This window comes from Pyxicephalus adspersus, chromosome 8 (genome assembly GCF_032062135.1).
Source record: "Pyxicephalus adspersus chromosome 8, UCB_Pads_2.0, whole genome shotgun sequence".
Classification (NCBI taxonomy): Eukaryota; Metazoa; Chordata; class Amphibia; order Anura; family Pyxicephalidae; genus Pyxicephalus; species Pyxicephalus adspersus.
In genome coordinates this window covers 12,303,223-12,436,097 of record NC_092865.1, presented here as the reverse complement: position 1 = coordinate 12,436,097, position 132,875 = coordinate 12,303,223, and the positions used below count along the sequence as shown (strand labels likewise).

The window sequence follows — 132,875 nt, the reverse complement described above, 5'->3', positions numbered from 1 at the left end:
GCCCTGCCTGCCCTCCCTCTCTCTCTCTCGGGAAAGGGCCCTGCCTGCCCTCCCTCTCTCTCTCTCGGGAAAGGGCCCTGCCTGCCCTCCCTCTCAGGGTGTAATGCTCTAGACAGGGGGACTGGGTTAGTTGACCCGCCTAGCCAAAACTGGGCAGGTCTCGTTCCTTGTGTGCTGAAACCAGCCCACCAAGTACTAAGTTGTGCTCTCCCAAAGGAAGACTTGCACTAATGGAGAACAACCAGCCATAAGGCCAGGGTGCTCCCCTGAATGTCAGGGCTAAGCCATAAGGCAACCAGCTTAGTCTGTTCAATCAAACTGACATAAATACACACAACGGGCAGTGACTACTGACAAGAAATTATTAAAGTGCCCAGTAAATAAATGATAGGTAAAGTTTTAAAAATCATGTACTATTAATTATCAAATGTTTCCAATCCTGGACCAAATCAATTCCAGATTTGCTTAATCCACCAAGTTCTCCCATGATAGTCTCCCTTATCCAATCTTGGAGAATTTAGATAAATCAGGCCCAATTTCTTCAATGTAAACAATGTGCAAAAATACCTGAGAATATGGTAAAATACATAGAAAGAAGTTGTTTTTAGACAAAAACGCCATGCTTGGTAAATCCAAAGACAATGGAAGCTGATTACATCTCCAAGTATTTGCATTTCCCGAGCTTGTCCCATCCTTTTCTTAACTGGTCAATAGAATGGTTTAGAGTGGAAACGGGAAGGGTCAAGCTCAACTTTTTGGTTATTATGATTATTAATAAGCACTGCGTAATATGTTGGTGCTTTATAAATACATTATAAAGCACCAACATATTACGCAGTGCTGTACAACAAATAGGGATATAACTTTAGGTGCCTACAACTTCATATGCTTCAACATGACCTTCTTTGAAGATCATCTGGGTTTAATGCACAGTAGTCTAACGTTATATGATACTCTTGGTCTTGGTCTACAAATTAATTTGACTGCCTTAATTGAGGTGTTTTGTATTTGTTGTACAGATGAAGGCTCAGCATTTACTCTAGAACTCAAACAGAATATATCTGCCATGATCTGGTGAGGCCTATAGTCAATAAAATCCTAGATCTGGTAAGAATTTTAGAGGCATTTTTATGGACATACTATATACATTATATATATTTATTTATATATATATATATATATATATATATATATATATATATATATAAAAAAATACTTACCATATTCTAGCATCCTGTACTTTCCATCCCCACAAGGATCTCATTAGCATGGCCCCTCCATCACCATTTAGATTAAATGAAAATTATTAGATGGAGAGTGACCAGGATCATCTGCAGACACAATGAGACTGTTTGAACGAGACTCTTTTCCCTAAGTAACTCAAGCCAGATGAGGAGATTACGTTGGACGGTTATTTGAATGTTTTACAGTGGTTGTTAATGTAATTCTTTGCACCATGCTGTGATAAAAACCCAGCATTAACATTTGTAAATGAAAGTAAAATATAATTTCCATAATAGAATACAAATCCATTAGAAATGAAATGACCTACATGTAATATTCCTTAAAGCTAGTCTGGTTTTGAGTAAAATATATATATATATATATATATATATATATATATATGTATATATCCACGACATTTTTCGTAATTAGGTAAAAAATAGAGGCTTTGGAGAAAGGATAAGGTCAGCATAGGACTTGTGAAATAATGTGTCAGAATGTCAGGTACCCTTGATTCAGCTCCATTTCCCATTACTATAAGAGGGGAAACAACTCTATTAAGACTAAAAATATGGACACCCTATAGATTCACTTTATTTGAGCACTCCTTACACATTTTACCTGTTAAAAATTATTCTTAGATCTCTAGGAATCCCTGATAAAACTATTTTTTATATATAGTTTCCTGTACATTATAATAATCAGTCAGTTGTACATAAAACAATAATTAAAATAAGAAAAGAAGAAGGGATGTATAAAGTGAATTTTATTTTTACAACATCCAGCTCTACACATGAAAAATACTAATAAGTTATATACACAGAAACAAATAATAGAAATGTCCAGAAAAAAATAGCAAGATTGCCCTTTCCCCACACTCTTTTTGTTAAGGACAGTGGCCCCTTTGATTGGTTGGCCCCCTTACATTGGTTTTCATTTAAAGAAGGTTGTCCCTTATGGTAGTGTTAAATTGGGTAGTGCCCCCTTAGGGCAAATTCAGACCTGTCTTGGAATTGAGAGGACAACAAAAAATTGTCCCTTACATTGGTTATCATTTGGAGAGATCCTCACCTAAGTTAGTGGTCAGTAGTGTAATGCCCCCTTAGAGCAAGCTTGGACCTGCCTCGAAATTGGGAGATCCCACGTGACTCCCTGCCACTTCTTAAAGAACCAGCATCTTCACATTTGACAGCTGTCGGCAGTCAGCAGCACTTGTTCTGCTCATTGCCCCCCCTATTTGTTCTCTGTTGGGCTGCCTTGGGGGGAAGCACATGTAGCATCTCCCCCAAGGCAGCAGTTCACTGGGATGAGGAAGTGGTAACTTCCTCAACCTCAACCTTAAGGACAGCAACCTCATGGCCAGTGTGAACATAGCCTTACATTGGTGATCAGTTGTAAAGGTGACCCTATACATTGGAGGTCAGTTGTATAGCACACCCTACACTATTAGTCAGTGGTATAGTACTTTTTTACATTAAGGATCACTGGAAATAATAACCCTAATACATTGGTGGTCAATGGGGAGAGAGAGCGGTCCATTACCTTGGTGGTCACTGGGAGGTAAACTCCAATAAAATGGTGCCCTATACAAAAAAATGCCCTGATTTGCTGTGGGACCATATGATACATTGGCAGTCATTGTTAATTAGATTGTTCCAATGCAAAGCTGAAAAAGAGAGGAATGAGTTCCCGGCAAAACTGTTGAAAGTGCATAAATACCAAACACATGCCAAGCTTTATTAAGACTTTCTTAATTTCAGAGGAGTATTTTTCTGTACTTCTCCCAATACTAGGATAATATGGGAAATATAGGAAAAACCAGACAGATATATATATATATATATATATTCATACTTGTTTATATATATATTTTTTTTTACTCTGACATAAAAGTAAAAATTTTGAAAGGGACCACAATGTATAATCAAATAAGATAGAAAGCATTGAGTTAAACATAATAAATTTACTAGAAGAAAAAAGATTCCAGCATGGTTTGTATTAGAATTTGATGCACATGAACTGAATATGTTAAACTTACTTTTTTTCCACCAAACTATGGATATAATATTGAATAATTTAATACCAATATATATTTTTTTCTTATATCAACACTTGTAAGGAAATTGAGACAAAATATTATTACACCCTTGCATCCATTTGCATCTATTTTGTAACATTGTTCCATTAATGTAGCTCGTCCAATCACTTCCATTACTGCAGAGCCTGCACGCCAGTCCGCCGAGTATTTTATTTAGCTGGGAGAATATACAGTGCCGCTGCAATTTGCAGTCTGTGGGAATGTGCAAAATGCTTGACTCAGAAAACCGAAATGTTTCATAAACCTCTTTAATAAGAAAATATGCGCTTCGTACATTTTTGATGACTTGTTTAGTTTTCTTTTTTTTTTTTTTTTAAGAAAACTTTTTTTTTTCTTCTTCATAGATTAGCCGGCAAAGATTTTAATTGTAACCCATTATTCTTCCTAAAACACAAGTTCACAAAAGATCACAGCAGGATGTTAGCTAATGAAGATAGTTTTATTTTCTATTCCTTCTTTTTGGAGAAATATGAATTATATATTTATCACAGTGGTAGGAGGAAAAAAAATATAATGAAAAAAAAATCAACTTCTGATATTTTGTTTCTGGTTTAAATAGTTTATAGGAAGTTCCTGAGAAGCCGCAGTACTTTACAGAAGCCCTTAATAGCCTTGTTTGAGGTCAGCTAAATATTATATAGGCAGTTAGTAGAGCACTACAGACGCGGCTCCCCAGAATGAACGCGTGGAGGGAGGAAAAGGGCCCTGCTGTTTCAGCAAACATGAAATCAAAATTAGAAAAAAGCCATTTCCGCTTTATCAATTCTTCAATTTTCCTCTGAAAGGCAATTTGCTAGGCTGCCTATTAATTCTTTCAATTAAGAGCTGGTTATCATGAGACTAGCAGGAGAAGTGAAGACTTTGTTTGTTTTTTGCACAAAGGATGTCCGATGTTCGCCAGCAGTACTGACTAATTAATCATGTTTAATTCTGCTTTTTCCTATAGTCCCTGGTAAACTTCTTTAAGTTCCACACAGTAAGATGTGAATATGCTTTTTTTTTGTATTGCTTTTTTATAATCATTAATTGGAATGATCAAGACTGGTGGGGAATTGTGTTTTTATTGCAAAAAGTAGAACATTTAAAGGGATTGTCCACCTCAATCAGAAAATATAGTAAACCTGTACATGTTCACGGGGCTGTAACTATGCATTATCGGCCCTATAAATATCATTAGGAGAGCTCTGGCTCTTTAATTTCCAATCCAAATGCAGTTCTTTTCGTGATACAGAATGCTAATTGCGTTCAAAGCAATGGTAAAGAGATTTCAACTTTTTATATGCATCCTTTTTTATCTAAATGCTATTGTCACCTGAATAATTGCTGTATAGCCAGACAGTTCTGGGTCCCTTCTCAACCGCATGGCCTGCTATGCCTATAGCCAAACCAAGGCATTTTTATCATAATGTTGATGACCTTGTTGGATTCCCAAGGGCATCTACATCATACTCAAACGAAAGGGGCAACTCTGGGTGGTTCTAGCTGCCATTGTATTGTGTTATGACTCAATGAAGTGCCAGCAAACCAACCAGGAAACTTGTATGATTGTTTAAGTAATATCAATGGTAGTCTCTTTTCTTTTAATAAATGAATATACACATTCCTGCCTGGTTCTCATTTCTCTACAATGAGGACCAATAATCCTGCATTCTAAATTGAAAAAGCTAAGGAGCACCAACAACCTGATGGCAGCGCCATCCAAACAAAGGTAGCCTAACTGTTATGATTTTATTTTTAATTCTGAAGTTTAGCATAAATCTGCATCTTTCATCAAAATATTACCTGGTGATCATTAAAACAGGAACTATACTCAACAATAAAAAAAATAAAAACACACTTACCTTCAACCCCGCAGGGCAGTCCAATCGCTCTGGGGGTGTATGGCATCAGGTCCTGCGTCGTCTCGGCGTCCGTCCCAGGGCCAGTGCCCTGGGCGCCAGCATCCTCGTCTTCTCTTCTGGGTCCTTTATCCTAGGTCACCCGACTCAGGCGCAAGATCGGGTGACCTAGGATGAAGAAACAATTTGCCGATCTCACTGCGCACAAATATTTCTCTTTGAGCAAAAAGGCTCCTTCTGCACATGCCCATTCTCTACCCTTTTTATATAAAGTAAAAATTCTGAGTTTAGGTACTCTTTAAGGTCTTTGTATATACATTTTATGTCATATGGCAACAAAACTCTGTCTGTCTTCCTCAGCTGCATTGTCAATTCCCCACATAGGCTTCCGATAAAGACAAGTGGCTGATTCAAAACACATTACTCAAACATAGCCCATTGGTGTCACCATCAGGTACCCTGTCCTTAGACATCCCATGCAACCATTAAGTACATATACACATGAAGAGGCCTTAAAGAAGTAGCAGCAGCACTGAAACGTAACAAAGATTAAAAGATGTCATTCAGTCCAGGTTTACATCTACTCCCCGCATCAACATATAAGTTGGATGGCATTATGTACGTGATGAAGAACATCAAGTTCCTGAAACTAAGCTGTGGCATATTTTCATTAAATCAAAGCAATTTCTTATTACACAAGCTGTAAGCACTAAGTGCTGCTGAGATGTACTGAAGTGAACACAACACATGTAAATGGTGGTGACGTACCATGGTTATTCCAAAAGAGGCAGAAAACACTTCCATATAGGGCTACCAATATATATGGTGTGTACGGTCCAATGCCCTTTTCACATAACGCAATGATTAGATGTAATTGAAACGACTTGGAAGAAATATTTCATGCAGCACCACAGAACACTGTCGGAAGCACATAATGACTTGCTATATAAGAACTCATCAATGATGGTTGTGCACAAGGCCACTGCGTACTTATCAGTCTGTGCCCACACAGAAGCCTCTTTGTCCGAACACTTTTTTACATTGTCCATGTAAATCACCCTCTATCTTTTGTCAGTGGTTTGTTTGCTAAGAGTAGATTGTACAGATACCTCGTTCATGTACAGGCGAAGTTATGCATGGCATTGGAAGCATGCATGTAGTTCTTTACACTCCACAGAGTCCTTGAAATCAACCACAGTGTACTAATATTCTATAGAATAAATTACCTTGTTGTAATCAGTCTTCTGTCCATTAAAACAATAACACTTAATAAAGGAGCTATTGTTATTTTTTATACTGGTATTAAAGCTCAATTACATTCAAGATGCAAGAAAAAGCATAAAATAATCAAAGTTTGTTTCTTTTAAAAGCAGGCACAAAGGGAATAGAAGGGTCTGTTCACAGCTAGCTGCTAAGGAGGACACTGGGTGGAAGTGATGGTCTCCTAGCAAAGGCAAAACCTATTTCTCTTAAATTAGAAAAGTTCATCCTCATTAAAGAGCTTACAGGGGGTACATAGAGCAGTGTTTTCAACCAGGGTTCCTCCAGAGTCTCAACCAGGGTTCCTCCAAAGGTTCTAGCAGTTTGTAACTCTCAGGTCAATTATCACTGACACCAATTATCTGTAAGGGGGGCAGCCTTCCAACTGGCCAGCTATGTAAGAGCCATTCTTCTCAATGACCACCACATTAAACAGTGAGCTGTGAATATACTAATAGCAGGGGTTCCCTGAAAACCTGAAAGTTATTTTGAGAGGTTCTCCATGTTAAAGAGGTTTAAAAACATTGGCGTAGAGGCTACTGCTTTAGGAGAAATAGGAGACCTTTACAACCTAATAAATGTTATGCAGCCTTTCAAGTGTACTTTGCTCTCAGCACTATGGTCCTGAATACTGAGCATTAATGGACAGTTGTGTTCCTCTGACTGGGTGTTCCTCTCGTTTCTGTGGGTGACCTAGGATCACCAGAGTGTTGCCAGGGTGGTCAGATTTTAGGCAGCCCAATGCATTTATTTAATGTCTGAGGAGCGGTGTTCTTGCATTGCTATCTTAGTGTTTTTCTTCAATTTCAGGTTTTCTTCCCAATAAAAACCATTCCTGCATTCCTATTACTGTATAAAATCATTTTTGTGACTGCAGATCCTGTGTCCTGTTTGCCATTCCAGTTTTTTCTTGCTGACAACACATTTGGTATCTTGGTTGCTAGTCCAAGCTGATACTAGTAAGATGTTCTTCTGACATTTGGTGGCTGGTTCAAGTTACTGTTAATGCCATACTGCTTTCACTAGTTCCTAATTCTTTTTAGCCTATGGTCTTAAAGATGTAGCCAGTGGAGCAAACCCAGCACCACAATCTGGGAGTCAGATTCAGGAGTTTCTAATAGCCAGTGAGGTTGTCAGCCACATTTATAGACAGAAATAGGATGATGTAAATGCCTTTTAGGCATTATAATTAGTTAAAAGCCAAATGGAAGCCTTTTGGAGGCATTTTGGAGGAACAAGGAAAATAAAAAGACAAGATGCTCCTTATACCTGTCCGTTACATGTGCCAAGCAGCCACAACACTGGACAATTACTACTTTGTCAGTTTAGGGTATTTCATCAATACCTGTACATACCTTACAGCCATTTGCAGCTGTCATTGGATGCTCAACCAATAATATTAAGTGTCCAGTAAATGGTTAACTGGTAAGTTGACCATCCATCTGAACATGTCCTCTAAAAAGTGACCATCAATCCATTGCTATTTTGGACCATTTTTTTTGCTTACTTTATATTTTACCTGTGTACCTTACTTAGCACCTGCTTGACCAAACCCAAGATTATTTAAATAAAAAGAAGATGGCTTTAATTTTTTTACAGTGGTTTTACAACTCAGTTTATGTTTCAGATAGGAAAAAACCTGAAAGTACATGTAGGCGCTCACACGGCATTTTGCTGTTCCAAATTGCTACAATTTTGTTGCTTCCATTTTTTTAGGAGAAATAAAGTAGAGTGACCTTTGTGCTAAGTACATATTAGATTTTAGATATCTTGTTTATTGGTCAGATAGTGGAGGTCCTTTAAGACTCCATTTTAATGTTTCATTGTATTCCTCTCACTTATATAACTCTGATCAGCGGATGACATTTAATATGTGTGAATTGCCAGGTCACACAGTGTTTTAGCAGCAAGTGGATGCACCAGTAATATGTCTATGACAAAGAAAGGAATTAATGGTAAGTCTAGCAGGACACTGAGTAAGTGTGATTTGCCAGCTCTGTGTCTATGACAGTTTGGGGAATGTGTGTCTATACTTATAACATATAATTTAACATCCATTTTCAAGCACAAAATAGAATGATGTGGCACTAGCGAGCCATTATTTTCTGGGCTGAGTACCCACTGACATGTCCAAACAGCCATTTTTTCCTTTTAAAAAAAAAATAAGTTATTATTTCAATGGCCTTTAACCGAAAAAAAAAAAAGTATTGTTTTAGCGATGTTCAGGTTTTAGAAAAAATTCTTTTCCAGCAAAGGTGTCCTTTTTGTTACGGTGCACTCCGGTCCAGCAGCTAAATATGCAGCTGAAATACAAATATGTGAACTTGTGTGATTGCATTTCTGATCCAAAGGGTTTTTTGTAGACAGTATGGCCAAGTTTGTGAACTTACTTTTCTAACTAGTGCAACAATACCGCTTGACACCTACCTGCAGTTATTTAATACCATTTTATAATTGGATCTTCCAGTAACCTAACCCAATGACAGTATACTAATACCTGTAAACCTATCACAATTCCACTTACGTGGGGCCATTTTAGACCAACGGTGAGCTGCAGAATTCTGCCATGGGCTCAACCAATGTTCCACCATGTCTTTTTTTCATGTGGCAGATCACGAATAAGCAACATGTCACTAATAAATGTATGGTTGTTGCTAGAAGTATTGTGCCAGAGCTGCCGTCATGTGCCAATCTGATTACCCAGCGCAGCAGCATTTTGCTAAGTGCCCAGGAGCTGCCAACCCTGCAGTTTTACACTGTAGTAGTGAAATAGCCCTTACCATTCCTGCAACCCTATCAGTAACTTCAAATTGATCGTCCCTTTAATGTAACCACAGGAATGAGCAGTTTATTGTAACATGTGCCATGTGTTATTAATGTTATTATTATTATTTTTTGCATCCATCCAGTGCATCCAGCATACTTGTTTCTGTTAGTTCCATCAGCTAGTTGAATATTCCCAGGTGGCATTTGCAAAAGCTGAGGATCAAATCAAGACAGTCACTTCAGCCAATAATTACTTTGCCATGCTTCACCCTATATAGGACACCCTGTAAGTACACTGTGCAGCATCATTTTCATTATTATTTTTTATGATTGTTGACTAGCAATAATTTTTCTGCATTCATACTGCAGATATGAACTAAATGTAATATTTTATACCAGCCAGTCTTTAGATTTAGCTTTAAGTTTATATTTCCTCTAAATGGAAACTTTTAAGGTGACTTCAAGGCTAACTAACTTTTCTGCAGATATGGAAGTCACAAACTTTCTTCTAGTGATTTTGTATTTGTTTTCTGTTTTGTTTTGTTTTTTTTTAAACGCCTCTGGCACCATTTCTGTTGCAATGTGTAAATAAATACCGGTGATATTCTGATATTGTGATATTTAAAAATGCAACGCCGGGAGTCCAGCGGATGGGTGTAGAATGTCTGGAAACAATTATACGCACAGTTTTTAAAATATTTTAGAGGTATACAAAGAAAGAAAGAAAGAAAGAAAGAAAGAAAGAAAGAAAGAAAGAAAGAAAGAAAGAAAGAAAGAAAGAAAGAAAGAAAGAAAGAAAGAAGGTGTTTCCAACGACTATCCTCGTTGGTCAGCGTCGTTGGTTACTTTTTTTACGAACAATTTTTGGCCAATCGGTCGTTCGTCGTTCGTTCGTCGTTCATTTCCAACGATAAAAATTGGAAGTGTGTACGCAGCTTAAGTCTCCTCTCCCTCAGTGATTAGACTGTAACATTTTTGTAGCAGATGAGAAGCTGTATAAGGGGCTCATATGTGTTTTACATCCAAGAATGCTACTGGCATCAAATTTACATGAGAAATATCTGAGCTAGCATTTCAGTCCAAAAAGCAGATGCTGGCCCTGGATAAAGACAAAAAATAGCAGATATACAAATTGTCACTGAGAGTTATATGATTAGTGTTCAAGGTAATTAATATCTGATATACATTGCAAAGCATCAAGGCACCTAAAAGCCCAGCTTCATGTTTATTTCTTTAAAAATTGGAGAAAGTTGAGGATGGGGATCACATAGGATGTCCACATCCCATGCTCTGTTTTAGAACTCCCCACCAACACTTTAAATGTCCCATCCAAATGATTGGGCCAATAAGCATTTGATTTATGTATAAAGATGGTCACATGCTGCATCATGTACTCATAAGGCCAAGTATTGCACTGGCTTTATATATACTAGGTGAATGCATATTGGCTCATTGTTTTGATGGCTGGGAGTCCACACATGGGTGAAACATGGGTTCCCAAGTACACTAGTAAAAGCAGACCTTCATTTAAAACAGAATTAGAATTCACCTAATCCACCCCTGCCTAGGCAAGGATTAGAGCCAAAGCCTTCTGAAAAGATTTGAATGCAAAGCAGCCAAAAGACACCCTTTGAAATGGGATGAGGCATCTTCTAACAAGATTTTGCTTGCTCTGCGTTCCAGAATACTGTACCCAAACAGGAAGGTGGCGTCACACCCAGCTATTCGGTAGATTGGAGTAAGATAAGGTCCAGTGTTAGAGTAGGGCACAGGGCCCTCACCTTCTCTAGAGAACCAATTTACAGAATGGCAGGGGCGCAAGGAGATTAAATGCTGTGCATTTGAGCCTCCACTTTATTTTTAACCAGAGACCCATTTTGTTCCAGAGTAAGGTAAGTATTATTATTACCTTGTTTTCTAGTACACTTTTGATCATGGAAATGGAGGGTGGGGACAATTATTATTATCCAGTATTTATATAGCAACAACATATTGCACAGAGCTTCTTAATGTCAATAGTTGTCCCTCAAAGGGGTTCACAATCTAATATCCCACCAAAGTTTTATGTAATTTCCACATTCTAAGTTAAATATGAGGGGGGCAATACCCTAACTGAATGTTTTTGAAATGTGGAAGGAAACCCACAAACACAGGGAAAAGCAAACTCCATGTAGATAGTGCCCTGGTCCTGTGCCATCCCAGCAATGTAAGTGGATATTATATTCACCATACATAAAACATACATAGATTCACTTAAGGGACCTTTTGGAGCAGTTCACTCCCCTCCATAGTGTTTCCGGTTTTGGACATAATGATCTGCTCATCATTAGACCCCGAAGAATTTAAAGAATGGCAAAGTGCTGTCACACTCTTCTATAGCACTGCGTTATTATTAGGGATGAGCGAGTTTTTAAAACTCGATCTCGCGATGAATTGGGCTGTTCTCCCTTACCAAAACTGTAAGCGAGAATGGCTGGTATAAATTCACCAATCGAGCTCGAATTAAAAAAAAAAAAGGTTTCAGGCTGCTCTGATCAATGAATGCAACGCTGGCTGCATTCATTGATCAGCTCAGTGTGCGATCCCCGGCACTAGAGGTTAAGTGGGTTACAAGTGTCCTCATCCATTGGCTTTCCTCAGCCAATCAGGGAGCACTATAGGTTTTGAATTGGGGATACTTGTCCCCATTTACCCTCTAGTGCCGAGAATCGCAAACAGGATTTCCAGAGCTGCAAGAATGATTGCAGCTCTGGGATTTCACTGCAATCCCGGGGAACTAGAGGTTAATAAAACCTCTAGTGCCTGGGGGTCTTCTCAATGTGTGTGATCCCTGGCACTAGAGGTTAAATAACCTTTAGTGCCCCGGGGATCGCAAACAGGAGGATTCCCAGGGAATCCTGGGAATCCCCTGTGAATCCTCCTGTTATAATTTCCTCAATCTTCCGATGGTTTCGCAAAATCGGTTGGCCAAAATTTTGCAGGACCATCAGTTTGAGGAAATTTAGCGAGAATGCCAGAGACAGACATAGTTATGTGGGGCACGCAGCACCAATGGGAATAATAATGGGGTGCCTGCATTACTTTACAAATCTTTTGGCAGGTAAAAATGTTCCTGTATGCGGCTTTCACCTACAGCTTGACTGGATCGGCCTTGTTATGTCTTTGGAAAACCCAGGAGAAGAGACATACCTAATGCCTGGCATCCTGGCAATTATCCACCACCCAGCGACCAGACGACCACTGTGCCTAGCATGTAAGGAAAGATGTTGGCTTGTTACCACAATGCTATTAAAATTGTTGGCAATGATCATGACAGTTATCATCGAGGAGCAGATGAGATATTGATACCCTGTCTAATAATTGTAATATGCTTTCACCTTTCATTTCATTTCCATTTTTTTTTTCATTTTTTATTTCATCTCAGAGTTGTATTGTGGTACCAGATTATTTCTCACCTCAATTTACTTTCAGTTAAAATCTACACAATAAAGTGACATTGATTGAAAACATCTAAATTCACATCTAAAATAGGTAAGTACTGTCAGGATCTGACCACACTTTTCTCAAGAGCAAGTTAAGCAAAACAAATTGATCATGAACCTTTCTAGCTTGTGATTGGATAGTGAATGCTAACACACTTGTAGGGCCAATCTTATATTATGGAGAAGGGGAGAAGTTCTGTTGTCTGGTATGACAGGTCCTATGCTAGGGTGAAAAGGGTCCTACAAAACACATTTTCACACCAGGGCACACGGTATGTTCTAGAATTTAGATACTAATGATAGAATCCCACCCTAATGCCCAACTTTGGCTCCAGGCTCCCCACATTGTCTGTATAAAATTGGAATTATACCTACCCTTTCCAAGCTCACCATGCATGTCACATGCACCCATTATTGCTCTTCCCCTCTTCTCTGGACTGGGTGGTTATTACTAGTACACAAACTAGCATTGACATGATGATATCTGCACTACACCCAAACCAGTACATTGTGAGCAAAGATCACCATAGTGTCATGATGTCCTTGCATTCACAATAAAGTCCTCATTTATGTGACACACAGCATCATTCAACTTGGAAGATGGAAGACCACTTGTGACCAAGATGTTGTACTGTGAAGAACAGCTCTGGATTAAAGTTAAGGATAGCATGCAGGGCTGTTTTTAAATATTTATTTTTTTGCCTGCGAACTGTAAAATATTTTTGTATGACCCAGGTTCCTCGTATGGTGCTCCCTTTTTGACCCTTAAAACCCTCAATCAATAATGGCTGCAAGCAAACTTTTATTACAGATTTTAACAATAACTTTTAATGTACATTTAATTTACATTTAATTTAAATTAATTAATTAATTTAATTTACATTTAATTTACATTTGTAACATAAATATCACATTCTCATAACTTTGTAACATAACCATCTGGCTGCTGGTTCTCAAAGGCATCCCCACACAATTCCAACACCTGGGCTGCCTCACCAATTAATGTTCCACCACACCACCAACTCTGAAACAAAAACTTAGCCGCAAGCCGCCATCCCACCAGTCACTTACATCACACCTTTTCCCAAATGCCTGTTGGGACACCACACTAAGGTGGGTCCCACCACCTACTATTACCTGCCCATAAAGGCTTTGACTCCAAGAATCTCAGCTGCTACACTACTCTTCATCTCGGAACCCCTACAACCATTATGGCGGACGAGATGGTAACTCTCCACTGCTTGTCCCCCCTTTTCCTCTACTTCGCACCTTTTAACCCTTCCTACTGGCCACCTGACTCCCCTTTACCCAATCACCTCGCCTAGCCCACTTTCCTGATCTACCACTCCTCATTAACCCTCTGTCACCCACCCCCCCAACACCTGGCCATGACCTCCTTTTGCCTACTCCTATCCTTATCCGGTTCTGGTCATTACTGAGATGGAGTATACCCTTATCAAATTGTACATCAAAACTATACCTAGGTATATAATCATTGGCTGGTTGTCTTTTCTTTTATTCTTCTACCTAGAAACATTTCTGTTCGGCCACATGTATTAAAATGCAGCCAGAAAAGCCAAATTGGCAGCCCCTCATTATCATAAAGATTGGTCCGCATGTCAAGTTGTAAATCAGCTGGCTACTTCTGACATGGTTCCCAAAAGGCTTTGCACTAAATATATAAACAAAAGACATAATACATCGCACTTTCTCCTCCTTAGAAGCAGCTTTCACATTATGATTGATGGCACGAGCGTCCTGCTAAGGGGGGGTTGGCTAAGGTTACTGATGGGGCAAGATCTCAAGCTCATATTGCAGCTTATTTGTATCATTCATGAATCGTGTGTGAATACAGCAATTGACTCTGTAGGAGTCTCATTCCCTTGTGTCTCTCTCATAATACGGATGCCGAAGACGGTATTTACAATTACTAATTACTTCCAAATGTTGGCTAACAGTTTAGCAAGATATGAAGATACATTTTTTTCCCTTTTAATAAAATATCTGGTTAATTAATCATAAACACTGCAACCATAAATGATACTGAAGGTCCTGGTGGAAATCATTTTCCTGTGCCTTCCATTATCATTTTTTTACAATCCATGAGATTTCATCCTCATCTATGAGGCCTGAAGTTATTAAAAGTTAACTTATAATAGTGAATATATATATACTAAGCAGATATATACTAACCATGATCTAACCATGGCCCTGGCAGACCATGACCCACCTTGTTACTCAACAGTCAAATGCCATTGCTTCTGTTGTCTACTCAATTACAGGCATGATGTAATTGAGTTAAAGAAGTAGGACTGGGTACATATGGCTTAATTTTGACTAGGGCAGACGCCAAGGTCACATGAGAAGCCTGTACCGAGAATCTAAGTCACTTCCCAGGGACACAGTTATCAATATAAGGGCTAAAGTTAGGCCTGTAACGCGTGAGGAAGGAGCATAGGGGAAGGCCGACATGATTGGGCAGACAAGGAGCAGACAGCAAGGGGTTAAAAACCAACCACCCTCTTGAGTGGTTGATAAGGTTAACATGTGGCATTATAGGGTTGTTTTGGTTAGACCTGGGGTGTGGGTGATTGAGGTCCTTGAGGGGAGTGTGCTGGATGGTTAACAATGGTTATGGTATTAGGGACTCATCTATGGTATGGAGTTCCTGTTTTTGATTAATACTGTTTGGTGGAAATTGTTGGGGGGTCTACACAGAAATGGAAGGTATATATCATTCCCGAGTTGTGGAGAATGGGTGGCTAGGAGCAATTGGTGTTAAGGTGCAGATCCAAAAAAGGTATAATGTGGTGGCCTTCGAGGACCAGTAAAGCTGAAGTTGGGGAGTCAGTGTTGTTTATGTGTAATTGTTTAATTGTTATTTAATGGTTATTCATTTTTATTTACAGGTAATTTATTGTTATTATGTGTCTAATATTTGTTGACACTTGATTATATTGATGTTTATATTTACATTGGTTATTTATATTTGTATTTATATTAATAAAGTTAATAGTTAATATTTTGGTATATTTAAGGGCCTACAGAGAGAGAGAAAATATAATATAATATAAAACATATATAATATACATACTGTATATATATATATATATATATATATATATATATATATATATAAATATATATATATATATATATATTTTTTGATTGGCCACCCGCATGTTGGACCCTGTAAACAAAACTGCCATATAGGACAAAAAATAAAGATTTTTTTTTCACTACCCTTTAATTAAGTGCCCATCAGGAGTGCACAAGGTGATCCTGGGAATAAAGCACCTCTTCACACAGAATATTGTTATCGTGTCAGTGTGTTTCAAGGTCTTCATGTCCTACTGTCAGGATGGATCGGACCCAAAACACATCATCCCGGCTCTCTCTCTTCTTCCAAACATCAACGTGTCAAAATGAATTGACTTAAGCTCTTGAACTGCTTTTAAATCAGCAAAACTATAATCACATTTACCACCTTAAAAAAAATCTGCACTACCCATACATGATCTCTGAGTTTTCATTAAAATCCGTCCTTTTATCCTGAGACCTAAAGGGGGAAGAGGAGGGGTGGAAGACTGGCAAAGGTAAAACATGTTTTGTAATCACACAGAGGGCATGAAATCTAACCAATTCTCTAATCTTACCTTGAACTTGTTTTTAACGAAAGAGGACCTGTCATGCTTATGCAAATGTCTGCAAATTTAGGATTATCATTGTGCATGTTCACCTGTTAGAGATGGACGGGCTATGGTATTTCTGTATATTCAGTTTACCATTTTACTGTCAGATACAGTATGCAAATTTTATTGTATTTTAATAGGTGCTCCCCTTATTCCTTAGCATGCCAAAACTGAGAATAGCATTACCAATATAAGGAAAGAACAATACACCACTATGATGCTAAGAGAACCTGCCTTGCCCTAATCCTGCCTAGGCTGTGATGTTGGCCAGCCTAATACTATGCAGGGAATGTACATTTGTCAGAACAGATATGTGATAGCCCTCTTCCATTATAAGGAGGCTGTTTTACTAACGTAGTGCTGGCTGTTCACCTAGCAAAGTGAATGATCTCTTGCAAAGGTTATTTCACTTAGCTTAGCAAGGCTAGGTTCAGACCTGTCTTTCGAATCAAGTGATCCTGCGTGACTCCCGGTGGCTGGCACCTCACCAGCTGCTTGATCACTCGAATACAATGCTGGTTCTTACAGAACCAGTATCTGCAAATTTTGACAACAGGAAACAATGCCTGGTACTATACTGCTTGCGGCCACCCCCATTCATTCTCTACTGGGCTGCGTCTGGTAAAAGCTACATATAGCATCTCCCCCAAGGCAGCGGTTCACTAGCATGAGGAATCAGTAATTCCACCCCAACCTAATGGCCAGTCTTGGTCTATTGAGATGAAGCTTTGAGAACTTAGCTATCCAATCAGGTGCAAAGTAAAATTAATTTTTTTTCTTTATTTCCTTGTACATGATTGGGTATTTTTCCAAAGTGAAATTACCACACTCACTAAGCTAAGTGAATTATTCCTTGCAAGGTGATCATTCAGGGTTAGAGAACAGACTAAATTCTTTTAATTCAGAGAAAGAAAATACATGTAGAAAAGCAAAAGTGGCAATTGGGATGTTTAATACAAACGTCCCCTCTAAAACTCCATTGCTCTCCATTTTGGCCAATGGTGTTTACTACCAGTAGTGAGTAGGGATTGCAATATGGTGATTTGTACACTGATGATCCTGCTTTATATATATAGAAGTAGTATTAGAACCAGCAGTAATCAATAGCAATCACCACCTGAATCATGCTACCTGAATGCAAATCATGCCACTTTTTATGAATGGGGTAATTTCAATAATTCTCTTATTTCTGCTGCAATGACACTTGGTGATCAGACTCATCCTCCAATTTAAAAATTTTCCCCATCTTCTCATACAGAAATATTGTGGAAATCCTTTGGGGCTTTAGCTATATTCTCTCCAGCTTAGGAAGCATGCTCTGACATATTTTCCCTTATCTGCCATCATTCTTATTACATGTTTTACTGACTGTCATCTTCCTGTAAGTCACACTTCTTTTTAAATTTCATAAGAAAGCCATACAAGATCTATGCAAATTTATGTATGATAATTGCAAAATATAAATGTTTCTTAGCTCAGCTCCAGCTACAGGATATAGTAAGTGGGTAAAATAACTCAAGGACACGCGATAATGAGAGTGGTCATACATTCTTAGTATCTCCCTTTTTCATGTATTATGAAGAGGGTCTGGGGCTGGTTAGTGTTATCTTCCGCTACCACTTCCATAGATCCCTAGAGATTAAAGCATCTTTAAGGAAGTGTTGTTCATATCAAACCTGACTAATTGACTCAAAGTAGTTTCAAAGAAGCAGCAATCAATAAAAGAAAAAAATGAAATACTCATGTATAGGAAAGTTAAATACATTACTTCTCACTATGGCATGTTTGCTTTTACCGTTTCTTTGTAGTCTCCTTTAAAACTTAATCAAAGCCTTTCCACTTTTTTGTCTTTTTTAGTTTTGTACTCCCAGTGTCTTGATTTTGGGGGCTACTGGTCCTTCGTCAGTTTTTTTGCACATACATATTGTGTGCACAGAAGTCCTGGGGGCAACCATGTCCTGGAATGTCGCAACTAACTTACTGAGGCTTAGCGGGGGCTTGCTATAGGTGAAGAATACAGAGTTAAATTGGGGGATTGGTGTCTGGTGAGCATTGACGCTGAACCTGGGCCTTACACTACACTTGCGACTTCCTATTTCAACATTGTAGTACCCTGTGTTAAGTAATGGCCATACCACGCAGCACAAGTAAACCTCTATAGGGAGGGGGCAGGTATGACTAATTTACATTAATGAGTACAATGGGTCTAGAAGAAACGTTACAGACAAAAAGAGACAAGCTAACCAGGTTAAAACCAACCTACTTTACTGGATACACCTGAAATCCACTTCAACTTGGACATGACTCCAAATTTTGCTTTTGAATGGGGAGACTTCTCCCCATTTAACCTTTAGTGCCGGGCATCTTCTCAATGATTGCCGCCGTGGCTGCAATTATTGAGAAGAGTGTGGGATCCCCGGGGCACTAGAGGTGCCCGGGGATCACAAACAGGAGGATTCCCAGGGCTGAGTGCAGCTCTGAGAATCTTCCTGTTTTAATATCCTCGATCTTCCGATGGTTTCACAAAATCGGTTCACTGAATTTTCGCGGAACCATTGGAAGTTAGGGAAATTTTTGCGAGACTGCCAGAAGCATTCTTGCTTATCCCTAGGCTGGCAACAGTTCCTGGAAGAAAGCAGGTAAACACACCCCAACCTCACTACCAGTATGAATTCATCCTAAAGATCTGTAAATTGCAATGTATTACATTTTTGTTCTTGAGTTTAAATATGCTTTATATATACTTAAACCCCTGCAGACCTGGTCACCACTTCACCTATAAAGAGGCCCTGCCATCTTATTATATTTCCAATTCACCAAGATGGGATTCAGATGAGGCATCACTTCACGCAGCACTTTGTGATCTCAATATGTTTTTGGCAGGGGGTTACAACAAATCACAAAAATACTCTTGTCTGACAAGTGTAATTGTTGCAGAAAAAGTTTGGAATTCATCAAGCTGATTTTTTAAACTTTTACACTTTTGAATGTTCGGTTGTGTGTCTGTTAAGTTGTGAAGGACATCTCAGTATTTACCCAGCATCATTTAATGGGTTCCTTAATTATACATTTGATGTAATAGGCTGTCAGAGTAGGCACTTCATTCCGCCATATCTACAAGTCCCTGCAGTGCACTGAATAAACCAATTACTTTCCTGTCCATTCATTTTTCCATCCTTACTACCCTGCATTTACGCCCAACCAGCCCATTCCTGTCCAATGGGAGGCATCACACGCACTCTCTGTAATGCAATCTGTGGAAACCGAGCAATGAATTTTTCCGGTGTCGATGAATATGTTCTGATGTGTAGACGTTAGACATAAGTAGTCTTTAGTAATTATACTTCCCACGGAAAATGTAAACTATTTTCTCCTTATGGGAATTTATTATTTAACCCATTGTCTTACCTAATCCTCCCTTATAGCTTTTAATAATTGAAATGGAAAGAAGAGAACAATATCAGCAAATGTTTTAGTAGACTCCTATGTGATTCAGTTTCAGAGATACTACCAGTTCCTTACCAAAATGTTCAAATATAGAGGGTCAAAGGTAAGGTTCCGATAGGAGGATCAGGTGATCAGTTCAATGGATTCTTATCTGCAAACAGAACTGCAAGCGCTATTATCTTTTGGTGTTCTTGGCTTGTCAGGAGCAACCTGGATGACAATTCAACTTGTTATAAACTATACTTGCATTTTATTAAAATCTTATTAACCTTTACGTATATATATAACAAATAATCAGAATGTGCTGCAAAGTTTGTCAATCAGTGTACAGAACATCCATAACCTTGTTTGTCTCACCGACTTGTGATCAGCAGATGAAGCAGGAGGTGTCTGCTTATAGGCTGCTTTAACTCTGCATGCAAGTGGTTACTTCGCATTGACGTATTGTGATCCATTTCATCCAAGATACTATTTTTGTTTTAGAATTCAGGTTTCCTTTAGTTCTATCCATTCATTATAGCCTAACACTTGCTGTGACATATTTGTATAATTTGTTAAAAATATAGAAATTTCTAAATAAGCCACTGGAGGCATAATTGAGCAGCACTGCAAACAGAAAGAAGAACCGACATATTTAAAAACCGATAAGGCTTTATCCTGAGTATATATGTCAGTGTTTCTCACCTGTTCTAACATAGTTGAACCCCTTGAAATACCTTTCAGGTCTTCAGGGAACCCCTTCTATACTGATTATATCCACAACTCAACTGTAAAAGGGGGAGGATGAGTGGGAAATTTTCCTTCCCCCAAAAACTGTGCCTTACTTCCGATGGACCCTTAACATAACCCCTCTATTCTCCTCCAACTGCACTTCCACTAATAACCAATAACCAAAGTTTATTACTATGGTGGTCATTGGGAAGAATGTCTCTTAAATTGCTAGCCATTGGGAAGAATGTCACAAATTGCTCACTGCTTAAGGAACCCATAGCAAACTCTGGAGGAACCCTAGGGATCCACGGAATCCTGGTTGGGAAACACTCGTATATGTAGTACTTTCCCCCATAGGAGCAACTGAATTGCTGTTCGTTCTCTCTACTGGTGCGGCAATGAACCTCATGAACCTTGTGGACAATGAACTTCAATGGTGCCCCTCACTGGAGTGTGTACCCCATCCTTTGACAGTTGAAATTCCAAAGCACTTGTGGGCTCCTGTCCAATATTAGGCCTCTCATTGGCTTCCCTTTCTTAAAAGACTTCTTGCTGGACCTGAAATGTAACTCTATATATAATACTCTATTTTTATCCTAGGCTGCCTAAAATCTGGGGCTCTTGGTTGTTCAGCCCTACTAGTTCCTGGCTAATACTCAGTGACAGCCTTCCCCCTGCCTCCAGATTTTCCAGATTCTTATCTATTAAGGACCAATCCCACTGGGCGCCAATCCCAGTGACTGGGCACAAGAATGTCATCATTCACCTAAGACTGATGCCTTTCTCTTCTATGAGCAGGACCTTTACCTGGCCACAGAACAGAGCAACCAATCACTCAGCTAGGAGAATTCAAGACTACAGACCCATCAATTCTGCATGCACACAGTAGTTTTTTTGGAGGATTCTAGAACTGGAGCACTATAAAAGGACTTCAAACATAAATATAATGTTGAACTGCATTAAAAAAAAATGAATAAATAAAACTAAAACAGTCTCAAATTTGTTTGTTGAAATACTGAAATTACCACATATTGCCTTAAACAAAATATTCATGACAATGTGATAGTATTTATAAGTTAGGAATATTTTCTCTGCACACAGATATCTCTCCCTTTCCTTTAATTTTATAAAGTTTTTACTTGTAATCCTCTTGTAACAAAACTTGCCAGCTACCATAAAACAGGAGGTTGCATACCAAGCTTCTATAAATGCCATGCATCACATTTTTCTACAATTTGTTCATATTTGTGATTTGCCTTAATTGCTCTTTTAAATAAAGTGTTACTTTCATAAACTGTGCTGTTCTGTTATAGTACCAAAGAACCTTAAACTATTCTACTTTTATTTAAAGTTACTGGAAAATGTGCATAAATCAGTAGATTAGAGGTGTTTAAAGTACAAAAACAGGTCTTGCAAGTCTTTATGTGCTTCATCAAGGAAGTGTAATAAATGTATTTACACTCAAGCTGTTAATCTTTGCAAGTATGCAAATCTATCCAAAGCTACCAAACATGCAACATTTTCAAGTCTTTAGTTTGGTTTTGGATTATATTCAAATGCATTTACTTCTATAGGAAATTAATAATATTGATATTCAATCATAATTCTGCTGGTTAATTGTCAATGACAATTGCATGTAAGTATTTACTTCCAACTGACATATGATTGTAATTTATTCCATCTAATGTATAATTTCTGATTTAGAATTCAGGTTTCATTTGGTACTATTCATTCAATATAGCTCAAATATTTAAAGGAAATGTATATTGTATTATTAGTGAACACTTGCTGTGACATATTTGTATGATATTTGTACAAAATATAGAGATATCTAAATTAGCCACTAGAGGCATAACTGAGCAGCACTGCAAAGCACAAAGAAAAGCCAGCAAATTTAACAACAGATATGGCTTTCCCCTATGAATATATGTCAGTGTTTCCTAACCTTTTTAACATGGGTGAACCCTATGAAATTGCTTTCTTCAGGTCTTCGGGGAAACCCCTTCTATAATTACCATATCCACAGCTCACAGTACATTAGTGTGGTGGTGAATAGGAAGAGTGTTTCTTACATTGCTGGCCAGTTGGAAGATATCACCCTTAAGCTACGTACACACTTCCAATTATTATCGTCGGAAAACGAACGACGAACGTTCCTGCACGATATACACGTACGATCGTATAGCACCGATCCTGCACATAGAGGTAACGACACGATCGTTCGTAGATATTGTACACACAATAGATACGATCGTTTAAGCAATAGAGGAACTATGTGCACGACAGGAAAGTGAACGGACGTTCGTTCATCACGCATGCTCTGAACATGGACGATCAACGAACGACCGTACACACGAACGATGTTCAACGATCGTCGTCCAATCCGATCCGCCGGTCCGGTCGTTCGTTTCCAGCGACTTTCCTCGTTCGTCGGCGTCGTTGGTTACTTTTTTACGAACGATTTTTTGCCCAATCGATCGTTCGTCGTTCGATTGGAACGATAAAAATTGGAAGTGTGTACGCACCTTTACAGATAGCCAAGAAGATCTTTGGTATCTGTAAAACTGACCTAAGAGTCACACACTGCTCATTGCTCAAGGAACCTCTAGCAAACTAGGGTAGGGTTAAATAGATATTAATTAAAATTCAATCCCAATTCTGCTAGTTAAAAGTCAATGTTAATTTCTACGATTGTGGGCACTGGGGATCTGATTGCTTTGCATGATATTTAGAACACACTGTCTGTGTAAGGCTGGGGCCATATGGCTAGTACATAGAGCTTTGTTGTAAATCAGCCACCGTTATTGCTTTCTGGTTTTACTGGGGTTCAATAAATTACTTGCAAGTTGAAAAAATTAAAAATAAATGAATATATAGACATAGCTAAGGCCCCTTTTACACTGTAGCTTGAAAGCCACATGGTAAACTACTCCCAGATGTTTAGCAAATGCTGCTTTGCACCCAGGATCATCAAACTCTACACCAGGTTAACACATTAGCTCACATTGCCCTCGTGTTAGCGCTTAGTGGTTATTAGTGGAAGTGCAGTGGGAGGAGAATAGAGGGGTTAAGTAAAGGGTCCGTCGGAAGTAAGGCACAGTTTTTGGGGGAAGGAAAATTTCCCACCCTCCCCCTTTTTTAGTTGAGCTGTAGGCAGTGTGGCTTTTTGGGTTTAGGAGTGCTGTTGGTTAATTTTGGAAGGGCAACCCAGTGGTAGGGTGCCCATTTTATGGTGTTATGGTGTGACCCCTGAGGCAGTGCTGGGCAGCTTGGGCTAGTATCTTATAAAATTGTTCATTTCATTCGGTGGAGCAGACTTTACTTTTCCAAGACCTGCAGCCTTGTGGTTAAAATTTGAGATGGTTCTGGATACAGTGGCCTAAAATGGGGGTTTTGGTTTATTGGTTTATAGGTTAATTTTATAGGTGGTTGGAAAAAGTTTTATATTTTGAAGTTATTTGATATTAACGGTATTTATGTTATGTTGATTTATATGTTGTATTTAGTTAATGTATATTATTTAAAAAATGGGTTTTGTTATTTATTGTGTTCATTTAAGAAATGTTATTATTGTTAAATAAACAGCTGCTTGCCAGCCATTTTAATTCCAAGCAGATGTCGGAGTGTTTTTTGTGGAGGGGGGTGGCTGGTAAGTAGGTGGGGGGTGAAGAGTAGGGGTTGGTTTGATGTTGGGAAATGTTTAAATGGGAAATAATTAAGATGGGAAGTGTCTTCGTGTTAAGTGGGAAATGTTTTGTCATGGAAAATGGTTGGGAAAAAGTGGTTTAGTATCTGAACTACCCTAGTCATGGTTGATCACAACGATGTACTATCTTCTAATCTAACCTAACTCGAGATTTGGGATCAAATTATGGAATGTGTGCTCACAAAGTCCTTTATATTAAAAATTTTGTAAAACTATAATACCATTCTAACACTAGTGTTCCCCAAAAATGGTTCACTTGCTTACAGCAAATTATTCTTATCTTGGCTTTGTTCCCACACTGGTTCATTTATTGCCGGAAGCCAACATGAAGACAAGGTATTTTCCTGTATGAAGGTGAACATGACTTGCTCTGTATGATGCTAGGATAATCACACTTTCATATGAAAAATTCATAGCCCCATGTAAATTATGATCTTGGCAACCAAAAGCTTCTACAGGGCTTTCTGTTCATTCTCAGCAGCAGACCATCAAAGCAAAAGAAAGCTACATGCTGCTGTGGAGGGCAGTTTAAACAGGTAAAGCGCAGGATTAATTTAATTGTGTCCAGATTACAATGACAGCCCAGTCTTGCAAAACAGGAAAGTTCCTTTCCCAATTGAACAAATGTTTTGCTGTCATTATGAAATCCGGTCTGCTGTGCTTTGTGTTATAGCTCCTGATACAAAACAGGACCATGGGCCCTAAAGAGGGCTGATGTACAGCGTCTTATGTAAATGGATAAAGTAGAAAAGTCACTCAGTGTTCACCAGCACACCATGCAAGGAATAGTAGAGTTTTCTGTGGGTCACCTCCAAGGTTGCAGCCCTTGAATGCACCCAAACTGGAAACAGCTGACAGAAGTAAAATAAGAAAATAGCTGACAGTAAAAAAAAATGAGGTACAGACACATGATCATGGTCTAAGACAAACAAGAGGTCAGAACTGGCTCCAAAAAAGTAGAAATAGAAGAAGGAAGCAAACCAAAAAAAAGACATGGGGAAAGGGGAGTTGCCAACAGGAACAAAAACTAGGTTGGAAAATTAAGCAGTGGCATCACTACGGGAGTTGTTAACAACCTTTGGAGGGCTTTTGCTTGGATTGGATTTTAAGACTTTATTTTTTCTCAGTGAAAGTGGACTGTAGCTGCCATGTCATATACTAAAGATTGGCTGCATCACACCTGCTTAGTAAAGGGAGTGGCAGGACACTACTACTACTACTACTACTACTACTTGTGTCCAGCCAAAAGTTCTTTGCCTAGTTCTAGCACAATCAAATGAAAGATGTTGGATTACATGGAAGTTCTGCTGAAGGTGATGCAGAATTTCCAGGTGCAAGGTCTCTTAGGCTTCCTCTGTCTTCTACTCCGGTTAGACTGGGAGACACTCTTCTCCATACAATCTTGCCACCGGTAAATGAGTGTGATGACCTTTTCTTTCACTTTTCCACCCTGCTTTCACCTTTGCTGGGAGATGATCTGGCTGGGTATGTGCCACTCTGGGTATATGGGTAACCCATTGTGACACCACTGAACTCAAGAGTGAGGTCACTGAACCTGAATTCTTGAAAAAAAATTAGTTCAAGCATCTTTCTGAAGCTAGCCACAGGAACATTTTCACTAGCATTAGAACCTTACACTGAGAAAACCACTCTATCTATACAATCTTGCAGAAATATGCTGTCAATTTGACAGCCAGCAAGTCAGAAGTCACTACAAATCTACTCCCTCCCCAACTCCTGCAGGCCAGCACCTGATTTCATGGTGTTAGCAGATATTGTTTGGGGTAGGTTGCATTCCACCATTCAGTCATCTTTGCCCTAAAAATGGTTGATAGTTGCTGAAAATGCCATGTGCACAGTATAAAAAAAAGCTTCCAAGAAAACCTACAGTACTTATGCTTTTATCAATGTTGCATCTCATCATACAATGCATCTCAATCTGTGCTGTAATGACTATCGTGCCTAATGATCTACAGCTACACCATAATAGTTAGCTTGATTCTTTATACCTTCATATCATCGTTTACATTTCTAGAAGTTATTTATTTTACTATTTTTTTAATACCTTTTCTATATTTGTTTCATTTTTTCAGCCCAGCTCTTCTTTCAACCAAAGCTTCTGAAATGTTAGAGAAATGTGCAGAACACATCTTATCTTGTTACCTTCCCAGACACTCTTTCTAATAATATAATCACATTTCAATTTTTCTTTTCATTATGAGGCTCATATAGCGGAATCAGGAACCATCAAAATAACTAGTCAAAGAGCGGGATATAATTATGAGTTGCTTATTCCAGTTCTTTATCTCTTGAACTCAGCAAGATTTGTAATACAGTGCAGAAGTCTCTTGGGAAATATCGAAGGCTGCAGGATGGATGTGAAGCCAAAAAAGTGAGAAATTCATCGAGAGAATTTGCATGTCTCCTGCTTTAAGTTTTCTCTCGGAGCTGCTTATTAACTGGGTGACATGAGAGGATAACAGGGCTGCTACAGGTGAACAGTGCCAGAAAGCGATGGTATACATCTTTTTTTTTTTAAAAGGTTTATTTGTGTATGTTCAGGTACACCGTGTACTAGGTGATCCAGTTTCTCTAGTGGTGCCACATGTAACTCAGAGGTGCGTCATATAGGTTTTTTGGGGTCTACTTCTGGGTAAACTATAAAATCACATATATGAGGTCTGTCTATGAAATAAAAAGACTGTATTGCTATCTTTATAACAAAGCAGTGAGATGATTATGAGCACTTGTCATGAATGTATAAACTCATCCAACATACACAACAAACACCAGCACTTCTGTTTAGTTTATGTTAGTTACCGTTTAATGCCGTTGTGTTTAACCTCATGTGCTGAAATCATGAGAAGTATAAAAGTTAAACACCAAATCAATTTGAAGTTTTTAATAAATGTTACCACCAGAGCAAAATGAGTGTGGCTAAGAAATTTGTGCTGGTGTGCCCAAACCTTTTTTAAAAGCCATCACTTGTGAGGAAACCCGGATCATCCAGTATGATCTTGAAACAAAATCACAGTTTCCCGCAGATCAGCGGGAAATTCAAAACATTTTGTATTGGATTCGATACAAAATAGCTGTATTCCAATACAAAGAAATATTCATATAATATATATATATATATATATATATATATTTATATATATATATATTTATATATAATTATATATGCTACTGTACAATTACATTACATGTTTAAATATTTTTTTAACAGATTTTTGTGTTTTTTTAGTTAAAGTTTATTAATGAATTTATTAAATATTGGACATATTTATGCCTAAGAATTACAGCCTAAAATGTAAAATAAATTTCTATGCAAAAAAAATGTAACATTTTTTTCATGGAAATTTGCAAGGAATTAGAATGCTAGGGGGGTTAGACTGAAACTCAAACCACTATCCAAAATTTGCCTCAATTCAAAGTGCAGGCCCAGTCTCTGCTGCAATTTCATCATTCTCCCCATGCCAGGATCTGCAAATAAATCCTTAGGAGAGTGTCCCTAGTCGCTCTGTATCAGAAAGCTATCTTTTATCAGAGGCTCCTTGCAATGGTCTGCCCTTCTTATACCTCAGCCAAATGACTAGCATTTTGGCTTGGCCCAGGTACACCAGGATTTTCCATCTTGCAGGAAGGGCACAAGATAACAAATAAGGAAGATGGTGCCAAGATGAATTCAAGATTTAACAAGATGAAAACTTGTATGACTTGAGAATAGTAGGGCAATAAATCATAAAGAAATGAGCATTTACTATTGATTTGGGATACATATGATGTGATATTTTAAGTTTCCCACACCGTGGAGTTTTTTTCTAAACACAAACAATATAACAGTACTTCCCTTAGGTCAGTTATGGTTGGGTCATGCCTTACCATAGGCCAATAAAACATCAACATATGCACTCAACATAGGCCACTCAACATATGGTGACCATTGCCCTATGTGGTTTGAGTTGGCTTCCTCTAGACCAAAGCAGAAGGTACTAAAAATTAAATGAAAGGACATTTGTCAGTTTCCAAACTGATTATCTACATGATTATCCAAGTCCACCCAGAACCCTCCCCCCCCCCCTTCCCCCAAATCCTAACTTAGTACCCACCCATCTTCGAAATTCAAGAGAAAAATTATTGAAGAATAAAAAAAAGATCACAAAGGGATGCATAGATTTTTTTTTTAAAGTTGTATTTTAACCTTATTTTACTTTGTAAATATGCTTTAATACAAAGCACAAGCTTTCAGTCCTGGTCTGTGGACATCTATATAAATCCCATTACCTGCTTAACAGGCTGAGAAATTGTACTCCAGTTAAACTAGAACTATTACATTTTTTAATCAAAGCTTTTTCTTTTTTTTTCAGTATGGGATTTTGGAAACATTTTCTTCACTGTAATATCCAAAGTCTCTGTACCATAGCATGTTCCACAGCCTGCAAATTACCAGCACAATGTCCTCAGCAAGGTTTAGCCTCATGTCAGCAAGTCTGTTTCTAAAGTAAGAGGATACAATTGAGGATACCAAGCTGTATAGACACTGTGAGCAAATGTTTTATATTAAATTCAATTAGTAATCATAAACCACAATGTAATATTTGGAGAAATTCTAAATGAATTGACAATGTGAAGCTACTTATAAAACGTATTGTATTTGTGAAGAAGAACTGAATAAATTAGTGATTGCACCCCCATGGAAACTGCTGTATTATATATAGGAACCAGCCTTAGAGGAAGATTTTCAAGGGCATTCTGTGGTTAACATTCTTACTGTGCAATGCAAGGAGCCAAAGTTCTTTTCAAGGTGCTATCAAAGGTGCTATCTAGGTTAAACTTTTATGTATATGTATGTATGGAATTTCTTTCACATTTAAAAAACATGTTTGAAGTCTAAAATGGTTTCAACCAAAAATGAACTCTATTTTGGAAGGAATATTAGATTCTGGACTTTTTTGCAAAGAGAAGCAGGAATGGTTTAGTTTTCTTTGTAAAAGACTTCAAAAAGCCTAACTAAGAATGATACCATAGAATACTAATACAAAAAAACATATAAAAACTTACACAAAACAAAAACATAATCTTCCATGCTTGGAATTCGGCTAAAGTCCTCTTTGGTCCCATTACACCATCCCAGGTCCTGACATTCTTCAGATTTTCCGCAGCACCCAGGTAATCAGGAGGTACACATTGGGAAGGGTTTCTGTCCCTGACAACCATCAGTCAGTAAGAATACTCACCCATTTTTTATTTATTACTATTGATTCACTTTGGTAATTAATGCATCATGAACTCTTTCTGTAGGTTGTTAGGAGTAAGAAAGCTCCCTGCTGTGCTACTCCTTGAATTGGACCTAAACTCAAAATTTTTACTTTACATAAAAGGGTAGACAACCCTTTTACTCAAAGTAAAAAAATGTATTCATTTATTTATTTTTAAGTGCAACATTCTTTTTTTTTATTGGCGATCAAGACAGATTGGTAGCGCAAAACCTCCAGGTTACCTACCTCCTGGGTCTTGGCTGCCCCTTCGGTGCAGGCCCAAAATCAAGAAGGAGCCTCATTAATGGAATAAAATCCCCATCTACATCACCCAATCTTGTGCCTGCGCAGTGTGAGATTGCGTGACGTAGGAAGAAGAACTCAAAAGAAGAGAGAAGATGATGGTGCCTGGCACTTTCTCTGCGCTGGGACGCAGACAGATACCGGGACGACGCGGAACCCAAACAAAGAAACCTCCCGACGGATAGATGGATTAGTTCCGCTTTAAAGAATGGTAACAAGTCAGTCCTTGCACATAATTTCAGAGCAACTATCCTTCCACAATGGTACCACCACTTAACTGGACGAGGGAACGGAGAAATGATTCCACACAATTTTTTTAAAGGAAAGTATTTTTTTTAAAATTCCTTTTTCATCTAGAAATTGCATCCATCCCTGCATACTCGTATCCAATCACAACTATTTTTAGAATTGAAAATATAAAGAATATATAGGAGAAGACACTTTCTTTCTCTTTGGCAACAGGGCATAAATTAAGGGGAGTGCATATAACCAAGATTAGTGATAGTTCTTCCTAGTGTTGCTGATCAGATTGAGGGTAACTGCAAGAGCTACACTTGACACTTGGTTATGTTCCTTTTGGAATGGAATAAACCAATTTTGTTGAGCGGACTTTGTTCATTTGTTCTTAACAACTGATGGTTGCCAATGTAAAAGCTAATGAGAATGCTGCTTACTGTATACCTCAGTGTTTCTTGACCTTTTTAACATGGAGGAGCCCTTGAAATAACTTTCAAGTCTTTAGGGAACCCCTGCTATAATTACTATAGCCACAGTTCACGGTACATTAGTGTGATGGCCATTGGGAAGAATGCCTCTCACAATGGTGGCCATTGGGAAGAATGTCACTCTTAATGATAGCCAGAAGATCATTGGTGTCAGTGCTAATTCTAGTCCAAATTGCTCATGGTTAAAGAAACCCCTAGCAACCTCTGGAGAGACCCTAGGATACCATGGAGCCTTATCTTAACACTTGGCTTGCATGTTCATATTTACATTGGAACTTACAGTGGTACTTATTTTGCCAATCAAGTAGGTTTATCAACCAAGTGGTTTGGTTTGAATGCAATATTCTGAATCTGAATTTTTGCTAATGTTTGGCTGAACAGGCTAGAAAGTACTAAACATAAGCAAATAAAGCAACAATAGATTTTGTCTACTTCTTTAATTTTAGCTGCTATAACAAGAGTAAATGCAGCAATACAGTTTCATCATGGTTGGTCTCATTTTTATGTCTACTTTGCTTTTATGATGTCAGCATCAAGATCCAACATCGTCACCCCTTTAAGGATGCCACCCCATTCATGAGCAAATGAACAGCAGATGTAAAAACCACTGGAACTCTCAAAAGGCAAAAAGTTACTTAAGTAAACACTAAATTTGCTTTATGAACAATAGGAATCACTAGAGACATGGAAACGTCTGCAAAGACCATTTCTTTGGGGAGTACGTCGACACATGTAAATTCAAATAGGAGAACAAAACCAAACTCCCCTTTTGAGGTCTTTATTTAATTATTAACACATATATGGTGCCTGTTCATCGGCAGATATGAGTCAGAAAGAATCACACAGAAAGATAAACACTAGCTAGTGTGATTTTCATTCTCCTGCCTTTTGAGTCGTCCATGAATAATTCACAAAGACGATGCCAGAAGTGGCATATTCATTTTTGAGAAAATAAGTATGTCGGATCTAGAGGGCTGATATTGAAATGTATTTGAAAATGACAAGCCTGTATTTTGTTGTATCTCTGTACGAAGAGTGGGGGGGGGGGTGTCAAAACTATTTCAAACACAATGCCATATAATTGAGACCATTTGTCCCTTCATGTAGTTTTAAAAAAGGAGGGGGGTCAAGTTTAAGGAAAGGAAAAAAATATATATAAATAATCATTGACTTTGGTTGCCAGGCTTTTGAAATATCTGTAATCATTTTTGCTGGTTAAGGATGTTTTAGCAAGAGATCTAAAGCAGATGGTTGTTTTAAACCTAAAAACATATTCTATTTTTAGTGGGCTTGTAATTATATATATATATATATATATTTATTGTAAATAATTTGTTATACTATGGGTCATGTTTTTTACATTTTTTCTGTTCTTATGTATTTATCATTATAACTTTTTTTATTATTATAAAAATGGTCCCCTTGCAGAGGCTACTATAATCACCATGAATTTGAAGCTGTTCCCTGCAGTATCTCTTCCCACCAAGTCTGAGCAAAGACTATAAATCCAGGGCATTATGACCTTGCCCCATGAAGGGCAATAACCCTGTATCCACTGTGTAATAGTGCAGGGAAATGTAGCTGTTTTTTGCATCACTGAAGACTATCCTGAAGAAGACATTTAGAGGACCCCACAGCATCATATGACCTGCTTAAAGAGTTATCTCTCTCAGACTCTCTTTGGCTCTTTTAAATGGGAGGGTATTGAGTTTGGAACATATATATATATATATATATATATATATATATATATATATGTATGTATATATATTTATATGGGCAATCCTTTCAGCACTTTTCAGGGTGGTCCCATTCATAAAGGTAACGATCTGCTGACGGTATTGCCACCAGCGACCATCATCAGTCAACAATTAAACTGAAATTTTTTAAGAAAGTTACAAAATTAGTCTTGAAGTAGGACTCCTCCTGCATGCTCTTGTTCTTGGTATGGGTACCAGTAAAAAGCACTTCCATTATCCTTTATTCCCCTGGAAGCCGGTGCTCTTCCTTTTAACCTCCAATGTAATTGGGTTGAGGGCAGGCCCTCGGCATCCTTATATACATTGCAGGGCCGCTGGTCTAATATTACTGTGATAACATCAGAGCCCATGACAGATGCACAAAAAGCCTTAAGGAAGAAGCTTTGGGGGATCCATGCAACCTATACCAAAAGAGTAGGAAACCTACTGATGATGATGATGAAATGAGATACGTAAAGGTGCTTTTCACTGGTACCCAGGCAAACCCTTGCATTGTGGAGGAAGTCCCAATTGAATGGGTCATTTTTCATTTTCCCCGGAGTCCGCCTTTAAATATAACTGTAAGATGTATTTTAAAAAAAGATTCCAATTCTTAGCAAGAATGCATTTATACATCATATCCATTATGTTTCTTTAGTCAGTGATTGCTGGAAAGAATTATATCCTCTATTCAATAACTGCTAACTTTGTCTTGGGAAAAAAAAAGTTTGTCAAAACTTCCCTTACCTAGCAAGTTCAACTCCTGACAGCCACAATCTATATTCTAAAAATGAAAAGCACCAGATAGAAGTTTATCAGTATGAATATTTTATTGGGGTGTAATAGATCCTTCTTGCATCAAACATAACCGATTTGAAGTAGACATAGTACCTACCTGCAGACTCCAGAATGTTCAGTTGCACTGAATACTTAATTAAAAATGATAACGTAGCTATGATATTAAAGCACAGGATTACTGGCGGCAATGCACTTAAGCAGTCAATATTAAGTAGAGCAAGAAAAAATGTACTATATTTATGATCAATATCTGTGAGCCTCTATGTTTGGTTTACTAAAAGGCTCTAACATATATAAGAAATAGTAACTGCAGATTAAAGAGTGGAGCTAGATAAGGAAAAGTGCCATATAGGTAATCTAAAGAATTAGCTTGTACAGCATCCATAGTGGGTCAACATAGAGTCATTACACATGAAATAATGCTTGATGAGTGTTAAAAGATATTTTACCTTTCACTCTGGGTTTTATCTCCTCTCCTAAATTTTTACTTTGGAAGATTGTTATCACTTCAAACTTCATACATTGCATTCCCAGGTATCTACATGGTCAACCAAGACTGTAGGTGCTATCGATACATCCTTGAATACAATAAAAAGTTCCAGACTTCTACATAATTTGTGCATTTTCACACCATGGCTGTCCAACTCCAGTGCCAAGGGCCAAAATCTGTATACATGTTTTGTATATTTCTTAAGATGCTGTGTATTGAATTAATTTGAAAATTCTGACCTGTATTTGGCTCCTAGGAACTTGAGTTGGACACCTCTAGTGTAGAAAGCTCTGACTTTACTCACCTGGAACAGAACTGCTAGTTAGAGTTGAAGGACCTCACTTTGTGCATACTGCCCAATATTTAGCCTAGTTACCAGTGATCAGGAGGCAGTAGAAGCCTTCAGGTCAGTGTTTCTCAACCAGGGTTCCTCCAGAGGTTGCAAGGAGTTCTTTGAGCAATGAGCAAAGTGACATCAATGATCTTTTTGACTATCTGTAAGGATGACATTCTTCCTACCAGCCAGCTATGTAAGAAGTATTCTTCCCACTGTCCACCACACTAATACACTGTGAGCTGTGGATAGAGTAACTATAGGAGGGGTTCTCCAAGACCTAAAAAGTTATTTCAAAAGTTCCTCAATGTTAAAATGGATGAGAAGCGCTGCTCTAGGTAGTAAAAACCACCGGTATTGACTTTGCACAGGTAAAAGATCAAAAGTTGAGTTTGGTTGGCACAGTAGACTTTATTTTGGATTTTCCTATTCTGAATTTCAATTGAATGGATTTGGACCAAATCTTCCGGCAAACTCAAGCAACACCAGTCAGAACTAGGCCATAAAGCAACAGAAAAAAAGTTACCTGGTCTGATGAATCATGTTTTCCTTTAGATCTTGGGGATGGTCTAGTGCAGGGGCGGTAAACTCCGGCCTTTTAGGCCAGATACGGCCTGGACGGTAGTTCGTCCCAGCCTAAAGCCCCCTGGCCGATCCCACCTAATGCTGGCCAGCAACCCACGGCTCCAGAGCTACGGGTTGCCGGCGGATCGGCCAGGGGGCGTTAGGAACTACCGGAGCTGGAGCGGAGACTTTGCAGTTGCTCTCCTATTTACCGCAGCTGGCGTTGATACTTCTGCCACCGCGGTAAATAGGTGGGGCTCCCTGAAGGGAAATCCCTCTCCTGCACAATGCATATGGTGGAGAGGGATTTCACTTCATTCGCTGGTGGCGGGCAGAGCCATTAGGGCGGAACCCGGCCTAGTGTGCTCCCGCCCACCCGATAAATGGCCTAGTGGCCAGAAAACTGTGCCGAGCCCTGGCCTAGTGTGTGTCTTGTTTCATTTTTTTGATACAACATAGAAAGAAGGTAACTGGTGGAAGCTTAAGGGATGGTAACTTGTGACTTAAAGGATCGCCTGCTAACGTCAGGATGCCAGATACCGCAGGACAACTTCTATGGTTTTATAGAGTCTGTGCCTTCACGGCACAAAGCTATTTTGCCAACACAAGGGGGACTTGCATAATATTAGACAGGTGGTCCTATTGTTTTGGCTTGGCTGCTCAGTGTATATATATATATATATACATACACAAACACACGCACTTGCAGCGTCTCAAAGCAGGGCGCTGAGCCATGTTGCCATTAAGAACTGCCTTGCCTTGCCAAGAGAATTAGGGACACGTTCTTAATGAAGCAGTTCATTAGCGTGGAAAACATAATGCATTCTCTGCTGGCCATTGACTCTAAATATAATGTACTTACTCATACATCAACTGTCTCCAAACATAAAACTTCACATCACGTCCATCAGGGCTTTTATGTCTAATAATAGAACGCCTGCGTTGATTAGCCGAATGCAAGGAATGCACAAGGTGTGCTGGCATTATATTTGCAGGACAATTTCAGAGCCACGGGTCACTTTTACCTTTCAGACCCAACACAACACTCTCCTGCAGAGTAGTATGCAGCTGCATGCCATAGATCCAACAGCTAATACTTTACATTGACACAATAATCTGGTTATTGGACACCTGAGGAATATGTTAATGACTAGATTTTTGATGTGGTAGCACTAATTTTCTATTCAAAAGCTGCATCTGCTATTCAAAAGCAAATGTGTTTCAACTTAAATGTGTTTGACAAGAAACGGCTGTATTTGACTTGCTTTTCCTGCAGTTCCAAGCTTAATAAAGCATGCTGTGTCCAAAGAAACACAACACAACCCAGGCAGGGCAAAGGGAGCCTGTAAATTACTGTATGTACTACTCAGTATGTAATATTCAGTAAAAGTCAATGGTATTTTGCTGACCTGCATTTGACATGTTACACAGCAAAACAACACTAACTGACCTGTGCCCTGACTTTTTCAAAAGGGAACTTAGATCCCGAAAAAAATGTTGTCAATGGTGCAGATATGGAGGTACATTTTAAATCAGTATCATTTCAAATCAACCACTACATGTTGGAGTTACCGTGTGGAAATGCACTGCACAAGTATGTGAATAAAGATACCACTGCCTTGCATACACATCACCAAAACCATAATTACTATATAGAAAATGATTGATCAATCTTACAGTTTTTTTCTCCATTACTTTATTTGGCTCCCCTTAACGATAAACACAAAAATTTAAATGTTAAATGATAGCAGAATCCAACCAACTTCCTTTTGATCCCAGGCTGGTATGGACATAACCCCTAAGAGAGTAATTTCTCATGTAGGAATGAGCGAGAATGTTTCTGGTATTTTCGCGAAAATTTTCTTTGAATTTCTGATGCGACCGTGAAATTGCGGTGAACCGATTTCACAAAACCATCGGGAAACCAAGGAAATCATTAGGATACCTGGCACTAGATGTTGATTAACCTCTAGTGACCCGGGATTGCAGTGGATTCTCAGGGCTGCAATCATTTTTGCAGCCCTGGGAATCCTCTTGTTTGCGATCCCCGGCACTAGAAGGTAATTAACCTCTAGTGCCAAGGATCGCAGTGGAACTGCAGATGAACTCTCAATTGAGTTTCTCCATTGAGAGTTTATCTGCAGTTCAGTTCCCACGGATAAGTATGGCCTGGTGACTGTGGGAACTGAACTGCAGATGAAATTTCAATGGAGAAACTCAATTGAGAGTTTGCCTGCAGTCACACCTGTTTGTAGGCACTCATGTGCCTCCTCCAATCAGCTGAGAGGGAAAAGTTCCCAGGCTGTATTTATAATCCCGGTGACTGGAAACTGAACTGCAGATGAACTCTCAAATGGAGAAACTCCATTGAGAGTTCACCTGCAGTTCCACTGCGATCCCCAGGCACTAGGGGTTAATTAACTTCTAGTGCCCTGGGATCGCAGTGGATTCTCAGGGCTGCTTTCAGTCATGCAGCCCTGGGAATCCTCCTGTGTGCAATCCCTGGGCACTTCCCCTGCCAATCAGTGGATCCTCAGCCAATCAGTGGATTCTCAGGGCTGCATTCGTTCATGCAGCCCTGGGAATACTCCTGTTTGTGATCCCCGGGCTTTCCTCAGCCAATCAGAGAGCACTAGAGATTTTGAATGGGGAGACCAATGTAACCTCTAATGCCGGGAATCGCACACTGAGCTGATCAATGGATGCAGCCGACACTGCATTCATTGATCAGCACAGCCCGCTGATATTTTTTTTTAATTAAATAAATGTTTGGCGAATTTACACCGGCTGTTCTTGCTTACAATTTCGGTAAGCGAGAACGGCCAAATTTGGTCGCTCATCCCAAATCTCCTGGTGTACACTCAAGACACTGATGCAGCGAATGGCCCCCACAAACCACAATCTGAGCTAAGTTTCCTGCCCACCATCAATGGCAGAGGAGAAATGAATGCACCAAAAGACACCTAAACTGTTTTACATGTTTATTACAGGTTAGGCTTTTGGGAAAGGGCCGGTATTGCAGGAGTAATAACCCTAAATTAGGCTAAATGATTGTATAAAATGTATGTAGACATATAGATTGTATAAAGTAAAAAATGTCTAAATCCCACAAAATGGTAATATATTACAAGCTTACCAGTTTTTAGATTTGGTGACTGCATTCAAATCTTTTTGTAAAGATAAAACAACCCCTCCCTCTCTAATTCTTTATAACATAGATGCATAGGACAGATAGCACAGGAAGTTAGCTAGAGTTTTGGAAAGTTCAATGTTTTTAACAAACCAATATACCAAAATGCCAATATAACCAAATGTATCAAATAAAACAACAAATATATTTTGTCTGAATGCTCTTCAATGCATCTGTAGTAATATGCTACATCATTCTTTTCATCGGATTCCACCTCCACTATTGCAAAAAAAAAGACTTTTTTTTTTGTTATATGTGCTGTTAAAATTGTGAAATTACAGTCCCTATATCTACTGTAAGTATATTGCAAGAACTGAAGTCTTTCTATAGACACAAAAACTGACATTCAATCTTTTTTCTTTTTAGATTCACCATTGTCTGTAATATCTCTATACAAGTCAGTGCATTTTTCTTCACAATTTTCAGTCTTTGGAAAAAAGTATGTTTCATTTTTTTGAAGCTCATTGGATGTCACAAAGAGTACAAAGGTCTGCAGAGAGTCTGAGTTCATCATATAGATTATTCTTTCCTGTGAATGTAGGAATAAGCAGTGGCGGGTGACATTGTGTGGTCTTCTACAAGCAGCTTGGTTAGGTGAAGGTTCTGAACTGGGCCTTCAGCTTTGTGAGCGAGAATGCTTGAACTCACGTTGAAGAGAAACTGAAAACATCTGCTATTGAACCCGTACCTCAAGGCTGAATTATCTGTAATGAGGTTTCACGGTATAAAGATTCTTTTACGAGAATTGTGCTCAACCGCAAGGGAATAAAAACACTGGAAGCAAATTTTAGAAAATAATAGTTGGCATAGTGACTCGTTGGTTAGCATTGCTGCTTGGGATGTTGGGTTTAATTTATACCAGTAGTGCACCATCCAACTTAAGATAGAAAACAGAGCACTTTTTAGAAAAGAATATTTGCGTAAAGTTTGGCCATGCCAATAGAATGCTTAAAACGCAACTCCAGCTAGGCCAAAGATTTAAAACTGAAAGTTCTTGATGGCTTTTGTTGACCTCCAGTACTGTCCGATCCAAAAATAAAGCAACACTCATCCCTAGGTTAAACCTAAAACATCAAGGTTCTCCCTCCAGACTCACTGGAAAATGTTGCAGAGATGGCAATGCTCTGTGCAGTATCCAGGACATGACCGCTGACCACCGGGGGAAGAAGAAGACCCATGATGTCGTGAAACCCGTCTAAAGACAATGAAGAGGTTGGAAGTCTGTATACTTTATTTTTTCATTGTTGCCTTTGGTGGGAAAACATGGTGGAGGTCATAGAGCAGAGTTTAATTAAATGATCACTTCAACCCTCTTGCAAATACCCAATAATTTTAAGTATCGATGGAAGTTTTAGTGCAACATTTTGGCAGCCAAACCAAGCCAGAATTGGAACTTTTAGGGAGCTTTTACCATGTGTGACCCCAGCACACATATATACACAGACCTTTGATGTCCTCTGGTTAAATAAATCACACCTTTTGAGAATTTAACCAAAATAAAAATGCCATGGTAATTCAACAGAAGCTTTTGGGCCTGAACCTAGGCAGCCAATTAAAACTTGAATGAATTTGGTCCAAGATTAAACATTTTTGCCAACATTAGCATTTTATTTTTTTTTTAAACCCCTTCCAGATTTGTTGGATCTCCCAGGTTCTCCTTCTCTGAGAGCTTTAATAGATCTGGCCCTCTGTCTCTTCATGTTTCTTCTATAAAATATATTTGTATAGCCATTTAGATACAGTGCAATCCCAAAAGGAACCTGTGTGCAGTAACCCATGATCACCCATCAGAAACCAAATTTCACGGCAGCTGTGTGATATTGCACAACATTGTTTGTATTACAGTTCTTCTTCTATTTAATGGAAAACTGTGTTGCTCCAAGCAACCAATCAGATTTATAACGTCATTCCGATCAGATGTGCATGCATTTACTTTTTTTCTAATATAGGCCTCAGCTGCACCCACAAGCCTGTTATAGCCTTAAACATTTGGTGGGGTGGGGGGACCGGAAAAATAATGAAGGTTTGATTATATGTTGGATATTGTATAGGGCAGCAGTGCCCCCTGCCTGCAACTCATCTACTGTGTCGAGGAAATGAATGCAATGCAATGAAAACTTGAGCAATTTAGACACTATAATTAAATGTATGTTGGGAAAAAAAAAAGAATCAGTGTTTTTCAACACAGCCAATTTTTGCTGTCTCTGTAATTTTGATGGCAGTCTAGCTGAAATGGGTCCATTACAATATGTTCCAGTCATTACCCAGCCGTCTTGCATCGTGTCTCCAATATGGAGGAGATATGTGTGCGCAAAGTGAGCTCTAACATTATGAAAAAGAAGGAGTGAGTTGCTGAGCTACAGATATTAGTGCTTTTATTCTAGAATCTTTTGAAAGGAGAAATTCATTTCCCTAGTAAAGGGGTGGTCATTCGTAATTTTAGAAGTTTAAAAGTAATTTCTTTCTTAGAATTAGGCAAAAACAAAAAAAAATGCACTAATGCAGTGCTGGGTGTGCAGGAGGCTGTGAATAGCATTCACACCAATTTACAGGCATATATCATTATATAGAAATAAAAGGCACTGATCTGCAACTGGCTATAAATATGGCCGGGGAGCTGGCTGCCCATTTAGGTCGACTTAGTGCTTTAATTCATGTGCAGTATGTTGCACGTTAACCTCTGCTGTAATAGGCAGCCCTATGAAAATGAATATGAAAATGAATAGGCTACCAGCCCACCCTTGTATGCTAAAAAGTCATTGCAATCCAGCATGGCATCTAGAACAATGCTATGTAAGTTATTTTTTTTATATATTTCTTTCTTGTTTATAATGTATGTATATTATACTTGTAATTTTTCTATTACATACCTCTATTAGATCATCAATATATACCAAGATCATTTGTGCTCTGCATGAGATTGATTGGCAATTGTAATGTATCATATTGTCAAACAAATGTTAGTGTTTCTCTACTATCTGCCTAGCTCAAGAATATTTTCCTGTTATGTTTGTAAGTTTGAATAGTCTTGTTGTACAATTGCTCCATATTGTGTTGATGGCCTATTAATTAGAACCAGAAAATGTTTTATTCATGTAACTTTTAATATACAACTTCACACATTCGTTTTATGTCAATGGACACCCTAAAATATGTCCATTAAACTAACCATCAGAAGGTTAACTAAGTATCCTAACTTTTATTACCCTTTTCACACACCCACCTAACACACAAAAGAACCCCCCTCTCCCCCCTTCTCCGAATGGCCAGCACATTTCTTGACACATGAGTATACTCCCGTTACAAGCCAATATTTCAAGCCATTATGGTTGCACTCTGGCCTTAGCAGACTGGGTCCCAGGTTCGATTCTAGGTAAGGACACTATCTGCATGGAGTTTGCATATTCTTGTGTTTGTGTGGGCTTCCTCCAGGTACTCCAGTTTTCTCCCACATCCCAATAACATGCAGTTAGGTAAATTGTCTCCCCCCAAATTGGCATTAAACTGTGTTATTGACATATGTCTATGGTAGGGACATTAGATTGTCAGCTCCTTTGAAGAACAGCTAGTGATATGACCATGAACCTTGTAAAGCACTGCATATTATGTTCGTGCTTTAATAATAACAATAATAATATTGTTTGTTCACTTAGCAAAATGAATATTACTCTGCAAGGGATACTTCACTTAGGTTATTGAATGCTGGGGAAATTTATTTGGCAAAGATTACCCAATCACCTGCAAGGAAATCTAAGAAAAAAAAAAGCTTGGCTTGAACATAATGGGATGGTTGAGGTCCTTGAAGCTGCATCTCATTCACTAAGCTAAGTGAAATAACTCTTGCATGATGATAATTCACTCTGTGAAAAGCCTACATTTTTTTAGCATATCAACTCCATTGTTTTGTTTTCAGATAATGAATGCATGAAATATCAAACAGTTATTAACGTTGCTTGATCAAGTTTTTCCCCAAGTACTCCTTTAAAGCAAATGCAAGGAAAGAAGATCAGGAGGAACCCGCTGAGGTAGGCCAAGACCTTGTTGACATAGGAATAAAAAAGCTGAGGGAAGCAGTACAGCTTGCATAACAGGGAATCTGAAATAAACAAGGGATATAAATTATCTCTACCGTGACACATGATCCGTCCAAAAGTGAATTATTATAATTGTGCGTGAAAACCACTTTGCATTTCACCAGCAGTTATTAATCACAGCGCTCCTGACATTGATGAAGAATAAAATCCTAGTACAGGCAATTTCTCCCAAACAAAAGCCACACTGGGCTATGCATTAACGATATGATTTATGGGACAACAGACTCCACTAAAGTTGTCAATCACAATATTAAAAAAGAAGGGGGATGGTATAAAAATACAAAAGCTTTAGGAATAATTTCTCCAAGCTCCTCGAGTTCAACAAAAACTCCAGCTGATAAACGGATGAGTTAAGGAAGAGCTCCGGACTGTGGATAATTATGGGCAGGAGGGGGCGGCTAAAACGATCGTATTGAACCATCTTCTCTCTGTGGGACGCACCCTATCTGCCAAATGGCTGTTTTAGGGGATATCTAAAAGCCAAATTAGGCCTGTTTTGGGGATAGGCAATGAATTGAGAGGGTCGTAAAGTGCATTGCAGCATGCTAAGAAGGACAGATGAGCAAGGTAAATGCTCCAAAAGGACTTTTTTGGGGATGCAACTTTCCAATTTTATCTTCCTTTGTTGATCTTGGCATTCAGTCACATGGCATCACAATTTAAGGGCAACCACTCCATCATCTCTTATTCTTACTGGTCTTATGGACAAATGCCTCTCTGCCTCCAAGCCTGGTCCTCACTTGTAGATGAAGGTCAGCAGATTGTCCCAGTAAACTTAATTTGTCCAATATCTAGCTCCTCCTTATGTGTTTTTTTTATTTAATATTTTTATTTTTATCATTTTTTAAAAAATGACCTTTGATGAAGCTGTTTTTTTCAGGAGGTCTTTAGTTTGGTTGTATGACATCACAGGTTCTCTTCTTCCTTTAGATAATGTTTCAGAAAGGTATTTATATAAGTTATAAAGTTTTTATTGGTGGGCATCATTCAGAAGACCACCAATAAGCCCCATAGAGATTAACTTGCAGAATCCAGGGCTAAAAAGGTGCGTGAATACAGTTTTTCTTTTTTTTTTATACTGTATATGAAAAGCACTGGGAAATAGATTAAAAAAAAAAAAGAATAGAGCTGAAATTGTCTTTTATATACTACCAGGTCACAAAAAGAATTATTTACAGCTAATGTGTATTTGCTTGGCTTAGTATAGAATGAGTGGGGGTTATGGATTTTATCAGGTCCCCAATGTGAACACAACCAAACTAAACCAAACAACCAATATAAACTTTGATCGGAATTTTCTATCTGACAGCCTTATAATCACTACTACATCCTGCATAGATGGACCGGTAGGTGCAGGTGGGGAAGAGATATCTAGGGTTCTATTTGTAAAACAGGGAATCAGGCATTCCCTCACAGGGATTTTCCAGATTCATTTGTTACAATGGAAGTAGTTATTTCCCACGAACAAATGTTTGGGGGAATGCCAGATTCGTTGTTTTATAAATACATTACTAAGACCACTGATGGGGTGGTAGAGTAAATCAGGAAATCTCAGGAAATTTTAGCCTGAATTAATACCTTCCTTTTTTAATTTTTTTTTTTTGCATGCTTGGTATTTCTTTTTATATGGTTTGCCTTTTTTTTGCTACGTTCTGTAACCCAATAAAATTTAGAAAATGCTAGGGAGAGACTGATGGTTTTTTTTTTTTGGCAATTTAAAACTCACATGTACTAGCACCAATGAGAAAGCAGCGCACATGCGTTGATGAATGTTCATTTGCAAAAGTATCTATGGGTATTAAAATATGTGGGTACTGACTCCCCCACCCCCAACCTTTTGAGGTCCCACAGACCTAATTTCCGATCTGTTCCCTAGTTTTACCAGTCTAGCTACCTTGACAAAATGAAGAACAAAACATTTCAAGTAATAAACATTTATTGCATTGCCAGAGAACCAGAATTATCTTTCAATGGTGGAATAAATCCTTGCTATTATTTGTTAGTACTTTTATGTCCTGTCTCTGCTTTCTAACAGTTTTGCTTTACCGGGAAAGACAAACGTTAGTAAAGATGTAGAAATCAAAGTCTGGCCACTGTTACAAGGGGAAAAAAATTGGCACTGGGAGAAGGGAAGTTAATTATTGTTATACTATTGCTTATGTTGGCAGTTACCATACCTGCTATTCCACTATTTACAACTTATGGGACTCACAAATCCCTTATCTTATTTGTCCAGTGACCTAATGTCAGCGTGTCCTAAATGAGTATTATACAGCCTGGGCCATTATACTTCAATCTGGGGGATGCAATCTGTTTTATCGGCCATTTTGCTGAGGGTTCACAATAAAGTCTTTCTATTCTTGTTTCTCCAAATTGTTATAGGCACTGGATTAGTGGAGGACACTCATGCTTTCTAGAATGAAATGAGTCGTGGTCATTTAAAGAATGCCTAACATATTTTGGCTAATGTCAGTTATTCCAGTGTGCTTTTAGAATAGACAAAATCTGTACAGAAAGAAGGGATTTCAGAAAAAAAGTTTTACACGGGTTCCTAATGAATGCTATACCCACTTCTGCACTGAAATAGAATATGTGCACAATATCATTATTATTAAATAGTATTTATTTAGAGCTAACATATTACACAGCGCTGTACAATAAATAGGGGTTGCAAGTGACAGATACAGACAGTGACACAGGAGGAGGAGAGGACCCTGCCCCAAAGAGCTTACAATCAATGAGGTGGCGGAAGTAGCACACAATGGGAGGGAATATGAAATGATGGGAAAGTAGTGAGGGTTTTAAGGGGCAGAAAAAGACGGGTAGGTGAGTTTAAAAATATTGGTTTTGAGTGTTCTTTTAAATCTGCAGAAAGAAGGTTCAAGCCAAATAGGATAAGGAAGACCATTCCAGAAAGTCGGGCCAGCTCAAGAAAAGTCTTGAAATCATGCATGTGATGAGGTTATAAGTAAAGAAGTCAGTATTAGGTCATTGAAGGAGCGGAGAGAGTGGCTGGGGGAGTACTTTTTTACCAGGTCAGAAATGTAAGTGGGACAATAACTGTGGAGGGATTTGCACAGGAGCTTGAATTTGATTCTAAGGTGAAATGGAAGCCAATGAAGAGAACTGCAAAGAGGCAGCAGAAGAGGAGCGGAGGGAAGGATGGATGAGTCTAGCTGCAGCATTAATGATAGATTGTAGAGGAGAGAGCCTGGTAAGTGGAATACCAGAGAGGTTTTCCAGATGTAAGATGATAAGAGGATGTACAGGGTGTAGTGTTTGGTGGTCTCTGGGGCTGATTTTGGAGATTGCAGAGATTGCGGAGATGCACCTGTTTGATGAAGCAGTGTTTAGCATTTTACACTTCCAGGAGCAGTGATGGGTGAATGCATCCAGGTTTTCTTCACTACAGGATCGGTGAACATTCTTTGAAGTTCACTATACCCATTTTGAGGCACACCCACATAGAGAATCTTAGAATGTCTTTAAATGGTAGCCCATTGCAAAGTGGGAAGTGACCCATTTGCCTGGTAATTGTTAGGGGCAAAACCACCCCTAACAATAACCATCCAATGGTAATGCTGCTTTATATGTACATTAGGAACTGGCTCCCAGTAACTACTATTCAGAAAGCAGTTAGCAAGGTCAACAAGTGGCTGGAAGCCTGTTATTACAAGGGCAATCATTTTTTAAATGTGCACAGGTTTTTGCAAAAATGTTTGGACATCTAGGGTTTGCTGTAAACTCAAGATTGGGCGAACTTGAGCCACCTCACAATCCTGGTGCTTCAAATGCTTGTGTCCTTCTCTTCCATCTATCTCACTGCAGGGCATAGTGGTAATGTTAAATCAGTGTTTAAAGATAAACAGATTTTTAGGCAAAATCCAGGATTACAAGTCAATATTCAGGAAAATCCAACATGTCAGCAACAGGTTGTCCTGCATCAAAGACTTCGAACAAAGGGCATGCAAAAAAAACTTGTGAAAACAGTATTTTAAAAAAACGTCATAAAAATCCATATGCATTGCACAGTTTCAAGCAAAACACTACTCAGTTCATACAAGGAGCATATACTTTAAACTTAATCTCCAGCTATATGTAATTGTATTCCAAATTAATGTTAAAATTTCATCAGCCTCTCCACCTGTGGCTTCCTACTTTGTACCTATAGAGTCAGTTAAGATAAAACTTAGGAAAAAGCCCTTTTTGTACCTTCATTACAAATTCATTCCGTAAACATCTTGACCTCTAATGAAATTAATTTTAAATAACATTAAATCTCCACGGCATTGCCCCAAATGCTATAAAAATGGGATTGATCAGATAAATGTCTGCACTATTCATTGATCGTAGGCCCAGATCCACCGCTGTTATTAATCACCTGGCAGTGCTTGTATAAAAGATCTTGTTGGCTTTTGTGGGATCTGTTTTAGATGAGTTTTGGTATGTGTGCCTTACCGTGCATCTGGACTCAATAAGCTGCATTAAGTGAAAATAAATGAACTTCTAGCCTTCTATAATGAACATGTCGCTGTCAATCACCCAGCCACTGGCAGCCTTCTAAACAGAAAAGGTATAGAACACTGAATGCAGTGATAGCTCCTGAAATCTTGTTATTCCTTCGAGGAATTTTACAACTTCTTTTTTCCAGGCCGCCAGAGATGGAGCAGTCTTTATTGACAATCACCATTCAATGAGTTGGTAACCTTTATTTTCCTTTACAGGCACTACAAGGATCCATACAAATGTTGTGGAGGAGACAGGGCAAAGGAACGTTCTCAAACCAGTCATTTTTAATCAGCAGTCTGGTCTGCAACAATTTGCTTTTTATACTGACCCTCTCCCTTGCATGCACACATATTCTGTGCAGCTTTCTTCCATTATTTTACTAATAATCAGAGGTTTTCTTTCCTAAAAAAAATAGAGAAGAAGAGGGACTTTCTTAGGCCTTTTTCCTTGCTCTATGTTGGCCTATGTGAGAGGTCAGGTGGATCAGGTACATCACTGCAAAACATCTTTACCTAAATGCAAAACTGCCATCAAAATTCTTTTCCCTCCATACTAGGTAAACTTTCTGGATCTCCAACCCTTATGTCAAAAAGTTTTGACTTTGCAAAAGTCAAGCTTTGTGTTCAGGGCCCAGTACAGAAGTACCCCTTGTCCACCCCTCAATGGTGGCCCTGCCTAAATATGACCATAGAAGACAGTAAATAAATTGTAGTCCGGATCATACTACACAAAATTTGGTCAAATCCCAGGTGAATGAAAAACTGCTAGCTGTCCAGAATTTGCTATTTCCAAGCTCATTTCAAAATGAACAAGCAATGGCATGGTTTTGATGGGTGGGCAGCAGGCAGTCATTGACTATATCCATTTATCCTTCTTCGGCAGCCAGTGCAAGATGAAGCTTTAAGTACCCACCTGACAGTCGTGGTAACCTGTCACTGGGCTGATAAGTACAGCCAGGTGACCGTGGTAACTAAACTGCAGATGAACTCTCAATGGAGAAACTCCATTGGGAGTTCATCTGAAGTTCCAGTTAATTAACCTCTAGTGGCCCGGGATCGCAGTGGATTCCCAGGGCTGCATTCGTTCAGCTCTGGGAATCATGTGAAAGCTTTCCCCAGCCAATCAGGGAGCACTAGAGGTTTTGAATGGGGAGACTTGTCCCCATTTAACCTCTAGTACCGAGGATCGCACACTGAGCTGATCAATGAATGCAGCTCGATCCGTGAATTTACACCGGCCGTTCTCGCCTACAATTTTGGTAAGCAAGAAAGGCCGAAATCGCCGCTAGATCGAGTTTTAAAAACTCGCTCGCTGATCCCTAGTGATTAGCAACTCCCAGTGATTGGTCCCAATTGCTGCTCCCACTCCACACTATGGTTCAGTAACATGGGAATCAGTGGATGGAACCGTAGCTGCATCATTAACAACACTTCTGATTTTTGTGCCCATAATTCTACCACAGTATACAATATTATCCTAAGACAGGGGTGTCCAAACTTTTTGCAAAGAGGGCCAGATTTGGTGAGGTGAAAATGTGTGGGGGCCGACCACTAACCAGGGTAAGTGTGGGCGTGGTCTGCGTGGGTCCCACACAGCACACGCCCACCAGGGTGACGTGGGCGATTCCCTGTGCACGGAGTCTGGTGTCAGTCCGGTGACATGCCTGGTGTAGAGGAACTTTGGAAGACAAGAGACAGGGATTCAACCTTATCCACATTGCTCTGGACTTAACACCCCTGTACCTTGAACCTCAAACCCACCTAACCCTTCTTTTGCACCTAATTACCTCAAACTTATATTATTCCCTCTGCTTTGTAAGGGCTTGATTGTAACCATGTTTGCTGTCCCCATGGCACTGCACACAGAGGGCCCGATTTATATGATATAAAGAATAAACTCTTGTAATAGAAATGGCATATAAATAGACATAAATTGTAAAAGACTGTAAAAGAACCTGTTAACACGGCTAAGAGAGATCTGAGCCTGCAACACCCATTCATTAGTGTCAGGTGCTACACCCATTCATTAGTGTCATTAGTTATTGTGATGTGCAGAAAACTTCTGGGAAGTTGAGAAAATAGCAGCTTCCCGGTTATTTTAAAATAGAGGAGATGATCCAGTGTGCGGGTCCCACACAGCACACGCCCAGCAGGGTGAAGAGGGGGATTCCCTGTGCATGGAGTCGTGTCAGTGCTGGCTCCGTGTAGAGCACGTTCTTAGAATCAGAGAGGGCATGGTCCGTGTGGGTCCAGCACAGCACACGCCCACTATAATGACGTAGGGGATTCCTTGTGATGACAGAGGTTGTAGGCCAGTGGAAATCTGAACAAGGGCTGGACTTCGGACATGTATGTCCTAAGACCTCCAAAAAACACATCTAAATACAAAAATTTAGACATTGACATACAGTGGGTCATATGATCAGTGCTCAAAAGCTCTAGACTGTTCATAGAACTATTGATAGGACAGAAAGGATAAATAGGACGTTAGGATATCCTTAGGATCCATCTCAACATTTGCAGACTTGCATTGTAGTTAAAAATAAAGCACAATGTCTTAAAGCTCAACTAAACACAAAATTAAACAATTCAAAGTCTGAAAACATTTATGTTGATTAGTGGTATTTATAAGTAATAACTTTGGTACTGAACTTTAGAAAATTAGAAACTCTTTGTGTAACTGTGCTTGGCTGTAACTGTGCATCTATCCAGCCAAGACCTTTCATGAGTTTCCTATTACAAACTAAGATCTAGAAATTGCTCACTACCTACATTCTGTGACTCATTAGGTAGACAACTGCTCTCTCCTGTAATGGATGGGTTCTGGGAAATGTAGTTTGGTATCCATTGTTCTTCCAGTTTTAGGTGTCACATGATCACATCTGATTAACACTCTAAATGGTTGAATTTAGAGCTAAGAGAAAATAGCTATAATACAGTGTGCAAGCACATTTGCCCCATAAAATGCATGTCTTGTCCACCACATCTTTAAATTATTTTTATTCGCTTATAAACCTCATAGCTATTGAGTTGCCTTGTCTTGCTTTGGGTTTTGTTGGGCTTTCCATAAGCCAGGATCACTTTTAGGATAACACCCTCAGCACCTGTACCTCGAGCTTAGCATGTTGTCAATTCAAGAGCACATCAGCTATTTTGCTTTTGGAAACAGCTTGTACTGAGCAAATCTGTGCCACTTGACTAAAACAAAGACAAATCAGCAGCATATACAGTACACTTGTAATAATAATAAAAAAAAAGGGAACATCTAATGATACCAAATACGCCTAACATAAGGCTGTTGAACCAAACGTGATTCTTTTCTTCTCCGCTAACTGCTTGGCACATATCATGCCTTTGAACTAGACAGAACGCTGTGTATCAAAGCATACAGATTTTACTAGATAAAAAGTCACATCAGCAAAATTAAATAACTCGAGAGCAGAAAGTAAACTCTGGCAGCAATATAGCATTTCAAATCATCGTTGCAGACTTGTGCTTGAACTATAAAATCAAGCGAGGAGACGCAGTTGTCCTAATCATGTTAATCAGGCTGTTTCTATGCTCCATTTATGCTAAAAGCAGCCAATGCGCAATCAAAACATTCTACTCACTGCAGTCAAGCTTAATCTAGATCGCCCTCATTCTTTCAATTGTGTTACAGTGACTGCTGCTTTTCCCTCTCTTTGAGATATCTTTGAAATAATACGTTATTATCTTATTTTGAAAGGCTCTTTATATGACTTTGCAGTTTACCGTACATAGTAAATGCTATTTATTAGATGCTTTGACTCCCTTGTGACCGGTTACCTGTTTACTAAACATAGGCAAGTAACTGGATCAAAATAATTGCAGAGGGTTAGTAATAAAGGCCACCTCCAGGCAAAATGTAAAGGAGAATTGAACCCTAAGTGAATGACATTAGTTTGCCGAATGCCGTACATTATATACAACTGTCTTTTTTTTATTCTACGGATTTCACCTTTTTTCATCTTTTGTTGAATTTCAGTGCTGCTAAACTCATGTAGCTTCTTGCAGTAACGTCTTGTCTACAGGCAGTGATAGCTATATGGCAATTCTCAACATGGGTTAATGGCGACCACAATGGACCATGCCTGTGTAACTGGAAGTAGACAGTTGGTAGAGCAACAACCCTGACCCACAATCAGTAGACATAAACAGAGCATTGATTGGCTATGTTCAGTCCAGTGCAGTCTACCCAGCTGGCAGTTTCTGTACCATTTGTACAGTAAAAACAGACTCCATGCAAGCCAAATGTTATGGTATACCAGTGTTTCTCAACCTGGGTTCCTCCAGAAGTTGCTAGGAGTTTCATGAGCAATGAGAAGTTTGGGTCTCTAAGGTCAGTTACCACTGGCACTAATTTTGGCTATCTGTAGGGGTGCAATTTTCCCCAATGGCCAGCAATGTAGGAGGTATTCTTCTCAATCACCACTATGCACACCACAAAGGATCTGAAGGTAATTTCAAGGATTTCCCCATCCTCAAAAGATTATTGAGTAGATAACGTGTCATATACCACTAACAGGCAACAAGTGGTTGCCAATACGTTCCCGGGAGTGGGTGGCAATTGGCAGTAAACACTAGACTTGCTTGTGCAGGTGTTTGCTTATGGTTGGAAACAACTTTTGAAATTTCTAAATAGTTTTTCAAATTTTTTTTAATTTTTTAATTATTATTTCTTTATTTATGTAACGGGTTTCCTTCTTGTACATGGGCAGATTGGTTACCACTCTTGGACACGGGGTGTACCAGTTGAAAAAACATGCGGCAAGGCAACCACAAGCAAATGTTTAAAACAAATGAACAAACCCATTTGATCCAAAGGTACCCTTTTATTGGGGTGGCTAAATGCAGTTAAACAGAATGGTATGGTTTAAAAAATCTGAGTTTAGCCTAAAACAGAATGTGTCTGAGCAAGGAACATCAGAACATATGAAGATTTCCTTTGCTCCATTCTCCTATCAATATATTTCTTGCCAGCAAGGAGAACTAATTGGCTCCTTGTGCTGCTTTCCTCTTTCACAATCTGAGTTCTATTGATCCCTACTGCAAAAGGCTAATACCAGTTAAAAATATACCACTTGTATTTGGAAAAATGGAAATGGAAAAAAATATTATTTAATACTAAACTTACACCTAAATAATGGTTTCAATTTAAAGGCAACGTTTCCCATTCTGTCCATTAAACCTGCAACAGCATATAGCTAGGTATAGCTGATAAAGCAGCAGTCCCAATTCAGTTTTGCCATTTCCCATGTCGTATTGATCATGTAACTGTCCATAGGCTACAAAGCCTCATTTATAGCACCCTCTCACCGGGGGCCAGGGACCTCTATTACCAGTACCAGCACATATACTTTAAATGCCATTTGTGTAAACTTTGTAGCTCGCTGCTTCGCCAATAATTATCATAATGATCTGCTTTCTCCCTGCAGGTCCTCATTGATTCCTTGGAATAACGCGCTGCATACTAACGTAATTTCCTACCAAATGGAAAATGCCAAGGGATCTATACAACTCATGCATTAATTAAAAAATTTAAAAAAAAGTTGCAAGATAAAAACATTTTCGAAGGTCGGTGGGATTTAAGAGTACCTTAAAACCACATGAAAGATGAAACAAAGATTTCCTTTAGGGAGGTTGGTACTATTTTTTCCCATTAGGGATCCAGATAAGGATATACACATTCCGGGGATGGGAAATTTATTTCATTTATTACAATGAATATATTCCCATTGGATGTCACGTTCATTGGTGTTATTGTTTCATAATCTTTAGGTCCCTGAAAAACATTTATTTTATTGTATACATGCCTGAGGAGTTCTCTGTTCTACAGACTTCATACTTCTAAGTTTCATTCATTTATTGGATTCTGGACAATCATTTGTAAATTTCCTCACACCAGGGATATGAAAATAAAATACATATGTATGTGTATATATATATATATATATATGTATGTGTATATATATATATATATATATATATATATATATATATATATATATAATTATTCATGTGTTCAAAGATCCCCAGGCAAAAACCTAAATACAATGATAATAAAATACATAAAGTAAAATGAATGCTAAAATACATAAAGTTAATAAAGGCTATTTATGTTTCTGTCCATGCAGTCCAGAGATGTAATAGATATGTCAAACATAAAGCTTTGGCTGGTAAGGTACAGACCTGATTATTCTTAGTATTCTGTAGTTAAGTAACACTTATGGATTTTATTCTGTGGATGGACAGTAAAATGAGAAGTAGTTGATAGATATATAAAGGCTGATACTAAGGACAGGTTTGGATCTGCGGCTGGAGCAAGTGATCCCATACAGCTCCCAATGTTTGGCACCTTTACAGTGCTGGTTTTTAAATAATCAGCATTTGTAGATTTGACAGAGGGTGGCAATGAGCGGAGATGAACTACTCACCGCCACCCCATTCATTCTCTTTTGGGCCGCTGCCGGTAGACGTTACATGTGGCGTTTTCCCTAAGGCAGCGATTGGCACAATGAAGTAGTAACCGCATTGCAACCTTGCCTCCAGTCTGAACATAGTCTAAGGCAGACTAAGATACTTACTCTTCCTCCATAATTAAAATATTGCTTTTATGGATAAATTAAAGCATACGGAAGGGTGAAAATTCACTTTGCTAAGAATACTTAACTTACGTGCAAGGAAATATAAAAAAAAACAGGATGGGCCTGATTTATTAAAGCTCTCCAAGACTGGAGAAGATAGGCTATCATGGGAGAACCTGGGTGAGCCAGCAAACCTGGAATGGATTTCTTAAAAATATTTTGCTGAATGTTTTCAATCCTGGACCAGATCAGGTTTCCCGATCACTCAGGATCTCTCATGATAGTCTATCTTCTCCAGTCTTGTTTCCTTGCACATGATTGGAAGGTTGAGGTTAGCAGGGATTCACTTCATTCACTAAGCTAAGTGAAATATCCCGTGCAAGATGATAATTTTGCTATGTGAACAGCCTATAACTGTTTAGCAAATCAACTATGTTTTCATTAAATACCCACAGAACAGCAAAAATTTGATTCAAGAGTTAAACTGCTGAAACTGTGTGTTGACCAGAATCTTGCTTGCTTATCATCTTATCTTTCCAAAATGTCACATGACCCAGATGACCCGTCATATAAAAGTGAAGAGAATGGAATGACCTCAGCCACTCGTCACTATGTGGGGCATCATATTGGCCCTGAGTGTAGCTCTGGCTGCTGGTAAGTTTAAAATTAACTGTTTGCATTAAAGTAAAATAATCTAACTGCAAATGTAAAAAATAAAATTTAACCATTAATATTATATTTTTGTTCTTATTTTTTATAGGAAGTCAGGATCTCCAGTATGGTAAGTGAACACATCCTTACTCTTGTTTTGGCTGCGTTTAATAATTATTAATGGCAGTATATCATTTTATTGTTTCTTTATTTAACTACTTTTTTATTTTAATATTATCAGGAATATATGTTGTGGTTTCTAGTTTTTTGTTTTTGGTGTGGATCTTTTCAATCGTATACATTACTTCTTACAGAAACAATCTATAAAATTCCAGTCAATACAGTAATAGAAAAATCACTAGAGTTTCCCCATTTACTTTAAAATTATTGTATTAAATATATTTCTATGTAGAAAAAATATTGATAATAAAAATTCATTTATAATGATTTTAAACCCTATGGTTTTCAAATTGAAATGTTGTGTATTTAAAATAAAAACTTTTATTTATTAAATCCTGGATGAATTAGGATTAAAAAAAAAAACGGTGTCCTGCTGGTGAGATTTCCCATTATTTTCTGTTTTGTAGCCAAAGCCCTGTCCTGTGACAAAGCCAGCTAAATCAGGTTAGATCAGTGTTTCTCAACATTTTTAGCCTTGAAATTATTTTCAGTTCTTTAGGTATCCCATATAATTAATATATCCACATGTTACTGTATATTAGTTTGGTAGTCAGTGGGAAGAATTCATCTTACATTGGTGGCCAGTGGGAAGAATGTCACCCTTACATATAGCCCAAAAGATCACTGGTGTCAGTTGACACCCAGGGGAGAACAAATTTCTCTTTGCTTAAGGAATCCCTAGCAACCTCTGGGGGAACCCTGGTTTAGACAATCAGCAACAAATGGCCCGACTGGATAATTTCAAATCTTTACCCTTTCTGATAACTACAAAACTTTTGGATTTTCTTAAATTGAAACCACCACTTACCAAGGTGAATTATCCCTTGCATTGGATAGATCCTTCAGTTTAGTGAATGTGGTAAAATGGTGAAAATCAATACCCAATCACATGCAAGGAAATCTAAACTCCAGGGTTGACGTCAGCAGAGTTTCATCACGTTTACTAAGCTAGATGAAATATGCACCCTCCAGGTGGGTAATTCACTTTGCCATGCACACAGATAATATTCTATTAGTAAATAAACCCCAAATATTATCAAATCCTTCATCCAGATCTCTCAGCTCAGTATGTTGTGACAGATCTGAATAAAACTGGAGAAGATAGGAAGATGGGAGAACCTGGGAATGGATCTGGTCCAGGACGTGATAATGCTAGGACTTACCTGATAACAGCAAATGATTTTTAAGGAATCCATTACAGGTTTGCTGGATCACCAAGGTTCTTCCATACTAGTCTATCTTCTTCAGTCTTTAATAAACCAGACCCAAGCTCAATGACATCAAGCCAGATTATTATAGACAATGATTTATTACAGCTCTCGTAGACTGAAGAAGATAAACTATCATGGGAGATCCTGTGTTTGCAGCAAACCTGAAAGGAATTTCTCCTGTGCTATAATTTGGCAAATGCCTTTTAAACCTGGACCAGATCCATTTAAGGTTTGCTGGATCACCCAGGTTTTGCCATGATAGTTTATCCTCCTCAGTTTTGGAAAGTTCCAATAAAACAGACAAGTCTAAAAATGGGCTAAGATAGCATCAAGGATGGACTAAGAAAGATAGTCATGTGACTTTTTTGGGAGGTATTAGTGATTACTCCGCAACCTAAAGTTTAGTGAAGTGGCCATGGCCATGGTACACCTCGAAATGTAAATGCTTGGTTATGTATTTGAAAACAAAAAAATAAAAAATTAAGTAATATTTCTTGGTAATAGTTTGTTCTATTCCCACAAGCACACATTCAATATACAAGATATTATTAAATAATTGCCTCTCCCTATTTATATATAACCAGAGGAAAGTAGAAAAGATAGGCTTTTTTGTGAATCAAGTATTCAAATTTTAAATGGAAAAAAAAAAGTGTTGTCCTAATTCTAACCAAGATCAACTAAACTATAACCTAAGCTAAACAAAGGTCTCCTGCTAATTCATTAATGCAAATTATTCCCATGTTAGAAGTTGCACATGGGATTGAAGGAGTATGAGACAAGGGTTATCTCATAACCCAACGCATTTCACTCACAAAAGCTTCTTCAGGGGATTCCTTGATATTATGTACTATGTCAAAAAATAATAATATATACACATATTATAATATAATAATGATAAATATAGTACAACACTACAAATGTACATAGTACCAAACAATTGCAATATAAATTCAAATAAATTCAAATAATAAATTATTTCCTGGATTGGTTTATTGGTATAGAGTGTTTAACCCGTGTAGGAGAATATAGCATGGCTTGATATTCATACAGTATGTTACTGAGACCCCAATTTTCTTAAAAAAGGAGAACTCTCTAGACCCCCTCCAGGGGTTGCAAGGGGTTCCTTGAGCAATGAGCGATTTGTACCTCTCAGGTCAGATTAGGTGACACCAGTGATGTTTTCGGCCATCTGTAAGGGTGACATTCCCAAAAGAAAGCAATTTAAGAGACATTCTTCCCACTGATCACCGCACTAATATACTGTAAGCTGTGGATACAGTAATTGTAGAAGGGGTTCCCTGAAGACCTGAAAGTTATTTCAATAGTTCCCCTATATTAAAAAGGTCAAGAAAAGCAAGAAAATGCAGGAGATCTCCCAAAGGACATTAAGCCAAGGACAAATATTTGCAAGGGGTTAAATAATACAATAGTAAAAAACAAAAAGTTCTAAATGTGCTCTATCAAACTATCATTTTAGAACTGGAGTTTCCCAGCAGCAAGAGTTTTACTTATATGTACGAGGGCCAAGTGCTGACCGGTCTGCCAGAAGACGCCTTTGCGAAATCAGGTCTCAAAGTGAAATGCAGTGCCCAGATCAGCGCGGCTGTTTCCAGATTCCTTTTCCTAAAGGTAAGAAAGGAGAACACAAGTTTCTCATTGTATTAAACTATGTGGGAAGAAGAAAACTTTAATTTTCTGCTTTGCTTGCTGAGCATGATGCAATTACATCTATTATTTTAGGAAGTGCTCTTGATGCAATTTCTAACATATGCCAGATAGTTATCCACCAGCTACCGACTTAAAGGATTTGTTCTGCTTTCTGCTCGAGAACACAAAGAAAAATTATTTGATCTGAACAACAAACCTTTATTGGATCTGAGATGCTGTGAAACGGAACATGGGGTTATTATTTAATCATCTATTATTCAATCATCAGTTGTCAGGTGCTGCAGACTACTACCGGACCGATGAGCCAACGGTGTACACACATACAGTGCCTTGTGCGTTTTTATACGCCATTCCATAGGACCCCCTTATTAAAGTTACATCACAGTTTGATTTAAAATGGGAAAATATGGCATATTACATTCAAGCAAAAATGTTGTACTTTGAAAATTATATATATATAACAAATATATTATATATAACAAATCTGCAAAATTATTTATTTTTTATGCATACATAGCTGCATGTGCAGCTTGCTGAATAGATTTTACAATGGCATTTACCATCCCTAGGCAACTAATGTCAAATACTAGGAGCCTAGGAATGGTAGATGGTAACCATTAGGCTTGTTCATGTGTTTGCAATAGACTGCAGAAGCCTAGCAGAGTGGTTCCTCTTTTCTTCACTTTTTTTTTTTTTATTTGAATGAAAGCGTTTGTATTTTTAAGCATTTGCATGTGGCACTAATTCAAGTCCTTGGAAGTAGCAAGGGTGGCAATCCGTACCTGGGTTTTACATATAGCATCCAAACAACGTACAGCAAAGCTGCCACCTCCTACTGCCTGCCAAATATAGGATAATGAATAGACCCATTCAGTCCAATGTAAACCAAGTGGTTTTGAGCTGTAAAACCGCCTAAAACCATTTGCATAAACCACAGGATTGAACCATCACACAGGACCTTCCAAAAGTCTGCAATGTGCTTAAGGTTCCAGGCAGCCTGTTGCTTTGAAAATGAAATTTAACTGCAAGCAGGGAGGGTATTTATTGCAGAAGGAACATGTGATGTCTCTTCTGCAATAAAACAAACTTACCTGCTTATTTTGCAATCTTTTTTTTGTTGGTGACTAAGCCTCACATAAGCAGATTTGTGTACGGATTGCTGGCTGCCGAGAAATGAACTCCTTTGTGCATGACCAGGAGTTGTACCATTCCAACCTGGCCAATCAACATACCTGAAGACCTGGTATAGGACCAAGGGACGACGTCATTGCTAGTGATAAAGAGAAGAGAGGTGAGTTTAATTTTACTTTAAAGTGACTCTGCCACATATGCCACATTCCTAATTACAACATAAAACTTTCCATTTTAGGTGGTCAATCACCATGGGACTTTAACGACATTCCTTGTACAAAAGTCAACAATAATGACAATTTATCAACATGTCTAAAAAACATACAAAAAAATAATTTCCATAAAACCAAGAATGGTATCCAGTATATTTGGTCTGTTAATTTGCAGATAGGCTTTATGGTTCAGCGCGTTTCTCGGAACTGAGTCCGCTTCATCAGGAACAAATCAAGCGCAATTACAAATATAATTTGTACAGTGTACATCACTTATTCTGTATAAAATTGCAAATATACAGAATAAGTAATATGTAGGACACTGTACACATTATATTTGTAATTGTAGGCTCTAATTGTTCCTGATGAAGCGGACTAAGTTCCGAGAAACTGAGAAAGGAATGCCGTTAAAGTCCTATGGTTATTGACCCACCCAAAATGGAAATTTCTATGCAATTCATGCAGATCATGGCTGGTGGGAAAATTCAGCAAGGTGCTGTATGGTACTTCTTGAAAACATCACTACGGCTCACTGTGCTACGGCTCAGTATTCCTCACATATGTTAGTTCTATTGAAAGCAGCATGCTGCCTTTTTGGAGGAGTAAATACCAAAATGCTGTGATGGTTGGCTGTCAATATGCATGGGCATTCCTAGGAAGGTTGCATTGGCATGTAGATCATCTTAGGTAAAGGTCACATATGATGTTAGGCTGCCATGATTTAAAGAACTAAAACACAATGATAAATAGGAGCAAGCCAGGCATAGTAAGGCTATAAAAGAGATGGGCGAGATGATGGAGGTTCTCCATCCAGTAATTGTGGCAGACTTTGGGCCTGATTTATTAAAGCCCTCCAAGACTGGAAAAAAATAGACTATCATGGGAAAACCTGGGTGATTCACCAAACCAAGAATGAATCTGGTGCAGGATTGAAAAAAAAATGCCAGTAATTAAAAAATCAATCTCTGGCTTGCTAGATCACTCAGGTTCTCCCATGATAGTCTATCTTTTCCAGCCTCGCAGGGCTATAATAAATTAGCCCTTTATCTAAACTGCTGCATCTTCTAATGCACATTGTGTGATTTTCTGTGCAATAAAATCAGGAAAAGCTATTTCAGTTGTTGAACGCTGAATGTAAGATTGCAATTCAGGTCTAAGCGGGGCAATCATTTTCTACACCAACATCCTGGACCTACATACCCTACTTACAAATCACTTAGGTTACAAAGAAAGAAAAACAGATCAAAATGATGCCATTACATTAAAAATATGGCACACAGGAGCTGCTTACACAAACCACCGCACCATATTGTGTTGGCTGACACCAGTGTCCCCTTGACAAGAGTTCGGCAAGTTATTGTTGTCAATGAGAAACACATGTCGACTCAATGACAGGAAAACACATGCAGACAAAAGGTCCTTTGTGTAATTGTCACAGGCACATTCATTTAGGATCGCTTAAAGAATACAAAGAAGGATACAACGTTTTCTGAATTCCCACAAACCTCATTGAATGGAAATGTGTAAAGTATTAAGATGGAATGACTTCACTTTCATTGGCAGCGACTTTTAATGGTAGAGTGCAGCGCTCGGCTGCTTCCCATCTATAGGACGTGCATGTTCTACTGTTCCAATTATTGAGCAGTGCAGTTTTTTTTTCCTGGTGCCCAGGGGTACGGCATGATATATGGCGATGTGTATCAAACTTTACTAGGTGGAAAGCACTTCCAGATTTCTCCAAGAAAATTTGTTCTTTGGGAATATGCTTGAACTTCAACTTGGATTTAAGACAATTTTCACTGTTTTTGTATGTGCTTTGTACTTAAAGGGCCACTATGCACATGTTAGATGTATTTTATGAATTGTTTGCATAAAAGAATTTTTATTAATGTTTAGGGATATTTGCGTAGACTTTTCCGGTAATTTTCAAAAGTCAAAGTGTTTCAATTTCAAGCAAATTAGTCATAAAACCTGGGCAATGTAAACTGAACATGGATGGAAAAAATACATAAGTAGAGGTTATATAGAACACCTCACCAGCATCATTCTATTATTTGGGGAGCTGGGGTATGTGCCACATTCAACCAAGTTACTTATTCCTAGTCTGAGTGACCCGAAGCTTCTTACAAGAGTGGCATCAGTAGTCTGGCTATCAAAGAAATGCCCCCTATGACTACTGGGACATGTATTGGCATAACATGGCATTCCAATGTAATAGTGAGATGTCATGGAAAAAAAATCACCCAAGGCAAGGTACTCTGGACATACCTAAAAACAGGTGATATTTAGTTATTATCAAACATGGTGACAACACATTGATTTCATATAGAACATCATTAAGGACGGATAGTGATCATGTGACCATCATTACTGTCTGCTTTCATAACATAGTACTAGAATATTAATGGCAAGAACTTAGCAGAGTGAAGCAAAGTAAGTGGGTAGGTCACTTTTTCAGACACACTAATTACTGCTTTAGGTGTAAACTGCATATAAAAAAAGATTACGGAGTCTATTTATAAATGTTTTACCCAATATTTATCTAATGTTTACCCAAAATTACCAAACTCTTAAAAATTGTTATATATAAATCATGAGTAAAAATTAATTCACACATTTTCAAACTCACATGTAAAAAATGTGTACATTTTGGGTAAAAGGTGAATACTGAGTTAACACAAACTTTCCTAATAAATAGAAATAAATTATAAATAAAAATAATTGAACTTGGTAATGCCTTATATATCACTGTATTGGTCCTTGACTCTACCTATCCCTTTAAATAAGTGATACGGAGGACTGGGAAATAAGAGTGCCAATATTCAGCTTCAACTATTGAGTCCTGTAAACAGTTGGCTTCTTTCCACAAATTTGACACTAATGTAACTTGACATGTGAAATGAAGACTTATGCTTCACCTTCTGCTTCACAATGTCATATGTAGCTGTTGACATCTGTGAACATCTGTCGGCTGGATTGGTTGAGCCATATGCTTTACTTGACAGCTGTCAATGCCAACTGGATGGATGATCGGACTCCTCAGCCATTCCAGTCCACTGATATCATTCTGCATGTCAGCCACAGCCCTCTGTGATTGAGACAGGCATGCCAGTTTGGTAGCTTGTTACTGGATGAGCCCAAGTGTGGAAACCTATGCCGTACATGAGGTATCCAAGTTTGGAGTTCCAATCCAAGGCTGGATTAGTCAGATCCAAGTCAGGATTGATTCAAATCTAAACTATCCAACCACCACTAATATTTTTCTTGCTAACAAAAATTATTTTTTGCTGTCCTGAGTACTGTACTATGGGTTCTTGGATGGAGAAACTCTACCCAAGAACATATACAACTAGTAAAGGGCTGCAAGAGCAATCTGATTGCTCTTGCAGCCCTTAAAAGACCCTAAAAATACCCCAAATTCTTGCACCATTGACTTCAATGTTGTTGGAATTCAGCATTTGATCACCCGGACAATTTATCACTATTAGATCAAATAGCTGTCGAATCTAATAGTGAGATATTCAACCAACACTAGTCCTGACTAGTGTTGGTCGAATAGCTCACTATTCGATTCGACAGCTATTCGGCCGAATATAGCAAAAAAATTCGGGTGGTCGAATTCGAATTCGAATCCCATTAAAGTCAATGGGAGAAAAATTCGGGTTTGTTTTAGCACTGTGTAGAGCTTCTACAGCCTCCAAACAGATGTAAAAAGATACATTGTAAAAGGATACATAAAAAGATACAATATAAAAAGATACATTACACTATTCCATACCTCTGGACTTCACATGAAAATTAAAGAGCACATGTCAAATCTATTTTAGGCTAAAGCTAGGTACACACTTCCAATAATTATTGTTAGAAAATGAACGATTATGTCCGATCAACGATTATGCACGATTATACTTGAACAATCATATTGTGCACAATTCTGTACATGCTGTAACAATATGATATATATATCATATATATATATATGATGATATTGTTCATATATAATCCACCAACACTGTCCACACGCTAGATACAATCGTTTGAACGATGCAGGGAGGGACATGTAAAGGAGAAAGTGTACCGCAGAAACATGCACCATCACTGAACGACCGTACACATGATAGATAGTGAAAGATCGTCGGCCAATCAGATCCACCGTGACGGTCGTTCATTTTCTAACGACAATCCTCGTTCGTCGGTGTCTTTGGTCCCTTTTTTTGGCCAATCGGTTGTTCATCGGTTGTTTCTAACGATAATTATTGGACGTGTGTATGCAGCTTTAGTCTACACGGACTGCATTCCCATGGGCTAATCTACACCAGGACGTTTCCTTTAGGCACGTTTTTGAGCGTTATCTTAAACGTTGCTTGCAACATTTAAAAAATTAAAACGCTGGATAAACGCTTCCATTGAACTCAATGGAGGCTTTTTCAAGCGTTTTTAAGCTTTTATGAAAGCTTTCATTGAAAACAATGGGGGCTTTTATAAACATTTTTAGCAGGACTTTGGAATCTGGAAGCCCCCTTTAATAAGGGGACTCCCAGATCTCCACCACCCCACCCTGGGGAATGAGTACAGGGGTACATAAAACCCCTTACTCATTCTCTGAAAGGGTTAAAATATAAGTAAAAAATAGGACAAGGCTTTAATTTAAAATTATTTTATTAATGTGTGTGTTTGTGTAATTTAACTTTTTTTTTCTTTTTTTCTGTTTTTTATTATAAACTTGTTTTTTTTTTATTTTTTACAGGTTATCCTACAATGACATTATGAATCATAATGTCATTGTGGGATTTCTGGACCGTGGGAACTGTGCGGTCACAGTTAATTGAAAGCAGGTGCCTTCAATTAGCTGTAACCGCAAGCAATAGGAGGGCAATGAATGGAAATACTATGTCCATTCATACCTCTACTGCTCTGTGATAGGCTGAGAAATAGACCAATCACAGAGCAGTAGAGGTATGAATGAACATAGTAATTCCATTCAACCTCTATTGCCCTCGTATTGGCTCCAGGATCAGGGGAGCAGAGCTGTCAGCATAAAGCTCCGCTGATTGCTCTGCTCCCTGAGTTGCTGAGGAAAAGGAAATCCTGATCAGGCTTTCCCTTACCTCAGGGAAAAAATTTTTTTTTTTTTTTCCTCCCTAATTTTTGCTGTCGAATGCAGCAAAATTCGGTTCGGGTATACCCGAATTCGAACAGCCATATTCGGGTCGAATATAGGGACAACCCAAATTCGAACATCAACACTAGTCCTGACCATCATCAACAAAACCACTTTATATCACCCTCAAACAAACTCCAAACTGGCCAGGCAGAAGTAGATTCAGATAAATCTGAACTCAGCATAAAGCAACTTTCTTTTCTGTATTCGGACATTAATAAACATTGCAGTTGATTTTACCTTGTATTGAAAGATAGATGCAGTTACAGTTAGATGCATAAGAACCTCCCAGGATACACAACTTCTAATATCAATTTCTGCTCTGGTTTTTATAGCCTTGTGCTGCAGTGAAGAGTTTATAAACCTCTCTTAAATTGTGTACTGTTTTGTATTGTTGTTTGACTTAAAGCAGAACTAAAGTTCTGCTTGAACAAATCAGGATCAGGCTGGGCTTTGTTGCAGAAAGGGACAGGTGATATCCCATCTGAAAAAAAAAGTATTTTTACCTGTCTCAACACCTGGGCATGCACATCTGGCACATCCTGGCTTCCCCTGCAGACTGAATGCAAACCCAGCCCAGCCAATCACAATGTTCAAAGATCAGAATGAGGAAAAGAAGAAGAAAGTAGATGGTGGAGCCCACAACAAAGCAGGAACAGGTGAGTATAAATAGGGCTTAGTTCTTTTTTTATATTAGGTCAGACTGTGAGAAAGATTTATGAACCCTATTGCAATGGGAAATAGAGGCATTGACATATTCAACACTGTCCAGGTGTACAATATGACCCTCTTAGCATGTTAAAGAAATCACCTTAGACTAGTGTTTTTCAACCAGGGTTCCTCCAGAGATTGCTAGGGTATCCTTGATCAGAAGTAGTAAATTCCAGGTCAGTTTAGCAGACACCAATGCTCTTTTTGGCTATTTGTAAGGGTGACAATATTCCCAATAGGCAGAAGGCATTCTTCCAAATGACTACCATGTTAATATACTGTGAGCTGTGGTATAGTAATTTTAGCAGGGGTTCTATTAGACCTGAAACTTCTTTTCAAGAAGTTCCCCACTGTTAAATAGGGCACAAGCTTCCAAACACAGCATTGTATTGGATAGAAGAGAAAGTTGATTCAAGTCTATTACAATAATGGGGAACTTCTTGGAGCTTCCTGAACTGCAAATTCTCACTATGGCATCCTGCACAGCTGTTCTTTTGAATACAAACTATATACGACAAAATATCTATTTAGATTGGGCTTTAAAATAACCATTTATATTTCTTTTATATTACCCAGATTCATAACATTGAGGTGCAAGAATTTAATGGCATCTGGCCAACTAATAAATTTACAAGTTCAACGAAACTCACTAAACTACTTGAGAAACAACTTGCTGCACCAATCAAGTTCGAGTATAATCACGGTCAAGTTGGAGATCTGTACATACCAAAAGGCCTATCAGAGACTACGGTCAATCTGCTCAGAGGTATTCTGAATATTCTTCAGCTTACGATTAAAAAGACTCAGAATGCATATATTTTGCAGGAGGTAAGTGCTTACAATTTTTAATATTTTGTGGGTTTTCTTAAAACAGAATTTAAGTTCATCTGTAAAAATTTTTAATCAGGTAGGGTTTTTTTTCAGAAAGGGACTGGCAGTGTCCCTTCTGCAATAAAAATTCCTACTTGCCTGGTTGCTCACAGCCAGGGATGCCCAGGGCTGAATGAACTCCTAGGAAAGGTTCCCTGCCAATAAAGATGGCCAGAGATCACAACAAGGAAGAGAAGAGGAAAGAAGATGATGGTGTCTGTGAAAGAATGAAAACAGGTGAGTATAACAGGATTGAGTTCAGCTTTAAGGACCTTTACACTGCTCTGCACTTAGATGTAGGCAAAACACATTACAATCATTTGACCTTGGACTCGTGGACATCACAACTAGAGGTGCTGTTCAGATTCGAGACTAACATCCACCATTCAGACTGAAAAACCTTCATATTTTCTGACAATTCACCCCATAGTTAAAGTGGACATTAGGGCACAACAGGTTCACAGCTGATCTTAACCTTGCCCACGCCTTACTTCATGACTAAGGAAGATTGTAACTCAAGCAACATAAAAACAAACGTTAAAGTAACACATAAAAAGCATATAGGAAAACACATATCAGAGCATCTGAAAGTTATGCTGAAATGCATGTGCATTTTAATTTAATAACACATGTTTTTTTGAGTGCATACAGTGTAAAAGGTGGGAGGCTAATGGTAACTCTTATTTGATTAAATTTATATACTGTTAGATGAATTATTACATTTTAATAAAGTATGTTTATTGAAATAGATGCTTATTTAAAAAGATGTAAAATCTAATTACATGCTATGTCTATAAAAAAGGCTGATAGGCACAGTAGTAACTGATGCAATAATAATTTATTTTCTTTGATAAAAAAAGAAATGAACAATCTAATCCATGTTTTGTAAATGCTGTTCTGTGTTTAGTGTATAGTTATATATTTGAATGGGGACAGTTATATTTTCTCACCCTTCTGTTGGGCTATATATGGGGCCTGATTTATTAAAACTTGCCATGGCTGGAGGAGACAGACTACACTGGGGAACATTTTTTAACAAAGTTTTTGTTAACTTTAATTTTTAGTAAAGTGCAGTTAGTTTTCTTCTATCACGTCAGTTTTTTTCTCTACCACTTATATTATGGTTTGGCAAGAGCCAGGAGAGCATTTCAATGACTGTTACCTTTGTATAGGGAAAACTTCAGGATATAACAAGAAAAATAAATGTAACATAGAGTATCCTAGTCTACCATCGGCTATACGCCCAGTGGCTCATTCAGATGAAATCCCAGTGCCGGTTTTCGTTACACTACCCTCTCTTGAAGAACGTGATTATGGTGATGAACTAGGTGACAACAATGATGAAGAGTTTGAAATTGAGGAGGACTCTGTTTGTAAGGGATTTGATCAGCATGAGTTGAGTGATTTGGCACGTGATTTGAGACTATCGAAGAAGGCTTCAAAACTCCTGGCATCAAGACTGCGTGAGAAAATTTTACTTGAAAAAGGAACAAAGGTATCTTACCTTCGAACAAGAGAAATCCCATTTCTGCAGTACTTTAGAACTGACAGTGGCTTTGTGTATTGCCATAACATACCTGGTTCAATGGAGGATTTGGGAATTCCAATTTATAACTTAACTGAATGGCGACTATTCATCGATAGCTCAAAGCGCAGCTTAAAGTGTGTCCTCCTTCACAATGGCAATATATTTGGGTCAGTCCCAATTTGCCATTCAGTTTCTCTTTGTGAAGAATATGTAGACATAAAGAGAGTCATGGAGTTGTTGCAATATCACCAACACAATTGGGTCATCTGTGCTGACCCAAAAATGGTATGCTTCCTTCTTGGTCATAGAAAGAATATTATATTACCGCCTCTGCACATCTGATAAAGCAGTTCAGTAAAGCTTTGCCAACTGAAGGAGACTGTTTCAAGTACCTCATTTTGGCATTTTCCAGCCTGTCATTTGAAAAAATAAAGGCCAGTGTGTTTGATGGTCTACAGATTTGGCAGGTCATCAAGGATGAACATTTCATCGGGACAATGTCAGAAGTCGAAAAGAATGCTTGGTTATCATTCAAACCCATTGTCAAGGACTTTCTTGGAAACATATGAGCAAATATTTACACAGAAATTGTGGGGAGATACAAAATGATTGGTTACAATATGAGCATCATGGTGCATTTTCTGCATAGTCATCGTTCTCACTTCCTGGAAAACCTTGGTGCAGTCAGTGATGAGCAAGGTGAACAATTCCACCAAGATTTGAAGGTCATGGAAGGACGATATCAGGGTAGATGGGATGTACATATGATGGCTGACTATTGTTGGAGCATCCGGCGGGATTGTCCCAACACTGAACACTCCAGGAAAAGCTATAAGCGTACATTTTTACCTTAACCACTTACCCAATAATTTTCAAACGTTTACTGTAAAACAAATGTCATAGAGTAACAATAAATCCTTGTGTGAACTAAATAAATGTAAATAAACAGTACAATCATATTAATATTTCATCATTTTTTCATTGTATGTAAAATCTGTATGTTTTTTTACAAAAATAGAGGGTACTCTGTATCATAAAACTGGATGTGATAGCAAAAAACTGGGATCATTTCTGGATTCACCACCTAAAAATTAGTACAAAACAAGTGTAGGATCTAACTCAACAAAAATGCGTTCCCCAGTGCTATCATTTGAAACCTGGGTGACTCAGCAAATCTGGAATAATTTTTTAGGAATAATTTACTATTAGTTGGCAAATGTTTTTAATCCTAGACTAGATCTATTCAAGGTTTGCCGGATCACCCAGGTTCTATCTTCTGGGTAGTCTATCTTCCCCAGTCTTGGAGAGATTTAATGAAAAAGGTCCTTTGCTTTCACTGCAGTACTTACCTCTTATCCATCATTGGTCTAACCTATCCATGGTCCAGGTCCCGGTCCTCTTCCATACAGATGATGTCCTCTATCATTAAACCCACTTCATGTGAGCCCAGAGCATAATAGGCTCACCCCATAAGAAAACATAATTATGGTGCCCTGCACTTGCCATACAGTAAAGCATAGAATGTATTGGATGTCATCGGCTCTAATTTAGTAATTTAGGCTATTCATTTACGAGTTTTATCTCAATTTTTAAGCAAAGGGATAATTCACTTTGCTATTTGAACTGCCTATATTAATTTAATAAATAAAGCCCATTATGTCAGTGTAGCTTCCTGCATCACTATGGATCTCCTAGTCCCAAAGAACTGGAAATGAAAACCCTCCGGGCATGTGGGAGTAAGTATAAAAAAGTTTTCCAAAAATTCATGCCAAGGGTTAAGGGGAACAGAAAGAGAGGTATAGCAGAGAAAGAATGTGAATAAAATGTAAATCTGGAATTTATCTTTAAGGTAAATGCTGCAATTATTGTAAAACTCAATAAATATAAATGATATTTTGCTTTTTCTATGTATGTGTTTTGTCTCTTTTACCACTCACCCTCGCCCTTTCAGAATGTTCCAATAACAGAACTAAGAAAAATATTTCTAAGACATTCACCATTGAAAGCACACACGTGTGGTGATACAGGTTAACAAGGGCAGAATACAGAGGTCAGATAAAAAAAACAAAAAACATACCTATTGGTACATAGAAGGCTCCCTCTCTCTCTAAATATATATATATATATATATTAGGAAACAGAATTATTCCCAGTACAATAAGTTGTATCCTAATTTGTAAAACAAAAAAAAAAATGTGAAGATTTCAAAAAATAATACAAATTTAGGAGTGACTAGAGTGAGTGAAAGGAGAACTTTGAGATAGATCACTCAATGAAAGTTCACAAGGCCATCTATGAAATTGCGGGCTCTAGACTTTCATCCGGAAAAAAAGAAAGTATTATTGCCAAGAAGAGGGTCAGCAGAGGGTACAAGTACCCATAGAGAGAAACCTCTAAGTAAAAAAATGTTCTTTATAAAACGTGGCTTAATTTATTGAATGGCACTGTGACATGTAAGTATGATGAGATAAACATTAAGGAAACGTTATTCCAAGGAACCTCGTGTCAAGAACACGCTGCTGCTTCTGTATGTGACTTTTTATGACTTCTTTATAAAGCCATGTAGGTAATCAAAGAAGATAAAGGCAAGGCTTGGAGGCGTAACTTTGTATGGTTAAAAGTAAAGTGATTTGTCTTGCTTTAAAGGGAACTTTGGTATATATATTTGCTATATTTGAAACATTTACCTTCAAAATGTTTTAAAAGTTTTAAAGTGACTCATTGCAAACTTAAAGCTGCTATGTAGGCATTAAAATCAAAAGCTAAGCTACAGGCAGATACAAAAAAGAAAAGCATTCAGCAGGCAGGAGGAAAGGGCACCTTTTGAGCCAATCAGGTATTTTACGAGCAAATCTGTTAACAAAGAAAAGGAAAGAGAGAGCAGGTAAGATTGTAGATGCCAGTTCACTGCCCAATCAAAGCTAGAAGACCTGGAAGACCATTGCCTAAAGCGGAACTAAACTCGGTAAACTAAAAGGCACCATGCAATGTCTTTATTGTAAAAAAGTAAATTCCTGGCTCATGGTGAAGTGAAGATGAAGATTGGACCTTCCCAGGATACTGTGATGACAGGTTTTTGACCTATCCTCGATTCAGGGTGGTTGCACACAGGTAAGTCCGTACCATAATTGGCAGGTATTCTGTGAAGACTTGCGGATTATGGCAGCAGTCAGTAGCCTTCCAATGGCTGAAGAGGATTGCCCTCTTCATGGAAGTCCACCAGCAGCCTGTAAGGATGATGACGCTTTCAATGGATGCAGGGCAGTTGCAGAGTGGTAAGTATGTTCTATAATAATAATAATTCTTGTTAATTTGGCAGAAACTCACCACCCACCAACAAGTTTAGTTCTGCTTTCATTGGCAGAGTGGCAGAGAAAAGTCAGCCCAGCAGTCTTGCTGTGTATTTGGTCGGCTTGTGAAAATCCCAGGACTGGCTGGACTAAAATACAAAACCTTTTGGTGATATATGAGGCTCCCTCATTACCTAATCCACTACAAACAACCCTCAAACCTCCCCCAAATTATGACTTTCTGCAATTCATACTATTCAGAAACTAAAGCAATCTATCCCTGCTCTGCTCTTAAATGATTTTCTCAATTGGCTGCTCAGGCATAAAGTGTTTGATTAGGGGAATTAGGATAAAAAAGTGCCACGTTGGAGCTTCAGTTGGAGTTTTTACAGCTGGAGTTTCATACAACCACTTCTCAGCCTAGGTACAGACATTTAGCTGAAGCTAAAGAGCTGCTTTTGAATGTTGAAGGCTGCAACAATATAATGATATGGGTAAAATATATTTTGTACACTTGAAAAGTTTACTTTTTAGAATAGAATATAAGAATTTGGAAAGCTTTTACACTGACACTGAGCATTAGGACAAATGTTGTACCACAGATTGACTTATTAGTAAGCAGTCCAGAACTTGCAATCCATTCTGCATTCACTCTGCCAATTCAGAGGAACTCAAAATTCCACACGGTGTGCGTGTGTGACCTTAGTTGTCCCATCCTTTATTCCTGGGGGAAGGTCCAGACTTGACTGCCCCATTGAAATCATTCTTGCCTGTGGCTGAAGCTACTAGACCCGAGGCTCAACATTCTGTCTCTGTGCAGATGAATGATCTATGGGATCTTATTCTTTTATGAACAATATAAGAAGTTTCTGCAAATTGGCGATGGTCAGCTCAGGAGAGGATACTGAAGTTTTTAAAGATTTTTAACTACATATTTTCTGGGGTTGACAGTAAAATATCATCACAGCTCTTCTTTAAATGTGTAACCCACATCATATATTCAACTTAAAATAATAGCTAATATATCATAAAGAAGTATTTCAAGGCACAACTTTATTTTAGTTTTGGAGACTCTTTGCCAGGTATTAAATGCTGATTGAGTCTTGGTGGGGAAGATTCACCATATTTTTGTGACTAGAGCAAGAAGTGAGGGGGAAACTACAAAAAGTGTTGGGAGCAAGTGTCTAAGAAGGGAATTCTTTTGTCTTACCCTATCCCATTCCAAAACCCCTTGGGTCCCACCTTGAACAACCCCAAGCATACCCTTCAAACCCTATATACTACATATTATCTTCAACGCAACAAAACCTCACCACATACACTGCTGTGAACAATACTTAGGGCAAAAAATTTGCATTTTATGCACCTAATTAAAGAGGACCAAAATCATTTTTTTTAGCACACAAGATGGTGTGGGGGTCAATGGCAACAAAACAGAAGCTGCATGTGCAATGGAACCCCCAATTCCCAGGCACAGGTGACAAATACAGCTCTGTATGAAGGACTTACCTGTACATAGGCAAAGGAGAACACCTCAGGTTATACATGGAAAGACTGGTCTGAAGGGCAATGGCCCCTTTAGCCAAAACCAAAATATGTTGGGTTAGCTAGCCTATTTGTAGATAAGTCATCATTCAGACATCAGCATGACCTGTGGTCAGTAAATGCTGGTGGCCCTTACATTATATTATATACCTTCTGTATCTGGTTCTGATCAGATTTGGGATTACAGAAGTTGATAGAAGGAGGTCTTAGGGCATTAAAAATTCTTTATGGCTTTGAGAGCTTACATGACTTAAAGCACAAGTAAACTGTGAAAAAAACTCACTAACCTTTACCTTCAAAAATCCATCGATCCCTTCAGGGATTTCCTGGATCGAGTCCTACGTCGTCCTGGTATCCTCCTTTATCATGCCAAGGGGAAAGCGTCAGGCGCCACCATCTTCTTTGTTCTTCTTCCTACGTCATTCCATCCCGCACTGTGCATGCATGAGATCAGCATTTTTTATCCCATTAAAGAAAAAGCTCCCTCTTCGCATGCCCGGTCTCAGGGCAACAACAAGGAGAAGCCAGAAGCCTCCCGGCATTCATGACATATTTGAGATCCCCTCCCATTATGATGGAGGGGCTTGACTTTTTTTGGGGGGGAGAAGATTTAAACTCTTTTTTTTTTTTAAAAAGTGTTTTAAACCTCCTCCCCCCCAAAAAACAAGGCAATTTTTACCCTATATAAAAGGGCTGTCTACCCTTTTATGTTAGGTAAACATATTAGTTTAAGTCCACTTTAATGCAAAGAGGCCTTTGGGAGCTATTTCTACCTCTTCCCCAGGCCATAGGTTCCCAGCCATCCACTAAACCCATATATGCTTGCAAATTATTATTAAATTACAAAAACATGAAGATAAATTAGTTAGCTTCCCCTCAAAATTGACCATAAACTGTTCTAAATGCATATGACTATAGTAGGGACATTAGATTATGAGGACAGCTAGTGACAGACTATGGACTTTGCAAAGCGCTGCACAATATGTCAGCACTATATAAATATTGTGTAATAATAGAAATATTTAAATAGGGCCTACATCCAAATGGGGATTTACACAAGAAAAAAAGAAGCTCATGTTGCAATAATCACTTACAACCCAGGGCTTTCTTTTTCAAGGTGGGCAAGGTGCCCTCAGTTTGTTGGCCGATATTATACAAACTTTTTCATCTGAGCCCAAATTGCCCAGGATATGTCTTTATCATTGATTGGACAGTCAAAGGAGAATCCATGTGATTAGCTAATCTCTCAATCATTTTGATGTTTTCTCCTATTAGAATAAATCTTTTCAGCACATGATCTGTGGGACTCCTGTTGCTTTTTCTTCATCTCAGACACTATCCTAGATGAACAGGGAATGGAAGAGGCCAACACCAAGTCAAAATCAGAGACTTATACTGCCTACAGTAATAATAATAATAATAATAATAATAATATTAATATTAATAATAGATGATAATGATTTAGGCTGCATTAAAGTGTGTCTAATAGAATTCAGCTTTAACATTGGATGATGGTATTGATTTATCATGAGTGAGTTGGACTATTTGAACAGCACTTTTGTATGAATAATGACCATGATCATTATAATGTCTTCTTTACTTTGATAGAATGGAATTGGAGGATTTTGCCAAGCCAGCTATGTAACTCAGGAAAAGCCAAAAGAAAAGCAACTGGTCATTACCAAATCTGTAAACCTAAATAACTGCCAACAACGTCAAAGGATGGTTAACGGAAATGCCTACTTCCACACATGCCCATCCTGCAAACAGGTACACCACCACCCTTTAATTTAATTATTTCTACCTTTTTGCCGGTAAAGTTTCTTTGTCCCCTCTTTTAGAGTACAGTTTTTATTCACTGTTTTTATGAAAAAACATACTTATTTGTTGATGGTCTGTTTTCTTGAGAGAAACAAAAATTCCCGAGCAGCTGCGACCTACAACTATGACGTGAAAGCAACAAATACAGGTGGTCGTCTCTTGAGGGCAGAAGTGCGAGAAGTTCACCAGTTCACGCCATTCAATGAAATCAATGGAGCCGTGGTGGTGGAAGCAAGGTACATTTCTACATCTTTTCATTAGAAAAGTAGAGATGTGTAACGTTAAAGTCCTGCCCAGAGGTCAAGCTCTAATGGTTTTATTCAACAGGGCTTTGTAAGGTTCATTAGCCATGGGTACAATGCAGTAACCAATAGCAGCTAAATAGAATTTGTCCTTATACTGAGTTTGCTACAGTACACTGAGATCTAATTAGTGGCTGCCCTTTGAACTTCATTGTTGAAGACGCTTATAGATACCGAAGTGATGCCTCTTCATTGTTGGATAGAAACACATTGAATACAAGCCTCACCAAAGAACAGGTGTCTGAAAAGCTTTAGAAAAGTCGATCTGGCTATGAAAGAGAGTGCTATTTGTCCCAAAAATGGCCTAATTAAGCCTTATTATGCTTCTGTTGTGATTATTCTTTATAAGTGGACACTGCATTTGCAGGGTGTCACTCAATCCTTGAGGGAGGAGAGTTTGTTGGACTGCAGGAAGTGAGTGGTGCCAATCTTATATGTTCCAAAACTTGAGTTGTAGTGGGGTAGTAGTAGTGGGGTTTCTCCATGAAATTGCTGAAGCCTACTCTCAGACTGCAATGCTCTATGTTGGCAGAGCTAAGTAGCAACCACTCCCTCTAGACCTTATTTTTTTCCTCCCATAGACTTTTATTGGCAGGTAAGATTTGACTAATTTGGTGCCCATCAAATAGTGCCTATTAAACCACACATACATACTTAGAAACAACTGCGACTACAGGGAATGAAGGGAAAGTAAGACTATAAATATAAAGGTTGTGGCAAAATTTTACTGACTTCATAAATATTTCATTAACATAAACTGGGCTTAACCTAGTTTCTGGGCTAACCTAACACTCGAAATTAACACTTGCCAAGTTTAACCACTAGTTGTCCTTAGTCTGATGGCTTAGGTCATCCCAGACCTGACACACTGGTCTCTGTGACTCGCCAGTGAAAGGAGTAGCAGGACAATGACCAGCTCACCTGTCTGTCACTCCATTCTCCTCCTATAGATATGCTTATTTTGTCAAATAAACAGATTGGTCTATTGTACTGCTTTCTTTTCCTCCTATACCCTATCTATGTAGGACACAAGATGCTAATACCAGGTCCAATGGAGATACTTATATTGCATTTACCAAAATACAGCATTAGCCCTCTTAGCTTTGAGCCTATCCTTCCCGAATTTGTTTATCCAACCTTTAGCTTGATAAGCTAGGAATTCAGTAGTGTAATTCCTACAAAATGGAAGAATCATCCATTTGAGTTACTAAATATTGATTACTGAAACTGTTTTTTTTTGGTCATTTGACTGGCACAGGATACGCTATGTCAAAGCAGGGGTAAGCAAAGGGAGGTGCAAAGTGTGCCACGGGGGCAACGACTAGGGGAACAGTTCACTGGGGGAACCCAAGATATTTCTACACAGGAGCCTAGTGCGGGTTACGTCTGCAGCCAAGAGAAGTATTTTCTATGTAAAATGGTATTTCATATCAAAATATATCCACATCAGCAAATCTTTTAACATATATTTTCAGTTAACAGACTCCTTTTTACCATGTTTAGATGTCTGCAACACAATTCAAAGATATGTACGGTGAACAGGCTGCTTAGTGCATTGCACACATCTGTTCCAGTTGAATAACTTGTGGCCTAGATAAAATTGCAGAAAAAATCTGAAAACCTATTTTAGCAGCTCCCATTTGAATAGAAAATATAGAGTGTATAACCAAGGAAAAAAACCCTCCACTGTGCAGCAAGAGAAGCTTGTTTTATTCAAGGTGTACATATTCCCCTCTAATACTGCACGAGATTCATATCATTGTTACCGTTCACAGGCAGAGACTTGTATTAGCTGCAGTTCAAGAGCAGATTCATTCGACCCCGGAGAATAATGACTATATTACCAAAGAGTCGCTACGGTATCACTTTGAGAAGAAACTGATTCAAACTCCTATTCAGTTGTTAAGAACAAAAAATGCAGAGAACCAGGTACGCGATGGCTAAGAATATCCTGTCGGCTTTTTGTATTCCAGTTTGCTATGCATTTTGAAGATGTAGGGGGAAAAAATTATAATTGGTGTCTGCGCAAAGTTTCTTCTTGGCGTGCCAAGCAGGCCCAAGATTTTACGCATTTCTGCTCTAAGATACAAGTAATTGTATAAAATAGTTCAAGATTAAAAGAGAACTCTGTTAGGTACTGTTTGTGGGAATCATATTTAAAATTACTAAAATATAAATAATGTAACTACAATCCTTTTCTTTGGAAATCCAAAGTTAAGTTTTGGCTAGGACTTAGCTGCACATGTATTGACTTAAGTAAAAGTCAAGGTAAAGTAGGTTAGTCCATAAACATGACACCCATACTACATGGAAAACCTTACAATGCTATCTAGAGCAATGTTTCTTAACCAGGGTTCCTCCAGAGTTTGCAATGAGCAGTTTGTGGCTCTCGTCAGTTTAATAGATACCAATGATCTTTTGATCTGTAATTCTTACCAATGGCCAGTAATGTAGGAGGCATTCTTCCTATGGATCACCATACGAATGTACTGTGAACTGTGGAAATAGTAATTACAAAAATAGTGTTCTCTGAAGACTTGAAATTATTTCAACAGGTTCCCCCATGTAAAAAGTCAAGAAACACTGGTCTTGGCAACTATGCAAAAAATGTGCATTCAATACAGTTCCTCCGCTTCAGTTTTGCAGTCATTTATTGTTTCCCTTAAGGGCTGCCATTTAGTCCGCTATCTGCAAAGCCAGCAGAAGAGTATTTAGCTGGAGGGTGGGTGTGAAACATACCCAGAAGAGATTCCACTATCCCATATAGGAACATATGTCCCACTGTACGGTATAATGTATGTGTGCAGAGGATGGCAGTGCCAATCCAATTTTAGCAGCAGTGTTGCTCAATTTGTACTCATACACTATTTGCATGGAGTTTGTATGTTCTCCCTAATGCGGTTTCTTTGCTTATACCAATTCTGCAGGTTAGTACTCTCCTGCAACATTTGGTGAATAATAACATGGGATCACTTTCAAAGGTCTCTCCAATGAAGTTTATGCAGTTGGTACAACATTTACGTATGTTAAGCTTGGAAGAACTTGAAGCCATATGGAAGCAGTTTTCACACAGGCAACATTACAGGTATAGTGATCATGACTGTATTGAAATTTACCTATTCCCCTTCTTCAGACTTGTTACCTCAAAAACACAACAACCCTTATAATGCTAGCTTAAACCAAAAATGTATATGTGCAACTTCTGGTCTGAGAGGTGTATTATATGGTCAACCAATGGTTGAAGATTCTGGACCAGGAAAAGACTGGAAAGATGGTAGTGGTGGCGACCTTGTATCACTGGAGGTGAGAACACACATTGCACATTATATTATTACCTTCATATAGTATTATAATATTATTATTATAATATTAATAATATTATCCTATTATCTTCAGACCCCAGTTTAGGACAGTTCAACTTTAAGGCTGACCTTCAGCCTTAGCTTTGATTTTGCAGGGTTGCAGAGGATCCTCTCTAGTACTAAAAATTGCTTACTTTGATTTTACTTCAATCTATGATCCTCACAGTCTTAGTTTTTCCAACCACGGAGACTCAGAATCCCAAATAAAATGTGTAGTTTTAATGTGTACCAGTGAGACAATGACAATGCTGAGGAGCCCTGGTGCCCAGATTTTTGTCTTAACCGCCACACACATTTATTTTGTACTTATGGGTGCAGACCTTAGGCTCGGGTAGTCAGTAGTGGCAGAACTGAATTGACAGTGCAAAGGCAGTGATCTCTATCCCTGGTCTCCTATACCGTAACCTTAATCTCTAACAGTTTCCTGCAGCACTTTCTTAGCCTTCAAATACAACTGTAATGTCACCATTTTTTGACAATCCTCTGTAGCTGTACATATACTGAACATTTTGAGTGCCCTCCTGCAGACTTTAGGGGCTGCAACAGAGGCTCCTATATGTAGTAGAGTGTTTGATAGCAGAAGGAAGCCACTAATATTTCCTTGCTATCTTCTGATTATCTGATTACCTTGGGTAATGCAGTCTCTTGTATAGTTACACATTCCTTGCGATTTTAAGAGTTTATGTCATCCATTCCCACTCAGGATTCTGTGGAACCCAAGGCTTTTGCCACAGGTTGTTGGAGATTCCTCAAACTCTGGCTGGTTGAGCTCCCATTTGGGACCAACACCACTTGGTAGAGGCAAATAAATGACTGTAGGGGCACATTCTTTCCACTGGCCACCAATTTAAAGTTGTTTTCCCACTTCCTTCCCGAAAATTGAAAATTATTTTAAGATTTCCCAACAAGTAAAAAGGCTGAGAAAGACTACGTTTTACAATGATTGATAAAATGACCTTGACCTTTGACCTCTTCTAGACTCTAAAAGATGCTCCGTAATGGGAAACATATGGGGGCTTTCTTTAAAAATGCATTACAACTGCTAGTTTTCTGGTTGTATCTGCTTCCAAACTTTTAAGTCACAGCCCCTGAACAAGCAAATGAGTGTTTTAGAATGGAGGTGAGTTCCTTGTCTCTCTACATGTTCTGGGTCAAGGACTTACAAAGCTTAGAAAGTCAAAACCTCATAGTAACAGTAAAGGAATTATCATGCTCAAAAGAGGTCAGCAATGGAAACCCCCACACTTTAAAGTAAACCTGTCATTGGGCATGCGGAGAGACTGCCATTGCCGATCTCCTAAAATAGTGGTTGGCTTTCTGATATCAATACCAAGATGTGTGCAGAATGTCCTCAGCAATCGTGAACTGCATGCTAGTTGTGGGTCTGTGACTCAGAATGCATTGATCCGGTGGCACAACCATTGCTTTAACTGAACAAGTGTAAACATTCTGAGCAAGCAGACTGAATGTTTTCTTGTAATTTTGTTCAGAATTGAAAAATGCCTCTCCTGTTGTAATTGTATGTTAAAAAATTGACTTTTTTTGTAATTCCATTCAATGAAATGTATAGACCTCCATAAACCAAAATTTCATTACAAATCACCAAGAACCTGCACTGTGCATTTTACACTTATTTACCTTGTGTTCCCCTGTGGCTCTGTTCTCTGACAAATAGAAGCGCCATATACCCTCTAAATCCTTGACCATCAAAGTCTACACAGAACTGAGGTCTCTCTCTGTGTCATCATGGGATAATGTTGTTACCAGAGAAGCCAATTCCAAAGCACCAACACTGTCACAGGGATCACTGGTGTTTTTTTTTTTTTTTTTGAAGATTTAGGGGGCAATGGTTTTTAAATGGCGCCACCAGTCAAGGAATACATAGGGTCATTTCAGACTTGCAGTTCAGCAAAACATTGCTCAACTGAATGTCCTATGGTTGGAACTATTTTCAGCATGAGTTTGCAAACAACTGAGGTGCATTGCGGAGCAGTTCCTAGAAGGGACAAGTCACTGTGGTTGACAGCGTATTAGTTGAAGGGGGGGGGGTCTTGGAGCGGCTGTTTCACATCTTAAAGAGGCCTAAAGGGACTAGTGAAGCTGTTGAAAATAACTGCATCCTTAAATTTCCCAAAAAACGTCCTAATTTCATCTTTTCCATTGGCGTCAATGCATTTCATCAAAATAAATGTTTCAGAAAAGTAAAAACTCTTATGCCTAATATATATATTCCTACCTCCTCCTCTGGTGTATTAACAGTATATATTGTAAAATAATACATTAACGCATTTTAAGCTTTTTAATATTAATATTTTAAATACATATATTTATGTGCATATATATATATATATATATATATATATATATATAAATAATTTTATTCTCTATATACATTTATTTTTCAGGCGCTGGATATTAGATGCTATTCCAGCCGTTGGAACCCATTTCTCACTAAGGTTTCTAAAACTGAAACTGAAGGAACTGTCAGAGTTTGAGGCAGCACAAGTTGTTCCGCTGGCCTTACATTTAATTAAAGCGGATGGCGAAGCAATAGTCGAAGCTAAGGTACGTCTAGTCTGAGTGTTATTAAAATACTTCACACAGGCCAATGCATCCTGTTCACGCATGTCACACTACCGTACATTGCAGTCATCACTATTTCTGCTAATATTCCTTTGTTTTTGATTTAAAGTGGACTTATTATTAAAATTCACACTTCATATGAATTATTAGTGAGTATGTCAGCTATATCACATCACAGCTATTTAGAGTAAAACTGGTGTTCTATTATGACATAAGTATATTTTGCTAATTTGTGTGACTTGAAGGTAAAATGAAAAATCCCATGGTCTCTGACTACAAGGGGAATTAAATGACCCCTAATAATCCAGCTAAAGTTTTAAAGTTAAGATCCATTCTTGGTTCAGGTTCTGAATAATTCCAAGCATTGCTGTTTTGCTACAGCTAATGTCTAATGGAACACTTAAATGATTTTCCCAGGGATCTTTTAAAATGAATAGGTGAAAGAGCCAAATATGTTACAATATTAGAGTCTATGAAGAGCTAATAGCCAACACTTTTCAGAAGTTTTGCATAAATTATCCTTTTCATATCAGAGTTTATTGTGCAGAAGGAATCTGGGCAACCAAACTGAACATTGTTAGACAAACTAACCTAATGAACATCTAACTATAGCTTCCCAAGAAATAAATCCCAGTGTTAACCCAGATTCTTTCTGCACAATAACCCTGAGCCTTGATTAAGTAAGATGTGTATCTCGAAAATGTGTTGGCTATGTTTTTGTAACTATGTATTTTTTTACTGTGACAAACACAAGATAAAATCCGACTAATCCCTATGGCTTGCTACTCTCATCTTTTTACTCTAAATATACTTGTGTCAAATTTTGACAAAATGAACAAAACCAAGGTGACCAAATATAAGTCACCAATGAGCAAGCCTGACCATTCAATTATATAAGTTTAAATTGTATCTTTTTAATCCCAAAACATCAAAGAGTGTTCTTCCCTTTTAATCTAGTGCTGTCTGCATAGTAACATCTCATAGAGTTGAATTACCCATACGTTGACCATTGGAGGTTCTATTCATTTCTATGTATAATTACTGCTCAGAAAGCAGCAACAGCAAAGTAATTTTTGAAAGGAAGATATAAACTCCATAGGAGGCTGAGAGAAGTAAGTAAGCAAATTAATTGAGTTTTAGGTCAACTATAGGTCATTGGCGGACGTAGCCACATTAGTGGGCCCCTGTGCAGAACTCGCTTGTAGCCCATTAATAGTAAACTTTTACTGGCCCTTCATTGGACTCTTGTTACTTTAAAAATAATAGTCCCTTGGTGCTAGAAGACATTCCAGCCCCAGCAGCCTTTGTAAGACAGATAAAACAATATAATGTATGTCCCGTGATTGCTGTGTCAAGGGACCTTATTTTTTAAGCAGCAGAGGGCCACTGGAGAATTCTTTGATCCTCTGGCATGCAACTTCAGGCCTGGCTGTTGGAACCCCTGTTGGTTAAGTCCTATGTCCGCTCCTGCCCAAAGTTAACCTAAAGGTGTAAATTGCTTTTGGTAATACCATGTTGGTTAGGTAACAATACAGAATATTGTACTAAACCAATAACAGGAATTTTAATTTTGGTTGATAGAAAACATGTTTATTTTCTTCCCACAGGCCTTGCTTGAAGCTGTTAACTCCCACAGTGGCTCTCTATTGCGGAAAGCAAGCTATCTAGCCTATGGATCACTGGTCAACAAATTCTGCAATGAAACAGATTATTGTTCAGAAGAAGCCCTGCAGGTAATCACCAAAATTGCCACTGGTAATAAATGGTCATATATCCTTAACATAATCTAAAGCCATGTAAGCTACCAGTATGTTTTTGGAATGTGGCTAACTCACACAAACATGCAGATTTGCAGTCTGGAAACTAAGGCAGATGTTCAAAAGTCTGTGACTTTTTCTCTTTTAAAAAAAACTGTTAGGACCCGTTCATAAACTGCACAGTTTCTTGGCACACAGCAAACTGTTACTGTGCAGTTGGGAGCTGCAAACCTCAGCACATTTGCACACAGCTGCAGCCATGGTTAATATTATTATTACTTGTATTTATATAGCGCTGACATATTATGCAGCGCTTCACAAAAACCACAGTTATATCACTAGCTGTCCCTTATAGACTCACGATCTAATGTCCCACCATAGCCAATTGGTATTACCACATTCTAAGGTCATTTTGGGGGGAGGCCATATAATCTATCTGAATGTTTTTGGAATGTGGGAGGAAACCAAAGTACCTGGGGGAAACCCACGCAGACACGAAGAAAAAATGTAAACTGCACGCAGATAGTGCCCTGGCTGAGATTTGAACCTAGGACCTAGGGCTGCAAGGGCCAGAATGCCAACCTCTGAGCCACAGTGGTTCTTTTAAAAGCAAGCATTTGGCCAAAAGCATCATGTTCCACCATAGCCAGACACAAAAAAATGGTTTCCAAGGGATGGGACTGCAGTTGAGCCCATATTAGAACGCTGTGGCTCACTATAGGTCCAAAATGGCTCTTAGCAGGCATTAAATGCAGGCACCTAATAAGCTTCCATTGCCCCTTTTACATCTTACCACCAGGTCATTTTACAGGGGCAGAATTCCCAATACTTCCTGGTGGTGTCAAAGCTTGTTTGCTCCCTCCTATTCATTTGCACTCATCATTTATCCCATCAGTTACACAGCTCAACAGAAAATATTCTCAGCAAAAACAGAGAAGAAACATTGTACAATTTGTGAAACAAGCATATCTTGCATATTTTGGTAATAAACTGGGGGACCAAGATAAGTATTGGGCTCCCCATTAGTTATACAAAACGTGTGTAGAGTATCTACAACAGTGGAAAAATTGAAAACTAAAAAGTTGAAATTTGGTGTACCTATAGAATGGCGAGAGCCCAAAATCCTCATATTGATTGTTATTTTTGTGCTGTGAATGTAAAAGGTTTCAATCGTTACAAGAAAAAGGGATTACCCTGATTTGGAATCAGCAGGAGGACCTGTGCCGCATCGTGCCGATGTTCCCATACCAGTGTTTAGTTCACTCCCTGATATTCCTGTATCCGAAATGGAGGATATACAGGGTTTGGAGTGTAATCCAGGAGTCAGCAGAGGAAGTGAATATGAAGGAAGTGTTTCATCAAACCAGCAGTTCTCCCAAGAAGAGCTCAATGAATTAATATGTGACCTAAGTCTTTCAAAACAAGCATCTGAACTTTTAGCATCCAGGCTCAAAGAAAAGAACTGTCTGAGACCGGAAGTTAAAATAACAGTTTATAGGACAAGATAGGTGACACTCCTACCATATTTTAGTGAAGATGGAGACTTTGTGTACTGTTTTAACATCCCTGGACTACTACTACTACTACTAGCTCATATGGGTGTACCACAATACCGAGCAGAAGACTGACGACTTTTCATTGACAGTTCCACTCAAAGTTTGAAATCTGTTTTACTGCATAATGGCAACTGCTATGCATCAATTCCAATTGGTCACTCAACAAAACCTAAAGAAGAATATGAAAATATCAATATTACAAAAGCTTTGCTATCATGAACACCAATTGTCCATATGTGTTGATTTAAAAATGGTGAACTTCCTACTCTGAAAGCAAAGCGGATACACAAAGTACCCATGTTTCATCTGCTTGTGGGATAGTAGAGCAAAGCAGGATCATTGGAAAAAAGTGACCTGGCCTCCAAGGTAAAACATGAAAAAAGATTCAGCGAACATCATTAACGAGCCAATGGTTGACAAAGAAAAAATCATTCTCCCTCCACTACACATATAATTGGGATTAATGAAGCAATTTGTTAAAGCTCTGAACAAGGACAGTTTTTCAACAGGTTCCCCCATGTAAAAAAAACGAGCCCATCTAATAATGTAATTGCCTTAAATACATTTGTGGATTCTTACCTGGATTGAGTACTGAAAAATTAAAAGCATGAATCTTTAAAGGACTCCAGATTCAGAAACTGATAAATGATTCAAATTTCACAAGTTACATGACTGATACTGAAGCTTCTGCCTGGCACAGCTATGTCATGGTTGTCAAGAACTTCATGGGTAACCATAAAGCACAAAATTATAAAGAACTGGTACAATACTTGCTCTTAAACTTTCAAAATTTGGGTGCTACTATGAGCATAAAGGTACACTATCTCCATAGCCAATTGCAAAAATTTCCAAAAAAACATGGCAATTTCAGTGAGGAACAAGGGGAGAGGTTCCATCAAGATATAAAGGTGATAGAAGAAAGGTATCAGGGCAGATGGGATAGACACATGTTGGCAGACTACTGCTGGAGCCTTCAACGTGATCATCAACATAAAAGGAAATATTACAAAACAGAGTTTTTCAATGACTTCTTTGTGATTAGTTATGTAATCATACTGAATATAGAATATATTGTCATTAAGTATTTTTTAAAAATGTAATTTTGTATACGTAAGCATATCTAGTTTAATTTTGCTTAATTTTCATGTTTCATTAGTTCTTTATGAGGTTAATATTGAGGTCAATATTTAAAAAACTAAAGCCAATCTAGCAAAACCAATACCATATTTAGAATCTTTGTATCAAACATAACCTAAAATGACTTTTATCTGTTTGGCAAGTAAATGTTTGTTGACCAGTGTTATTGATTAAGGAACGATTGTATTAAAAATGAAAGAGAACTAGATTTTAAAAAAGCAGCAATTCCTCAAAATATTTTCAACCACAAACCTTGTAGTGATCTCTAAAAATACACATTCTCTTTAATATATAAACTGTTTTATAAGTCCCAGTTTATTCTCGTTGTCCTGCAAGTTAAAATGAAAAAAAAAAATAAATATAAAATGTTTTTTTTTTGCAGCGTTCCAATAAAAGAATCTATTCAAGTGCTTCAGCTGCAAAGAAAATGTTAGCCTTATCTTGACTGGAATTCAGTAAATCACTCAATGTAGGCAGTATATTGTAGAGCTGAGCCAAGCTGAGCTCCCCTACCCGCCCAGTATAATCGTATCATGTCTTATTTAAGCTAATGCGTTTACAAAGGAAAATGATACCCGATTAGACAGCATAATAGTTTTGTAAATGAGAATGTCAGGTTTAATTCACTATCAGCAAAAATGTATTATTTCATTTGTGCGATGTCATAAATTTCTGGTGACTTCAAAGGTACTGCTTCTAAATTCAAATTGGCTTCTCCCAGGAGATACAGGGGGACAGGAAGCGTCTATTGTATGCCAATCTGTGTATTTCAAGTCATCCCAGTAACTACACTACAGAGTTTTTACCACAGAGGTGCGCACATGCATTCTAAACATTTCCTGCGACTCTGTTATTTTTATTTATTTCTTACGCTGAAGCAGAGCTAGCAAGACCTGCAAAGCATAAACCATTTACATCAGCCAGTGTTCTCCAAGGAGCTTGCTATCTAATGGCCCCACTATGGTTAAATAGAGAACACCAATAGGTAAGAACACACCAGGTCAGTCTGGGTGGAGGTCAAGGAAAGATTCAGTACATTTTAAAAGTTTGAAGTCCAAGTAAAACTAAAATTGAATAAGTCTAATTCTCCTATCATTCATGTTAATACTATAAAAACAACCTCTGGCTTTAAAGATTCAAAAACACCATTATGTAGCTCTGCTTGGCTGTAGCAAGACCTCTTATGCCTTTTAATTCCCTGTCCACAGATTGAGGTCTTACAATTGCTTAGTAGGGACCATTCATGTAGGGACTGCTTCTTCATGTTGGCAAATGGGGCCTGATTTATTAAAGCTCTCCGAGGCTGGAGAGAATACACTTTCATCAGTGAAGCTGAATGATCCAGAAAATCTGGAATGGATTTCTTCAAGGTTATTTGCAATTTACTTGTAAATGTTTGGAATCCTAGACCAGATCCATTCCGGGTTTGCTAGATTACCCAGCTTCACTGATAAAAGTGTATTCTCTCCAGCCCTGGAGAGCTTTATTAAATCAGGCCCAGTGTTTCCACTCTAATGCAAGGATTCTGGGAAATATAGTCTGGTATCTATTGTTCTTCTTACTTTGAGTGTCATATGGTGACATTAGATTGACGGTCCCACCAGTTGAATTCAGAGATGAGAGGAAATGAGCTATAGTGCAGTATACAAGCACATTTGGTCCATAAAACAGATATTCTGTTTACCACCACTTACAGGTAGTCCCTGGGTTATATACAAGATAGGGACTGTGGGTTTGTTCTTAAGTTGAATTTGTATGTATGTCGGAACGGGTACATTATTTTAATGAATGTAATTAGGACAGATGTTTGTCTCAACATAGTATTAGGCAGCATGATCACTGTGAATTAATCACAAATAAGGCCAAAAAGAGCCTAGACATTCAATAACTTCTGGAGCAAGCTGTGCTTTGATATGCAAAAAGAAACAACTGTCTTGGTCTTGGAAACTAAATTGTCTAGATCATGAAAAAGTTGCAAGATGCTACAGACCAGCTCAGCTCTTGAGATCACCCACAACCTCAGCTGTGTTTAGCAAAAGATTTCTTCTGCAAGTCATGCAAACCGCCCCCTTCCCCTTCCAAGCCTCTGTCCTGCAGGAAAACCTTGTTCGTATCTAGGAGTCGTTTGTATGTCAGATGTCCTTAATCCGGGGACTACCTGTATATACATTATTTATGTTCTTTTATCAATATGATTGTATTTTTGTGGGAAAGTCAGAAAGGAGTAAATTTCCAAACTTGGGACATCAAACCGGTCAACTGATGCACTATTACTTCTGCATATGTACGTAATCTGAACTTTGATTTTACCCAATAAATACAATTATTTTTATCTTCTTTTTCCTTCTTGTCATTGTAGCCCCTCCATGATCTGCTAGCAGATGCCACCGCTACGATGAATACAATGGAGATCATTTTGGCCCTTAAAGGTCTAGGAAATTCAGGACAAGCGGTTTGTATCAAGAAGATTCTGAAGTACCTTCCAAGATTATCATCCACCGTCTCCAACCTTCCTCTACCTGTGCAGGCTGCTGCTGCCATGGCCCTGAAAAACATTGCCTTCAAAAATCCTGGAAAGGTATTTGTATAGAGAACCCTGCTAAATACACTGCCTACTCTAATTAATGTACAGCGCTGTGTAATATGTTGGTGCTATCTAAATCTTGTTTATTATTTTTAATAATAATATAATAATACGGGTTTTGTAACATAACACTAATTTACCACTTCACAATTGCATGTAAGTGGGAGCGCTTACAACCGTGTGGGTTTTTGTCCTAGCGATTGTTGCTCAAAGCCCCCAATCAGCTTCCTCTGGTTGCAAAATGGGCATCAAGAAGTTCTTATATTGGCCCACCGCTTCAAAATCCCATTGAAATGTAATAATTCCACCATATCTCTATACAGGTCCTGGACATCTGCCTCCAGTTATATATGGACATAAAGCAACACCCAGTTATCCGAAGGATTGCCGCCAGTATTATCCTCGACCATAAGCCCCCTGCTGCTGTTATCATGATGATAGCAAAATCCCTGATGAAAGAAGCCGACATGGAAGTGGGAAGTTTTGTCTATTCTCTGCTGAAGAAGTATAGTAGAAGCGACAACCCCGAGCTACATGAAGTGTAAGAGGAATTTTGAGCTAATATTAACCAGTAATTTACTTTGGGGTAAAATCCTGCTGCCTTCACCTATACAATCTCACGCAAGTGAAAATCCTGTTTTTTAACATTTACCTGAACCTGATCTTTTTTATTTTCCATTGCATTTACTAAGCTAAGTGAATAAGCCCATAAGTGTAGAGCTCCAACTTTTTATAGTAAATCAACCCCAATTTCACTGACATACAAGGGGAGAAAAAATTCTGTACTGACCATGTGTAAATTGTTGTGTGCTGATATATATGAGTGCAGGGCATTTGCAAGGTGCATTGGGTACCATTTTAAATAATTAGCAATGCCCATTGTGCATTAACCCCCTGAGCGGGGGTGCTGAAAGCAGTAACCCTGAGTCACACTTGGGGTAGCTAAAACAGTGAAACACAATAATAAATCAAGCCTTACCTGATCCGCCGGCATCCTCCTTCACGATCCCCGTCCTCTCGCTTCCTCCAGCCGGCGTTCTCTACATCCAATGAGTCACAGTGAATGACTCAAAATACGAGTATTGAATGCAATACAGTGAATTTATGTGTGTAAAAGCAGTACATTGTCTTTCATGAAAATTTATTTTACAGTATAATATAAAATTATGAATATATTTTTTATTATTTTTACTTTTTTTAATTTATTTGATTTATTATTTTGACATGATTTTGTGTTTCAAACTTTATTATACTATTATATTATTCTGTAAAATAAATTTCCATGAAAAACAATGTACCGCTTTTAGCCATATAAATCTGGACAGAAATGAACCACCCACGAGGTTAATGAGCTATGCAATAAAACATTCTACCCTTTAACCACCTGAGCGATAAGCCCGACCTTGGTACGGGCTTCAAAAAGTTACAATTATCGATAAACCCGGACTTTTCTCACTGTATGAAAATACAGTGAGAAAAGTCCGGGTTTATCGATCATTTACCTGGTCCCGCTGCGATCATCCATCGTCGTGTTCCAGCGTCGTCCTCCAGAGTCGGGTGTCCTCTCCGGGAAGAAGAAGCCGGCCGGCTTCTTCTCCCTCCGTGCGTGTACGCCGGCGCGTACGATGACGTCGGCGCGTGTGCGGGAAATTCAAACTGAAACTCATTCAAACACATTTTGTATTGGATTGAATACAAACTCCTGTATCCAATCCAATACAAAATAATTCAAAATAAATACAAAGTATGTAATTGGTAAATTCAAACTCTCATGTTGTATTGGATTGGATACAGGAGTTTGTATTCAATCCAATACAAAATGAGAGTTTGAATTTTGTTCTCATTTTGTATTGGATTGAATACAAAGTCCTGCATCCAATCCAATACAAAATAATAGAAAATATATTTATGTGATTTTGTCTATAGGTATGTGACGGACACTAGGGAGGTGTTTTAGAAATATATATTACTATACAGTATACCGAATTATCGCATTTTCAGTATTTTTCATTTAATTATGTATTCTTGTTTAAGCTGATTTTTTGTGTCTTATTTAATTTTATGAAAAGTAATTTTTTTTTTTTACATGATTGTGTGTTTCAAACATTTTTTATATTCATGATATCTACTAGAACCCTGTTCGGACATATTTCTGTGTTACAGGTCTACAATTTAAAAAAAAAAAAATTTCATGAAAAACTGTAACGCTTTTGGAACAGAAATCTAGACCTCAGTGTAACGCCCAGGTGGTTAATGCAATTCATGGGTGTGAAGGAGTACAAATGTGTTTGTTTTATTTATTTATTTTTTTACTTTTTTGGGAAGGACCCTTTTCTTCCATCTTTACTGCCACGTCAGTAAAGACTGATGGAGGAGCCCACAGGCTCCTGAGATACATGCTTCACATATCCAAGGATATTGCATTCTGCTCCTTTTGCACATGCTTGAGATCGGGCATGTGTCAGAGGCAGCTCTCCTGGAATGTAAAAAATAAAAGTGCGGATCTCACACATGTTCAGTTCTGAAGGGTTGTCAGCCTGACACATGCATTCCTTCATATAGCTACTAGTATGCTCATTAAGTCAGCCCAACAGCAAGTTAAAGAAACTTTCATGGCTTGATGACAACTCTGCTTCTAATTGCAAGGCAGCGGCTTAGCTCTGTCAGCCTGCAACTGTTGCAGGTGTGATCATGAAAAGAATAATATTCCAAAAGATTCATAAAAATCACATTAAGCTGATCACTTTATATATAATTGAATAATTGGAGTGTAGTTTCCCTCCAACAAACCTTTGTTTCCATGTTCTTAGGGCCCCTATCTGCAATATGGCTGTTGCAATGCTGAAGTCCAGATTTGAAGGCATTAGAAGTCGGTTTAGCAGTGGAATCTACTATGAAATATTTTCAGGTATTGGGTACTATTCTACATTTATGTTTACTACAATGTAAGCTGACTGCTTTGCACTTCCTAAAGCTCTGTTCACATCTGTTCACTATTTATGCTGCAGTTTTCTTGTAGTAGCTGCCTGTATTATACCACTGAATAAAAAAGGTGCAGCAGAAAAGTGCAGGTGCAGCCTATGAAGCCCTTCTTGTCACCACAGATCCAATACTCTGATTGCGACAAAGTTGGCCAAACCCTTTCTGCCTCCAGCCCTATGGACACGTAACAAATCAGCTACTAATAGTGATTGTCCCATAGGAATGTGGCAGTGGGTAGTTGTGAATTTTGAAACCACTTGGAATGTTGGGATTTTACCTTTTGGTAAGTAAGTAATTTTACCTTTTGGTAAGCCCCGGGTATGAATATAATAAAAGGGGTTTGGGGGGTATATATAGGAACCCATAGCTTATAGTAGCCAAGTGCCTTTAGGTATGTACATCAACCCCCTTATTGCCTGTGAAAAAGACTCTGAAATCCACCATTGGGATTTCTACAGGTATATGCCAAAACCTCTTTATATTTTATACCTGCAGCAGTTTTCTTTCTGACCATATCTCCCAAAGAAGGTCTGTGGAAGCTATTCCTAATGCAAAGCAAGTAAAGGGCTAATCAACAGTATTGTCTGTAGGTTTACCATGTCCAGCCTGAAACTGTGGTTTTGGATGGAGATGGCCATATTGGTAGATCAAAAAGGGCTTTGCTTTACCATGTGTAAGCTTAGCTCTGCTGACTGGTGTAGGGCTATTCAAGAAATATCAATGAGGTAAAGGAAGCACAGATCCACAGAATGAATGAGCAGGGAGATACTTTCACTGCAGGTCTCTGAGTGGAGCTTCCTCTCCAGCAAGGAGAACATTCAGGAGCAACATAATGACATCACTAAATTTATTCCAAATTTCAGATTTAGATTTTTCAGGGTGCTTAGGCCCAGTTACAATTTCTAAACATTCCCTACTACATAGCAAATATTTTCAAGTCCAGTTTCACCGTACCAACTATGCAGAAGTGTGAACAGGTCTTAATATTAATCCCGTTGTAACCTTGACCCACCTTGTCAATTTTGGAATTCCAGACATATCGGATATCACTCACCAGGACCATTTCTGCTTTTTTTTAGATTCGCTCATGTCAGGAATGCAAAGCATATTTAACATAGTGCATGATGCTGCTGATGTTTTCCCAATCGCCGCTCTCGGTAGGCTCAAACTGCACTTCATGGGAGTATTCTCTGAACTGCTGGAGGTAAAAAAAAAAGAAAGAAAGAAGAGATAAAAAAATGTCTTTGTCCTTCTACCAAAGCATAAAAATATCAGTTTTGTTATTCAATGCTTGCATTTCATTGTTACATATAGATCGGCTACCATGCTGAAGGCCTTCAGGAATTATTAATGAACAGACACTTATTCTCCTCTGGAAGCGGGCTGCACAATATAAAGAAAATTATGGATATGCTCAAGAAGGTAGGAACTTTTCAAGCACTGAGATAATGCTATGAAATGGAACTCGAGCATTAACTTCCACACAGCAAGCCACGGCACAGAGCGCATATAAACGATGTAAATCATATAAAATCCCCTGCGAGGAAATGTGCAAAAATAGGAAACAATGCCATATACCCTGTTTATGTATCACAAAGGGGAACAAAGCTTAAATTCTAGTGATGAGCAAATGGATTGTAAATGGTCACACATGCACCACAGGCCTGGGAAGAATCCGGTATTGGCTATCCTTGCAATCATGCTGTGGATCAGGGGGTTGCAATCTATTTTTTTTTTTTTTTTTTTTTTTATTTGTGGAAGTCAAAAAAAATGCTAGCTTAAAGGTTTTAACTCCAGAAGTGACTGTATAGAGATGTGAATATGATAAATCCACCAAATAATCACTGCTGATTTATTCTAAGCGTGTTTAGATGATGAGTGGTTGGTGAAAGTCACATTCACTGCTTTATAAATTTCCCTTAAAAATGGCCTATTTAGATCAACTTTTGCTTTGATTTAATATTCATAATGCACTATGCAGGAAGGTCTTTTTTGCAGGAAGGGACAGGTGATGTCCCTTCTGCAGTAAAACATACTTACCTGCCTGTCCGCTTCTGCCTTCAAAAACGCTGAATTGCACGTGCTGGAGATGTGCCACTTGGGATGCGCCGGGTATCTAGGTATCCCCCATGGACTAAAAAAACTCCCAAGCACATGCTAAATGGCCAGAGACCGGACTCCAGTAAGAGGATTGGGTGAAGATGGCAGAGGACAGGTGAGTGAAATTAAAAAAAATCGCAGTCAGGCAGGTAAGGTTATTGTATTTCAGAAGAGACATCAACTGTCCCTTCTGCAATAAAGGACCTGATAGGTTCCAATTTTTGGAAAATTGGATTTAGTTCTATATATCACAGCGCTATCAATGTGAGCAACATAGAATGAGTCCCATTGCTTACTGCGCATTGCTTTGACTCCTTGCACTGAATATTGGGAGTCAAATGAGAGGAAAGTATATATAAGTATATGAGAGGGATAGAAGATTAGAGCAAACCTTGTACAAGACAGGTTTGTTTTAAAGAAGGATTTATTTCTATTTTAACACCTTCATACCATCATTTTCCAATCTGATTGGCTGCAACGTGCACCTGCCGGATAATCCTATACATTTTATAATCCTATACATCGTATGAGGCTCATTGCTGGCAGTCTAGGCGTATTAAAATAACAGGGTTGCTTCCTTTATTCTTGAGGCTAATACAATAAAATGCTATTTTTTCTTATTTTGAAATGGCTGTTCTAATTACTCATCATATTTGCATTTATTAATATTAGCATATTAGCACTTTGCTGCCTTGCTGCTTATTGCTCATTGCAGCCTGAGAATATTACAGATCAATGCAAGAGTGCCATCCAGTGGCCAGACCTTGCCAGGATCAGAAAGAAATTTATAGATATAGAGCAGTGCTGATCAATTGACTTAATGTAAGGGGTCTTGGGTGCTGCTAATGGCACCACCAAAATGTTGCACATAACAATTTATACGTTGCTGGCCGTTGAGAAGAATTGCACCCTTACAGATAGCCAAAAAGATCATCGGTGTCAGTTAAACGGACCTGGGAGTCACAAACTGCTCATTGCTCCAGGAAACCCTAACAAGCTCTGGAGGGACTCTGGTTGAGAAACATTGCTATAGGTAATGGGCAGGGACTGGGGACACCATGCAGAACTTGGAAAAATGACATGAGACCTTTAGAGATTAAATGAACCAACCATTTAACTGCTGGATGACAGATGGACCCTTGAAATGAATTTCAGGTTCCCCAGAGACCCCTGATATTATTATTTAATTGAAAGTGATAGCCCCATTACAGTGATCAGGAAAGAAGGCATTTTGTGGTGTTAATCAAAATATCAACCTTCTGGATGGGTAAAGAGATTACTGAGGGCATATCCTAATGGCTTTGCCAAATGGCATTGAACCTGGAACCATGCAGGAACCATGCAGCCACCATGATTTGGGAGGTCAACCAGCCAAAACTCAAGGAACCCCTAACAACCACTGAACCAGTGTTTCTCAACCAGGTTTCCTCCAGAGGTTCTAGGGGTTCCATGATCAATGGAAAATCTGTGCCTCTCAGGTCAATTTAAGGGACACCAATCTAACCTATGAAAGTTTTTTCAAGGGTTTCTGCTTGGTAAAATGGTTGAAAAGGCTGCACTGGGTGAGCCCTAGGATTATATGGAACCCTGTATAGGAATGTGTGTTCTCCTATGGCTGGAACACCAAAATTACATAAACTAAAGCAGTGTTTCCTAACCAGGGTTCCTCCAGAAGTTGTTACGGGTTCCTTGAGCAGTATGTAAGTTGTGCCGCTCAGGTCTATTACCACTGACACCAATTATCTATTTGGGTATCTGTAAGGGTGACATTATTCCCAATGACAGTGTAGAAGACATTCATCCCATTGACCACCAGGCTAATGCACCATGTATTGGGCATATAAAAAGTATTGGAAAGGGTTGACATCTGGACACAATTTTCAAGAAAAAAAGTTGAGAAAGCCTGATCTATGTCAACACAATGGGCCGAATTTGTTAAAGCTCTCCAAAACTGGAGAAGATAGACTATCAAGGGAAAACCTTGGTTATCCAGCAAACTTTAAATAGATCTGGTCCAGAACGAATTAGAAAATAGAATGGATTAGAAAATCCATTTCCTGGATCCAGTCTTGGAGGGCTTTATTAAATCAAGCCCTATGTGTACAAAAGGGCAGCATGCAGCCCCTGGGCTGTGGATAAGGGATGAAAAAAAAATTAAAACGGGCTTGTGGTACTGGCGAAGAATATAATCAATAGTCAATCAATACTTTTATTCAGGTGATCACTTTCACAACATAAAAAGATTTACCATTGATGTTTAAAAGAAATACAGTAATACAATGTCTGCACAGCATGGGTAACTAGAAACTAATGTACAGTATATGCATAAGGCAATGAATGGTGTACAGAGACCAGTAATTCCTAGCAGCCAATCAGATATCATCTTTCAATATCCTTACTGGGTTCACTTTCTGTAAGCTTGCTCCTGATTGGTAGCTGTGAGTTACAGTGCATTTGTAATTTGTCCCACACTATAGATAAAACCTTGGTGTACTAATGTAATTAATATATACCAATTCTTGTCCTATACAGCTGCATAACTGGAAGCCATTACCTTCAAATGAACCTCTGGCATTTGCCAACCTTAAAATGTTTGGACAAGAACTTTTCTATCAAGAAGTAAACAAATACACGATAGAAAACATCATCAAGGTGAGCAAGGAATGTGCTTCTGATCCTCTGTCCTCAAACAGAAATGATCACACACATCTAAAAAAACTACATTAAAAATACACTCCAAAATTCAGCCTTGAAATGCATGCTAGGGGTGCCATCCCTCTGAATCTGGGTTTTAAAAAAGAGCTCTGGAAAATACTTTTTCTTTTTTATTTGCTATTTCAGTTGCATGTGTGGGAATTGGGCAAGATGCAAAAGCCAGGGTTGCCAGGACTAGCAATTACTTGCTTTGAGGCTGCTGCTAACAATACAAAAAAAGTCACGGAAGTTTAGAAAAGTGGACATAGTATCAGCCAAGTTGTGCCATGTTAAGTACAAATGTGCTAACTTGGAACACAAAAAAAAAAGAATTTTTTGAGAATTTTTGAAGGCATCATTTTACCAAACCCGCTAAAATATAATATACATTTTAAAACCCTTTTTTATATTAAAAAACAACGACATACTATATTATTACATTACCATTGGTACTACATATGTATTGTACACATAACCTGATTTATTTTAATCACCTCTAAGTGAACGCGTTTCGCTCTTATGAAGCCTAAAGAAACGGTTTCTAACCTTGAAATGCGTTGATAACATGATAACATAGCTATGTTGTTATTCTTTCCTAATAAAAGGTGTTTTATACACAGTATATGTAGTACCAATGCATTTCACAGTTATATAGACAGTTCCTCAGGCTTTATAAAAAAATGTTGGAGGTGGAAAAATTAAATTAAGACGTATATACATTATGGCATTATATATTTTTAGTACCAATAGTATTATTTGTGATAATATAGCTATGTTGTTGTTATTTAATAATAACAAACAAGGGTATATCATATTTTAGTGGGTTTGGTAAAAAAATGCCTCAAAAATGTCTTTTTTGCGTTTGGTTCTGTGTTTGGGATGTGGCATCAAGGTATGCTCATCTAATTGGGACCCATGAAAAGGTTGGAATTACAATTTATTCGTCATGCATTCATCTGCATTTCTAATATAAAAAACAGACAAATCTATTAGGGTATTGTCCATAACGAGCGTATAGATGGCACTTCCTATTATTTATATGGAGAGAGAAAGTGTGTGCCCCCCCCTCATTTCTGTACGATCTTGTACTTTTTAACACTAGCAATACTTTAAAACATAGTACATGGTCGAACATTACCAAGTTCATTCCATTAATTCGTTTGACCAACCCACTAAACCACTCTGTGTACAAATCTCCCACTGGTCTTGTCACCAAACCATGGTATGTGGCCACTGCTAAAGTGATCCATCCATACTCCATCCATGATGGGAATGAGGGGTGGGGGGTATTATTAGTTTGTAAAATTTGTCCATAGCTCAGCTGTTGTGTTTATTTATTTATTTATTTTACTAGGTTTTTCCTAATGGTAGGTTTGCTTCCATACAAGCAGCTGTGACGGCATTGCAGAGGGGTCTGGATATACATTGGTCTAAGCCTTTACTGTCCAGTGAAAATCGTCTCGTCGTCCCAACATGTGTAGGTCTTCCACTGGAAACCAGCTTGTACTATTCATCGGTTACAAGGATGCAACTAAAAGGTAAGTGCTGAGAATAATGCTATTCTAGATAGATATGAAGCATTAGATAATGCCATATCCCAGAAATACAACATAATACACAGCTGAAATACAAATATGAGATTCAGCCTTCCCCGGCAGTACAGACAGGTCGGTCTAGTAAAGCTGAATATAGATGCGGGATCACTGCCGCTGGATTGAATGAGTGATAGACATTGTTGTTCCTTCTTTAGAGATGAAATGGGGAGCAGAAGCAAACATCCTTCTGTGCCCCAAGGGGACAGAAGCAGAGGTTTGCTGTCAGTCATGTGGTGATCTGTCAGGATGGCTCACTTGGCAACTTCTTGATTTACTCCCCAGATAATTACAAAAAACTCTGGAGTCCAAATATCTGTTGACTGTAAATAGCTAAAACCTATTACTGGGTGTCCAGTAGTGTTGGTCAAATTTGCCCTTCATTGGTTTACCAACAGCTTCCTTCAGAAGATTCAGTACAGTAGCCGACAGGCTCCTTGACCGATATAGCATAGGGCTCAACCATCCAGCCGGTGGCCATTGACAGCTAACATTCTCCACTGGCTGAACCATACACTGTACCCGTCAATGGTAGGGATAGTGTACGATACACCCAATCCATTTGGCAGCCATTGACTATCACTGTCCAACAGCTGCCATTGTCGGCGATACTGAATCCAAATATTAACATCAGCTATGTTTGGTCATTGGCCACTGATAACTACCATTGTCAGCTGGCTAGATACGCTGAGCTATTTGCTATACCTAATAATGGCAGACATAGTGTACCACACATACAATCCAACCAGTGGCCATTGTCTACTACTGTCCAGCAGCTGGATTGGCCATTACCCTAGGCACTGAACCCAAATGCTTAACATTAGTAGTGTTCAGTCATTGGCCACTAATACGTACCATCGTCTGTTGGTTGAATTAGTTGAGCCATATGCCATACCTGTCAATGACAGTTATAGTGTACATCACACCCAATCCATCCAGCAGCTATTGACTATTACTGCACCAAAGCATCAAAATATAATGCTTTGCTTCAGGTTGAAGGATTAGTTTGACACAGGCCAGAAGGTGAACCTAGATTCCATTTGGAAGTTGTGCAGTTGATCTTAGTCTTGTATCTGGTGCCCTGCTGCAAAGTAACATCCACAGCATTGCCCAAGCACTAAATCCAATTTCCATATATTGGCAATGGTCAGTTTTATTCGCTTTAAGCCAAATTATGGATGTTGAATTTGATGCACACCTGAAACTGAACACCAAGCATAGTGTACAAATGGAAATTATTCAGCCTTGTTCCCATGTTTTGAACCCTGCAGGAAAGTAACATCTAATGTCATTACTGTGTCTATGAGTCAGTGATTTTTAAGGACAAGCTGGTATGTGTAGGACTCACCTGCACCAAGCCATTGTCATGTGAAATACATCAGGGACACCGACCCTCTGGTATAATAGGAACAGGTGGGTGCAGCTGGAAACTCTTCAGATATAAAAAAGCAGTAGGTGATCCCACTACCATAATCAATTTGAGATAAGTAGCCCTAATAACGTACATCAGTAATAATATTTAACTATTTTCAATTCATCTGAATGTTTTTTTTAATTACTAGCTCAGACTCAAATCACTCCCGAGCCTAAGGACGATCTAAGGATTCTCCAGTTACTTGAATCGAACATTGATCTGAAGACAAAGTTTGCCCTAAGGTAAGCGCACTGCCCTGAACAACATATAAGTATGGGTTACTACACAATACTTATTAAAGGCTAATAAACATCTAAAGCTAAGACATTTCTTGTTGGGTTTATCAAAGGAGGAAAATGGTCAAACACTGGTCAGGGCCTGGGAATTTTTGGGAGGGTTCACCCTTTTATTTGTCCTGTGGATCACTGTCAACAAAAAGAAAGAAACCAATGGCAATCCAAACATTTATTTGTTTTTTTTCTGTTGTACTGTTGTGGCAGTATTAATCATATTAATAGAAACAATATATTGGAGTTTAAGTGAATCTGATTTAAAAAATAACAATAGTGCTGAAGTGTAAGCAATTTGTGGTGCTCGTAGGTACCAATGTTAGTCTTTAAAATTAATTTAATTGGTCCCTCATACAGATTATATAATGTAAAGAAGAGGGACATAGGCTGCAATACTCACCTACAAAGCCCCCTGCAGTACTTCCCTTTCACCATTAGATAACCTCACAGTGTCCCCCACATTCCCTTTATTCACAGTATATTAATACAGAAAGCAGTGCAGCCACCATCTGATTTTATGCAGCTAATTCACTTAGCTTAGTGAATGTGGTTATAGTTCGTTTTGCAAATACCCAATCACATCACCCAAAATCTAAAAAACAGGATTTTTCCTAGTTTACGATTGCAGGTTGCGGACAGCGGTACACTCCTGCAAGGACTTAATTTACTTTGCTTGTGAACAGAATATATTCATTTAGTAAATCCACCATACTGGATTCACATTACTACTTCCCATTAGTTATTAAGTAATCAGATCTGGGAACTAGAACGATGATATTGCTTTTATTTTTCCACCCTATTTAGTATGAACAAGGATATAGTATTCAATATCGGGGTCAATACCAACCTGATCCAAGCTGGAATGGAGTTCAGAACACAGGTCCATATTGTATTACCCGTAAACATGGAAGCAAATGTAAATGCCGGGCAAAAACACTTCAAGTTGGATTTTATTCCAGAGCTGCCAGACAATGAACTCTTTTCCATCAGGTATTTACAATCAGTCAATATCTGTCACCTTATAATAGGTAGTGCCTGAACTAGAACCATCACTGTTAGATCATCCGGCATCTCTGGAAGCTGCAGATTAATAATATTACGCTGTACAATTTATGAGATTCAGGATTAGATCGGTTTAGATGTGATTTAACCAACTGCAAACAGAAATATTTATATATCCATAAGGCATACATACATGCAATCAGATTAAATATTCATATACCAATAATGAAATTTAATATATCAAATCTATTCAGAAAATGTGCACATTAATCTCTAATGGTAAAATAATGCTGTTGGATTTGCTGATTTAATTGAATGAATTCTGCACCTTCTAGTTGGTTTTCCTTAAAATAATATAGGGTTTTAATCTGATGGTACTCTTCCAACTTGACCATGACACTTTTATGATAAGGATACATTTTCTTTAGGAATACATTTGTGGGTCAAATGATAACATCATCTGCACAGTGTGGCCACTAATGGCCAAATGCAAAGCTTGGATGAAAATTGGTCCATTTAGGGCTATCCAAGACCCTTGAGACTATCATTAGCTTTTCGTACACAGTAATGTTAAAGCTTGTAGGGTAATTTCTAAGCTATGATATTCTTCGATTCTATGACTCTATCACAAGATTTGTAAAGATGGTACCAACACACCCGAGGATAGACATGTGGCTTTCCAATGCATCACCCTCAGAGAAACATCTGCCCAATTTTGGATACTCTTAAAACCAAACAAGGCAAATAGCTGAACACACATTAAGCACGTATTTATAGAAAATTTTGTCTGCTGAAAGATTTGTTATTCTCCTCAACCAGGCTTAGGATTCAGGCACCCTTGACAGTTCTAGCTAAGCTATATAGCTTGATCACTGACCCACCTCTAGACTGGAGTTTGGACCTCTAAAGCAGAAGCAGCATCCCGATGAAGTCAGTTTTGGGGGTTTATTGATAAAGTAGTGAACCTGAAATTCATCTCACTATCTCTGGTGAAGAATCATCCATGTCCATATGTTTCTTTTTTATAACTTTATTTTGTATTAATTTTATTCTTTATAATATTCTCAAGTGTCCATATTGTGCCCAGCAGTTGGCACTGGCACTGGTCTTTGGTTGTGCTGTTTATTTTCCACACATACCAAGGACAGTTTCTGAAAAAGCCAAGTAACCCAACTGCAAATTTTATTGGAGGTGTGGGGGAAATCAGAATACCAGAAGAACCCCCATTCAAACATGGGCAGAAAAGTTCCTTGCAGGTAGTATTGCTCCATATGCTTTTTATAGCAGTGATCATTTCTCCACCAGAGAATCTCCAGAGAATTTAATTGACTATACAAGTGGATTTATTTGCAGTCTTTCCTAATCTGAATTTATTTATGTATTTAAGTGTTATTTATTCCTATGTTGTGATTATTTCCGGCAGGCTGGTTGCCAAGCATGAAACCCGTAATAACAATGATAACAAAAAAACATAGCAATTACATGAGCAGAATAACAATTGTGTAAGTGTAGAAGAATCAGCTTATTTCAACAAGGTAAAACGTATCTAGAGAAAAGTAAGAACAATAACCTTGACAAAGTTGAAATATCATAAACAACAGACTAAAAAAAAACATATTTTTTCTCTTACGGTGCTCAAAATATGTGCTTAAGATAAGCAATACAATGTTTTATGTTCAGGTCAAAAGCATTCGCTGTAACCAGAAACTCGGAGGATTTAGCTGCAGTGAAGATGACTCCTATTGTAGCTGCTGGAACAGAACCAAACGTACTAAAACAGACCTTCAGTCCGAAAGACTTGTCAGCTGAGGACACCACGAGGGCCGAGGTCAGCGCAAAAATTCACTTTTTACTATTGAATATGGCTGTGGCTGTAGACTGGATGGCGACTTTTTATTGATTTGTATTTATTTCTTTAAGGTACATTAAATGTAAGAAACCCAATAAGTGAGCTGATGATACTTCCTAGAAAACAAGACAACTGTGTAAAGACAGAAAATGTACTAATCTTACCTTAAGATGAATGTCAGGCAAACGGGGGAATATGAGGATAAAATACATAGATAGGGGCACGGTCACACTGAACACCTAGGAACCCACATTAGAAGTAACGAGGGCCTACCAGATAGAATAGCTTTACCTGGCACAGTGGTATTGTTTTGGAGGCAACAGGGGCCCACTAGAAGGTAAGTGGCTGTCTTTTGACTTCATATATGACACAAAAAAAAATTTGGGGCGTATAAAACTGGGGCATAAAGGAGGTTTTACTCAGTTTTTTTGATGGGCCAGTGTGATCGTATAAAGGAGCTAGCAAGAATTCATACATCTGTCCATTACATCCCAAGAGTTACACACTCAGCCCAGCCTTGCCTAGGAGGACAAAAAACCTCAGTTTGGGGTATTGGGGTATTAACCATACTCTACCATATTCAAAAAGTATAGGTTATGGCTTGAAAAAAGTTTTAACGTTAAAGAAGGCATCTAAAGCAATGCAACCCTAATGATCTAAGACGCTGGGTGGAGGTGAGTGGGTAGTGGAAACATAGTGCTCATGCATGGTCCCCTTTCTCAACCCCCAGAGAAATTGGTCAATAGGCGCAAAAGATGTAGAGCCTGAATCCTGCTTCTGTGATATTTCAGGGGTGTTAAAGCATCAACCGCAGACTTACATGTGGCCAATACTAAAAAAATACTAAAAAATTGGCCGCTGATCTCTAACCTAGATCAAGCTGTGACTTTTATCCAACAGAATGGGTTGGTTTTCATCCCACTAATGAATAATTTATGCATTCCTGTTGATCTCATACCATGCCATTAATGTACACTTTCATAAAAACAGTTTGTGCTCTACTGCATCTATATTGTTTTAAAACGTCAACAGATTCCTTTTAAATGGAAAACAAAACAAAATTTCTACCTTGTGACTTCACATACCCTAGAAATTTAAAACATAATAGCACCAGGGACCAAACACCGTGCGGTGATGAAATGAAGCCGTAAGCAATAGCTTCTGATTTGAGGCACTGGGCCGGTCCCCATGGTTTTGCTATATTCTACTTCATTCTATATTTGCACATAATACATATGACTCTGAACAGAACTCTATGGCAGACTCCATCCTGCTGTGGAGTTTTGTATAGATAACAGAATGGTTAGCCTGACACTATGGTGGTCATTTTAACAGCAGCAGTATCAATGCATCATGGCAAGAAAAAACACTACACGTTTATAAATGTGCTTTGCAAATGTACTCTTTGCTGCTGCAGTTTTGGGAGCTAGTGCACAAAAAGGGCACATGACTGGCTCTCCTATTACAGCATCCTATTGGGCAGAAAGAGCTTCATAAATTCAAAAGGAGGAGTCACAATGGTCTGCTCTCCTCCAATCATGGATCTCTATATCTTCATCTCTTTATCTCATGGTTCTCTCTTTGCTTCATTAAGCAAGAAGAATTTTGTTGGACATTCCTGTCTAAAGGCCATGGCTCGATTTTTACTACTTCAGTGTAGCATGGAGACAGAGATTTCCACTCATTGTTATGATTATGCTCATATGTATATCCTAGTTTAAAAAAAAATGGAATAGATTGCTTCTTGAAAGCATGAAGATTAGAATTGGGCTTTGAGTTAGTTACTACTCTTTAAAATAAACCTGTTTTTACAGCAATATAGGGACCATATCAAACCTACTTTTCCAAATTCTAACTACCTGGCAGTTATACAGACCCAATTATTCAGTACCTATTCAGGAAAACATATGCAGATAAGAAATGCCAAAGAAATGTCCATATGCTCATGCTTTCAACGAGCTTGGAAAGCACCGACCTGGGTGGGTCAGCATAGCAGCCGGTCCACTAGCATCTTCAAAAGTAAAGTTCAGCAATGGTAGCATGATGACAGGTCTCCTGTAGGTGGTTTGACATTTGCATATGGCAGAAAACCATTTAAATGGTTCTACATTTGAGCTCCAACAGTCTATAGCAGTGTTTCCTAATCAGTATTCCGTGGAACCCTAGGGTTCCTCCAGAGGATGCTAGGGGTTCCTTGAGCAATGAGCAGTTTGTTACTCCCAGGTCAGTTTAACAGCTACAAATGATCTTTTGGGCCATCTGTAAGGGTGACATTGCACCCCATGGCCTGAAATATAAAATGCATTCTTTCTACTGATCACCACACTAATCTACTGTGAGCTGTGGATATAGTAATTATAGAAGGGGTCTTCAAAGACAAGAAGGTTATTTCAAGGGGCTCTCCCATGGTAAAGAGGTTGAGGAACATTGGTCTAAAATAAAAGACAAGTAGGGATAGGTAAGACGTTTGTTTGATTTTTCTTCAAAGTTGAACTCAAACAATTGTTATGCTTGAAGTGGGTTCATCTTGCAAAGGTTTCAAACGTTAACTGTCTAGGATATGATGAATAAGGTGATATACTTACCTTATTCCCAGCTACCTCAGCAGTCAGCGCTCTCCCTGGTTTTACTTTATCTTTGGTTTAGAGTAGGTTGTTGGCTTCCTCCATACAATACAAGACTACTGGTCCTTCATTGCATGGGTTGAGATTAAAAAGCTGCAACTGGTTGGGCAGTGTAGGAAAGGAATCTCATGGGACTGGTTGTACAAAGAAGAGGAAGTCTGCTGCACTTTATATATCATTTCATAGACAAATTGAGCAGTTAACCCACCGCACTGCATGGGTAAAGTTTTCTTTTATCCTCCAAGGCCGGCTTTATGGCATTATCTTTTCATCTACCAGAAAATACGATAATGTTTGGGAGCCAAAGTGGGAACATTATCTGAGACTCTAGCACAGCTCGCTAATCAGTAGGCGGCAATTTACAACAAGGATCAAACAGTATGAAGCCTTACAAAGATTTGTTTTAAACTTTTTAGAACATATTTTCAATCAATCTTCGTGAACAAAACCAGAACATAATAACAGACTTGTGAGTGACTAGAGGCTTGAAAAGCACTTTATAAAAATTATAAAAAATAAAAAAAGAAGAAAAAATCCCAGGTCACTTACACAAAAAAAACACAAAGTAGCAGTAGGGAATACTGCACATTTTTTAAAGAAGTGAAGAATATTGTATTCCATTTGAAAAGTACTTAGTTCTGCATTGATACAGTCAAATAATAAGAGTTTTTATCCTATTACTTCATAGAGAAAGTTTTCAGCCGAAGTTTTGAGCAAAGAGAATACTTACTGGTCGGAGCAGCCGCGAAGACATCCACAGCTGTCGGATGTTTCCTTGTGCGCCAAGGCTGGGGATTTTGGTTTCCAAGTCTGTTTAGTGAAAAATTGTTTGACGGCTGCTTATGTCAGAAACTGCCCTCTTTATCATATTATTGGAGATCATTCTTTGAAAGTGATATTTAAGCCAGGTAAGACATTACCATGTATCATTGTAGGAGTCAAGAGATGAATGGCAATTCCTGCTACATCTATCTATCTATACAATTCTTGCATCCATCTATCTATCTATCTATCTATCTATCTATCTATCTATCTATCTATCTGTACTAGTGTTGGTCAAATTTGCCTCTCCTTGGTTCACAGTTTATTGAATTGACCCAGTGTTGACCCATACCTAACTTCAACCCCAGTGAAGTCAATGGCCCCGATTTATTAAAGTTCCATCAGTGAGGCTGGGTGATCCAGAAAACCTGAAAAGGACCTAACCCAGGTTTTAAAACATGTGTTAGCAAATAGCAAATTACTTTGAAGAAATCTATTCCAGGTTTGCTGGATCACCAAGCTTCACTGATAAAAATGTATTCTCTCCAGCTTTGGAGAGTTTTAATAAATCAGACCCAACATCAGAGGAAAATTCAGCCATCATTACAAAGAACATTCAGCTAATTCACCTGGTAGGCTGTCAACCAGATTCACTGAGCCTCAAAGCATTGCTTTTATTAAAAAAAGATACTGTTTCCAGTGACAGAAATCTAGACTGTGTACATAGCTTGAGGTTTCTTTCCCTACATAAGCTAGTACACATTCCTAGAGGAGCACAAGAAAGCCTAAGCAGGGTTGACATGCAAAAAATCTCACATAAACATAGATTTCTCCAATTAGGAAACCCCAGCAAATGATCTTCTTTCCTTTATGCAGATAAGTCCCAACGAACTAGTTTCTTCAACCTATCACTTTTACTTCACTTATGGAAGATCTAAACTGTCTGACTCCATACTTTTTAAAGTCTCCCCTGCCAAACTAAAGATACAATAGATAACATTTCAAACCTTTCCTTCCATGGTTCTGTTGCCAAGAGGTGAACAAACAAGGCATACATGGAAACAAATGCACAGATACAATGTAAAACATTATACATAGGCATTGGTGGATGTTAGCCTGGTGCATTAAGCCAACTTGGTAAAGATGGCTGAAGGACAAGGCAGCTACTTTTGAAATTTTGCTACAAAGTTAGTGATGGAATTTTTTTTTACAAAAATAACCTTAAACTTGCAAAACATTCCCCATCGTAGCACACTGCAGTTGAATTCACCGTAATGAGTTTCAGAGCAATTATAGCAAGTTTAAAAAAAGTTCATATAAATTGAGGGGCATTCACGTAAAACCAAAATACCCAATTTTCAAGAGATTTGCTTTTATGCCAAACAGACCTGTACAAAGGTGTATTGAATTTCAGGCTCTTCAATAATTAAACCAGTAAGTGTTCTCCTTTCTAGTGCACACGGGTGCCTCAGTCGAGAAAATACAAATAGAATTTCAAGCAGGGCCTGGGGCAACGATGAAAATGGTGCGTTCAGTTAATGTTCGTAGAGCTGACGGTGGAATACAAGAGCTAGAAAACCCAATAGACCGCATGGCTCTTTCAAAGCTGCAGAAGATTCTTGGCACTAGCGAGGTTATGAAACAGGTAAGTCTATCAACAAACACTTTCAGGTTAAGTCAATCCTGCTGAATACTGATTAGAACAATAAAACTCTGTGTTCATTTATTTATTTCCTTAATTTATGTAGCACTAACATACTATTAGGCACTTCACACAGTACATACACCCGTCACATTACTCTTTGCCCTAAACTTTCTTACAGACTAATCTCCCTGTGTCGGTCATATTAGCACACACATGTAAAATTTTATTTCACAGAAACTCCAAAAAAGTCAAAGGAATTGGGTTTGTGAGTATTGGGAATTAGGAAAATTTCTGAGTCATTATCGACTCCCATATTAACATAGCAAACAGCCCGGGGTGAGCTTCTGTATTCACTAGGTGCTAACCGCTTACAGACTTAATTTCTTGAGTTACTATAAAGTTCTAAAAAAACATAATGTCACTTTTATTTCTGATTTCTTTTCAATTAAGTAAACAGGGAATGTTCATTTCTCATATTTACCAGTTGCAGACATGCTTGGTGAGATGCTGGTAACAATCCTAGCTTTCTAAAGTTATAGTTGACAGCTAACAGAACTTTAAGAATTTGACAGTCTTGAAGACCGTAAATCAGATTAAACAGACCTTAATGGCCAGCAAAGGCAGGCTAATCTTAATTATTTTTTTTTTAACCTGATATGTATGCAAGTGGTGCTGTGCTTTCCTAATGGAAAGCCCAAGATGTTCAGCAGGTTGAATGTCACAGAGACACACATCCTGTATGTATGTATGTGTATGTATACATGGTTGCAGTGTTAGATGGATGTCAATGTGGTGCTCAGGCATGCTCGATATTTAAGGGAAAGGAAAGTCTTTACAGCTATAATTAAATAAGTTTTGTTCAACACATTTGAGTGAGTGATTAATCTCCAAAAGTATATATTTATGTGTTAAATATATACATTTGAGGATTAGCCACTTAAGCTGTGTTTCTCAATCAGGGTTGCTCCAGAGGTTGCTAGGGGTTCATTGTGCAATGGGCCATTTGTGCCCCCCTCAGGTCAGTTCAAGTGACACCATTATTCCTATATCTGTAGGGGTGACATTCTTTCCACTTTTTTAATAGTTCAGTGTAAAGTATATGTTTACTACCAGCTGACCCTCAAAAATGAAACCAATACTTTCATTGTATTATGGCATGCTAAGAAACTTTTTTAAATTGTGTTCTTGCCAGGTTTTGTCAGAAAATAGCACATCATCGAATGAAAGCTCCTCTTCTTCTGGGAATACTTCAGAATTTTCAATTGATTCTCAATCTTCAATGCTGCCCAACGCAGGCATAGGTAGCCATGGAAAGCACCAGAAGCAAAAGAAAAAGGATCACAAGTTTAACCATGGTCAACACAGTAAAGAGAATGTGAAAAAACATCACCACAGGGACAAAAATGGAATGAAGAATGTAGAACACTATCACAAACATCAACAACATTCAAATAAGGAAAAGCGATGTCATAAGAATCTGCATCATTCAAGTGAGCACAAGGGTCATAACAGAGAAGAAGAAACAGAAATACATTGTAAATGTTGGCCAGAAAAAGTAAGCCACCACACAAGCGCCCATGAAATTTGGGAGAAGGGGCAGCATCACAAACAACAAAACAAGGGAGGACATGATAGACAACACCAAGGCCACCACAGCAAAGAGCATCATGAAGTACAAGAGGCCAATCATAAAGCTCAACATGAAGGCCACTACAGCAAAGAGCATCATGAAGTACAGGAGCACCATCATAAAGCTCAACATGAAGGCCACCAGAGCAAAGAGCAGCATGAGGAACATCACAGGGACCAACATGAAAGCTGGAAAAAGGGCCATCAACATAAACACAACGAAGGAGAGGAAAACAGACAACAAAATGATAAACATGGAAAAGAAAATCAAGGAGAACATGAAAAGCATAAGCATAAACATAAACAAGGAGAAGCTAAGAAACATCACACCGCCCATCACGAAGTGAAAGAGGACCATGATAAAGCTCAACATGAAGACCACCAAAGCAAAGAGCATCACGAAGTACAAGAGCACCATCATCAAGATCAACATGAAGGCCACCAGAGCAAAGAGCAGCATGAGGAACATCACAGGGACCAACATGAAAGCTGGAAAATGGGCCATCAACATAAACACAACAAAGGAGAAGAAGACAGACAACACAATGATAAACATGGAAAAGAAAATCAAGGAGAACATGAAAAGCATAAGCATAAACATAAACAAGGAGAAGCTAAGATACATCACACCACCCATCGCGAAGTGAAAGAGGACCATGATAAAGCTCAACATGAAGACCACCAAAGCAAAGAGCATCATGAAGTACAGGAGCACCATCATCAAGATCAACATGAAGGCCACCAGAGCAAAGAGCAGCATGAGGAACATCACAGGGACCAACATGAAAGCTGGAAAATGGGCCATCAACATAAACACAACAAAGGAGAAGAAGACAGACAAAACAATGATAAACATGGAAAAGAAAATCAAGGAGAACATGAAAAGCATAAACAAGGAGAAGCTAAGATACATCACACCACCCATCGCGAAGTGAAAGAGGACCATCATAAAGCTCAACATGAAGGCCACTACAGCAAAGAGCATCATGAAGTACAAGAGCACCATGATCAAGCTCAACATAAAGGCCACCACAGCAAAGAACAGCATGAGGAACATCACAAAGACCAACATGAAAACTGGAAAAAGGTCCATCAACATAAACACAAGGAAAGCAAAGAAGACAGACAACACAATGATAAACATGGAGAAGAAAACCAAGGAGAATATGAAAAGCATAAACATAAACAAGGAGAAGCTAAAGAACATCACATTGCCCATCACGAAGTACAAGAGGAACATCATCAAGCTCAACATGAAAGTCATCAGAATAAAAATTACTCAAAAGAAACAAAGAGGAACTGCAAGTGTTGGAGGAAACGAAAAGAGAGTGGCCACCAACAGAAAGAAGAACAAAAAGACCGCCATCACAAAACAAAATGCCACCAAGAGAAGCAAAATGAGAAGGAATGCAAATTCTTAAGTAGTGAAAGCAGTTCAAGTCACAGTAGTAACAAAAGTTGCGGAAAGCCAATGGAAAAATCAACAAAGGCCCAGAGAAGACAAGAGAAGAGTAGCACTCAGAGGCACCATTTAAGTCACCAGGAACAACATAAAGGGAGCAAGAAATATGATAAGGACTTTAAAAAACACCACAAAGCAAGCAGCCATAAATTTGCACAGAATAATCTAAATGATACAAGAACATCAGAGTCACAAGAAGATTCATGGATTTCATCAGATTTCTTGGTAAAAATTTACTTTCCCTTTTACTCCCCGATATTCCTTTTTTTTCCAAGGACTATTTGTCCTAATTTTTATTGATTTTCTAACATTTTTTCAGGAATTCTTTGAAGGCCAAAATCTCAATAGTAAGTTTGAGCCAACATCCACTCTTATGGTATGTAACATTAATTTTTAATGTTTATGGAATATGCCCAACACATACAAATTTAACATTTAAAACTTACCTCCAGCAATGTTCAGGGATTAAATCTAACACAGTACAAAAGAAAGTTTATTTTACATAATAACCATGGTGTTTTGAAACAATGCAGAAGTATTTTGCCTTCAAAATATATTTGCTGTTTAATAAATTAGGATATAACAAGACTTACAAGCTTAATTACGCATCAGGGACCTGTTGCATTGTGCTATCGCCATCTACAAAATGTTCACAAAAAAGTGCTTGTAGAAAAGTAAATCTTCCACTGCACCAGTAAAGTAAAAGTCTTTCAATTTCATGGGTTCACCGACTACAAGCCTGTTACTTACCCTGCTAAATTCTTTGTAAATAATTGTTTTCTGTAAAGGTACCACCACTAACCACTAACAACCAATGGAGATGCTGCCTGCATCGACTAACGACCAATTCCTTGTGGATGCTGTGAGCAAAATTCCTGTTGGCTGGGGGTTGACAAGAGTAGTGCTGCCTTTAACAACCACCAGCCAATGGGAATGCTGCCCACTGTTAACATTAGCAGCCTGCTTCCTGATTGGATACTTATCTGCATTGTATACAGCTTTCCAATTAGCTGGTGGTTCTTGGTGGTGGTATTGCCCCTAATCATCACTAGCCAAGTGGGATGCTTTACATTAGCAATGTCTCATACCGGAGCCCTTCAAAAATAGGAATAGATGGGTCCTAGATACTTCAATGAATGCTCAACAAACCTGTAGAAAATCGATATGATGGTAACACATTTTTAGAAACCTAGAATATGTTAGTCACATTTCATACATAAATTAGATCCTGAATAGAAATTTCGCCCACTGTGTTTACAAATTCAATTGTTTTCAAGCATATCAGTTCAGTTAAATCTTTGTGATGGGAAGATATAAGCTTACTGATAAGGTTTTGCAACTTAATGATCAGTAAATGTTTCTGTATCACAGATCACCATAACAATAACTGATCAGCCGTACTCAGAAAAAAATCTTGAAAAAATATAAATATGTGAAAGATTGGAAATAAGTACAGTAAGCATATGGTCTGGTATTCACATGTCAAGAGGGCCAGAAAATCAAAATTTTGTGTTCTCTATCAAATTATCATCCATTTTATGGGTGATAATTTGGGCTACAAAGTGTGAATGGCATATGGAGGGGAAGGAACTGAACATGCTATATCCAGTTTAACTTTCCCTCTTGGGGCTGCTCTTTCCCCAGTAAACTGTTTCTTTCAATTATTATTTTTGCACAGTATTCATATAGCACCATCATATTATTCAGCGCTGTACAAAGTCCATAGTCATGTTACTAGCTGTCCCTCAAGGAGCTCACAATCTAATGTCCCTGCCTCAGTCATATGTCTCTAATAATATGCAATACTTTAATACAAAGCAATTTAACCTAACTGCATGTTTTTTGGAATGTGGGAGGAAACCCACGCAAACACAGGGAAGAACCTGCAAACTCCATACACATAGTGTCCTAGCCAAGATTCGAACCTAGGACCTAGCGCTGCAAAAGCAAGAGCACTTACATCTGAGCCACCGTACTCAATTTAATACACCATTCAATGATACAGTTATGGATATAGAATTATGGTCTGACCTTCTTTGTCCTTTGACTCTTTGAGGATTAAGAGGTTTACCGTAAAACAGGTACACGTAAAATAAATTAACCACCCTTGCGGTAATCCCGATAAAGTAATCCCGAGTGTGACTCGGAGTAACTTTAGAAGCCCCCCTTACCTTTGCCCCACGCTCCAGCGGCGATCTGATGGTCCCGTTGTGATGCCAGGGCGCCGATCCATCGAGGGGTGTGGCCGGGCGGGAAATTTAAAAGGAGATTACCGAGTAATCTGCTTTTAAATAGCACCTGGGTCCCGGCCACGCCGCTGTTAGCATCAGCAGTGAGATGCGAAGTAAAATGCAGGACTTCTGCATTGTGCTTCACATCTAACTGCAGATGCGAGCAGCAATAGTAAATTCTGGGGGTGATGCCAGCTGGCACCACCCCCGGAATTTGCTATTGCTGCTTGCATCTCCTGGAAGATGCGATGCACAATGCAGAAGGTCTGCATTGTGCTTTGCATCTCCCTGGAGATGCAGAGCAGCAGCTGCAGCGTCGGGGTGAGGCGGGGCGGGACATCCCCACTCGCATCACCCGGGAGGATGTGGCCGGGCAGGACATTTAAAAGCAGATTAAAAAACAATTTAATCTGCTTTTAAATGGGTCTTACAGTAAAAAAAACACTATGCAACATAAAATAAAAGTACATTTTTAACTTAAATTTTATTTTAAATTACATTGTTGTCTATTTCATTATTTTTTTTAAATTATTATTTATAATTATGTATTATAATATAATTTTAAGATTATAATATAATAAATAAATATAATTATCATACCTGGGAGTTAATCCTTTAAATTACAGGCCTATAAATAATATTCCTATAAATTAGGATCACTTTTTGCATCAAAAAACTGACAGAATTAGAACGCTAGGGGGGTAAATGCAATGTATTTATAATGTATTGGTAAATGTGAAATATATGTATATAATTGGATGTACAGTTAGGTCCATAAATATTTGAACAGAGAAATTTTTTTTCCAATTTTGGTTCTGTACATTACCACAATTATTTTTAAATGAAACAACTCAGATGCAGTTGAACTGCAGACTTTTTTTAGCTTTAATTTGGTGGGTTGAACAAAAAGATTGCATAAAAATGTGAGGAACCCACTGAATTAAAGCTGAAAGTCTGCAGTTCAACTGCATCTGAGTTGTGTCTATTAAAATTACTTGTGGTAATGTACAGAACCAAAATTAGAAAAAGTTGTCTCTGTCCAAATTTTTATGGACCTAACTGTATGTATGTATGTATGTATGTATGTATGTGTGTATGTTCCACCATCACTCGAAAACACATGGAGACATTCAAACTTGCCATACATATGACTGAGACTCATGTGAGGGCACCAGTCATCTTTGTACAGCACTGTGCTATATGTCAGAGCTATATTTGGATGTATGTGTGTATGTCATCACTAGGAAACACATCAAGACATTTAAACCAAACTTGCTAGACATATGACTTAGAATCATGTGTGCACTGCTGATCTTTGTACAGCGTTGTGGTATATGTCAGAGGTATATTTACATGTACGTATGTATGTATGTATGTGTCTATGTATTGCTCAGTGACAGTGTGCCTTTTGGTTATATTTTTACATACTTGTGTATGGACTCCTTTACAAATTTCTGGCCTGTAATAATGCCTTTAAGAAAAAGTAAGGCAATTGGCTGAGTACAATCAGAGGAAAAAAAGGAAACAACACTGTAGACAAGAAAATCACTATAGCTTCATTTAAATCCTTTTCGCGTATAATATAAGATTGCGATAAATAAATACCCGGGCAACGCCGGATAATCAGCTAGTATAATATATATTTAATTGTTTTTATATATATTACAGCATGACAGAAACAGAAAGGACAGCAGTGAAGAGAATACATCGCCCTTTAAGGTTGGGAACTATCAAAGGCTTTACTTTGATGATAGGCTCTATGTTTCCTTATCTTTGTTAGAGTGTAACTGGTTGTTAGAAGCAGCACCATCATACCTTTCCTCAGTTCCTCAGTTGTAAGCCCAATTAGCTCAGAAATCACTATATCCCCCTGTTTCTAGTAGTGTATTAAAAACCTACCAAAAAATATTGCCATTGCTAGAGGAAGTGCTAGTGGACTGATACAACACATCTAAATACTGAATATATACTTTTTTTAACTTTACTATTTTTTTTTTACTTAACCAGGACAATATGCATATCAGGAAAACCAATATTGGCATACTTGTTGTGATTTAAAAGTACTAAAGCCATTGAATGAGCATGAAAGCGAAAACATTTTCACAAGACCCAGCATTGGCAGCCTCTGTACTTCCTCACGGCTTTAATGTATTTATATATCAAGGTTTTTCTAAAATAAAGTATTTTTTCCACTATTTTACTTTCCAGCAGAATTTATCTGGACGGCTTTCCTGGGACTTAGTTCTTCTGGTCAAAGCTCTGATGAGTGATGGCCAACACAAAGGATACCAAACCACGGCTTACCTGGACAAGTCCCATACTCAGGTGCAGACTGTTTCTCTGGACCAGAAGAGTTTGTGGAAAACTTGTTTTGATGCCTCTGTCTCTGGATACCACAAGGCTTCTGTAAGATATTTAAATTTACAAAAGTCATAGAATAAAAAGTATGTACATGTTTTGTATAGCTTTCAATGACAGGGGCCGAAATATTTCAATGCAAAGAGCACTGCCCTACCAACCCCCTCCTTCATAATAATCCTTCTTGTAACCCCAACAATAACCCTCCCTGTATATCTAAGAATGGCACACCCTGAAATTCCCAGACTCAAGCCGCGTACACACTTCCAATTATAGTTGTTGAAAAGGATCTTTCACAATCCTTTCCAATGACTATGCACTGCATGATACATGAACGAGTGTTGTACATACAGCACCATTCTGCTCTATGCAGAGGGGAGGGGATAAGGACAGAGCGGCACCCCACTGCGCGCTCTCCCCCTTCCCTTGAATTACGATCGTTCCTCATTCATCATCCGTGGATCTGCCAGGACAGTCGTTCGGACAATCAACAACACGTGCGGTACACACTGCAGATTCTCGTCCAATATCGGCCCTGCGCCGATTATCGGGCGAGAACCATTGGACGTGTGTACGTAGCTTAATTCTCTCTGTAATCCCAACACTTAACCTAAACCACCCTCCATCCCTAACCTAGCACTAACCGATTCTTAAATAATTTATTCATAATAATCCCCCCATCCATGCAACCAGACACTGATGGAATTTCTCAATATAACCCCAAGCTAAATAGGAACTGCCTTTGAACACTTTCTGCTATATGGAGTGCCAACTGAAAACCACCAACTTCTGCAAAGGGATGTATAGAATGTGGAGCTGTTAGGTGTTCAGGAGCAACATCTACCTTCTTCCATAGTGCAACTAAAAGTTAATCAATTCATTAAACAAATGTGCTGCCACATATTTATGGATGTAAATAAAGAGAATACCTTGATCACTTACAGGCATCATCACAAGCCAAACATATACTGAGAGCTGTCATTGGACAGTGGCATTCAAAAAGGCAAAATTGTTCTGTGTTTCAAAAGTTTCTAAACATATTTAATGAAACAGATGAATGTGTATCTTGCATAGAGTTCAAGTGATTGAGAGACAATAACTGGGTAAACATGCTCAACAATAGTCTCTGAAATGAATTGTTAGCAATCAGAAACAGTAGAACAAATGTTGCTGTACAGGTGATGATATTCTATTCTATGGAAGGTAATGGGGGAACAAAAGGGAAGTGCTTCCTCCTAAAAAAACAATAGCGAAACAATAATGTTTGTTAGTTGTCATTTGGTGCAATGGATTACTAAACTACTGCAAAGCACAAGATCTATCCTCCTGCTTGGAAAGTGGCCCAATTTTGAAGTAGTTTGGGTTGTACCAATTACTAATTATTGTCATTATTAAAATGTATTTTTAAAGATAACTTTGTACCTAAATTTGACGTGTTTCAAGCAGCCTTCATCCTATGGAGGGATAAAAAAAACTCTATTTAGCAGCTTGTCAAAAAATTAATTTTAAAAACACCAATAACCATTTGAGAAATGTTTATTAAGCTGAAATAATCTAATTTATCTGACAGGCTAGGATCAGGTGGGGCAAAAACTGCCAGGACTACCAAATGGCAGCACAAGCATCCACAGGACAGATGGCCGGAGCTCCGGCAGTACAGCTGTTATGGCAATGGAAGACCCTTCCTTCCTGGCTGAAGAGGCTGACTGGAAGGTATATGAATTTTTATGGTATTTTTTGAAGAAGTGTAATTTTATTATCTCATACAAATTTTTGTGTTTATCCAGCATCATGCCATTTGTTCCTGGAGTGGCATACACACTGGGATTTTCAGAGCTTCATCGTCATAATACACCCCACCAGTTCACCGTGAGAATGGCCACTACCTCTACCGACACATTTGAGACCATCCTGAAGACCCCTGAGGTATAAGGCCATTTATGCAATATAGAAAGCTAACTGTAGGGGTATCCATATAGAGATACTTCACTCAAAGAGCTAAAAAGTAACCTGGTGGTCTAATGTTTCATAATAAGCAGAAACACTGAATAAACTCCAGAAGGTAATACTTCCTATAGGACTTTCCAGGTACATCCGAACAAAAGGTGTTCAATGTCTTACAGTTTGTCTTCTTTCTAAAGCACGGCTTGAGTAGAAAAATGTGACTCCTTCCAGCATACTGAAAAGTGGGACCTTTATTTTATGACAAAAACTGTAATCTCATTTCAGAGCTCCAATACACCCCCCCCCCCTTTATTATGTCAGACTTTTAGCTCTGCAACTAGTATAGCATGTGCTCCATGCTGATTGGAGATCTCTGGCTCTAACTCCATAGGGTTGTGTTGGACTTGCAAACCGGTCACTGCTTTCCCACAGTATGCAAGGGGTATTGTCCAAGGGACAGGCTTTTATACTTAAGTTGTGTTTAAACCTTTGGTTTTAATGCAATTGGTAAATGATGACCATTGCTAAAATAAAAGAAGAAAGAATTGGTGAATTGCCACAACAGGGTTGGGAGAGGTGCCAAGCAGAGTAAGCTTTAAGGAAAAGGAAGTGACATTTTTATCCAATGGATGGAGTCCAGCATGATTTGTAGAGGTTTCCAAGGAGTGGTCTACAGAGCAGGGAAGAGGAGTTTGTGAGGCAACAGCATCCTAAGAACTACCCGTCTTCCCTCCTTTATTGAATTCTGATTGTCCTGCTTTGTTTCCTCTATCACCATGGCAGCCTGATGGGTGGGTGCAGAGTATTTGAAAGGTGTTTTTTTAAGTTTGTCAAATATGTATGTAGGAGCCGTATAAGGTATGGTGGGTGACCTGGGATTGGTGGTTGAGCATTCTGCAGTCAGCAGCTTGTTACAATGCATATTGTCTGCTGCAAGAACCGTGCTTGGTTCAATGCTTATCTTTGGTACATTCAAAGACCATCAACCAAAATTATTGTTATTTATTATTGTTCATGTTAAAGTGATCTACGGATTAAATATTTTTTTCAACATCATTATTTATTATTATTATAGCCAGGCAGTTTATAATAAAGGGCTGTCACAGCCACTGAACTACCCCAATGTGTTGCTGCATTTGCTATGGGTAGTAGTGTTGGGAGGTGGAGTATAGCGAAGCAATAATATGGAGAAGATGGTCTCCCCTGACATAAAATGTTGTGTATTTATGTGATGTACACTGAGGGTTTACTTGGGCTCCAAAAGAAAAATATGGAATATTTATGGTTTCACTGGAGAAAAACACAGGAATGTGTTCACTATTCGGTTGTTTATCTTCCATTGCCCATTCACATGCAGAATGGTTGATGACCAGGCTGTCCTGTTTAAAGTTAACCTGGATTATGAATATTGAACTATTTACATGTTCTAAGCAAGCAGTAAAAGTAATTTTAAGCAGGTCATTACTTATCTTGGTATCCAGAAGCATTGTGAAGAAATTCATTTTCACAGTTTACAACAAAAAATTGTGCCCGATTTATAAAAGCTCTAAATCTGGGGAAGATAAACTATCATGGGAGAACCCGGATGTTCAAGCCAAACTGAAATGGATTTCCTTAAATCATTTGAACTTAGTTGACAAATGTGTTCAATCCTGGACCAGATCCATTCCAGGTTTTCTGGGTCACCCAGGTTCTTTCATGATCGTTTATCTTCTACAGTCTAGGAGAGGATAAATAAATCAGGTTCTTTGTGTTTTCTTGTAAAAATAGAATCATGGGAAGCTTGTTTTAAAGCTGATCTCTGCCCCAACTTCAAAGCCCTTCGACACATCCTTCACAAGCTCCTCCCAACAGACTAATTTATTTAAAGCTGTAGTCACCTGATGCTCCGATCCCAGCTTTTCCTGGCTTTCACTTTCATTGGGTGTCAAAGTTAGTGCTTGCTTGCCGTATTCACTTCCTATTGGCTTTTCAGTTGGACATAGTCTTTCACCGTCTAGGAAAGACAGATATCATTACGAGAAGACTGCCAGGGTTATTAGTGGTTCCCTGCATCCAGAAAATGGCACTATCAAGGGATCAGGACAGGGGATTTATATGTATATATCTTAAAAACTAAACCCCTGATGGATGGGGGTTTTAGATGCAAAGACATGGGTTTTAAAGCTCTTTTGCTTCTTTTAAGAATATGTAAACAGTTTAATGCCCGTAATCTGACCATGAGTGCACTTTAACTGCAGCAAAAAAATGTGAGGTCACCAACCGGGCCATGATTACTGGCTGAAAACAATTACACATATTTTGGCTGGTAAAACAGATTTCTTGTAAGTATTTAATCTGTAGATTTAGCTCTTACGCTCTTCAGTAAAGTTTGCGGTGAAGCTGTACAACTCTCTGTAACAAGTGTGTAATTCATCCTTCATTAGATGACAATTTACAAGCAAGGCATCCCCTTCCCGTTGGATCTGACACTTAATACTGAATGGCTCAAGAAATTTCACCTTATGGAGGTCACAGCTCTTCCTGATGTTACATCATTGATTAAAAGTACTGACAAAGGTGATCAATTTCTAATCATATAAATGGTTCAATTACAAGAATCAGATGATTTTTATAAGATGTTTAATGTTTGTTCTTTGAAACTCAATCGAAAAAAAAAAAAGGATCTGGAGTGTTATGGATTGAAAATAAAAATATCCTTCCATATTTTGAATCTAGAGCTCTGGATAGACTATAGAGTAAAGACCATTGCTGGTCCTCTATTACAAATGCTAGTTTCCAGTTAAAGTTTTAGGCATGCTCACAGATAGATTCAATTCGAACTAGAAAATAGATGGGTTGGTGATCAATGGTGGCATAGCTTTGATTGGTGATGTCATTATAATCCATTTTCGCGATACAAGGTGATAAATGATAATTATTTTTCTGGAACAAGCATATCTCCAGTAGTGTAGGCCTAGTGTTATCTCATAAGCATTTGTGCAGGGAGTCTGAATAAAATTGTATATTAGTATATATAAGTATATATAATAAGTACACATCAAAGTTAATATGGTCACGGATCAACCTGCACTATTTTGCCCAAATAAAGATTAACAGATGGATGCATGGGTTCAAAGTGACACATATCAGTTAAAATGACACAGATTATTCTAAAAATCTCACAGCGTATAGATAGCAGTGATCACATTAATTTGTGTGTTTCAGCCGTGTGCAAAGTGGACGCTGAAAAAATTCAGACCTTCGATCAAATGATCCTGGGGTGCTCTCTCTTACCTGCACCCTGCTATACTCTGATAGCTCAAGACTGCTCCAATCAATTAAGGTTCTTGGTCGCCATGAAAAAAATGGGCCAAGGATTTTCAACCTTTGAAATAAATGTCAAGCTGGGATCTTCGTAAGTACACCTACTAATGAGCTAGAAACGTTTGAAAAGGTTATTCTGACAATCCATTCAGTAGAAATGAGCTTTGTAATACTCACTGCCCCCTTCATTATTGCCGGCTCTGTCATTGTAAAAGAGATACTGTGCCGATATCAACAGGAAAATCAGCAGAGACACAGCTTTTTTTTTTCCTGAGTGATGAAGAATTTAAAGGCTTCAAAAAAAAACATGACAGTGAGATAAAGGTATGATGGGTCTGTATGCACTTTACATTGGAGTTCCATAGGAGTATGATAATGGTCATTAAACCGATGCCTCTGAGACACATTCAGTGTGCAAACATTGGCATGCGATTATTGTATCTCTTTATTTATATCTGGTTGCACTTTATTATATATATACACATATACATACATACATACACCAACATCAGGTGTCAAGAGAAAATCTTCCACGGATGGATACACTTGGTGAAAACTATGTAAAGGAATTTCCCCTCACCTTGATAAGAATTTCTTTCATTCTTTCACTTCCATTTTCATCACTGGGATGAGTGAAGAGAATGAATCCCCCCAAAGATGATACAGTGAATACATTACATGTGTTTTAACACTTCTCTAATTTATCCAAACCCATCCACACACTTCAGAATATTTAAATGATATGGTCTCATCACAGGCGAGACATATGGCTCTCCAACGCTGTCCAAGGACCTGTCCTATTGGACCCATTAGCGACCGACTATCCATGACCGTAATATGAGGGGGTGCTGAGAAGTGGGAAAATGAGTGTGGGGGCATTAGACAGCCCAAAATCTTAGTAGGTAACTGTGCAAATATCAGTTCTTTACTATTCTTGAAACTGTTTTTTTTCTAGTGAGAAGCTGTGATGGCAGAGCCACAAGCAAGTTTCACGTCGTTGGAGTTACGGGCCATCATTGATTTTTTTGTTTCTCCAGGGAAAGGAAGGAAACTTTACCCCCAGTGTTTGTGACATCTCAGTGTGAATGTCCTTTGCTGACTTTCCCTGGAGAAACAAAAACTTCATGACGGCCCGTAACTCCAACAACGTGAAACTTGCTTGTGCCATTTGCACAATTACATACTAAGTTATCAGGCTGTCATATGCCCCCACACTAATTTTACTATTTCATCTAGAAGGGGGCAAAGCCAGGAACTTCTCACCACCCCCTCGTACAAGTGAAGGGAGGAGAGCACAGCCAGGTGCCACTCGCTTGTTCTCCCCCCTCCCCTCTCCATAGAACGGAAAGCCGCTATATGTACAGCACTTGCTAATTCATCTGTCAGTCTTTTGTTACTGAAAACGATCATGAAAGATCATTTCCAGAGACAAAAATTGAATGTGTGTACGCAGCTTAAGTAAAAAAGTTGTTTTTAGAGATGCGTTAAAGCTGACATTCCAGGGCAAATGGAAGATTCACTCTGGCAGTGGCAGTGGCCTGCTCCCCCAATTACAAAGGGGCTTGACCCAAATCAAGGAGCATTAACTTCAGCAAAAACACACATCAGACCTTATCAAGAGGTTCAGGTGTGTATGTGATTTCTGTAGTTACATGATAGTGAGTGAGTAAAAAAGGCACAATGATGCTAAATCCGCCAAACCTGCTCCCTGTGCAAATTACAGTTCATGTGTATATAATGACCATGGCGTGCGTGGCTGAGCTTTCTCATTAACCACAACGCATTTGCAAAAATATTCTGTTTTCACGAATATTTCTGAAAAATATTCCTCAATTCTGCTCATCTCTATTCATGATATAACAGTTTCTAAGTTGGCCCCAATTGACACAAAGCAGTTTTAAGTTGGTGAAACCAGAACAAAGAAGAGCCTTTTTTGGCACCATGACCCTTACTGCTGTACTATATCATTATTTGTATTATTTTTTATACACAAACCTTCACATTCTCCAACTAATTCTCAGGTTCCCGTCTTATTTCTCAGAGACATTAAAATCCATTGTGACACGTCGGAGGAGTTCCGTATTCAACTGAATGGAATGTGGCTGCTGTTAAAGAATGACACATACATCAATGAAAAAGGTACAATAGTAGTAAGGTCATAATAACGGAGACCACAGCTGAGTGCTGGAAGGGCTGCTGTCTATGGATAAAAGAACAGATTGCTGCAAAATATCTGGATGAAATGTGATAAAAAATATTAAATGGTTGGAGCTATTTTTAGCATGACAGACTTATTGTAGTTTTTGCCGATGAGGTTTGAAAAGTTCCACATGGCATAGGGGTTTTGCCTCTTCCGTTTTTTTCAAGGTAATACAAGTTTTGAAATTCTATATGTCTATAAAAGATCAATGGTTATCAGAACTTAAAGGGTGTTTCCATCTTTTGTCAGGTATATCGGGTCCAAAGCTATAGATCTGATTGAGTAAAAGTTTATAAGGTGATAAGTATTCTCAAAAGACCGTTAAGTGCCAGAATGAAGGTGCACAGTGGGGTTTTCCCACTGCTTGAGCCTCTGGCAGTTCCCAGTTCTTTTATTGCTGTAGGGAGACTTGTTCCTCTATATTTTGCAGCTACTAATCTTCCAGTTAGTTCTTAGTGAATCTTAGTGAGTACTCTACAGATAAAATGGGAAATTAAACTTTGGTAGTGGTGCAGTTGGTTCAGGTTATACAGTACTTTTATTTTCATCCATGTTTTGCTTTAATGTGGCAAATGGGTTTGGGTTTACAGTTAACCAGGACCGTCATCAGAGGCGTGACAAGGGGTACTGCACCGGGCACTGATCAAAAACTTTGATTTTTGAACTTTTAGGCATGATGGTAGCTCAGGAAGTTTACCTAGTATGGCAGTCAGAAATTTCTGATGGCGGTAATGTAATTAGATACAGTAGGCGTGTGCCTATAGGTGCCGGAGTCAAAGAGGGATTTTTTTCTGTATAATTATTATCTATGCATTTCTTTTCATCATCAGATATCTCATATGAGTTTATCATAAGAATCCCAATATCCTAAGCCTGGCTAGGATAAAAAATGTTGCAACCTGTGCCCTCACTGGGGAGACTCACCCCTTTTATTTCCCCTAGTAACCATTATCACTAAGGCAGAAAAGAATATTGACTTCGGAGAAACTTCCTCTGTTTTCTTGCTTGCCTTTAAAACAGGACAGGAAGCAAAGGGAAATCTCTTTTAGCAGGACAAACAACAAATACAATATGGATAGGGGATTTATTCCTTCCCTAAACGGCACTTTTATGGAAATTCCTCATGGAAGCATCCTGTTCACCACAAAGTGATTGTTTGAATATGAATTTATGTATATATTCTAGTCACCTAATTTTGCATCAGTGTGTATTCACAGAGGGCGCATAGTAAATCGGCTATAGCGGCTCCATTTTTCATTCATATTTCTCCACATATTATGTATATTACCTTACAAGAAAATTGAGGGTTATTATATAGAATATTTAGATTTTTTCTTTTTTTAGATTGTATCAGAATCCACAAAAATGCAACAACAGTGACTGTGAAAGCACCAAAGAATGGCTTGGAGCAGATCTCCTTTAATGGGCAGTCCGTCCAGGTATGAGGGTTTGTTATTGATATATTATTACATGTTACCTGAATTGAGAATTAGAAGTATTACGGTTAATAAAACACTTCTTTACAGAGATATATTTGCTGCTTAGAACCTGGCAATTGTTATCATTCATTTACAATGACCCTATTGTGTATATATTTGGGATCATATACACAATTTAAGTATCTCAACGCATAGTACCAACAAAGTAACACACACAAATAATGAAAACTTCTAACTAGGTTCCATCCATCTTGGCAAGATGGACAAAACCTGCAGGCATCACTGCAGGTTGATGAATTTGGATACCCATGGTAATATTTCTCCTATTGGGCATTGCTTCCAGGGTACATTGCTCCCTGATAGCATTTTAGTTTAGTTCTTGCTTTATAATTACAGCACAGCAGTAAAAGGGAAATTCCTAATGTATTACTCTATTAAGTGCATCAGATGCTTGTAATGTAACACAGAGCTGCTAATTGGATTACACTATAAGAGGCAAGGCTGTTGCTCCATAAACTATATCCATGACTTTATAATATATCTAATATTAATTATTCTAAATCTCTACTATTCTATCCAAAAGACAAGAATTTTATCTGCAGTTGTACAAATTCACTTTGAAACCTCACTACTCGTTCCTTACAAATGTGAACTTTAACTTTTTGGACTTCCCTATTATGCTCGTTCAGACACCTAAAATGTATTGGAATAGTTTTTTTGTTGGAGCACAGGATTTATTACCTTATCAGGGGTTGGTCACATGAAAAAAGGTAATGCTATACAGCATTATAGATGATAATTTTAGCAGTTAAAGGGATATTAAAAAAATGAGGGTTTTATGGTGCTTTAAGCCTTGAACTAACCCTTTTTCAGGTGCAAATCTCTCCCCTGATGCGTGGAAAAACCTGCGGTCTCTGTGGAAATGCTGATCGATCTCTGAAAAATGGCTTCAGAAAGCCAAACCATGAAATGGCAAAGACATGCAATGGGCTGGTTCATTCGTGGACTGTGGCGGACAATACGTGTCAATCAGGTATGTTCTCACTTAAAGCCAAAGTTAAACCAAAAGCTTTTGCTGACTTCCTTCTAAAATTGCTAGCTGCTTCTTTTTAGCAAACAAGTATTTTCTTAATTTTACTGTATGATAAGAGTTGTACCAAATCATCAAGAGGCTTCCCTGCATTATATGTGTAAATCATAGTATATATATATATATATATATATAAATCAAAGAAAGTACGCATGCTTGCTAGGCTTGGACACAATTAGATGGCGGGCAAAATGAATGCACACATCTAAAGTTGTGCTTGCTATAGCTGCATTAATAAATAAGTAGTAAGTCGGAACGGGTGCATTATTTTAATAAATGCAATTGGGACAGATGTTTGTCCCATCATAATATTTATTTTTACCTTTCTGTGCATGCACAGTGTGTGGTAAAATCCTCACTGTAATCACAAAGTAAAAAAAAAAAAAAAAGAAAAAAGAAAACTGCAAAAAGAAACTGCATAGTTTGTCTTCGTCATTAAAGAGTTACAAAAGGTTGCAGAACAGTAAAAATCCGCAACCTCAGCTATATTTAGCAATAGATTTCTTCTGCAAGTCATACAAACCGCCCCCTCCTCCCCCAATCAAGCCTCCGCTCTACACACGAATGAGCAGGGAAGCCCCGTTTGTATCTTGGAGTTGTTCATATGCCAGAAGTCCTTTACTTGGGGACTACTTGTAATCTATCTTTTCCTAAAAGTCTCACTTTCAATAACCTACGGCACATTTTAAGGTCCAAACTCCAGGAAACATTACAAAAAACACAAACAGTAGAAAAATATTTAGTTGCTAGCTTTAAATCAGACAAGTAGTTTATTATAATTACAAAGTTTCTATTCCTATTCCCATTCTGTTCCAGGATGTGCAATGACACGCCGGTACATGATGCTGGAAGACCAGCTCCTTGATGAACGTCAATCAACTTGTTATTCTGTAGAGCCGGTATTGACATGTAGGGAGGGCTGCCGGCCAATAGCAACCACACCAATCCCAGTTGCATTCCACTGTCTACCTAAAGGTAAGAAAACTATATTGTACATTGAAAAGGAATGCCAAAATTAAATAGTCAGGTTTGAACTTAACCTTTACCATCAGTTATTTTTGATAACTTCAAAAACTCATACGTCTTTCACATTTGTTCCAACTTTTAGGTTCAAATACAAATGGTACAGCCATAATTCTCTCATTTACAACCAGACACAAAGGATATTACAAAACTACACAGCTTTGATAGAAAAAAAAAAACAATACAGGCTATCTATATTTCATATAAAATGGATATTTTACTGTTCTTCCTTTCAGTGCTATGTTTCGTAAATGTCTGATTTTAAGATTGTTTATAATGGTGGAGTATACCCAACACGTTTCAGGATTGGGGCTTCCCCTTCTTCAGGGCTAAAACAAGCAGATATTATTAGTGGTCTATGTTTTAGCCTTCAGCATGGGTAACCCCCATTCTGACAAGTTTTTGAAACCCTTTAATCGATATTTGTTCGAATTGTGGTAGTATGTGGTAATACAATAAACTCATTTTCAATGGATGTTGAATTCATGTATGGCTTACATTAGACACTATGGACCTAATTTATTAAAGCTCTCCAGGGCTGGAAAGGATACACTTTCATCAGTGAAGCTGGGTGATCCAGCAAACCTGGAATGGATCTGGTCCAGGATTAAAAGCATTTGCTAACAAATAGCAAATGACTTTTAGGAAATCCATTCCAGGTTTGCGGGATCACCCAGCTTCACTGATGAAAGTGTATTCTCTCCAGCCTTGGAGAGCTTTAATAAATCAGACCGTATGTCTTGTTTAGTAACAATGGTGGTGAGTTACTTAAAACGGACCTAGCAACACATTTATAAAAAAGGATGGCTAACCCCTTTTATATAAAGGGAAGAAAATATATATATTTTTTAATGAAATTATTTTTAAATTTTAAGAAGAGACCCCTTTCTTTCTATCTTTATCGCTGTGGAGGTAAAGACTGAATGGGAATCCTAGAGTGTATCCCAGAAGGCTACAGGCTGCTCCTTCTGCGCTTTCCTCTGATGTAAAAGTGCCAAACTCATATATGTGCAGAAATAACTGGACTAGTATTGTGGAAGGGTCGACAGCTTTTTTTTCTCTGATAGTTCCGCTTTAAGGAATTACTCAAATTTGATTTGATGATAGAATTTACTTACCAAGGTTTATAATTACCTTGCATAATAAATAATTCACTCACTTTGGAGAATGTGGTGGAAGTTAATTTTGCCCAAGAATACCCAATAATGTTCAAGGAAATTTAAAAAAAAAAACAATTTTGTTTCCTTACATGTAATTGTATAGTTGAAGTCACCAAAGTTTCTGGTCATTCACTACACTAAGAAAAATATCTCTTGCAAAGAAATAATTTACTTGTGAACAGTCAATATTCCTTCAATAAATCTGTACATTGGGGTGATAATGGATTTTAGTATGTACAGAACCTTACATGCAAAATTGTTCTCATTAGATTTTATCTTTAAAACAACCTTAACAGAATCATAATCAGAAAAACGTGTGTGATTCAATGTACAGCAGGGGCTGCATTCACTTTCAAGTATTCCTAATGTTTTATTTTCAGTAGCATCGCAGTGCCACCTTCAGCACCTATCAGTAATACATTTCACAAAACATCAAGAAATGTTAGATTTTATATTAATACATTTATTACACTCTAAATCCTTACAGATTATTTCCTTAGGGAGCAATTACATTTTTATTTAATTTATTAGCATTGATCTAAAGTATTGTCTTTTAAAGAAAATAAATAGGATGAAATTCTAATAATGATCATTTCAGTTTTTAGGCACCATGGCCTGCAAGTGTCATAAAAAGGAAAATTTCCTCAAAGTTCAGATGGGTCTGTGAAATTTTGCGAAACCATTGGAAATCCAGGAAATCACTATAGGAGAATTACCTCAGCTGCATTCATAAATACAGCCGTGGGAATCCTCCTGTCCGTGAGCCATCCCCGGGCAATAAAGGTTAGAATAAGGGCAAGCTTGTAGTGCCCGGTGATCTCTCACTGAGAGAATTTTCACCGCTCCATTCATAAATGCAGCCGCGGTAATCCTCCTGTCAGTGCGAGTCATTCAGCTTGCATTTATGAATGAACGTGGCCGTGGGAAAAAAAAAAGAGGATTTTTCCCACGCTGCATTTATTTATAAGCAGCCAGCAAGACTCGCACTGTGTTCCTGAATAGAGAATCTCTATCTACGAACACATACTACAGGGCTGCAACAGCAATCAGGGGAGCGGAGCCGGCCGAATTTACAAAGGCCGTTGTCGCCTACATGTTTGGTAAGCAAGGCCAGCCTAATTCGCCGCGGGACTGAATTTATTAAATGCGCACTCTCATCCCTGGTGAAATCTCCTTGTCATCAGTCGTACTTGAACCCGCTTCTATACTTGTGTGTCTTGTTTACTGCCGCAAACCATTGAACATTTAGTTTACTTTTTTTTCTAATTTCTGCAAAAGGTTAAAGAGTTTCCAGGACCATTTATTGCCTAGGCACACACAGCAATTTTTGGTAGCATGGCTCCACTACCAAGATTATCATTGATTCATCTCTAGCAATTAGTGATCGCTTGCAAAACAGAACAGAATTTAGTTTTTTTTTTTGAGTAGGGAAGATTTATTTAGCCCATCTTCCAAATTTGTATTGCTTTCTAAGTCTCCACTGAAGAGATTTACCAACTGATCTTTCCTGGTGACCATTGTTACTGAAAACAGAAAGATACGGGGTATTTGAAAATTTTGACTCCTTCTCAGAACAAGGTAAGGAGAAAAACCTTAGATAGGGCAATTGTTGTGGAGGTGTCTGTCTAAGAGGGGAATTCCCCCGACTTCCTGCAGCATTTTTGTACAGATAATTTTTGCAAGTGGTGCAGGAACAGCAAGACAATAACCTAGAAGAGTTTTTACCTCTTGCCAACAATTTGGTTATACATACACTTACAAGCTTTATTCTATACCATTAAGACACCATTTTTCCCCAAGTGCAGGAAATGAAAGGTAAATATTTTTATTATTACTTTCATTTTTTTAGTACCAACATATTACATAGCACTTTACAAAGTCCATTGTCATATCACTAACCCTCGAAGGAGCTCACAATCTAATGCCCCTACCATAGTCAATAACACAGTTTAAGAACAAGTTTATTGTCCCACTTACAATTCTGACCTGGTAAAAAAGTACTCCCCCAGCCGCTCTCTCTGCTCCTCCAATGACCTCCTAATGACTTCCTCACTGATAACCTCATCACGCACACCGATACAAGACTTCTCTAGAGCTGCCCCAACTCTCTGGAATGGTCTTCTCATCCAATTTGGCTTACTCCTACTTTCTGCTCATTTAAAAGAGCACTCAAAACCCATTTTTTCAAACTTGCCTACCCATCTTCTTCTGTCTTTTGAAACCATCACTACTTTCCACAACTACATATCTCCCCTCCTATTGTGTGTAAATTCCCCCACATACTAGATTGTAAGCTCTTCGGGGCAGGTTCCTCTCCTCCTGTATCACTGTCTGTATTAGTCTGTCATTTGCAACCCCTATTTAATGTACAGCGCTGCATAATATGTTGGCATTAAATAAATCCTGTTTATTATTATTAATAATAATAATAATAATAATAATAAAGTTTGAAGGAAAGCCAATTATTCTAACTGCATGTTTTTTGGGATGTGGGAGGAAACTGGAGTGCCAGGAGGTAAACCCACACAAACAGGGGGAGAACATGCAAACTCCTAAATAGTCTTCTGGCCCAGATTTAAACCTGGGACCTAGTGCTGCAAAGTGAGGGTTCCACTAAGCCAACTATGCTGCCAGTTATTAAACATTGCACCAAAAATGCCTGTGTGTCTCATCTCTAAATCATATAACTTAAAGAAGGAATAGCATACTATGGAATGGAAAGTAGGGTAAGAGATGGTGATAAACTATTCACTGTAGAAGTAATATTATCTCTCAAACTCATTATCACTCATGTTGTGTCTCCTAGAGTCCGCTATAGACCTGGCAGACTGGCAATCAAACCCGAGACAGTCATCCGAGGACTTGATTAAAGACGTAGACATTCACACCAGCTGTGCCTGTACTGAAGAATGCTCTGCTACTCAATGATCTCGACTTAAAAGCCCTGCAAACTTAGATATAAACTTTTTATGAAAGCGTAATTAATGTCATTTATAGTTATCTATGCCAAAGTTTGAAAAGTTTATCAGAAACGTTAATTCTCACTTCTGGAAGGAAGCATCTCCCAACATACGGCTGACTTTCTACCTAATCCCATGAAAGATCTCTGCAGCCTTTGTCGAGCTTCAACTAGCCACAAATGACAAGACATGCAACTAGGCTGTAGTGATAACTGTAAATACAATGTCATACTCTCAAGTTTTGCTCAGACTTCTATGTGCATATTCAGATGGTATCATTACTGTTAAGTGAAGGTCATTTGCTTTGTGGGTTTAAATAAAATCAGGTCCGCTAATAAAACAATTAATTCTGCAACAGAACAAGCTTGAGCCTTTTTTTCTGTTTCTTTAATGGGTTTCAAGGTCTTAGAAATATTTGAGTCATTTACAATTGTCCTGTGTTGATTTTAGCAACATCTATTGCTATTAAATTTTTTCAAATGTCAGAATGATCATCAATTTTTATTACTGATACAGTCATTGGTAATTCAATATGGCGGATCACTAATGACCTCCTTATTGACGTTGGGTTACACGTGTACTAACCCTAAAATTTTACCTGGTGCAATCATGAATGATCCTTTTGGGCAGTGAAAATCTAGTACATGTTGTGAACCTGAAAATAAATCCAATGGGTTAATTCCCTTATGTTGTTGAATCCAGATATGCAAAGATGCCATGATTACCGACAGTTGTCGGCACTGGACTAGCAGTCTTTCATTGTAGCTGAGGACACAACCACACAAGCGGGAGTGTCACCAGGAGGAACAGGAAGAGCACCTCCTGCTGGTTACATAATAAAAAATATACTATAAACGTATATAACAATACAATAAAAATATAAAATCATATGAAAAAAAATGATAGTAAAACATTATTTTTTATTGTTCTCCTAGGAAAAAAAAGTGGAACACTGCAGCAAAAAAATCTGCCATCCTTAGATAGAACAAAGAAAAAACAAGAGTGATAAGAGTATTTTAGGATATATTCATTTTACCAAAGTAAGTTATACCACTGCAGCATCCAGCACTGAAATCCAAGATGTTTACTGGTGATGGACACCAAGAGCGGGAATGATGTCTGTCGACCAGTCACATGAAAAAGCACAGGCCTAGTGATTGGCTTCAAGACCTGAGCATTGTCACATAGTAGATGGTCCCATGCTTCAGATATTGGACCTAATTTATTAAAGCTCTCCAGGGCTGGAAAGGATACACATTCATCAGTGAAGCTGGGTAATCCAGAAAACCTGGAAAGGATCTGGTCCAGGATTAAAAGCATTTGCTAACAAATAGCAAATGACTTTTAGGAAATCCATTCCAGGTTTGCTGGATCACTCAGCTTCACTGATGAAAGTGTATCTTCTCCAGCCTTGGAGAGCTTTAATAAAATCAGGCCCATTGTGACAAGGTGTGATGCAGGCAAAGGAGCACTGGTTAGGTAATTGTACCTGCTGTAGATAGGATATAAAGGATAAGCATAATGGCATTGACTTTTCCGCCGCCAATTACTAGCAAGAAGAAAAAATTAAAATCACCTTCTTCCTAATTTTTTACAACTTTCATCCAAATTCATATGCAATAGAATAGTTTTAGCTAGCCTCGGCGAATGCTGCGTCTCAACCCGCATTTGTATTCCGTGCCACATACGGATTCAGAAAGCGGTTTGTACCACAAGCTCAATAAACACTGGATAACCTGACAGAAGGTCGGTAATTGAAAACATGAAACTTTCTCCGTGATTACTTAACATTTACCACCAGGCTCTCATCACCGATGAAAAACAAAATCCAAATGATGTAATACGTTACAAGTTTGTACGCTGCGAGCCATCGACTGCTGTCACCCAGTACAGCAAGTTTGTTACGGAACATTAGAGTTAGCGGGGAAAATGCCTCCGATGCAAGCTTCTTTTATTTTCACACATCTGTAGCTCACAGCAGGCTCACGGTTTGGTTACAGTTCAATTCTTACAACTGGCAGTTTGCAAATGATTCTCCTCGCAGTGACAAGTGTAATGTGTCTGTGTATCTGGAAGGCAGAACTTTGCAGCCTGGCTGCATATTGTCAGCGGGGGGTAAGGATTATACCGCTGTCATATTTCAAGAATATACAGAATTACAAATGCATTACATGGCAGGGGGAGGGCGGCGGATCTGCAGGTTTATCAGAGCCTGTGGCTTCCATATGCATGATGTGTTAAATTATATATATGTATTTTTTTTTCTTATAGGCATCTTTTGCGATCTCGTTCATATATTCTGACAATTGTGTCCCTCGCCACGGACGTGGAAAGACGTTTCTGAGATATGCAGATGCGTTGTGAATTGTGTGATGGACTAAAGTAGATATTTGATTTTTCTGCTCCTGGAGGGCAGATGAATTTTTAGTGCCGCAGGAACGTGATCGGGGTTAAAGAGGGACTGAACTGTGAAAGATGGGCCAAAAAAAGGGGAGGTAGAAGATAAAGGATTAGATATCCCTGCAGCTGATCTATTCCCTATTGCTCTGCATGGTCCCAGTATAGAGGTGACCATCTTGGTGGAGGCAGGGCTTTGCTTCCTCACGTCAAAGCCTCCAGAAGGGAGAACTATGCAAAACAGTATTGACTTTACTTATTCTTGCCATAGATTATGCTATTAGTAACATTTTGGTTCAATATTAAGATTGAATTTTAAATATGGCCTAACTTTCGGAGGTAGGAAAGAGGGACACTCTGTAGCAGTATGTAAGCCAATGACACACCTTTGCCACATGCCAACATAAAATGAATAGCAAAAATCAGTTGGTTAGTGTAAGGACCTGGTCCTGTGACAGCATTCAGACGCCACGTCCCTAATCTAGCTCCACACTATAGCAACCCCCAGCTCAGCCTCAGGAGGTCAATTACATTGTCACAGCACACAGTGGCCCCCGGGATGTCTGTGCGCAAAGGATGGCACCTAGAAAGGACTGACAGTGGATCAGGAGACCACAGATAACACAATACTGAGTCCAGCAGAGGTAAGTGCAGAATATAGAGCCATACACAGGTAATTCATCCACCAAAAAAGATATAATTGACAAAAACAGTCTTTTTGTCCTAAAAGAATCAGGGTCACAGGTTGATCCAGGCAGAATACAATCTCAGTCAGGAAGCAGACAGAATCAGCACCAGTAAATGCAATGAATAAACACAACAGCAGAAGGTTAGCACAGGTTAAAACTACAACCAGGTAACTGGTGACTTGAGGCAGAGGATCCTAGTAGCTAATGGCTGGGCAAGATGAACCCAGGGACTAATCTGCCCATAAAATCCCCTTGAGCTGTGCACAGCCTAAGAGTGTGTGCTTGGGATGCTGAGAAGGTACTATGTAGGTATGCAATTACTGACTTAGCATGCCTTGTTCTGCACTATGTCACTGTATGGAAGTATTAATCTTAATGAAGGCAGGGCTTTGCTTCCTCGTGTCAGAGCTTTCAGCAAGGAGAACATTGAGCAGCACAGTAGTAATGTCACTAATGCCAGACATCTACTATGTAACTATTTTCAATAGTATTTTCTAAACAATGATTATTTATAGTGTTGGTGTTCAAATTCGGGTTGTCCTTATCTTCGACCCAAATATGGCTGTGTGAATTCAGATAGACCCGACCCGAAAAACACAGGATTCGACTTTGCAAATTCGTGTGTAAAAAAATGTGTTAAATAAATGTGTAACTAACTTTTTTTTAAATTTTTTTACAGGTTATCCCACAATGACAGGATGATCCTTCTGTCAGTGCGGGATCCCCACGGTCCCACGGGATCACTGGGCACTGGAAGGCTAAATGGAGACAAGTCTCCCCATTCATTTAACTCTAGTGCGCTGTGATTGGCTGAGGAAAGTTAAACCCTGATGACAGCTCAAGCGCAGCCAAGCCAATCACAGAGCACTAGAGGTAAATGAATGGGGAGACTTGTCCCCATTTAGCCTCCAGTGCCTGGGGATCCCGTGGGACTCCTGTGTTCTTGGATATAGAATCTCTATCCAAGAACGCATACTATAGTTATGCTAGGGCTGCAAGAGCAATCTGGGGAGTGGAGCTGTCAGCTCTGCTCCCCTGATTGCTCTTGCAATTCTACACAGTCCCGAAAAATAACCCGAATTTTCCCCCCAATGACTTTAATGGTGTTCGAATTGGACGTTCGATCACCCGAACAGTATCGCCCTATTCGATCGAATAGCTGTCAAATCGAATAGTGAGGTATTCGACCAACACTAATTATTTTATGTACATTTGTGTACCAATATTACAACTCTTTTTACCAACTTATACAGTATAATTGAGATTCAACTGTGACACAAAAGGTGGATTTGATTTTAATACAATGGTTAACCATTAGACATCACAAAAATGCCTGATTAGCCCAAAAATCAGTTATGAATGTGATCTATTTTTGAATGATTTGATATTTTGATAGACCTAATCATCTAATAGTTCAAAATAATATTGGATAGGGTATGACTTTTTTATCTCACTCTGGAGACAAGCAGTTAGAGGCAACAGTGCCTTAGATATCATACTGCAGTCAAACAGATATGAGGCTACAAAGCATATAAAGTACTATAAAAGTACTTTTTCTTAATGCCCCACTTTTGCTGGCATGGGGGGTGGCAGTGCTGAGGTGCCGTGGCTGGCATGGAGCAGTAGTCAAGGAGAATGCTCTCACAGTAGGCATTATGAGTGGTACATATCCACCCAAATAGAGGGACAACTGATAAGCCAACAAAAAGGAGACAGGGGAATTTGGGACTTCAGGACAGTTATCAGCCCTTCTGATGCTGGATTTGAATTTTAGTAGGTCATCCTAATGATTATGTAGCCCTGTTATGGGGGGGGGGTAATGTAAATGACTCCCACAAAACAAGCTATGGCGCTAACCTGTAGATAACAAAGAGGATCCTGAGCCTTCGCTATATGGAAGAGTGAGGATAATAATAAAGTTGGCAGTGCCTCCACCCA

At 38.4% G+C, this 132,875-nt stretch overlaps 1 protein-coding gene across 1 annotated transcript; it reads left to right on the top strand.

The window, feature by feature from the left end:
* Nucleotides 1–53,446: 53,446 nt before the first annotated feature.
* On the top strand, nt 53,447–128,155 carry LOC140337163 (vitellogenin-1-like). Its single transcript, XM_072420734.1, has 35 exons — nt 53,447–53,489; nt 53,596–53,616; nt 56,355–56,506; nt 64,337–64,588; nt 72,602–72,763; nt 72,902–73,050; nt 74,892–75,045; nt 76,044–76,201; nt 78,884–79,043; nt 80,669–80,794; nt 85,871–86,089; nt 86,419–86,636; nt 88,906–89,003; nt 90,157–90,281; nt 90,392–90,499; nt 93,710–93,829; nt 95,226–95,409; nt 97,026–97,119; nt 97,972–98,157; nt 99,850–100,054; nt 103,331–103,550; nt 104,859–105,049; nt 106,242–108,365; nt 108,460–108,516; nt 112,040–112,090; nt 112,580–112,777; nt 114,300–114,442; nt 114,517–114,655; nt 117,100–117,232; nt 117,881–118,070; nt 120,021–120,118; nt 121,524–121,618; nt 122,492–122,651; nt 123,525–123,683; nt 127,698–128,155. The coding sequence occupies exons 1-35, from the start codon at nt 53,447–53,449 to the stop codon at nt 127,817–127,819; spliced, it is 7,014 nt and encodes a 2,337-aa protein (XP_072276835.1). The 3' UTR covers nt 127,820–128,155.
* The last annotated feature ends 4,720 nt before the right edge of the window (nt 128,156–132,875 follow it).

Bases quoted from the DNA above. Each gene is read 5' to 3' on its own strand.
- LOC140337163 (XM_072420734.1), top strand. From the start codon at position 53,447: ATGTGGGGCATCATATTGGCCCTGAGTGTAGCTCTGGCTGCTG. The intron at 98,158-99,849 runs GTATTTACAATC...TTTTATGTTCAG, and splicing joins AATGAACTCTTTTCCATCAG to GTCAAAAGCATTCGCTGTAA. The intron at 114,656-117,099 runs GTATAAGGCCAT...ATCCTTCATTAG, and splicing joins CCATCCTGAAGACCCCTGAG to ATGACAATTTACAAGCAAGG.